Source organism: Phoenix dactylifera, chromosome 11 (genome assembly GCF_009389715.1).
Source record: "Phoenix dactylifera cultivar Barhee BC4 chromosome 11, palm_55x_up_171113_PBpolish2nd_filt_p, whole genome shotgun sequence".
Lineage (NCBI taxonomy): Eukaryota > Viridiplantae > Streptophyta > Magnoliopsida > Arecales > Arecaceae > Phoenix > Phoenix dactylifera.
The window spans coordinates 1,531,265-1,672,052 of NC_052402.1; the positions used below are offsets into that span (position 1 = coordinate 1,531,265).

General features: G+C 38.9%; 10 protein-coding genes and 1 long non-coding RNA gene across 14 annotated transcripts in view; 4 read left to right on the plus strand and 7 right to left on the minus strand.

Annotated features, from left to right (window-relative positions):
- Positions 1–3,037, plus strand: part of LOC120112309 (pentatricopeptide repeat-containing protein At4g01030, mitochondrial) — a 3,263-nt gene extending 226 nt beyond the window's left edge. The window contains exon 1 of the mRNA XM_039131201.1: positions 1–3,037. This exon is cut by the window's left edge and continues 226 nt beyond it. Coding sequence (XP_038987129.1) covers positions 1–2,714 — 2,714 coding nt within the window. The 3' untranslated portion in view covers positions 2,715–3,037.
- A 1,476-nt stretch (positions 3,038–4,513) lies between these two features.
- On the plus strand, positions 4,514–24,072 carry LOC120112310 (ATP-dependent zinc metalloprotease FTSH 9, chloroplastic/mitochondrial-like). 2 transcript variants are annotated; one of them, XM_039131202.1, is made up of 17 exons: positions 4,514–5,476; positions 6,543–6,696; positions 7,151–7,243; positions 7,411–7,499; positions 9,264–9,387; positions 10,652–10,771; positions 11,511–11,561; positions 14,906–14,967; positions 16,605–16,662; positions 18,105–18,230; positions 18,310–18,390; positions 21,039–21,168; positions 21,389–21,537; positions 21,690–21,971; positions 22,049–22,138; positions 22,223–22,276; positions 23,664–24,072. In XM_039131202.1, the coding sequence occupies exons 1-17, from the start codon at positions 4,866–4,868 to the stop codon at positions 23,799–23,801; spliced, it is 2,412 nt and encodes an 803-aa protein (XP_038987130.1). In that variant the 5' UTR covers positions 4,514–4,865; the 3' UTR covers positions 23,802–24,072. The 2 variants fall into 2 exon arrangements, with proteins under 2 accessions (XP_038987130.1, XP_038987131.1); XM_039131203.1 differs by lacking the exon at positions 23,664–24,072 and adding an exon at positions 22,448–23,021.
- A 2,131-nt stretch (positions 24,073–26,203) lies between these two features.
- On the minus strand, positions 26,204–29,255 carry LOC103708332 (abscisic acid receptor PYL8-like). The gene is made up of 3 exons (XM_008793208.4): positions 28,806–29,255; positions 28,127–28,342; positions 26,204–26,914 (listed from the first exon to the last, which is right to left on the minus strand). Exons 1-3 carry the CDS (start codon positions 28,992–28,994, stop codon positions 26,711–26,713), a joined length of 609 nt encoding a protein of 202 aa, XP_008791430.1. The 5' UTR covers positions 28,995–29,255; the 3' UTR covers positions 26,204–26,710.
- Positions 29,256–42,243: 12,988 nt separating this feature from the next.
- LOC103708378 (phospholipase A1 PLIP1, chloroplastic-like) lies at positions 42,244–47,669 on the minus strand. Its single transcript, XM_017843121.2, has 5 exons — positions 46,955–47,669; positions 45,738–46,307; positions 45,221–45,280; positions 44,174–44,590; positions 42,244–42,851 (listed from the first exon to the last, which is right to left on the minus strand). The coding sequence occupies exons 1-5, from the start codon at positions 47,555–47,557 to the stop codon at positions 42,465–42,467; spliced, it is 2,037 nt and encodes a 678-aa protein (XP_017698610.2). The 5' UTR covers positions 47,558–47,669; the 3' UTR covers positions 42,244–42,464.
- Positions 47,670–52,794: 5,125 nt separating this feature from the next.
- Positions 52,795–59,383, minus strand: LOC103708331 (DEAD-box ATP-dependent RNA helicase 31-like). 2 transcript variants are annotated; one of them, XM_039131204.1, is made up of 11 exons: positions 58,725–59,383; positions 57,336–57,442; positions 55,979–56,034; positions 55,558–55,782; positions 55,260–55,466; positions 55,100–55,186; positions 54,915–55,010; positions 54,618–54,833; positions 54,159–54,341; positions 53,015–53,284; positions 52,795–52,981 (listed from the first exon to the last, which is right to left on the minus strand). In XM_039131204.1, the coding sequence occupies exons 1-10, from the start codon at positions 59,330–59,332 to the stop codon at positions 53,057–53,059; spliced, it is 2,013 nt and encodes a 670-aa protein (XP_038987132.1). In that variant the 5' UTR covers positions 59,333–59,383; the 3' UTR covers positions 52,795–52,981; positions 53,015–53,056. The 2 variants fall into 2 exon arrangements, with proteins under 2 accessions (XP_038987132.1, XP_008791429.2); XM_008793207.4 differs by having other exon boundaries at positions 52,795–53,284.
- A 4,789-nt stretch (positions 59,384–64,172) lies between these two features.
- On the minus strand, positions 64,173–65,609 carry LOC103708330 (ethylene-responsive transcription factor ERF061). Its single transcript, XM_008793206.4, has one exon. The coding sequence runs from the start codon at positions 65,352–65,354 to the stop codon at positions 64,536–64,538; it is 819 nt and encodes a 272-aa protein (XP_008791428.2). The 5' UTR covers positions 65,355–65,609; the 3' UTR covers positions 64,173–64,535.
- Positions 65,610–85,464: 19,855 nt separating this feature from the next.
- Positions 85,465–92,467, plus strand: LOC103708328 (endoglucanase 6). Its single transcript, XM_008793205.3, has 9 exons — positions 85,465–85,886; positions 86,858–87,070; positions 88,150–88,350; positions 88,869–88,958; positions 89,045–89,209; positions 89,530–89,814; positions 90,053–90,401; positions 90,661–90,759; positions 91,321–92,467. The coding sequence occupies exons 1-9, from the start codon at positions 85,695–85,697 to the stop codon at positions 91,620–91,622; spliced, it is 1,896 nt and encodes a 631-aa protein (XP_008791427.2). The 5' UTR covers positions 85,465–85,694; the 3' UTR covers positions 91,623–92,467.
- A 1,586-nt stretch (positions 92,468–94,053) lies between these two features.
- LOC103708327 (60S ribosomal protein L35a-1) lies at positions 94,054–96,888 on the minus strand. The gene is made up of 5 exons (XM_008793204.4): positions 96,733–96,888; positions 96,605–96,640; positions 96,292–96,520; positions 96,159–96,201; positions 94,054–94,302 (listed from the first exon to the last, which is right to left on the minus strand). The coding sequence occupies exons 1-4, from the start codon at positions 96,762–96,764 to the stop codon at positions 96,160–96,162; spliced, it is 339 nt and encodes a 112-aa protein (XP_008791426.1). The 5' UTR covers positions 96,765–96,888; the 3' UTR covers positions 94,054–94,302; position 96,159.
- Positions 96,889–97,550: 662 nt separating this feature from the next.
- On the plus strand, positions 97,551–105,251 carry LOC103708377. 2 transcript variants are annotated; one of them, XR_005513786.1, is made up of 4 exons: positions 97,551–99,192; positions 99,271–99,343; positions 99,442–103,103; positions 104,870–105,251. It is a non-coding gene; the product is annotated as an uncharacterized LOC103708377 (long non-coding RNA). The 2 variants fall into 2 exon arrangements; XR_003385936.2 differs by having other exon boundaries at positions 99,271–103,103.
- A 737-nt stretch (positions 105,252–105,988) lies between these two features.
- LOC103708326 (long chain acyl-CoA synthetase 4-like) lies at positions 105,989–120,899 on the minus strand. Its single transcript, XM_008793203.4, has 19 exons — positions 120,651–120,899; positions 120,256–120,319; positions 120,061–120,150; positions 119,106–119,162; positions 118,776–118,824; positions 118,421–118,497; positions 117,065–117,104; positions 116,883–116,977; positions 115,268–115,435; positions 114,954–115,064; positions 114,798–114,885; positions 113,770–113,836; positions 113,356–113,431; positions 113,129–113,246; positions 110,055–110,300; positions 109,524–109,663; positions 107,201–107,383; positions 106,958–107,077; positions 105,989–106,292 (listed from the first exon to the last, which is right to left on the minus strand). Exons 1-19 carry the CDS (start codon positions 120,791–120,793, stop codon positions 106,257–106,259), a joined length of 1,968 nt encoding a protein of 655 aa, XP_008791425.2. The 5' UTR covers positions 120,794–120,899; the 3' UTR covers positions 105,989–106,256.
- A 7,238-nt stretch (positions 120,900–128,137) lies between these two features.
- LOC103708325 (glutamate synthase 1 [NADH], chloroplastic-like) overlaps positions 128,138–140,788 on the minus strand; it is a 15,744-nt gene continuing 3,093 nt past the window's right edge. Inside the window, exons 7-23 of the mRNA XM_039131205.1 lie at positions 140,637–140,733; positions 139,925–140,034; positions 139,721–139,824; positions 139,360–139,539; positions 138,923–139,266; positions 138,773–138,834; positions 138,214–138,683; positions 136,925–137,794; positions 136,047–136,201; positions 135,652–135,813; positions 133,763–135,331; positions 133,058–133,276; positions 132,163–132,431; positions 130,889–131,194; positions 129,878–130,145; positions 129,074–129,331; positions 128,138–128,622 (exon numbers count right to left, since the gene is read on the minus strand). Coding sequence (XP_038987133.1) covers positions 128,371–128,622; positions 129,074–129,331; positions 129,878–130,145; positions 130,889–131,194; positions 132,163–132,431; positions 133,058–133,276; positions 133,763–135,331; positions 135,652–135,813; positions 136,047–136,201; positions 136,925–137,794; positions 138,214–138,683; positions 138,773–138,834; positions 138,923–139,266; positions 139,360–139,539; positions 139,721–139,824; positions 139,925–140,034; positions 140,637–140,733 — 5,695 coding nt within the window. The 3' untranslated portion in view covers positions 128,138–128,370. The remainder of the gene's footprint in view (positions 128,623–129,073; positions 129,332–129,877; positions 130,146–130,888; positions 131,195–132,162; positions 132,432–133,057; positions 133,277–133,762; positions 135,332–135,651; positions 135,814–136,046; positions 136,202–136,924; positions 137,795–138,213; positions 138,684–138,772; positions 138,835–138,922; positions 139,267–139,359; positions 139,540–139,720; positions 139,825–139,924; positions 140,035–140,636; positions 140,734–140,788) is intronic.

The following is a 140,788-nucleotide window of genomic DNA, read 5'->3' on the forward strand; positions in this document are numbered from 1 at the left end:
CCCAAGCCCTCCAAATCCCAGAGACCACCATGGAAGCCCCACCTCCTCCTCTCCTCTCACTTCCCTCCTTCCCATCCTCTCTACATGATCCCCTCTGCTCTAACTCTCTGCATTCGGTCAAGCAAATCCATGCCCGGATTATCAGAACAACTGAGGAATGGAAGTCGGGTTCGATCATGGATAGGTTGATCCAAATGTACGCATGTTCCAAGGATTTCCGATCAGCTGCCGCAGTCTTCTCTGCGGCTCTGCGGTGCGGCGCTCTAGCATGGAGTTACCTGATCAATGCTTTCGGCAGTGGCGGGAGAGATCCAAGCGAGCTGCTTGAAATTTTCCGAGAATTGCATGGGATTGGAGTGGTGTTCGGCGTTGGGGTTCTAGACGCAGCTTTAAGGATTTGTGCTCGGGAGATGAATTCGTGGTTGGGTTTTCAGATCCATGCCTTCCTCATTAAACTGGGTTTGGACGGCGAAAGCTATCTCAGATGCTCCATGATGGATTTGTATGCTGGTTGTGGGAGCGTAGAATTTTCGGACAAGCTGTTCGAAGAAGCTGCCACGAAAGATTCCATTTTGTGGAACAAATTGGTTGTTCTGAATGTGGATAATGGAATGTGGTCCAAATCGCTTGAATTGTTCCACAACATGCAGTTCTTAAGCGCGAAAGCTGATGGAGTCACGATTGCTAAAGTTCTGCACGCCTGCGGGAGAATCGAAGCTTTAAAACAAGGGAAGGCAATACATGGGCATGTCATTAGATCCGGACTTTCCTCGAACCTATCTGTAAGTAATTCTTTGATCACCATGTACTCCAAGAATTCTCTAACGGAGCTGGCGAGAAGAGTTTTTGAATCTATTGGAAGCCGGAGCCTGGTCTCATGGAATTCCTTGATCTCTTGCTGCTCTCTGAACGGTCTCCTAGATGATGCCAAAGAGCTGTTCGGCAATATGATTTCATCTGGTATAGAGCCTGATTTGGTGACTTGGAATGCTCTAATCTCCGGTCACTCGCATCATGGATCCATAGGCGAAGTCTTTGAACTCTTCAGAAGAATGCAAAAGGAGGGTCTAAAGCCAAATTCGAGTTCGATCACTAGCGTTCTTCGGACGATTAGCGACTTCGGTTTGCTTGAACACGGGAAGCAAATTCATGGCTGCGTAATGAGAAATTGGCTAGAGAGCAATGTGTATGTAGGAACTTCGCTTATCGATATGTACATGAAATGTCTCAGAGTAACCGATGCTCGAAGAGTCTTCGATACTATGAAGCATAAAAACGTTCTTACATGGAATTCATTGGTCTCAGGATATGCGCAGAATGGGCTACTCGACGAAGCTTTAGAACTTGTGAAGAAAATGGAGGGGGAAGGTACTCGACCGAATTTGACCACATGGAATGGCTTGATTTCAGGATATTCGATGAAGGGGATGAGCAGTCAAGCAATGATATTGATTCGTCAATTGAAGGCAAATGGCATAAAAACTAATGTGATTTCATGGACAGCTCTCATCTCTGGATGCTGTCAGAATGGACAATATGAGGATTCAATGTACTTCTTCGCAGAAATGCAGGATGAAGGAATCGAGCCCAATTTAGTTACCATAGCTAGCCTGCTACGAGCTTGTGCAGCCCTTGCTTTGTTAAAGAAGGGTGCTGAGTTACACTGCTTCGCAACGAGGAAGGGATTTGATGCAGATGTAGTCGTTGCAACCGCACTCGTCGGCATGTATTCCAAGTCTGGCAGTTTGCTGCATGCTCGTCGAATCTTTAAGAAGATTCAAAACAAGAATCTGGCCTCCTGGAATGCCATGATCAATGGCTTTGCAGCATATGGTCGAGGCGGAGAAGCCATTTCACTTTTCGATGAGATGTGCATGACAGGAATTAGGCCAGATGGTATTACCTTCACGGCATTGCTCTCTGGCTGCAGACATTCAGGCCTAATCAGTGAAGGATGGAAATATTTTGATGACATGAAGAACTGCTACAAGGTGACGCCAACTCTTGAGCATTACACTTGCATGGTCGATCTCCTTGCTCGAGGTGGGTATCTTGATGAAGCATGGGACTTTATACAAGATATGCCATTAGAACCAGATGCTAGTGTATGGGGTGCTCTCCTTGGAGGTTGTAGAACTTATAGAAATGTGGATCTTGCTGAAATAGCTGCTAAGAATCTGTTCAAATTGGAGCCATACAATTCTGCAAATTATTTGCTGATGATAAGTGTATATGCCTACGAAAACCGATGGGAAGATGCTGAGAACGTAAGGGATGCAATGCATGCAGTGGGGGTGAAGAGCAGGGCTGGTTGGAGCTGGATACAGATTAATCAAACTGTACATGTCTTCGAGGTCGATGGGAGACCCCATCCAGATATTGGGGAGATATATTTTGAATTGTATCAGTTGATCTCTGAAATGAGGAGGTTAGGATATGTTCCTGATACCAGTTGCATAGTTCAGAATGTTGCAGAGGACGAAAAGGAGAAATTGCTTAGGAGTCACACTGAGAAGTTGGCAATCACTTATGGACTGATCAACACTGATAAGAGCACGCCAATCAGGGTAATCAAGAATACCAGAGTGTGCAATGACTGCCATATGGTGGCAAAGTATATGTCGAGAATAAGTACTCGTGAGATTTTTCTTAGGGATGGGGTTCGATTTCATCATTTCGTAGATGGGCAATGCTCTTGCAATGACTATTGGTGAAGTGAAGAGGAAAATAATCCTAGATCTGGCGCTCAAGCTTTGACTCAATGAGCAGGGGTTTACTTTGTAGATCATTTTCCATACCTCTTGACTACTAAGGATAAATCTTGTATATGTTGATTGATTCACAAGAAAAAAAGATATCTAAACTATGTCATGATTGTAGAGAACAACAAATAAAGCGTCATAGGCAGCAGGCTTAGAGTGTTTTTTGTTTTTTGTTTTTTGTTCTTGAATGGAATGTTTTAGCCTGGTGATTGAATGCTGATTGTCGAAATAACATGTATAAGTTCCATCTTTGGGTAGAGGAGCAAAATTATTTAGAGATGATCTTTTACTGTAATTCATCATAATATTTATGAGTAGGTAAGATCCATCACATGCCACAATTTCAATTCAAATCCAATCTGAATTAATAATGAAATTGGATAATCGGATATTGTCCAACCTATTTTCAACCCAATGATAGATCGTGGTTGGATTCTTTTCTTGGCCTTTATCCAATTATGATTGTTTATTTACTTGTCCTAAGAAGAAGAAAAATATACGAGACATGCTATTTAGCTTTTCTTTTGAAATAAATATGGAGGAGCACACTTTGAAATGTGAAAGAAAGCAACAACCATTATAACAATATCGGAAGCCTCTAATTAGTTTATATATTTAAATAATACTTTTTATATTTTATTGTAATCATTATCGTATAGACTAAAACAATATAACTATGTTTTTTTAATAAGAAAGTGATATAAATATAAATTTTCAATCAAAAAAACTTTTATATTTGACAGTGGGTTTTTGTAAATAACATCACTTTATTTTCTTTAATATACTATTTTATCATGATTTTAAAAATAATTATTATGTAATTATTTTATTTTTTAATAAAATAACTAAATCAAGTCGAACTTGGATGTAAATCTACACTACAATTACTATAAAAGTAGCCTGATGCTTTAGAGATAGAATGATGGGAGAGCGGATGATATGATAAAATGACAGATTTGGCCTTTTGCCACCGTCCCCGAGGATTTTTTTAGCACGCAACCTCAAGTGTGGGGTTCGCGTGCGGGGCCTCAGGCCTAATCCAACCAGAGACAGTAAAATGGGCTTGGTCTCATAGATTAGGCCCATTAGGCTGGGCCAAGGAAGCTCAAATCGACAAATCCAGAAGAGTTCTCCTTGGCATCGTAGAAAAAATTAACTAGGCCCAACAATGACCGCAGCTCAATCCAAGATAAAAAAGAGTAGTTGCTCAGATGCACTAACTAGGCCCTCTTTATCGCACTAATTCCTATTAGTGATACCAATCTCCTTATATCATGAGGCAGTATAAATATTCTATGTATACAGAATAAGCTCCTCATAGCATTACTTAAGTCCATATTTGAGCTACTGAATATTTGAATGGATTTATTCAAATAAGAAATTTATTATGTTAGACATCTAGTTCGTAAGCATGAGCTCCAATCTCAAAATATCTTGATTCTTTTTAAAAGTTTTTAGAAATTCCATGTGGGTCAAGAAAACTTAAGATCTCCATTATTCACAAGACATTATATTTTACATCATGTGTACTATATGGCCGTGCACTATACTAATAATTTTTTTTTACTCTATAAATTTTATTTATTAAGTGCTCATCTTGGTAATTAGTTCATTAAAAAAAGAACCAAAGAATGGGGTAAATAACAAGCCGCTGCTCGGAATCCTCTGCGTGTTGGGTTGAAGCAAAGTGGTAATGACGTCTGGCTCTCAACGGGCCTATCCGGATCGTATAAAAAGCGGCAGAAAGCTCCGATTTCAGCCACGCGAAGGAAAGTATCCCAGCCATCTCCCAGAGCTGAACCTCCCGCTTGCGCAACGAGTCAAGAAAGAAAGAGCGAAGGTAGAGAGGGGGGGAACCGCCGCGCGGCCGCGCCGCTCGAGAATAAGGTCTCTCCCCCGATTCTCCCTCCTCTCCATGTATCTCCTCTCGCTCATTCGATCCTGTGGCTAGTAATCCCCGAGCCCTCCTTCTCCCTTGAATTCCCTCGCTCTCCCTCAAATCCCCGACCATATTCGGGAGGGAGCGAGGCGGGCGGGGCTCGAGAGCACGCTCTTCTCTGCTTCAAGTCCCTTCGATCTCTTCCGCCGCCTCCGCTGCCAGCCATGTCCGCGCTCCAGGCCTCCCTCCTCTTCTGGCCCTCCCCGCCCCTCCTCCGCCCCCCCAAACGCTCCTCTATCCCTCTTTCGTGCACCCTCCGCGGCCCCGACTTCTCTGCCGGCTTCTTCTTCTCTTCCCTCCCCATATCCCGCTCCTACCGCGGCTTGGCCCTTGTCACCCACGCATTTCCGCCAGAGAATGTGGATTCGGAGCGGGAACCCATTTTGTCCGGCCAAGATTCGATCTTGGGCTCGGATACGAGCCGAAGATCCAACCTTTCGCAAGAAACTGGTGGGGAGGGGTCGAAAGGGGAGACTGAGGCTGTCTTGGAGGTCGGGGTGGTCGGGGATAGTGGTTCCGAGAAAGAACTGGAATCCGGTCGTCAGTTGGTGGAGAAGAAGGAGATGAGGAATAGGTGGCCGCTGGTGGCGTTCTTGATTGGAGTGATGGATTCGTTGAGGAGGAGATTTGATGTTGTGATGATGTCGGAGCGGCTGAGCTGGTGGCCGTTCTGGCGGCAGGAGAAGAGGTTGCAGCTTCTCATTGCGGAAGCTGATGCAAACCCTGGAGATGCTGCGAAGCAGAGCGCTCTCCTTGCCGAACTCAACAAGCACAGGTTCAGTCCACCTTTTCTTGGAGCTTTTCTTAGGTCTTTGTACCCCAAAACAAGCATCCTTTGGGCAATAGCCCTATGCAGAGCAATATTTTTATGTAGACATTGTATCATTGTTATTATATATCGCCTTTGCTGGACTTGTCGTTTATTTAGGTTTCATTATTGGCACTTTCTTGCTGAAAACTGCTCTTTGAATTTTTGGTTGGAAATCGTAACAAATTCAAAATTGGTTAATGGTAGGTTAAGTGTTGGTTATAGAACATTCTCAAGCCTCCATAGATTATATCTTAGTCTGTGGAGGTGCCCCAATATAATGGTTTAAGGTAGTTTTCTAGGTATAAGTACACATGTATTAAGATCTTATGAGCTTTATTATTCCATAGTGCATACTTCACCAACATCTTGAAGAACAATTAATCCTAACAGCACAAGAAGCAACCACCTTTCATTTTGTAAACTTGTATCTGCTTTCGAATTGTTATTATAACAGACATGCTCAGTTTGTAGGATGTGACAAATATGATTTTTCTTTTTCTGATTTTTTGCATTCATTCTAGAGATGATCACGGGCCTTCTGGCCCGCCCAGCCCGCCCAGCCCGGCCCGAAATTTTTCGGGCTTGGGCATTAAAAAAAGGCCCATGGGTTGGGCCTGGGCAAGAAAAGCGGCCCAACCAAAAAAATCGGGCCGGGCCTGGTCGGGCCATTCTAGCCCATTTCCAGATTCCAAACAAAGAAAAAATTGGGCCTGTCGGGTCGGGCCTATCGGGTCGGGCCGGGCTAGACGGGGGCCTAAAACCAGATTTATAAAGTCGGGTCGGGCCTGGACAAAAATTTAAGACCGACAGTCGGGCCAGGCCGGGCCTGGGCATAGCCATCGGGCCTAATTTCTGCTGTAGAGCCCGGCCCGAGCCCGGCTCGGCCCGGGTTTTGATCGGTTCTAATTCATTCTAGCAATGCTGAGTGCTTATGTAGTCCACCTCGAGGTTGCTCTTCTGTGCTCTTTAGTTAGCAAACAGAAGTTTGGATGTTATCATGAATTCATCTCTTTCTTTTGTATTTTTGCAGTCCAGAATCAGTCATTAGACGGTTTGAGCAAAGAAATCATGCAGTAGATAGTAAAGGAGTTGCAGAATATCTTCGAGCTCTTGTTGTCACCAACGCTATCGCAGAATATCTTCCAGATGAGCAATCTGGAAAGCCTTCTAGTCTCCCATCACTGGTAGTTAAGCTCATATTGTGTTACTATTTTGTTGTGTCATGTACCTGTTCACTTTGTTGATCACCTCTTTTTTTGGATCATATTGCATCATTCATGTTCTTTGGATTGTTAGCATTCCCTTCGTGTTCTCCTCCAAATTTCTACTAGTTTTAATCCTGTAATCTTGCTATATTGTTGATGTACTTCTTAGAAACGTATAACGTGGCGACACTGAACTATCTTTCTTTGCAACAATTCGACGATATAGAGGGAAAACACAATAAGGAACATTGCTAACTCCAACAATCTTCCAAAAATCCTTAATTATCTTTAGAATTTCAATTGACTTGAATCTGAAGTCATTATCAGTTAGCTTCAGTCATTGAATTATTTTAGTCAGTATGAAGTCATTATCAATATGGGGATTGCTGCTGCCAACTTTTGACTTTTCTTAAAAATATATTCATGTCAGTAGTTGCAAGAGTTGAAGCAGCGTGCAACTGGAAATAATAATGAGCCATTTTTAAACCCTGGAATATCGGAGAAACAGCCACTGCATGTAGTTATGGTAAGTACACGTTAATCCTTTCGGTTTTGGATTATGTGCTTGGTGCTAGCTGGATGTATAAAGAAAACGTAAAAAATGTTAACCATACTTTCTTCTATCTCCTTCAGTATTCTACTACTATTCTGCGAGTCAGCCATTAACTTTCTGTCCTATATGTTGCTCATCAGGTTGACCCAAAAGCATCAAGCAAATCAACATGGTTTGCTCAAGAGCTTCTGTCAACCATCTTGTTTACTGTTGTTGTTGGACTGATGTGGTATGTTTTTATTCATGTTACCAAACTGTATGATGTGTTTCTATATTATTTTAATAATATAATAACATTTCCTTGTACCGATTAATTTTTTTAATTCTTTCTTGCCATAACATCCATGCATTGGATCTCATGTTGATAGATCTAAATGTATAGATTGTATCATTAGATAAATATAGATTTGCGATAAGCCTAATTCTGTCAATTTGACATGGGTTATACTAAGTCTAATTCAAAACACCTTCTATAAAATTGAAGATGTTACCGATAGATTTATCGCTACATTCATTTTAGTCATCTCTGTCCTTTACTTCCCCATCTCCATTCTTTAGCAAACATGCTTATGAAACCATCTTAAATGGTTTTTCCCCAGCTTCATTATTTGTTGTTTGCAATTCCTAACCTTCCTTAGAAACTGAATTCTAACTCTACTAGTTAATGGTTTACCACAATTTGCCCTAACATCCTCATTTTTGCTACGGTCATCTTATGCCCATGTTCTTTACTAACCACCTGACATTTTAGTCCAGAAGTAAGTCTTTTTTTTTTGTCTTTAAATGGTATCTGTACTTGTGGATGAAGATGGGAGGATAAGATTTAGAAAGCTACCACAAGAAAGCATTCAAACTAATGCAAATAGATGTATAGTTGTGGAAAATAAAAATAGTAGATGCAGAGCTACGAGCACTAGGAAATTAAGGAAATACATGCTATGGGATTCCTTAACCACAAAGATGGTTAAGGATAACGTGAAAGAATACCACAACAAAGGTCAAAAGCTTTAGGATGAAACAAATTGCATAGAACTCATTGTCTTCTGTCATTGTACTTTGCACTTTATATAGACTAAAGAGCTTTCTCAGAGAGAAATAAGAAGCAATTCAGTTAATCAGGATAAGGATGTGACCTCAATCATTACGACTAGTCTAAGAAACTCAATGGAACCCAAGATGATTCATTCATGCGTCAACCAACATATTTTAATGTACTTAAATGAAGTTATCTTACACTGAATTGGTATTTCTTTCCATCTAGTCCTGTTGTAAAGAAGTTGATAACGCCCTTCATGTGTATGGTGCCATTTTCTATGCTACCAAAATCTATGTTGAGTGTTCATTGTGTATGCCAATTGTTTGGTGGCTTTATATTGGGCTTTGAGTCCTTGGAGACCCAAAATTGGCCTTGGTGTGCCTATGTTAGGTAACTTGTGCTTATTTTTTTTCCTTTTGTCACAATTGCAAGATTTCCCACTGCCATTCTGGTGTAAAAGTTCGCTTTTTTTCCCCTGGTTATTGTGGAAGAATACTTTTCTCCTCCTGTTATTTAACTGAGAAAAGGATAGAATCTCAGAAAGAATTGAAAGAAATGATAGGAAAGGGTAAAGCAGGATGACCAAAAATGCATCCCAAATCCTTGCTGACCATTAAGGCATGTAGCAGTTAAGTTATATTAAGTTCCCCCTCCCTCAGTTGTGCTGTTATAGACAAGGATATGCATTGAATTCTGTTCTCTTTGATATACCATAGTTAACTTTTTTCTTTTTAGGAGCATAGGACTATTGCAGTTATATGAGAGTACTTTGTGCATGTTTATGCCACTCAATTCCTTTATAGTTTTATTTTCTAAAATCAGATTGTTAAAGCTTCTTGCATATTTTATATATAGGAATATTTTACTTGAATATTATCTGTTAATGAGGAAAGCTTTCCTGGCTGGAATTCTTTGTTTGTATGGTTCTTTTTATTTTTATGTTGTTTGTCTTACTAGGGCAATAGGTACAGCTGCACTCCGAAAATACGTCAGCAGTTTAGGCGGTATAGGTACATCTAGTGTTGGCTCAAGTGCTACATATGCCCCGAAAGAGTTAAACAAAGAAATTATGCCAGAGAAGGTATCGTGGCTCTTCTGTGCCCATGTGTGTTCTTCTTTCATAAGTTTGACTAGTTTTCCAAGTTCTGATATGAGAGTGCTCCGGTCTTCTCGTTTCATTATAATCAGCTAATTTGTTTCAATGTGGCTTGAGTTTCTTGATTGGTTCATATTCTGCAAAAGACTAGATAAGGCTGTTTTTAAGAGACATGGGTTTTATTCTATTTATAGTTGAAGTATTATATTTTTAAATTTTAGAGGGTCTGATGGCGTAGTTTAAATGCATTCTAATTTAGGCTTGGTAACAGAAATATAAAAGTTGCAAAATTCACAAGATATAAAGTTCCCTTTCAAGTAAAAACAGTTAATAATGCTGGTACTGAGGCTCCTTTTGTGATGGAGATCAGTACACATGTTCCTTCTTATGGAGGTGCAGGATAGATTGAGAAAAGTACATGGATCCAAAATATTGTAATAAACTTCTTAAACAATCCCAGTGAGTTCTGTATATTACTGGAAATTATTGTTTCTCAATCCTATTATTGCAAGTTCATAGAAACTTTTGAATACAAGCAAATGAGTGGATCAAGAAATTTGACCACCAACTAATAATAATGCAATAACATGTCCTTTTAGCATGGAGAACTGATCGGCAAAAGCAAACTCTGAATATTCTTCAGGCTTCATGCTTTCCATCTAGATAAGTGAAATTATCATTTAAGTAGAAATATCTTGTAGCTTAAGCAATTTGGGAACACTGGATTATGCTGTTCAGCTGGAATAGTTTTGCACTTGGAAGTATCTGGTAACATATTTATATCTTATGATAGAACAATTTGGTAACATGTGTCTTATGATGGAAGAAATTTTCATGAACTGTTCTATATAAATTACTTCATATGTTATCAGTGAATATTATGCATTACAACTCAAATATTTAAACAAACTAGCTATCTACTATGCACTTGCGAGCTATTGCATTACAGGTCTAGTTTCTTTTAACTAATTCCTGTCTGTTATGCTTAATCAAATGAGTGATACCATTTCTTTACAAATTTTGACATCAACCTACTTTGGCACAATTTTAAAAGAATATTTGCTAAATATATGATTTTAGGACGCTCAAATATTTTATTCTCAAATTTTTGCTTTTAGTTGTTTATCCTTATACTGCTTTGCTGATGTGCTTCTCAGTTCCTTACTTAAACAGATAAAGAAATTACAAAGCATCTCATATTTTTAAATAGTTATGGAAAATTCTACATCTCGGGTAACTTCATGTGTAGAATGTGAAAACCTTTAAAGATGTTAAAGGGTGCGATGATGCAAAACAAGAGCTTCAAGAAGTAGTGGAGTATCTCAAAAACCCAGCAAAGTTCACTCGCCTCGGGGGGAAATTACCAAAGGTTCGTTCAGATTTCAATCTTTCACTATCAGCCTATTTCTTTCTGAATCATCCATATCTATATAGTCTTAGAATAGAATGCTTCAGGTTCAGGTAATCATCATTCAACAGCTATCTTTTGGATGCTAACATCCCAATAGCTGTCTTTGAGATCACTATGCTATGTGTATATGACTGTGAGAGGTTGACTATTGGACTTAAATTCAGCTAATAACTCTGTAAAGATGAATCATTTTCAAGGGCAGTTACTTTTGAAGAGACTTAAGGACATGAATGACTATGAACTCATTAGATTTATATATAGCTTATGTGATATGCTTCTAAACTTCTATCTTATGTCTTAGAATCGCTGATCATTTCAGGGTTGCTCACATTTAATGATCTAAAGCTAATGTAAAAAGATAATTCATCAAAAATCAACAATGAACTTGTTGGTATAGAATGGAAATTCATCCTTCAAATCTGAGTACTCATGCTAAAACCTGTTTTGTAATATGTGATCCTTATTGTGACTTTGCTTAATAACACATATTATTTGATAATGCATTTTATTATGTACAGTAAGGTGCTCTATCTATCAATGATCTCATTTAGATTATCAGGCATGTTATGTATGAGCATTCAATTTTTGGGAGATCTAAGTACTTTCTGTTTTATTGTCTCTTTTATATATGTGTGTGTGCGCGCGTGCGCGCGAGCGTCTGTGCATGTGATTGATCCTAATGCATATTGTTTTGTAGGGAATTCTTTTGACTGGTGCACCTGGAACAGGAAAGACTCTGCTTGCTAAGGTGAGATCATGCACATAAAAGTACACACACAGACACAGAGACACACACATATGTGTAATTACGTTGTTATCAAGGTGCAGCTTCTCCTCGACACAACTCCAGATTTCATTCAAGTCAAGGAAAGCATCTTGAGTTTATAGTACAGTCAGCCTTGGTTATCGCTACACCCTCTCTAGACAAACGATTTGATTCAAGCCACTCCACTATTGGTACAGTAGCACTGCAATGCTAACGAGGTACTAGCTTTTCTACGGAATTCATACATTCAAAAGTACAAGTTGTATCTTCCATAAGAAGATAAAGCTCAAAAGGAAAGGCGAAACCGAAAACCTCCTCAACTTAAGAAGTATCAATATGCGCTTGTTCTTTATTCAAGCCTCTTTCTAGTCGCTCGGACTCTTGTTGTAGTGTGATCCTTGAAAAAGTACCCGAAGTTAGGCAATCAAGTGTAGACGAATCAGCTATTGCGAAAGACGGTGAAAGGGAAGACCAAGAGAAAAAAGACCCAAAGCAATGAATTCGATGATACGGGAACAACCACGGTTTCATCATTCCACAGGGAGCCCCGCCAGTACTCTAGGGCCGGTCGTATACAAACCTTTCTTTGCAGTTAGCTCGTGAGGTGGCCTTGGTAAACTAAACTTTAACATCGGTTAGTCTGTTCTGTTCTCTCTTCGGCTCTTTCTCTGTTCTTGACTTCCGGTGCTTCTTCTTGCACATTGTCAAGGTGAAAGATCTTTAGGTTCGGCTTTCCGTCCTTGGTCTCGTCGTAGATGAAACCCTCTTTCTTTATTCTGTATTTGCGTGAAGATTGATTAACTCGGAAAGGCGGTTTCAAAACTGAGAGAAACCACGCTGTAAGGAAAGTGAAAGTTAAGCGAAGGGGAGAGGTGAGGTGGGCCCCCTCAATTTGATGTCCGGCCTGGCCAACGTTGAGAAAGATTTTACATTCCGTAAGTAACTCTGTGATTTTGAAAACGGGGCGAAACCTTGCCCTCTCGATAGACTAGGACTGGTGGTTGTGTTAAGTATTGCTTGATGCTCTGGAACGCGTTGTCACAGGCTTGATCCCATACTTTTTCGATCCCTTTCTTCATTAGGCGTGAAAACGGTTGACACCTTCCTGATAGGTTTGAGATGAATCTTCTGAAGGAGGTATTTATTCTTTGTAGCCGTTTGAGTTCCCGGAGGTTAGTTGGTGGTTTCATTTCAAGGATGGCTGTAGTTTTTGCTGGTCAACTGTGATTCCATCTTTTGTAATAACAAATCCCAATAACTTTCTAGTTACGGTCAGAGGAGAGTGGGTCTCCGGGTTAAAGGTAGCCCAAGTCAGTCCATCAGTCAGTGGCTGGGGCTTGGCTTCGTGCAGGCCTATGCCTTCTGCTTCAGTGGGTGGCGTAGCTACCGAGATCAATGCAGTCAATTATATCTCTTTTAGAAGCTGGTTAGCAACCTCTCATTTTGTTCTAGGATTCTTCCTATTTGTGGGCATTTGTGGCATGCGGGAAGAGCCCGTGCAGCTAAAAGTTATTTGGCCTTTGAGAATATTTATATTCATTATAACTCAGGTGCTTCTATGACAAATAGAATAATTCCTTGTGTAATCTTAATTCTTACTTGCATTGCCTATTCAAGCTTGCTTTTCAAGAAATGATATATTCGCCTTTATATTCTTAGATAGAGGATATTAAACAAAAGGTATGTGTTGAGGCACGTAGGTTGACCATCAGATGCAATTTTTCAAGAATGACTGGTAGCCTTTGGAATTCCCAGTTTGCTAATTATTGATATGATTCAGCAGCATGACAGGATCTGAGAACACCTGGAAATTGTTTTCAGATGTTTCATAACTGCTTGTATATGTTTAGCGGCACTTGCTTTTGACAGTCAACTAGTGCAGGGACATAATATCTTGTTCTTTATAATAAGGACATAGAAATGAAATAAATCTTGTTGACTAAGTTTTGGCATGAAGATAAGGGACACGGAGACTGAAAATTTTATGGGTGGTCTTCATTCGTGCAGAAAAGAGATATCTTCTTTTTTGAAGGGAATGCAGAAAATAGATGTTCAAACATGTTTGAACTTGTTTTGGCATATGATAGGTATATTTTTGCATGAAGGTGGTTTTTGCCAATGCCTGTAAAATATAACTTATATAATGAACCCTGCCTGCCATTTTTCATGTTTTGGAATGGTTATTGGTAGGGGTGGCAATCGGGTCGGGTCAGGCATAAACAGGTCGGGTCAGATACAGATCGGGTCAGAAAATCATAAACCTGAACCTGACCTATTTATTAAACAGGTCAGAAATTACAACCTGAACCCGACCTGTTTATTAAATAGGTAACCCGACCCGACCCGTTTAACCTGTTTAATTAACAGGTAACCTGTTTGCCCAACCCGACCCGACCTGTTTAACCTGTTTGCCCAACCGACCCGTTTAAACCTGTTTAACCTGCCCAACCCAACCTGTTTAACCTGCCCAACCCAACCTATTTAACCTACCCAACCCGACCCGTTTAACCTGTTTGGACCTATTTAACCTGCCCAACCAAACCTGTTTAATAAATAGATAACCACTAACCACTTAGGCTCTTAGCCTTAGACCTTAGCCCAACCCAATCCGATCCAACCTGTTTTATACATTAAGCAACACAAGAAAAAAAAGAAGGTAAATTTAGAAAACATTACAAAAATCTTGTCCCAACATCATTGACATTAAAAAAGCATTCAATCTTTACAAAAAGCTGAACATAAGGAATACAAGTTATTTATTCATTCATCTAATACCAACAATATTCAAAAAATATTTAATCTTTACAAAGACAAGGAATACAAGTCAAATCATCCAAATTTATATATGGAATAGCCCGAAAAGAAAATCTGCTTCATCATCTTCATTGTAAACACCTCAAGCAAATTTCTTATACTGACTTAGGTGGTTAGTATATGAGACCTTATAACATATGGGTAGCTTGAAGCGTAGTCTGGCGACGTGCAACAAATGGAAAGAAAAAGCAAAGTAAAATCCTTATGGACGAAAGATCCTTTTATTTCCTACTAGGTTCGCCGTCTCGGTACCGGACCCCGTACCGGTGCCACACTAGCACAGTGTCAGTATGGTCTGCTACAAAATTTTTTTGGTGTACCGAGTGTCGGTACGTCACCCATACCGAGTATTGAACTGGTACAGTACAGTACGCCCCGTACCGTCCGGTTTGGGCCGGTACGATGTTCCTTGATTCCCTATGTGATTGTTCTAGGACTAGGCTTTGTTGGTCACATTTTTTCTTCTGAGCAGTATGTTATTCTGTTTATTAACCAGAGCTAATCTGCTGTAGGCTGTTGCTGGAGAAGCTGGTGTCCCTTTTTTCTATCGATCTGGTTCTGAATTTGAGGAAATGTAAGCCAACTATTTTTGCAGCAATAAATTTTTATTCCATTTTTGCTGAATTGCTAATAATTATCATTTAAGTTATAAAAAGTTATGGAAGGACAGTGTTTGGAAACTCTGCCATGTTCTCTAATTGTAACTTAAGGCATTTGTTAAGTTTATTGGCCATTCTGTATCCAGTGCTTAATATCTTGTATAAAGTAGTCTGTGCAATTTATTATATTCTCAAAATTTTGTTTATTTTACTAATTTTGTTTTTTGCTTGATAACTGGCCTTACATTTTAGGTTTCCTGTGATCTCTGCTATAGAAGCTTGTTAATTTGTATTATGTGAAGTTTAAGGTGTTGCTGTCTGTGAAAAATACTGATACAGGACCAGTAGGAAATGTGAAGTATTAATTTTAAGACCTGGAGTTTAGATGTCGATGGCTCTAAATGTTCAGAAGTATGGATGCTAAAACTGAAGACTAAATTTTAATGCTACTTGAATTTACTGGACTCTGAAATACAGTTTAGTTTGGACAATAGGTGTGGTCACCTCTGAGAAAATTGGGTAGGAGATTAGTTAGTTAAGGGTCTTGGTGGGTTTTTAGAATATTTACATGAAGCAAAGTGAAAAAAACAAAAAACAAATACGTTAACATGGTGTCTTTGTGACCACATACCTTGGGAACTGTCCGGAAAAATCATTATCAAGAAAAGAAGAAAGCTACTACTCTTTCAAATATTAAAGAGGATAACTCCAAGGATTTTGTTGCAGCTTAAAATTGTGTTGGATGCAAGACTGACTAGATGATTATATTCGTAGGTTTTTTAATGCACTGCACTATAGGAATTCTATTACTAGCAGGAATTATTTATTCAAAAATAATAAAAAGAAATCTTGGTTACTAAATGTGACCTTTCCTAAACCTGTACATTACTGGTTTGACTAAATATAACTCTCAACTACAAATGCTATTCAAAACACCATACTTTCAGTTCTCTTGAGCAAACTAGGCTTGTCAAGATTGCGTCATCGCTTCCTTTCCAAAGTGCTCTCCTTCAACTACTTCATTTGTCATATTTGTTCATGACTTATAATATCAAAAATTGCTCTTTCCTTTACGCATAACTTTGTAGGCTCAAACTTAAGTTTGAGTATGTTTTGGTGGATGATTTTCTTTTCTCCCTGTTGTGTGCCTGTCCTTTTGGTGGTGGGTAGGGCCTTTATTAAGATTGTTACATAATTTCATTGGACGTACAATATATTGGTCTATTTTCTCATAAGTGAACGACATGCACTATTGCATCCTAGCTTCATGTGCTCTCTCATTAATAGACCCCTCTGTAAAATTATATTTCTGGATTTGCTAGCATGAATAGACCACATGAATCAGTTCTTTATTCCATCATGTTGCAACTTTGAAAAAGTATACAACACTTGATTCTCCAAATTATGGCCGCCTCATTTGTTGCTTTTCAATATATAGATGAATTTGCAATTCTTGGATTAGAATGCCTTTCATGGGTTGCTTTTGTAAGATGACTTTATGCTACTATTGTGAAGATTTGGGAATTATTTTAATTTTGGAGATATCGTAAAAATTGAAATATTTAACACTTTGTATTCATATAATTTTCTTACTGTTTATCTCTTATGTCAGGTTTGTTGGTGTTGGTGCGCGGCGAGTAAGGTCCTTATTTCAGGCTGCTAAGAACAAGGTCCATATCTTTTTAGCACCTATGGTTTGATTTGTTTGTTTATACAGTATTTCAATCGTGACCGAGCTGTTACATATTATTAGAATGTCAAGTCAGTTGTAACAATCGTCGTTGCTATACCATGATTTTGTGACCATTATCCTGCTTTTAAACTTCATGATGGATAGAGCCTGGTTGTTACAAGTTATTATCTCTATGCCTTTCCTTTTTCACTGGAGATGGGAGAATAGTGGTGGGAACACCACAAATTAAATTCATGCATCAAGCCCCCCACCCCAACCCAAACCAACATGAGGGGGGCAACCATGGGGCTACGATCCAGTTCTCAATAACTATAGGCTTTTTGCATATATAATCATATAACTGTAGCATGGTTGTGCAATGTCTTCATGTTACCCAACCTCTCTCTCTTTCCCTCTCCCTTGCTCTCTCTCTAATCCGCATGTTTTATTATGGCTTTTCTCCACTTTTCTCAACATGCTTTTTCTCAAGTAGACTATTCTCATTGCAAAACTGAAGTATTAAACAAATTCTAGGCCCATAAATCAGTTATTTTATGATTATTTAGCTATGAGGTCATGTAACAAAATTATCAAGTCCTGTCCCAAAAGATTGTTTGGTCTCCACAGATGATCCTACCCAAAAGATTGTCTAACTTGATCTTCTCTCAAGGTTTCTTTCTATCATGAATCCTTACTGAATTTGATACATTTCTTAATGGATTTGATTCATTTGTAGTTTCTATGTGCTTGCTTTATTTTGACTGATAAACATTTGTTGTGGAATATGACTAGGCCTTCTTGGTGACTGGTATTTCTTATTTGTAGGATCTATCCACGGCAGCAAGCTAGACTTGAAACTTTCACCCCATTTTTTATGTGGTTATTGGAAGGCAGCATAAAGAGTGTTCACTATAAAGAATTATATTAGAAATGATGTGATTTAATATTATAAACAGCATATAGAGTGTTTAGTATAAATAATTATATTAGAAATGATGTGAGGTAATATTTTTCCTTTTCTTTTCCAATCAACTTAAGAATGAAACAGGAAAAAAAGTAGATTGAAGAGTTATTATTGTAGATAAAATCACAAATATGAATTTAGAAATCTTGGATTGTTATACTTTTTCATGGAAGCCCAGGTTACAGACCTTGCTCTGCTAAATTGACATCAGATTTGAATATCTCACCGTAATGAAGAACAGATGACTAACCAACCATCTCATTTCTCTTACATAACAATGGATGCCAATGAAGCCACGAGTTCTTTTTATCAGTTAATAAGGGCTATCCTCTCCCAGCGATCTCTATGGCTTTATCAGTAATATCGTTTTGCACACAATTCTTTCATTTTAATCGGTATCATTAGCTTTAAATGATGTGTTAATCCTCTAACAAATCTTCATTACCCATATGCTGCATCTGCTTTTGTATTTATAGGCACCTTGCATCATTTTCATTGATGAAATAGATGCTGTGGGATCCACTAGAAAGCAATGGGAAGGGCATACTAAGAAAACGTTGCATCAGCTACTTGTTGAACTGGACGGCTTTGAGCAGAATGAGGTATTCTATACCTTATGCCTGTGCTACTCTCCAAAGTGACATGTTAGTATGTGCCAACAGCTCTAATAATTTTATACAGGGTATTATTTTGATGGCTGCGACAAATTTGCCTGATATTCTAGATCCAGCGTTGACAAGGCCCGGTAGATTTGACAGGCATGTAAGTTCTATTAATTTTTCCTGCAGTCTTTTCTTATGTTTTGGTTTCTCTAAACTGAAAATGGAAATTTCATCAATTTCTGCAGAAAAAAACAAGTTGGATATTACAAAATTTGAAAATGAGGACCCTTTTGCCAAAATATTTAAGTCCCTTATACGAGTTATTCAATTCAGAAACTTGCTAAAGATTAATTAGTTAAGCACTTGCAATCTTTTGCTGTGATACAATTTGAACATTGTAAAGTCTACCTATGAAGAGATGACTCTAGTTTATGGGTTACTCACCAAGCTGGAAATTTAATCCCATCAATGACCGGTAAAGTGTATTCTGAAAGTTATCCTGCCTCTTGGTCTTCAGTCTTTGAAATAGCAAGAATCAAGAGAAAGATTCAAATTTCTGCTTCCACTTACCGTTAGTGGCAAAATCAATGCATGTTTTCTTATTCAACTACAAGCTGTAAGTTAGATTGTAGCTCAAGTATGGAAGAAAATTATGAAAGTAAGACCATATATCTCTAGAAGAAAGTAATATTTTCTGAAGGATAATTATGAGCTAATTGGTTCCTTTCAACTATTTATTATCAACTTCTGATCAAAGTTATTATTTTTCATGACAGTTGATGATAGAGCTGCATTGATCTGGGTCATGTTTAAAACTTTATGTTAACAATGATCTTCAGAATTCAGGTCCTAATCCGGTCCATGATCTCATATCCTGAATTGGTATTGTTGGTTGACTCAGATTGGTTCAACGGGGCCTGAAGAAGAAATATTCCTATCTTAAGCAATAAACCTGGCAGCATTTTGAGTTGCAGTTGTAGCGACTGACATGGAGATATTTATTATATGGATGGAGAAAACATGACAATTATTTCTGAGTTGGTAAACAAAGATGTTTAACTTTCAAAATTTATAGTATAAGTTGCGACTTTTGGTTGGTTCATCTTCATAAAATTTTAATTATAAGAAACTGGGGGAAATGCTTTTCATTGCATAAAACACAAGTTTTGCTCCTCATACAAAATCGACAACACTGGATCAATGTTCTTATTTGGATATTTTGCATCCAATCTGTGCCCCAAAGTGGAGTGCAGTTCTCTTATACATTCCTTTGATGGCTGATGTCACGTTGAAGATTGCTTGTGAAATGCTCTCAAGATTTTGTTGATTTGTGCATTGTCAGTTAACGTGTTGAGAATAATAATAGTTGCAAGGATCATGGATCTTGTGTAGCAGAGGAAAAAGAGGGAGGTTTTCAAAATGATGATGAGAGAACATACTGGAAGCTACATATGAATGATTAGTTAGCAATTAGTTAGAACGAAAATGTATCCCATGAAAGAGAGTGAATGGGGTTGTTATTGGATCTAGATATACCTGATTCAATTTGGTCTTTCTGTATGATTTTGAACCAAGCACAAACGTAGCCAAGCTTTTACCATCAGTTCAGGTTTACAGATGGGTTCATGGTTTAGAGTTCAGCTAAATTTGGATACGAGTATTAATATGCTTATAGTTTTCAGATTTCAATATGAACTGCCATGTATACTTGTATGGATGAAATATATTTATATGCTTCCTTTTTAAATCAATATACTCTTTCTGCCAACATTTAACAGAAGCATGAGCCCACAAGAAAAGCAGTCTGGACACCTTGGTAACCTGTGTATTTGATACCTTGGCAATCAGTATTTGCTAACATTGGATGTGTTATTAGTCTAATCTTATTATATTTAGCGGTGTTTATGGTAGGTACATTTGTTGCTCATATCCAGTTTTTATCTGCATTTGCCTTTACCAAAGACATATATTTATTTGAATATATGAATGATCCCATGTTTGGATATGGCTATATAATGCAAATATGAATATGAATTTTGCGTATATCTATTCTGCACAAACTCTGTTTACGTCCCTAATAGTTGAGCATTATTTATTTGAAATAGCAGAAAGGACAGTGCTTGATAGGCTGATTATTATTCTTTCAAAGAATTTTGAAATTAGAAAACCGTTTTTAATGAGTAACGGCCTGAAACTGAAGAATAAATATTGAAGTGAGAATCAAGCATGCTGAAAGAAGAATTACATGAGGTGGTGTTCATGTTTTGCTTGTGAGTATTTTTGTTTACTTTGACAGATGCACGATCTTACCAATATTTCTATTTGGTGGATTATGTGGTAAAAATTTGTTGAGGCATTCGTTCATGGTATAGAGGGGTTCTTGAACTGGTGAAATGCTATGCCTTGTGTAAGGATTTAGTCAATAGACTATCTCTGTAGGTGCTAGTAACTGAATTAATCATGTATATAAGACGAGTTTTTCTGAGTAGATCATGAGATGTAAGTCATAATGTATGACTGCACGGACTATGGACTTAATATTTTACGTGTATAAAACAATAACTTGCTAAACTCATGGGCAATATATATGTCTCCTTCGTCCCATTGCTTATTTTCTAGATGCTTTTATGAGTATCTGTGGATGCGATCACGTGTGGACAAGTATATATGCACTAATTGTACAGGTAGAAAAAAGCGGTAGAATGCAGACACACTACACACCACTGTGCTTGCATGCTTTTGTTTAAATGTTCTTGCTCCTAGATTTCTGCTTGAGGCACAATAAATTCTAACAAAATCTGCTTCTAGATTGTTGTTCCAAATCCTGATGTGCGGGGCCGGCAAGACATTCTGGAGCTTTATTTACAGGACAAGCCAGTGGCTGATGATGTAGATGTTAGAGCAATCGCTCATGGTACTCCTGGCTTCAATGGTGCAGGTTTGTTTTCTTAGTTTATTTTAACCCAAAAAAAGTGCACCCTCATTTTTTAACTCTAATAACAAGTAATTACCAACAAACTTAGATCTTAGATTGGCAAGTAGCTTGTTTCCTATTAATTCCTTGTTCCTTATCAGCTTTTTTACCCTTCAACAGCATATCATTTTGCATTTGCTCAAATCATCTTAGGTATTTTTATTTATTTTGTCTTATTTGTTAGATCTTGCAAACTTGGTAAATATGGCAGCCATTAAGGCTGCAGTAGATGGTGCTGACAAGTTAACTGCAGCACAGTTGGAGTTTGCAAAGGACAGGATGATTATGGGTACAGAGCGGAAAACTATGTTCATAACAGAAGAATCAAAAAAGGTATGCATGCTATGTGCTTTTATCCTTAATGATTGGCATTGCAATTCTTTCTTGGTATGGCAATATGATCTTTCCATGCCTTATCTAAACTTGTCAGATCCATGAGAGATTATTTATTATAACAAACATTAATATAATTACCTTTTTGTTAGCTCACTGCTTACCATGAAAGTGGTCATGCCATTGTTGCATTCAATACCGATGGTGCTCATCCTATTCACAAGGTGACTATTATGCCACGAGGATCCGCCTTGGGGATGGTGACACAGCTTCCTTCTCAAGATGAGACATCTATCAGCAAGAAACAGTTACTAGCTCGCCTTGATGTTTGTATGGGAGGGAGGGCTGCTGAAGAGCGTATCTTTGGTGAAGAATATATCACAACTGGTGCAAGCAATGATCTCCATGCTGCCACTGAGCTTGCACAATACATGGTATATTATTCTAAGTCCAGCAGTATTGGTGTTGTTTTTATCAAATATCAGTTTCTCACGTGTTTGTTGCTTTTCAGGTGTCAACCTGTGGGATGAGTGATGCACTTGGCCCTGTGTATGTCAAAGAGCGACCAGGTCCAGAGATGCAATCACGAATTGATGCAGAAGTATGTGCTACGAGACTTGGTCATTTTCTAAGTCTATCGGTTGAACTTTTGTAAGAAACTTCTTTTTCTTGTATATGTTTACAGGTTGTCAAACTCCTAAGAGATGCTTATGACCGAGTTAAGCAGTTACTGAAGAAGGTTTGTTTCTCAAGATCTATTGCTTGATGTGAAAATTCTGAAGTTTTATAATAAGATGCATTTATTTATTTGCATAATTCCATACAGAGACTTTTGCAGTAGAAAATGAAGCATTTTCTTATGACCCATAATGATTTTACTATGATTACATGGTTGTATTCACCATTGTAGGGGCATGAGACCAGAGTGTGGGTCTCCTCATTGCGTTTATGACTTTGGTTTACGGTTGTATGAGTATATAGAATGAAGCAGACGGCTCCAAAGTATTACCGGGAGAATTAGGATATTCTCTGAGATTGCATATGACTTCTTTGGGTCCTTCTTTTTGCATTGTATTAGAGATGACTGCAGGAAGTTTCAAGGATGACAAAAGCCAGAGACTACAATTTTATAAATCAGTGAGTTAGAGATAACTTTTAACTCATCAAAAAAAATCAAGTTAGCAAAGTTACCATTATTTGAAGGTGGCACATTGCTGATATGGTTGTATCAAGGTTGGAAAAGGCAGTCAATACAGGTATCTATGAGGAGCGAGAACTGTGAAAAATTTAATTGTTTTTGAGGAAAGAGAGTTTTACATGTTACAGAGATGAACGTGTTACTACCAAACGGGGGTGTCATGCATTTACTGATCTTCATGGTTTGCAATACAACATAAAACATGCCTGTATAACTAATTTCATTCCTGCAGCTTCAGATTTAATAATTTGTTAGGCCAGAAAAAAGTGATTACTTTTGCTTCCTCGTTATGTTATAAGAAAGATGAAGTGATATCTATCTATGAGCTGTTGAGGAAGATGTGAGGTTGGTATCAGCTTCTGTTTGCCAGTCCTCTCAGAAGCTGCGTAGTAGTTCAGGATGAGAAGCAGCCTGTTTTACTCCATTATGCATCATCCTGATTTACTTGCAAATTTGAGTTATCCAAGCATCGTCATTGAACATAAAGTAGATAGTGTGTGTTGCCAATCTTATGGATTCCTAGATAACATGTTTACATCTAAGCATAAGAAGTAGAAACCAGGAATCAACACGCAGAGTTTGTATTTGTGGTGCTTTTGATGATGTAAGCAGTGAGGATGGCCTTATATATTGAACTTGTTTTACGCCATAATCAGAAGAAAAAAAGACTCAAATTGGTGAAGCATTAATTTGCTCTTATTACTTTAGTATGCGAATTACACAATAAATAACTGTAATCATTATTTTATTCATGATAGAGGTAATCGCGACTAAATACTTAAATCTTTTGAATTGTGGCATCACTCTAGATCAACACACCCTATGTGCTTAAGTGCCTGCTGAGTGTCTCTCGACTTTTTGTATGCTCTTGTAGCTGCATCAGTCTCTCTCTCTCATATATATACATGGCTTTTGTTATTCTTTTCAGCATGAAAAGGCATTACATGCACTAGCAAACGCGCTTCTTGAGTATGAAACACTCACTGCAGATGAAATCAAGCAAATCCTCAATCCTTACCGGGAAGACCAACTTTTGGAGCAACAAGAGGAGCCTGCATTGACTTGACTCGTTATCATTTGTTGACTTAGTTTTTGCCTTACTGTAAAGCTGTGTATAGTAATGCAATCACAGGAAATTATTAGAAATTCTGTTGAGTCCTTTTTTTTTATTAACTGGCTGCTAAAGGCATAAGGGAAGTATCATATTCTTTTCAACTTCCTTTCCATTTGGAAGGAGCGGTGGGAAATATATTCTCACAAAGTACTGTAATTTATCACGGTTCTGTTGTTCAGAGCCGATGCAATCAAATACGGAAGAAGCAACCTTTTGGAGAAAAGCTGTGGTCGACCACAACAATTTAGGTATTCTGAATCAAAGGTATAGTGAAAAAAAAGGTATTAGATTCCAACAATGAAAAATGCTGTTATTCCAACAATTTGTTATTCCACCTGCTGTTAAATAGTGTGAATACCCTCTAAATTACAGATACCAGCCAGTGAGGGTATGTTTACTCTGAAGCTTGCGGCCTGGTTGGTTCATGTGGCCAATCGCATTTTGTAGGACAAAGTAAAAGCCACTTTCATGTATAATCTAGAAATCATTCCTTCATCAAGCAAGCGCTACTTTGCTTTCTTTTGGAAAAATTGAGCACCTAGCTTGGAAAAAAGGAGAAAAAAAATATCATGCCTTAAAAAAGAAGGGGAAAAAACATGCAAAGGGGAGAGATATTCAGACCATACAATTTGCAACAGATGGATATCCGGTAGGCAGATAAGAGACAACAGCTCAATGACTGTCACCTCCTTTCTCAAGAATTCAGCTGTGGGGTTGGAGTTAAAAGTTTCTAGCTTAGCCCAGGTTAACATGAATCAGCGAGGGTCAATGCTCTGTAGTCAGAACTTCTTGACTATGTCTTTGTTTGAGACCCATATCTAGCCATGAGCTGAACTTGAGATAGGGGTCAGGTCCAAGTCACATTCATGCCCCTGCTTTCTGGTGATAGCAAACTCCCCTTGCACGCCCATTTGGTATTATTTTTGTTTTCTATTTTTATTTTGAAAAGAAAAGAACATGGAACAGGCTGCATGATGTAACTTTTTTTGTTTTATGAAATTGTCTCTCAAATCGTTAAGAGGTTTTCAGAAGAAGAGATTTACTACTCTCGAAAAATATTAAAATGAAGGCCAGAAATAATAGATGTTTCGCAAAAATGCTACCTTCAACATCAATCTCTACATACTATTTGATTAATCTGGAGAGAAACAAAAATAAGAAAACAATAAGGGAGTCAAATATACCCCAGATTGGTAGTGAAGTAATTCTTTTGACTACAAAGGCATTGAATGCTGCCTATTGATTTTATAATTAATCAAAATATTTTTTTAGAATATGTTTGGTTTAGGGCTTTAGGCATATGGTATATAAATTTTGAATAAATATTGTTTTTATCAAGTAATATTTGGAAACACAGCATTATCAAAAGATAGTTATGCCAAGCAAACTTGCTTACCACAGGTTTACCTGCTCCAAAAGGAAGCTATCATAAACTATTAATTGACACAATAGCATATTTAAAGTCTACTTTTTATTACTTTATGGACAATAAGTTATCATTTGAAAAAATATTTAAAAATATTTTTTTGGTATTCAAATATAGAGCCAAAAAAGTTAATATACTTGGTAGTCTTTACATGCAAAACTTCTATTATTTCTATTCTTTAGTTTCCGAACCAAAACGCAGTTGTAAAAAGAGAATTGGAGTAAATTCTGATGGCTGTCATACACCATCACCGAGAGTGGAAGGATTTTATGTTTGGTCACCTATTCGTCGCCTATTAAAACCTGTCACGGACTCTTAGCTAAGAATTTCCTGCAGGTTGGGCTACACACAAGAATTTCCCACAACCACCACCAATCACCATTCAAGCTCACTTTGCCTCCAACCCCCTCTCTCTCTCTCTCTCTCTCTCTCACAAAAATAAAGAACAATTTCATACCATCATTTCTTTTCTTTTTTTCCTGAAACAAAAGAAAAAGGAGAAAGGAAGGAACGAGCCCGCGTAGCAGCTCCTACTGGACCCCCATCCCGCCAAGAGAATGTTCGATGCGGGCAGAAATAACCGTGTGTTGGGCATCCCAGCCAATTTTACTCATATCCTTCTCACCCATGGGCCCGGCTCAGAAATGACTACTATTTCATGTTCTCGGCATCAAGATACATTCTGTTTGAGTGTTATTCAGGATATGCATTGTTCCAAACCACATGAAGCTCCGTCCGCCTGCTATTATTAGCCATTGGCCATCTTATCCGCAGCTGTACTGGCCTCCCCGAAAAATATATACAAATTTAGCTTCTAGAAAGAAACTTGGAGCAGCCTTCATGTACCATTGCCGACACTCTCGGAGCTTATCTATCTCATGGAGACCACCAAAGCATCCAAAGAGCCGTGGTTCAATTCAGACAGCAATTAAAACCAAAGAATCATGGCTATTGAAAAGAAAGCTCCAACAAAACAAGAGCGTGCCCTCAAGTTTTCTTCTGTTTATACAATAGAATAGAATATAGACTAATTCATACATCTACATGCCTCCACAATGCACAATAACACCCAAGAAAACCGTCCTTTTCCCCCTTTCTCCAGAAGCATATTTAAGCTGCTGTGACATGGTGCAGACGGCCTTCACCAAAAACACATGGTGACCAATTCAGCTACATTACATTGCACGCAGCAGCACAGCCTGATACAGGAGAGCCAGGGATAGAGAGAGGCCAACTACTGCAAACCTTCAGTTAAGGCAGATAATGGAGATTAACAGGTCCAGAAAGTAGAGGTTCTTCAGCCAGTAAAACACTAAGAAGTCCCACCACCATCCAATTTTGAAAGGTTAAAGAAGCACTACTGGATCAGCTAAAAGCATCCATGTCCCCAGCTATGAACATTTCCTCCACCTACCTCTAGCCAACTCATAATTTGTCAATTGCTTGCGTGACGTTCTGCCAGCCGCTCGGACACATTCGCCAAAGATTTGAGGTTGCATTTGATCAAGGCCTCCACAAAGTAGCATGTCTCATCCTTGGTGTTCCCATCGGGCACGTCGACCACGAATGACTCGATTACCAGAGTCCCTGGTCTCCCGTCAATTACCTCAGGGTGGACTGTTGTAACAGAAGAGTAATTCTGCCAAGAAAATTTATGTGAGAATTGGATGGTCGCAGATAATACCAAGATTGAGCCGATATAATTGTTAAGTAGCAAATCCTGATGATTGATCTATCACCCTACTCTAATTTTCCACTTCCTATGCGCACTATTGATCACAAAATAGAGTATGCAAATCCAAAAGAACTGTTGATGTAGAGGAATGGAACAGGATGATTGGCACATTATGTAACATGTTCCTAGTTTCTAGTTACCCCATAATGAGGAATCAACAGATATGTCAAAAATATTGCATGATCCTACTAACAATTATTATCTTTTGGCAGATAGAGTTGGACATATATGAAGCAGTCATTGTTTCCACAGTGCTCAAGAGATTATATCGCAAAAATATGGTTTGACAAACAAGGCTGCAAGAAAGATCAAAGGAGTAGCGCTTTTGATTTGATGAAAGGAAGTTCTACAAGAACTTATCTAAAAGTTTCGAAGGATTAGGTAGTCAGAATATGATAGTTTATGATTCAAGCTGAAAAAAAAGGCAAGGGTGATCAGCACAGGAACAAAGAAAATCGGGGCTTGTTTTGGTAATAACATGATCCCATAAATATGCCACAACAAAGCTAAGAAAGCCCCAATATTTTCTGAAGCCAACAAGGAAATCGTAAGTGCACGAGCAATTTGATCGCCAAATTATACAGAAGAAGCAAATATACCACAAAATCAATTGCACTATTAACCGATTTTAAGACCACATGCTTCTTTTACTGGTGAAATATAGGAAGCATCTAACTAATAGTTGGAATGAATTTGAGGTACAAGAAACAAAGGCTGCATTTTGGATCTTTTAGAGCCAAAATTATTTCCAGAGCTTCCCTATGATTTAAATTCTGAAATTTCAATATCAAAACAATCTTATTGCCTTGAACTTGTAAGGCATTGAATAACAACCTAAAGTTACTGATAAAACACAGCACAGAGCAGACAATTGGCTTCAGCGGATGGTGCTGATTCCAAATATCAAAGGGCAATCACGAACAAATCTAGTAAGAAAGTGATAGCCATTTTAAAATCCCATAATGTTTCTTCACTAGGTCATACCTAGTGTTAGATCCATTGTATCTTTCTACCAAGAACTGCACTCTAAAGTATCTACTGCTAAGCTGGAGAAGAAAAGCAGAAAAACATGAACAAGATCAGTGTGAGAGAAGAAGGACTTGGAGAGAATCAAACCCTGAGTCTATGATCTCCTCCAACAATCTTGATGCCAAGGATGTGTTCGTTGTCATCAAGGAGTTCCAAACGCTCTGTGCTGGTGGTGGCCGGGAGCCCTGACTTGACATTGACTTCTCGAACACTCCCGATCTCCAGATCACCCTGCACCACACATCTGCTCACAAAGGGCTTGTATTTCTGCGGCTGATCGAATCTCCTCACCAGCGACCACACCTATTACCGAAGAATCAGACAATAATCAAAGATCACAACAACTAAAACAGCGAAGAAGGCTCTAAATCTACAACTATCTCAAGAACATAGCCCAAAGGGGTAAGGCTTTGCTGCTGGATCTCTAATAAACGGAAGCAAGAGTCTTGTCTTTTTTTTAAAAAATGATTTCTTTCTTCAAAATTATGAAATGAGGAAGTTTGCAGGCACCGAGAAAACAAATTAATCCAATAAGTTGAGTAATATGTCATGTTTCCTAAACAACACCCAAGCTTAGGTTCTTGTGATGGCTTCTGGCCCCCAAAAAAACTGCAGTAAGAGATCAAATCCCTAAAATTCATCAAAGAAACCACGGAAAACCCACAAAAGATCCCGCCTTTCTTGACAATATCCAACACAAAGGGTCCACTCGAGGGGTGATGCAACAGAGAAAAGGAGAAAAAGGTGAGGGGAAGATGAAACTTACGAGATGGACGGGGGCCTTGATGTGCTTGACGAGTGTGGAGCTGCACTGGTTCTCTGTCGGCTGGTGGCGGTGGTGCCGCCTCACGAACTCGGCCTCCATCTGCCTGCATCCATGGCCACTCATCTCGTCGGACCACCGCCCGCCCGCCGCCACCGCCGTATCCCCGCCCCTCCCTCTCTCCCCAAGCATTCCCCCCCTCCAAAAAGCTCGCTCTTGATCGAGAAAGAAGAAGAACAGGAAGAACAAGAACGCCGACGTCGAAGAGCTCCTCAAATGAGGGAGAGGAGAAGCCAAGCTTCTCTGCTTTCTTTCTTCGTCGTCGCAATTCTTCTCCCTTATCTTCTTGTTTTGTCTTCTATGGACTCATTTGGGCAGACAGCAGCAATAATAGCGGAGTGGAATCTCTCGAGGGCCAGCCCCTGCGCTCGCCTCGTCCTGCGTCGCCCTTGGAAGAGATAATAGAGATGGGGACGGGAGGCAGCGCCCGCGTTAATCTTCAACTCCTCTATCACCATTTGCCATTGCGTTTCCAACAATTTAATGAAATGCCACTGCAATACCCTCCAAAATATCAAATTTTTATGAATATCTTTTTAAAATTTATATATATATTTATCCCCTCATAAAACACTTGTTTTACTATTCAATCATTTTTTATCTTAATTTTTATATACATATCTATACCATTTAACGTCGTTAAAAAATTGATAGTTTCAAATTAAAATAATTAAAATATTCTTAATGGGTAGATGTGTAAAAAAAAAATATTTATAAGACGATAGCTATGGAATAAAAAAATAATTTTAAAATTTTAATTTATTTTTAATTAAAATAAATATGGTTTTTATTAATAATATTAGAAGTACCATTATATTAGGAGTATTTGTGCAAAAATAGTGTTTTTATAAGGATACAGAGAAAAAAAATTAAAAGGGTATTCACATAAATTTGAATTTTAGAAGGATATTCATGTAAAAAAAAAATCTTTTAATTAATGGAGGTCACCATTGTAATCTTGGTTTCCTTCCAAATCTACTGCTTATTATCTATAATTATCTGATTTGATTGAGATCGTTTGAGATTAAAATAGCAACAACGTGATTAGTTGTTATAATAAGAAAAATAACAGTCCATAACTTAAAGAATAATGACATCGTTCACTTTATTGCTGTTCAATAAACCAAAAAGTGTTTTAATTTGAATAGTGTAGGTGTTAAATAACGGTATTTGTCTCGATCATTATTCATGTTATACTCCACTTAATGCAATTAGAGTATAAGTGAAATAATGGTTGGTATTTTGATTTTGTTATCAATAAACATAAAATAAGAGATAGTTCGAATCGATGTAGTGGTAATTATTTTGAATCATGCATATAACCTGGAGGTTAGGTTGGACCATTTGCCATAAGCCTGCAACATAGGATCTTGACTAAATGAGGGCTAGTGGTCCACATTAGACCTTTCTTTTATTTTAGGCTTAAATTTACATCCTTCATGTGATATGGTCCATGAAAAAGTAGGTTAGATAGCTCGAACTAAACTTGACTCGAGAATTTTGGAGTAACCATCTGAAAATACTATACTTAAATGCCAAAATAAGGTACATATGTTGTTGATGTTGTAGTGTGGTAAGTGGTAGATTGTTATTTCAACATTGTTGCTCAAAGATTAATCTTTTTCTTACTTATTTGTCTCTTCAAGTTGGATCCATAGTAATGCTACAAGATTTTCAATAAGTTATTTTATTTATTACCACAAAAAGAGGTACCAAGGGATGGCACTTTTTTTTATCTAAAGCTTAGATGAAGTAGTTAGTTGCATCTAAAGTTACATCTATTGCTCAAAGTCTGTGCAACTTTTTGTTTCGTAAATTAATATTTCATATTTTAATTTTATGATAGCTATGTAAATATTTGGACAGAATACAATTCTTGGAGTTGTATTTGTATCTAGACCAATACTACATTTTTTGAGGAACAACCCAATGCTACTCGATTTGACTTAGAAATATGTTATTTGAAATCTAAATTTTGGACCAAAATCAAATGAAATTGGATTTGAGTCAGGCAAGTTATTAATTAAGAAATACAACTGAGAATAAATTTCTTCACCATAGCTGCAACAAAATAATTTGGTAAGTCAAAAGTCCTTAGAGGTAACATAGCTTATGTGCAATGAATATTCTTTTTTAAAAACTTAGTCTATATGCAGCTTTTCATTACTGTTGACTAATGCTAGCATTTCTCAACTATAGTCCCCTTTTTTTTTCTTTTTGAATCTAGAAATAAAGGACTAATCTCTACCTTCTATTCATATCCATCCTATCCTATGATGATCCAAGGGAATGCCGGCATAACTTGGAATCAAATCCCTTCCTTTTTTATCCAAGAAATAAAAAATTATGGTTCAACTATAGCTAAAGGAGTGTTTTGTTTGTTCATTCAATAGAGACTATTATAGTTTTTATGCAAAGAAGAGGGGGCACTAGTGTAAAAGCAAGTAGTTTTATTTATTTATTTATTTATTTGCTAAAGTGGGAATGCCATACAATACGAGCCCAATAAAATCAGAAAATAACAGATTACGGAGGATCCAAGATAACTCACTTTTTATAGCCTACAGGGTGCTCCTAAAATAATTGACCACATAAGTAGCTATCCAGTCCGCGGCCGGTTGGCCTTTCGCAAGTAGTTTTATTTGACTACCTATTTGGTGCAATGGATTTCAGTAAATTAAATGGGCTAGAAAGAGACAGAGAGTGGGCGTGGGCGTGGGCGTGGGCGCAATTAACTGTCTTCTTCCCATTGATCTCTTTATGTTGCGTTTATCTTACCCTTCGGCCGCAACTGCCCCCACCCTGAAGGCTAAGGCCAACATGGCAGGCTACCATCCAGACCGTCGATTTCTGTAGATCGATGGTTACAATAAATTCACGTTTTGATTTTATTTTTTTTTTTTTTGAACTGACAACCGGTTTGAACATTTTTTATTACTTCCCTACTACTGAAGGAAATGCCTCAAATTCACAACGGCTGTCCCTGCTATTCCCCACCTCGTCCTTTTCCGGAATCTTTCCTCGCTTGGTAGCTGGGGGAAGAAGTCAAAAGACAACCACACCCGCGACGCCTCATTTTTATTTACACCCAATCGCTCAGACGTCGGACCCCACCACGTGATGGGAAGAGGACATGGCTCGGCCTAAAAGTAGTCTTATGATCCGGCCCATTAATTTGATCCACGAAAGATCTATTTTAAGCGGATTCAAATTTAACATTAGATGATCAAGCTGCCTAAACCTGTTTATTGCATGAATTGGATTTAGATTTAAACCTTTGATCCATTTAATTCATTTTGACCTATTTAATAGTTGGATCAATCCGACTCATTTAATTTGTTTGAAATCTGTTTAACCTAGTTCTGACCTATTTAACCCGGCCTGTTTAATCTATTGAATATGTTAGAAATCCATCTAACCCATTTAACTAATTTGATCTGTTTAATAAATGAGTTATGTGGATCGGATCGGATTACCTGTACAATAAATACGTTAGATTTAGATTTAAAATTTTGACTAGTTTAATAAGCATGTCGGATTTGAATTGATGAATTTTTGATTCGTCCGAATCGATGCCATCTCTAACCCGGCCCCGGCAAAATTGCGGTCGCAAGCTTATGGAGACGTCCGCATTCTTGAATTATTTTGTTTTTGGGGTAAGGTATATGAGTAAGGATAGAACAATACAACAGAAGCCAAAAATAGTAAACAAAGAAAGAAACTAACGAATCCCCAAGGAAGACCGGCCAACAGCATCTTGTCGAATAATCAACGCAAACTCCTACGAGAGGAAAGAGTCAGCATTAAAATTGACGTGCATTTGTCTCGTGGCGAGCCAATCACTGCGGAATTCCTCTCTGCAAACATGACCAAAAGCAAATCAATCAAGAGAAAAGAGTTGAGCCAAAAATAACCAAGTCATTTAGCAATAGAATCTCAACCCAAGCTCTCGGACGATCATGAATCCAAGGTATACCAGTGCAAGAATCTCCCTCGAGCAAAATCCTCCGACATTTAAGAACTGAAATTGCACTCTTGATCCCCTCCCATGCTCCCCCTAAGCCCGGTCATCCGAACAGAGGATGCAGTAAAACTCCTCGCTCCAGCAAGAAGCAACCTTCCTTGAAGATTCATTGCCATAGAACCAGCTCCTCCATGGCTACCTCTTAAAGATCCATCAAGAGCCAGAGACCTGTATTTCAAAGCAATCACAGTAATCCATAAAGAGTCTGTCTCCAGAACTACCTTGGCAGAAAGCCTAGCTAACAAGCCTCAAATCCTGAATAATACTGAGTCCGCCAAACCGTTTAGGCTTGCAAACCAGCTCCCAAGAGATCCAGAGAATACCAGTCTGACCAATTTCATGTGCCCAAAGCAAAGATTTAAACAACTTCTAGAGACTATCAGTAATCTGAAGAGGAACTACACAATTCGAGAGCACATAGATTGGCATGGCAGATAACACTGACTGCAACAGAGCAACTCTACCAGCCTGTGACAAAAACCTTCATTTCCGGCTATCCAATTTGCTATGAACATTTTGCTACAAGAGAATTGAACTCGACTTGTTTCAATCTCCGGCCTGAAAAAGAGAGACTGTTATGGGAATAAAAGGCCTCGGATTTAATCCCACATCGACTGAATAGCGGAAATGTTTGTGCCTTAAATAAAAGAAGAAATCCTTTTCCTTGCGAGGCGCCTTTTGTGGGACAAAACCGTCTCGGGGCGTGTAAGTAACCCCAGAGCGGACAAATGTTGTGGGAATAAAGGACCTCAGACTTAGTCCCACATCGACTAAATAACGGAAAGGTTTGTGCCTTCAATGGAGGGGGAAACCCTTTTCCTTGCGAGGCGCTTTTTGTGGGACAAAACCGTCTCGGGGCGTGTAAGTAATCCCAGAGCGAACAATATCTCGCAAAGGACGCAGTCATTCTTCTGTTCTAGTTCGGTGGGGGCGAAGGTCTGAGGTCGGGGCTCATCAGAGACCAAGGTAAATAATCGGACCGGATTTTTGAGCCACCTAAAAGACGTCACTAATTCTCCTCTAGGCATGCAATTGAAGCCTCGGGCTAAACAACACTTGAGACTTCACAATGTTAACATATTGGCCAGACTGCCTACAATATGAGATAAGAATATCACAGATTTTACTGTATTGCATCATGAGGACCTATGCGGGTATGTAATTAGTCCTCCATATCAGTCATTCGTAGATAGATCTTGAGTATTTATACAGGATCAAAAAACCTAAATAATACCTTTCAGCTAGCAATAAATCATCTGCAAACATAAAATAGAAAATAAGAGGCCCTTCTGTACTGAAAAGATAAAGCTTCAAACAACCATAGTTCACCGCATCCAGCAACATCCTTAAAAACATATTAGAGCACAATACAAACAAAAAGGGTGATGGTGGCCAACCCTAATGCAAGCTCAGAGAAGATTCAAATATCTTGTAGGAACTCCGTTACCCAACACCATAAATTATGGGTGGCATACATAAGCACAGATCCACTTGATGAACTAATCAATGAAACCTAAATTCCCAACGAAGGTCTTATTCTAATTTAGCAAGGCCTGCTTAATTAACTGATCTTAACCTTCTTGAAACCCTCTCAGCAGGTGACAAACAATCATACCCCTGCCAAGCTCTTCTAACCATCTCTGCTACACCGTCACGACTTGACCAAAACTTCGCAAAATGGAAAGGAAAAGATTTCCTGATCTCCAACATCAGGTGGATCAACAAAGGGCAATGATATGATCTTCGAGGCTTTAGTATTAGGGGTGGAGCTCTAGGCTGCATGGTAGGGTATTATCTATGCTAGACGAGTACTAGAAGTCAGACACATCATTTGATTCATTTTGGAGGGAGACTCAGCGGTAGTGGTGGAGTGGATTCTACACGGAGAGTGGAGGGAAGCAGAACACTCGCTCCTCAGCGACATCTGGCGGTTGGCGAGCAAGTGTGATTCCTTCCAAGCCGTCTATGTGTACCGAGAGGAGAATAGAACGGCTGACTGGGTGGCCACCTATGCCACTCAGCATACTGGGGAGATTCTTTGGACACAAGAGTTGGATGCTCTTTCGTTCTTGAGTAGTTTTCTTTCTTTTGATTGTGCTGATTACACTCATGCGAGACTAGTATGAGTTGCCGATGTACCAAAAATAAAATAAAATAAAAAAGAGGAAACGGTCTATCCATTTGCCTCCCCCTTCACGACCACATCAGAGTTGATGGCCAGAACTCTATTCTCCATCTCAAATTTCATCAAATTCTTCGTCTACTGGACCAGGGAGCAGGACATGGAGCTTTTGTTTTGGGGAGCCAAACAACCCGGCAACGGTCGATTCAATGTTGAGCGAAAGGATGACACAGATGACGCCAAGATTCCATGGCCTCGCTTCTCAAAGCAGCAATGGCATGATCAGTGAGTGATGGCCATTTCTTTATCCTATAATACTACTGAGTCTAATCAAATAGATAAAGTCTGTATTATAAGAGGTGCTATACACCACAACCTTTCATATTTTTTTTTTTTTGTTGATCTCATGGATCACAACGATCACCTTCTATTTAATAAAAGGATACAACAGTAGATAATTTTCTTGATACCGGGTTGGGCCCTGCAGCATTACTCTGGATGATGTATTGAGGAGAGCACTCTGCCACATAAGCCTATCCATTAATCAGAGCATAAAAAATGAGACAACTTAAAAAAAAAAAAGGCTTTATTCATGGTGTGGTTGTCATTAAACAACAAGCTTACATGGAGAGAGCTCCTCATATATTTTTTCCTTGCTTAGGCAAAACAACTTCTCTCAATAGCGGAAAAAAAAGATACATGGCTTTATTCATACTATGTTGCCTAGAATGCAAACTGTGAGGCCCAATAGTCCCACATCAGAAAGACTCGTTCCAGAGCCTGGGCATATGAGGCGGGTGTCTCCTAATCCTGCAGACGCGTTTTGGGTGGAAAACAAAACCGGGGAGGGGTGAAGGACGCTTGCGTGAAGCCCCAGAACCGGACAATATCTGGCAGGGGAGCCCCGTGGTCCCCCCTCATGTGGCCCCCACGTGGGCACTAGGTGCCTCACGTGCCTCGCAGAGGCGGGGGCGTGACATTTGGTATCGGGTGTGAGGCCCAATAGTCCCACATCGGAAAGACTCGTTCCAGAGCCTGGGCATATGAGGCGGGTGTCTCCTAATCCTGCAGACGCGTTTTGGGTGGAAAACAAAACCGGGGAGAGGTGAAGGACGCTTGCGTGAAGCCCCAGAACCGGACAATATCTGGCAGGGGAGCCCCGTGGTCCCCCCTCATGTGGCCCCCACATGGGCACTAGGTGCCTCACGTGCCTCGCAGAGGCGGGGGCGTGACACAAACCTTTTCACACCTCAAAAAAAAAAAAGATTACAATTTTTTTCCTTGGGATAAAACAGCAAACTATTTCTTTGAGAAAATATAGATAAACTAGTTAGTGGGATACATCATCTTATCCTCGAGGGAAATTGGATAAAGTGAGAGATTGATGAGCCAACTTGGATCTCACTCTACCAAGCACCCACCTAAGTTTTTTTTAATATAAAAATTTTTATTTGTTTTATAGTAAGTTAATATAGTGAATTGCATCTATTTTTAGATATAAATTTCGGTTAGTCAGAATTAAACAATAGATCTTTTCAGGCAGCTCACGTGTATCACAGGCGAGCAGAGCTACAAACTGAATCGCCTCCTTCGTTGCTCAACACTCGAGAAAGATCCTTTAAACATGTTTTGTAGTTGCCCATCCACCCTTACGCCATTTTATTTCTTTTGACATTATTGGTTGTACTCACGCTAGAGCAGTGTGAGTAATTAGGAAGAATACTCGGCTGAATCAAATGCAACCGCTTGTGTTTGTGTTGTTTAGCTTCATCGATCTCTCTAATTCTTAAGGCTGCTACTAGATTAAACCTTTAGCGCTTGTCTTGGGTTATTTAATAGTTAGGGTTAATTAGATCGCTTATTTTTAATTAACTATGACTAAGAAGAGATAGAAAAATATTTCTAACGGTGGACATTCAAAGTGCAAATTGATATATCTTTGCATCAATGATCAGTTATAAAATTCCGATGGTGGATGTTGACTTAGACCAAGATTTGTTCTTTTGATTGATTTCAATACTTTAATCTGAATTCTTCTTTAGTTGTTTTATTGTTTTCGTTATACTCAACCCCCCCCCCCCCCCCCCCCCCCCGCGTTCAAGTAGCATAAAATTAAGCTAGATACTCTCCATGAGAAAAATCCTTACTCGCACTACTACATATATATTTTTAGAGACATAGGTTTTATTTTTGGTTGCTTGCGACAGCACACCAAATTTTGCCTTATGCCTTTAGTATATATATGAAAAGCTAAAAAGATAATTATTATATATAAATTGTTTTTAAGCCCTAAATAGATAAATCCTACCACGAATTATGCATGTCTGATTCAGGAGAGATTTCTTTCGGTATCCAAGGAAGACAGTGGCACTAAGAACTTGATGGAAAGCAGCCAACAGCTTATAGAGATCAAGAGCAACTCCATCAACTGACCATTGCTTGCCTTGATATTGCTGATATTAAAAGAACCAAAAAGCCCATTTCATACGGCTTGTGTTTAAAGGCGAGAAATATATGATTTGAAATCTAGATTAATTAAAATAGATATATCGTGAGCATGCAATGTTGTACACCCAAGCCAACGAAAACATGATCCATCTTCACCAAAAACCTGCATTAGAAAGTTAAGGCCCCTTTTGGTACTGCATTTGTTTTCTGTTTTTGTTTCTAAAACTCGAGAAAAAATGAACGGGATAGAATAGCATTCATGACAAAATCTTTTTTTAAAAAAAATAATCTCGCAAATTTTTAGACTTTTTGAAGACAAAGATTTATTATTTTCAATAAATAGTGAAAACGAAAGCCAAGAACAGCAGAAGTTTTATGAAAATGTCAACTTTAACATCAATTTCCAAATGCTATTTTCCTAATTTATGGAGAAACAAAAACACAAAAATAATAATGATGTCAAACATACCCTGAAATAGTAAGTTGAGCTTATTATTTGGTATTTATATCAAATAGTTAAAAATTACCATATACTCTTGTACACCTTTCTATATATGAAAAATAAAAAAAAAATAACCATAATGCATAAGAATTCTCCTTCCTTAACTAGATGGGTCCTGCCACAAAATGTGGTCAATCGAGAAGAGATTTTCTTGCGACATCCAACGAAAACACTCACACCAATAGCCTGGAAAAAAGAACTCAGCGAAAGACTAAGACCTTCATCAACTACCCAATTCTGAGTCCAATCCCTCGCCTTCACGAGAACTAAAATGCTCAAACCAGCCCAAATATGTTCAAAGACGATCAAATTAATGATCTATGACCAAAAAATTGAAGCAAGCGCATGTCCTCTCTTAAAAAAAGGATAAATAATTCTACTCCACCAGAGAATATTATTAGGGGTGACAATCGGGTCGGATTGCATGCATGTCGGATCAAAAATTTATCAACCTAAATCCAACATATTCATTAAACATGTCAAACTTTTTTTATTAGTCAGGTAATCCGATCCAATCTACATAACCCATTTATTAAACAGGTCGAATAGATTAGATAGATTTTTAACAGGTTAAATAAATTTAAATATATTACATAAATTAAGCTAGTCAGATTAGACAGGTTTCAAATAGGTTAAATAAGTTTTAAACATCCAATGATTTGATAGATTAAAATGGATTAAATGAGTTAAAAATTAAACTTTAATCTAATGTATTTAATAAATAAATATAGATGAGTTGATGTATGATCTATATTTATTCATATCAGATTTAAATATGGATTGATTTTATGGATTGGATTGAAGAATATGCATGGAATGCCACGCTACCTTTAGAGTCCCCCTCGGCGCCGCTATCCCATTTGGGTGTAGTAGGCTGCGAGTCCCCTCGGCCCCACCGCCCAAAACCGTTTTTTTTTTTTTTTTTTGGGGGGGGGGGGGGGGGGGGGGGGGGATATGGGTACTTCATACAGTACAGATACGAATACACCCAATAAGATCAAAATACAATACCTCACGGAGTGCCAATAGCAGCTCCGCCTCCTCCGACCAGAGGGCATACTCCGAGTGGTGGGCCGCGTAGGCAGCCACCCAATCGGCTGCCCCATTGGCCTCCCTGAATATATGTTTGGCCAAAATGGCCCCCTCCTCACTCATCATCATCATAATATCGCGAATCAAGAAATGGTATGTGCCCTCACCCCCCAATCCCCTCTGAATCCATCGGACGACAGTGGCCGAGTCACCCTCCAAAATAAGCGAGCTAGCCCGCAATACTATCCGCGCATGTCGAAGGCCTGTCCAGGCTGCACGCAGCTCTGCTCCAGGAACCGATATATCGAACAGTTGACAGCCTCCTGCGGCCACTAATCTGGAATGCGGGCTCCGTATGACAAAGTCTGTACCGTCTCGCGTGCCGCCATCCAAAATTGATCCATCGAAGTTGACCTTGAGGAAGCTCGGGGACAGAAGCTTCTAGATAAAAAATACCAATTGAGGAGCTGCCGAAGTAAGGGAGGAACTTCATATGCCTTGAGCTGTTAAAGGTACGAGGAGCTGCCCAAAACCGTTTTGGTTCTCTCGATGATAGGGAGGACGCTATAAAGTTCGGTGGAGTGACAACACTTGTTTTCTTTGGATAAATAAGAAAAGAATCCTCTTTTCATTCATGGATTATTCAGCGGGAGCGTATCGACCTTTTTTGCTTTCCGATGCAATGTGATGGCTGATGGCGGACGGCCGCAGCATTGGCACTAATTATTGGTGTGCAACTTCATGGGCTAACGAAGGATTTGAATATAAAAAGTGAGCCTGGGGGTTTGGAAATAAATGGACGGTTTCAAAGTTCATAAAAGTGACCGTAGATGAGGACAAAGTTAGTGTATTTGATGACCATTGGGCTTTGGCCAGCGTCGTTACTACTTCGCAAAGTCTGGACATCGTTAGTGACTAAAGTACTACCACTCACATGAAAGGTGGGACCATGCACTTCCCACCCGTGTACGTGCTTTACGAATTTAGTATGGGCATCCAAAACGTCGCTCACTCGGGCTGCTTTTCGAGTGCCATCTCCTTGAAAGCGTGAGTACGGGCGTACTCTCCACGCATGCGCCTTCATGGCATCGTTTTTGAAAAGCAGCGCTAGAATTTGACGGTTTTAGCACGTAATCTTCTTTGCATATGGCTCGAACCTTAAAAAAAAAAAGTTGGTTCGTAGGAGATTTTAAAAAATAGTAAATTTAATCCTTTTTTTATTATTTTCTTGATGGAAGAGTTACAAGGGAATTAATGCCTGGAGGCAAATCTGTGCACAGCACTGGAACTCAAAACCAATAATGCAAAAAAAATTGTGTCAGAGTTTAGTTAAAATTACTTGAATAACTGCAGTCATTTTATCCTGTCTGACCATTTTGTCATTTAAAAGCAGCTTTTGAGTTTGCAATTTCAAAATATCTTTTGAATCTTAACAGCCAAATATTTTTATAATAAAAAAAACTATTTTATCCTAAATAGTTTCTAACCTCAAAATGAAACTTCTGCAAAAATCTATTTTTCGACCGAAAGCTACAACATCCCCAAACATACTCCTAATGTCGCATACATAAGGTCAATTGCTTTTGTTTTAGACGAAAAAACATGCGATGGTAGAAGAAAGCAGGCAATAACATACGCATTGTTGTATGCAAATATGGTTGCACCAATAACGTGCATTTGATCATATAGTTTGTATAATAGATTTTGCCTAGAAAGCATTGATTGGGGGACAAAGATGAAGCATGCATCAAAGACATGCACGAAGCTGGAAGCTATATGCTTGTGATCTTGCATTTAAAAGAGATCATCATTTGAATGATGTATAAGCATAAGATTAATGCACATAATTTAAACTATTCATCAGCTTCTGAAACTGGTTTGCAGTCACACTTATGCTCCATGTTCATCCCTGTCGCATATGATGAAAAAAACCTCTCAAAGTCCTAATTTAGAAAGATGCATAAGCCCTATGCGTTACTTTGAGCCCACGCATCCCTAACATAAGCTTTTCCACAAATGACGAGGTCCCTAGATGGGTCAACAACTTAGACTCAAATTCGGCCCGTATACCTCAACACCGGTCCAATTCACAATTACACAGATGCATTGTTAAGGGGCTTTCGGCATCATTGTTGTTTTTATGTTTTTCTTTCCTGACAAATTAGTAAAATACCGCATAGAGATTGAAGTTGTAAATAGCATTTGTACAAAACTTCCGCCATCCTTGCTTTCGTTTTCAATTTTTTTGGAAGCAATAATTTGCTACCTAAACTTCTCAAGGTTAAGCAAATAATTTAAAAGCAGAATGATTTCTTTACACATACTTGCTCGGTGTAGTTCAATTTTCTTTTTGGATTTTTAGGAAACAAAAACAGAGAACAAAAGAAATACCAAACGAATCTTAAATTATGCAGTAGAAACGAGTTTTTTGAATATTTCTAGAACCGAACTAGATTGGCTTAGGAATCTGCTTTGAACTTAGGACGTGGACTAGATCACTGAACTCATCATTCAGTACAGGATCGGGTTCAATTTGGTACGATCCGAATAAGATCAGAGTATAGCTAATTTGCTTGGTGCATCAGTTAACGTTCATTGATGTAGGTTGAGTGAATATGAAGTTAGCCTTGATACACAATGCAAGGCAGGTTGAGCTCATCTTATCAATTGTTCAGCTTGTATGCTGGCCGAATCCAATTCTGACCACTGATCCATGGATAAGCAAAAAGGATCTTTAATGGCCCAGGCCCAATGATAGTTTTGATATAAGAATGTGTTCAAAATTTGGCACCGGCCCGGCAACCATAGTTGAGGTGGCCTTATCCCAACTGCCTGAGGATCGGGCAGAGTAGGAACGCAACATCCTCCTCTGTTTCGATCCCGATTTGTTTTTGCAGCTTTTATGTTGAAGTCGATGAGGATTGCCGGCTTCAAGTTGGGGTGGGCCAATTGGGCCGATTCTCACAAAATCTATGGGCAAGTTAAGAGTTTCTTCATTTTATTTATCTAACTCTTTGATTTAGTATGTCTTGAGAATCAATTGATTGACGGGTATATGCAAGCCTTACAGTCCTGACCAGGTGGTAGGTCGGTTTGGTCAAGAAGGGGTTCATGTTTCAAGATGCTGCAGATCTAACTCGACTCAACCAAGACGGGATCAAGTTTAGAGATGTTGCAAATCTAACTTGACCCAACCAATCTATCTGGACCTAACCAAAACCATATCAGGCTCATTATGACTCTGACGCGATAGTCGATCGTCAGGCACTCGTATGAATAGGACAAAAAAAACAAAAAACAAAAAGACCAGCTCAATGTACAAACTGAAGCGTCAACGCTACTATTTCACAATAGTGATCCTACGCTATTAAAAAAAAAGAAAATGGATCCAGTCTAATCCTCAGGCCCTAGTAGTGATCACATCCTTAGAGACCAGCCCGGGTTTCTCCATTCTCGGATCATATCATGGTGGGCTCACCAAGAGTGAGCTGTTAGCCTGTTTGTGGTGGTGGTGGGAAGGGGCCACAGGTGGTTGAAACGCTGCCGCCGCGTCCGCCGGAGCACTGCCTTGGTGTGCTGCCGGAGCAGGCCGTTGATGGCCTTGAGGTAGTTGCTGGAGTCGTGGTCGCGGAGGATGGTGCCGTCGGAGCCGTAGGCCATTGGGTCGCTCAGCGTCTCCAGTGGGTGTGGCGAGTTGAGGAAGGCTCTCAGGGCGCCGGCCACCGTCGATGCGCCCCCGGCCGGGTTTTTTCCGTCCAAGGTGTAGAGAGCTGCTCCTGGGGGGAGGAGAGGGTGGGGAGGAGAGGTTTTGGCGTCGGGTTGGAGGATGTACGTCTGGCCCAGTGGAGAATATAGGACTTTCTGTGTCGCCACCCGCAACGCATGGTATTAAATTGATGAATACGGAATTAGAAGAAGTACGGCAAAAGACAAATTATGACAGAGATATCAAGTGAAAGTTGGGTTGGGTTAGGTTGAGCCCAGTTCCGCTCGGCCTAACAACCTGGGTTGGACTAGTAATGAACCCAATATATAAGCGATGCTGGGATTAAACTGGGCATGGACCAAGGAGGCAAGGAAGCTCACTGGTCCGACACTCATTCAACCATTTAAGCTTTGTTTGGGAGAGCTGTAGAGCTTACTAAAACAGGACTTTTATAAAAAAACTATTTGCTGTTTGGTAACTATATTTTTAAAGTACTGTACTACTTTAACATGTGTTTAGCTACAAACTAAAAAGAATACTTTTGCTACGGCAAAATAATCATAAAAGACATTGCATAGTATCATACGATAGAGCATAATAAAATATAACATATATTAATACAGTAACATAGTAACCTATGATATAATATGATATTATTGTAATGTAATATTATATTATTATAATATAATAATATAATATCGTATACTATAGCATAAGAATTTAATATAATATTAAATTATTTAACATAACATATCAATGTATTATGATATAATGTAATATAATATTATATTTATAGTATAATATAATAATAAAGGTATAAAATATTATAATTATTAGCATAAATTAATTTTTCATTATATAACAAATTTTCTAGATAGATGATAAAATTGGTTAAATAATTATTAAAGGGACATTTTGTATAATTGTTATATTTTATTACGGATATTTTGGTCAAAAAAAAAGCTTTCCAACTAAATCTAAAAGTGCTTTTCGTAAAGCTCTAAAATGGAGCTTCTTTCGAAAAACTGTTTTTAATTTTCTGAAAAAAATAAAATAGCTTTTTAAAATTTTTACCAAACATTTCTATTTCATCTAAAAGTGCTTTTGAAGTGCTAGAAAGTATTTCTTGGTCCTCTAAAAGCTATCTAAACTGGGCTTTAATGGTTCAAAACCAAGTAGGCTCCTTGGATCACCATGGAGACGCATATGGATTGCGGATCATATGCGATGCACATGAGCTCCCTCCGCAGATATTTCGATGTGGATCCAAAGACATTGGATCATTAAATGGTGATAAGACCTAACCTTGTTCCTTGTAGGAAATCTAACATGAAGCTGATCATCTCCGTTGTCTAGTGGACTTCCGGCTTGGTCAATTCCAACCAGCTCCAGTTAATCCGTGTTTCTTAGATCATAAACTTGAGAGACGTGGATCCATGTATCATAAAGGAATTAAAAGCTAGAAAAGAGGACTCACCTCGTTATTGAGACACGGGTGAGACCGGAAAGCTCTGTTGAGGCGCTTGAGGACATGGGCGACGTGGTTTGGGTAGCCACAAGAAAAGGCCCGGGGCACGACGTCCCGGTGCATCATCACCGAGCGCACCTGCCCCCGGCCCAGCCCCAGCGCTTCCAACACCCGCTTCCCCCCGCAGAACACGGACGGGGAGCCGAAGGTCACCACCGGGAGGAGAGCGGAGGGCTTGACGGCGCCCCGAGCCAAGAGCATGAGGTGGACGAGGAGCGAGAGGCTCCCTCCAAGCGAATGCCCCGTGAATCGAAGCTTCGCCCTCTCCCCGCAACGCTTCAAGTGGTCCTCGATCTCCGGCATGAACTGCTCGTATATTCCCTTCGCTGCTTCATATATCCCTCGATGCACCAGCACGTCCATCCCCTTTCGAATGCCCCAAAATAAGTTCGATACTTTTTCTTAGAAAAAATAACGATATAGAAACTTTGTGTCTCTGATAATGGACAATATTTTAATTCCTGTTCTTCATTAATATACCAGAAGCAATGGTCATCATTTGCTCAATTTAGCCTGAGATGAGAATAAAATATTTTGTTGTAACAAATGCTACTAATGATCTGATGAAAACTCACGGATAGTATAAAAAAAAATTCTCGGATCACCATACGTCATGTAAATATTTTATCCGAAGTTGACATAAATATCTCTATTTAAAACATATTACTCCATAAAAACGAATAATAAAAACGCAAAAAATTTCTGTTAATTTAACCATGCAACAGCCATCACAAAGCACATTCATTATTTTAAAATCCGTCATAATTATATAAAATATTATTTAGTATGTAAGAAAAGAAAGAGGATGAAAATAAAGAAGAGTCGAAGAACTGAGGGGGGAAAAAGAAATGAAAAAAGATCAGCTGAAAGCCCATGCGGAGTGGAACTCAGGGTCAGAGATGCACCCCTAGAATTTCTACTATAATACTAGAGATCAAGGAAGGTTTTTAAATTAACTGTCACATTAGAGTTTAAGTTTAGAAGCGGAAAAATTACCTCAAATTTGACGGGTTCGAAAAAAAGGTTGGCTTGCCACGAAGCCACTGAATCCGATCCCTGTCATTTCGTCCAACTGTTAACAGCAGCTATTGGAACGACGGCGGCAGCCATGCAATGTACGAGGATATGAGAATAATTTTTTTTATTAAATTTTTTTTAAAAAAATAATTTTTAAATATATAATATTTGGAAAAATAATTTTAGTATTTTTATTTGAACATAAAATGATTTATATTTGATTAAGCATATATTTTCTAAAAAATATAAAATACTAATTATATTTTTAATAAAAAATATTTTAGTCATTGGTTTTGATGGCTTAAATGTGCTTTTGAAAAAAAAAACAAGTGTCAAAAATAGCTTTCTTATGAAATTTAAAAAATTTACTTTCAAAAAAATATTTTTTTTTTTGAAAACTCTAACTAAATAGAAATATGATTTTTTTTTTGTTGGGCACATTTTTTTCTATCTTTTTCCGCAAACTAAACGAATGCTAAGAAATTTTTATATCCACCTGGATTACGAAGCAGCGAGTGCCGGTGCCGGGGTCGTCGCATACAAACCACTCGCATGGCGACGAATGAAGCGACCGGAGATCCTTTGCCGCCTCCTGCCGGGCCTGCTCCTCCGCCGCCACCACTGCTGTCATCGTCGATGTGGCCACATACGCTGCCACATTGGACTTGTATATCCGGCCGGGATTCACCTTCGGCGACTGCGCCTTCGCGGGCCCTTCGCCGAGTGTGTCATATTCGGAAGTCCCCTTCAGCGACTGCACCTCCTCCGGCCCTTCAACGAGTGCCTCCCCGCCGGTCATGGGCTCAGGTTCTCCGCCGAGGGACAGGAGGCCCTTGGCGCGGGAGTGGACGTAGGACGCGGCTGACGCCGCGATCTCGTAGGCCATGGACGGCCGGATCGGGCGCCTCATCTGGGTCCCCGGGCCGCATCCGCTGTCCGTACCGGTCGGTCCGGGCGGAGGGCGGGTCGAGTCGTTCTCGAGCCGGGCCTTGATTGCGGCCTCTGCTTTCTTCTCCAACGAAGAGGTGACAAAACGAAGACCGTAGTGCTTCATCAGGTCCTCTGCCTATAAATTAGAAATAAGAACAACTTAAATAAAACACAATCTCTTTGCAGAAATGCTCCCAAATCCAGCACCCTACAAAGCTAGCAGCAGTAAGATTTAACAATAGCAGCAATAACAAGAACAACAATAATGATAATGATGGTCCTCGTGATGGCATTAATAATAACAGTAGTTGTGTTTAGTTGGAAAGGCTTCCCATTTTAATATGTTTAGTACGAGGGGGTTAAAAGAGAATTCGCTTGGAAGAATGGGAAGGTCGAATCATTTTTAAGGGAATTCCCATGCTTAGATTTCGCAAGTTGAAAAGATAGGAGGCAGCCCCAAAGTTCACATCATATATAACAAAGGTGGGAAAAAACGGAAGGGTCATGCCGTCCAGATTAGCTATGTTTTTTTGGAAGATAAACCAAACTGCTGATTGAACCATCTCATTTATTTTTTTGAACCCAGCAATCCTCTATTTTTTTCTATTTTGTGTAGGTTTTTTATTAATAACGTATTTGGCTGTGCTCGGCAGTGTGAGCAGCGGATGTAAAAAAAAAAAAAAAACTATGCGATGTTGGATCGTACGAGGGAGGACGCCCATCAGGTCATGCGAAAGAGAAGTGAAAACGAACGGCCGTGATGAGAGGAGGAGACAAACTAACCTTGATCTCCGGTATCACGTAGGCCATGTTGCAGAGAAACGCCAGCTGGGAGAAGAGCTTGGCGTCCGTCCACGGGACAGTGGCCAAGAGTCGCGCGAACGACTCCTGATCCCAGTCGCTCAGCTCCTTCTTCCCTTCCCCCTCCTCGCCCGAGTCGTAACTCACAGTGCAGAGCTCATCCGTCTCCTTGTCACCGTCGCCGGCGACCTTCTCGTCTTCTTTTGGCTTCCGATCCCGCCACCGGATCCTCAGCTCCCAGATCCTCTCCACCCAATTCGCCCGCTTCTCCGTCTCCGATCCCACCTCCTCCTCACTGCTCTCCTCCTGCTCAACCAGTCTCCTCCCCCCATTCGCCTCCTCGGAGTCGAACAGAAACGATCGGATCGGGTTGGGGATGAAGGGGAACAGGTCGATGGAGCGGCTAGTCTTGAGCTTCGCGGGCGCCGCCGCGGCGGCTGCGGGGCGCGGGACGCTGAAGGAGCACCGGGGCTGGGGCTCCGACTGCGACCACGGCATCCCGGCGAGGTCGTTGCCGATCCCATCCTTCGCCCCAACTACTGCCGGCGGTGAGGCGCCGTGGATGCCTACGGTCGCCGCGATCATCCGAAGCCGGCGGTGAGTCCTCTCTCCTTTTTCTCCTTGGTTTTTTGAGGGATCTCCGAACGGCCGATGGCGATCTGGAATCAAAGAAATAACTAAAGTTTAGTTAGGGGAATTCGTCTTCCTTCCCCTTCCTCCCTCTCGTGAGCCCATACTCCTTAAATAGCAAAGATTTTCATAACAAATATTTTTTAAAAAAAAATGAGAGAAACCACGAAAATGCCGTCCGCGATCGCCACATTACCAGAAATACCCTCAGAGCCTAGCTCAATTACCGGCATAAAACTTGTAGGAGGAAACTAATTATCTGCCAACCAGCCCGTCGTGCGGGCAAACACGGACGGCGCATGTAGCTTCCGCATAAAATTTAACGAGACGAGTATTATGGTAATTTGAGGAATTACTGGGGGTATATATGTGGTATAAAAAGAGCACAGACGCACGATGGGGGGGTATTTGTCGTGACGCGGCCGTGGGCGGGATCCCTCAAGAAACGAAACCGGGCCCCGGCTTTTGTGATTTTCGTCCACTCCAACATACACTAGAAACACGAAGAAAGGAAGGAGATGAAGGGAATTCCAAAAGGCAAAAACTAGGCCAAAAGAAAGTGCCATAAGCCATCTTAGGATTTCACGAATATATATATATATATATATATATATATATATATATATATATATATATATATATATATATATATATATATATATATATGAAAATGAGAAAGAACAGCAACCTTTAGATGTCTCTAGCTAGGACGCAGTGGCCCTAGATCTTATCTTGTTGTATTAATTGTTCCTTTCCTTGTCCATCTCTTCTTTTTTGTAAACATCAAGGTGGCTGCTTTGTCACTGTGAAGTCGCTATGAACTGCTTTTGTAATTTTCTTGCTTTCTAAATAAAAGCCGGGTGGTATTACCTCCAGGATCTGGAATGATGCACGTAGGAAATAACATAAAGCGTTACAATGGGAGGTCAAAGTCCTGGCGGGTGCAACAAATAGCTGAAGAAGTTCGCAAGAAAAGAGTAGATATCTCGGTCTCGTGGAAGCAAACGCTGCTCAGGATACCTTGTTAGGAGAAACTTGGTAGGCCAAGGGATGATAAGTGGTTGGAAAGGTTCTAAAATTTTATTCCAACTGCTTTTCTCTGTCTGTCACCCTCTCTCTACTTGTCTAGTGGATGATTTCATTTTTTTTATATGTACTAAAAGTTTGAAGGTGAGGGAGGAGGGAAAAATATCAAGAGAAAAGGTGGCGAAAGAATCCGGGGACGGAGCAGGAGGGGTGGCATGGTTTAGGAAGACCGAAATACCCTTATGCATATGAAAATAAGAGAGGAGATGGAGGGGTATTTTTGTCAATGAGACAAAGGACAAAGGGAAGGGGCGGAGGTTTTTGGTGCAGAGGGGTCGCGGCAAGTGTGTGGGTGAGGTGTTGTGCGGGCTCTCTGTTGGTTTATTAATAAAATATTTAATTTAAAATTTTGAGATTTTAAAATTTTATATTGGATATTTAACAAAATATAAATATAGTTAAATATAAGAATTTACCATATACTTCCAAATAACTTGATTTTTTAAATAGATAACATTTAATTTTCTACCTTTATCTCCCTCCTCTTTTAAAATTCTATAAAAATTTACGCTTATATCTTTGATTGTGTTTCGCATGGTATTTTAAAAAAAAACATAAAAATACTTTTTCTTCTCGCAAAACATCTCAAAGGGATGTTTCCCAAACGGACTCCTGTGAAAACTTCTGTAGATAAAAAAAATGCATTCTCATGAAAAGATGCATCTCATCTGATGATGATTCCCAAAGACAACTCTTGATGGATAGATGGATTATGTGAAGAAATACATTCAACAAAAGAATACTTAAGCATCTAATCATACTTACCTTTTCATATTTATAAATAAAAAAGTGATCTTACTTTCCATCCATGAGAATATCTTCTTTTCCAAATAACTCCAAATTAGAAAAGAGAATTAAGAGCACTAAATGAGCGAACTCAAGTATACCCAATAAGCATTTGAGAATGATTGTGTTAATATATGAGAGGATTAATAGAGGTTGCTTCAATGAACATTTGCTGATTTTCAACGCATCTAGATTGGCTAGTTCGGGTTAGACTTTGATTCTTCTTTGATAGAATGCACTTTATGGAGAACACGAAGCAATTCGTTGTATCTTGAAAGTAGACTGTTTGTACCTAGACAAGACGAATTCTACTCTAAAGAAAGTGCCTCAAAACTTAATTAATTTATTTAGTATGTGCATAAAATCAATAATTAAATATTAAAAATAAAATTATATAAAACAGATTTATAAAATTTTAGCAAATTATTTTCCAACACTCTCCACCTCGCGCCCATGGTTCCATGCGACAGTCGGAGGCCCGAAGTGAATCCGCCATGGAACATTTCTCCTCCCTCTTTGTTTAGAGTACAAACGAAATTAAAGAGAGGGACAAGGTTCTTAACCCATCTGGTATCTATAGGATCAACAGATCTAAAGAAAAATAGCAGTAACATGTCGACCAGAAGCTAGATCAAAACATACATCGGGCCAATTTACTGTGCAATGTAGCATTTATTTACGACCCAATTTACTGTAAGATGTTGAACACACAGGTATGGAAATCAAGCTGCAGCAATTTCACATAAGGTATGATCTACCTCATTCTCCTCTTGTGAAAATCCATTAGAAGTGCATGTGGACTCTTGAGGTCCCTACCAGATGCAGCTTAAAATTTCCATTTTGTCACAATCCAAGTGCATGGAACTGCTCAGATAGATTGAAGAGATACATGCACAATATGCATGAACAATCTTAACATGCGATCGCATAATCCTATTATTGCATCAATGTTCGGTACCCATATATAAATAAAGAAGATGCATGCTTATGTGCTCCAAATAAAACTAATCAATCTTCAAGTTTGATGGATATCTCATGGCCAACTAGCATACCATTAAATAGCTGCCGCAACCTGATGTCTTTCATTGCACCAGGGACAGTGATGACCAACTAATTGGAGTTAATAAAAGCATGCTGGTGTCACTGAGTGTGCCTATGGAACGAAAACAGGAGATGAATGAGGTCAGGTAGAGGTAGAAAAGCACAAAATTCATATACCGTGGCAAGAACAGACATAAGGTACACATGGAAACGTCATTAACGTTTGTGTTTGTCCCTGAATCATGTCACTAGTGCAATTTATAGTTCATTCCTGGAAACGTCATTAACGTTATACAGACCTACAACTTCCCAGAGATGGCTCTCCAAGTTGATAGAAAAATGCATCACATCGAAAGCACCTAATTAGAACAGAGGGATGACAGCAGCAGCAGCAGCAGCAGGGGCTAAATTTCAAGAAAAAAGCCTTCAAGAGGCCGGAATCGCTATCATCGACTTCCATAATTCCCCAAAAGTTCTGCACCTGTTCTCGGTTGCTTCCTGAGGTGGTAAACCAGCATGGGCATCTCTTCATGTCATGTCTTTTGAAAGGTCCTTTCCTACCAAAGAATCATCTGCAACCTGCTGCCAACATATGACTTCATGCCAAGATGCATCAGGAGTTGATCTCAGGTTTTCCCTGTGATCGTGTTCTGCCTCCCTGATGTTACAGAAGCGTTCTAATTACAGAACCATCAACCTGAGAACGTAAACATTACATTACATTTTGGCTTGAGATTTGAAAAATGGAAACTAACCCACCATAAATAAAAATACATTAAACCAAGTTAATCTCCTAAAACCACCTACTTTCAAATTAACAATGGGAAGTTAGTATGCGGAAAAGCTGGACCTTCTACAATAATCTGATATTAGTTCTGGATCCTTGAGGCTACAACACCTGTGGTTATGTTAATTCAAACGTCAACGAGGGAAAAGTCGAAAAAAAGAGTTAAGCCTCAGGATCGTAAGCCCCGTTCTGTTAATCCATGAAGATTGGATCAAGTGAATAACTGTGATTCGGTCATTAATCCTTCGAGCCAGGTTCTTCCGAGGGCTCCACACACGTCTCCGCCCCTCGCACAAGGCGATGAAGAACCCAGTTAAGCTCAAAGGGGTCAAACCCTTTCGGGCGCCACATCTCTGCGGTGAACGACCCAGGGACTTTCCAGGCCCAATAAAGGCCCACTCACTTCATCCCAAGGCTTGGTTGCCGTACTCTTCCCTTTCTTTAATTTAAGCATGCAATGAAAATTCATTATTTTCGATGTGGGACTAAAAAACGGTGTTCAGGACAATTACTTCGTACGGAGCTCCACTCCTTGCCTGCCAGGCTGACTGCCTGAAATCACGTCGTACGCGAAAGTGGTACGTGCGGCAAACAAGCCTCGTATGAGAGCCTCACTGAATCCACCATGCCTTTTTCTTGCATTCCTACTTCTCATATGGGCATGGGAGCTGGGTACAACCAGACAAGCCCTTCAATTGAATAGCAAGAAGCATTTGACAAGTTCGATCAGGTCAAATGATGTTTGTGTACATTTAGTACCAGGAATGACAGAAACCAACCCAGCTTCCCCCTAAATGCACTCCCACACTAGCTTGTGAAAGTTTTCAGCTAATCTCTGCGCTTGCTTCAATTGGACAACCCCACCATATTCATCCAAAAGAACCTAGTATTCCACCACCGCCGTGCCCCCACTCGGGTTGCAAGCCTGCGTTACTTCGGTTGGGCAAGTTTTTCAATTTTATTTTATCCATCCAAGAATTCAAATCATATGGAGATAAATAAATAAAATGGCAAAACAAATGAGCATACACTTGAACATCTTTGCTGTGCACAGAGATCGTGCCTAACTTCTTTTTTTTGGAGGGATAAAATAACAAAAGAAAATGTTACAAAAAATCATCTGAAATTACCGTTCCATGGCCCTTGCTGCTGGTTCCAGGTGCTACGTTTCGTCATTAGAACGACCAAGTATGAGAAAGCTTAAGCATTGCACACGGTTCCCATTCCCGAAGGCAACTAAACCATAATCATATCTAGTAATAGGCAGCCTTTCATTCCCTGATTACCCAAAAACTAAAGGAAGTACACGATTCCTCTTTACTGATTTCAAGAAACATCATGCTAGTATGCACGACCCTTGTTATCAAATCATAAATAAGATCGAACCGATCGGCCACTGTCACAAATTAGCATAAAATCATCAACAAGCAAAGTTTATTTCTAAATGATACTCACAAAACTTGCATACTTCAATCTCAGAGCACTCTAGAAATCCAGAATGGTAGTGATACTTTCCAGACCATTATTAAAAGAATTTTTTTTTAACAACCTCAATAGCACATTAGGCTTTTCCAAAAAAGTGACTGCAACAAGAATTCAAGGGAGTAGAATTCCCACAAATAAGCAGCTTCAGTCTTTGTAGAAGAGCTACTGTAAATCCAATTGTTTCGAACAAAAAAAAATAATCACTTAACAGTAAAGCTAACAAAGAATCTTTAGATTTGTCCTGGAGAGTAAATGAAGTTTCGAAAGAGCTACTTGGTGCACAAACCAGGTACATTGCTCAGGCCCATTTTTCTAAGAATTAGTTTGGGTATGGCTGGAGGATTGTGGAGCCCCATGCTTTGGCTGAACTCATTTGCTAGTGCCACAAGCCTTGTCTTGTCTCGGCTGATATTTTTATTTGAATTGTAATAACCTAGCCAAGCTTGATAAGCCGATCCTTTGTTCTTCATCTCCACATTTGATAGTGCACGTTCCACCTATGCAAACGCAGGTTAAGAAAAAAAAGGATTTTGTATAAGAATGTTGTAAAACATTATATAAAGTGGAGAAAAGGCTGAACAACCAAGGTGGTGGCAAGTTTGCGGCACACTGGTTTTCCAAAATGAACAGACAGGGTTCGATATAACAGTTACATTCGTGATGCATTGTGATCCTCCAAATTGCATAAATTATTTATATAATGTGATAAATGCACATCCAACTTTAAGAGGTGCAATTCTCTTGGATCTTTCCCTTAGAGTGGTATTATATATTGGTTCCAATACTGGTCCATGCCCCTATGCCACTTCCTTTGTCCAAAGAAGTTACAGTGGTTGGCACCAGCACTTATCCAACCAAAATGTATTAACAACCAAATAACATAGAAAGAGAAATAACTGAGCCACATGTAGCAATTATATGCACAAAACATGACAGCTTTAATATATTCAAACCCACATTAAAAAAAAAAAAAGCTGGTCCATGGCATACCTTCACTTTGAGGACTGCAAAAGAAAATGTTGACTAAAACAAGTAAAATCAAGCATGAATACGTATAATATGGAGCCACACACACAGAGAGAGCGAGCGAGCGAGCGAGAGAGAGAGAGAGAGAGAGAGAGAGAGAGAGAGAGAGAACTGGTTCCACTTCTATTAACACACCTCCCCCACCCCACCCTCACCCCTGGAAAAAAATCCTCTTTTTTTTCCATTTATGTGCATGTCTTGGATATAACATTTGATTAATATAGTCATTACAAATCAACAAGTACATCATGGTTGATTTTAAAGCTTTAGTTAGATTAATATAATGAAACACTATATAAAAAATGCAGAGAAAGCAGAGGAAAATGAAATAAGCATGATACTCACTTTCATTCTGGTGTTTGGATCAGTTGGTGGCAGTGGAGCCGCTGTTACTGGCAAATCATTGATGCTAGGCAAAAAGAACTTTTCCCATGGTGCCAGTATCAATATGCCCGTTCCTTCCTTACCCGTTCGACCAGTTCTACCGAGTCGATGTATATATTGCTCTCTATCAGCAGGCAAGCCAACCTATAATATGATAAATCAGATAATGTGAATTTTTGAGGAAGGATAGCATGCCCAACAAATAAAGTGTACATGAGCTTGATTAAGATAAGATGTATAAAAAAATCTATAAAATTCTCTCTGAGCCTCTATGATCAATCTGAAACACAGCAAAATGTCTTTTTCTTGTGAAGTTGTGCTATATATGCATGCATTTAGTTATCTCATACTCAGATAATATTGCAGGATATGAACTTAGTTAATGCTGATAGAAGGAACCACAAAGTTGCAGCAACTTGCCTGTATAACAAGGGTGACATCCGGGTAATCAACTCCCCTTGCGGACACATCAGAACTCACAAGTATAAGCCCTTTTGACTGCCTAAACTCTTCGGAAACCCTGGTTCTATAATTTTGTTGCTTTCTTGAATGGATCTCTCGTATATTCAAGTGCAATTTAGAGAGAAGATCAGCGACAAGTTTTGTAACCATCGCAGTTGTACAAAATACAATTACCTGCAACAACTCCATATAAAGAACATCGCAAACAAAACACATGGACAGAAAAAGGACGCATGGAGAAATAGCATCACTTACCTTATAGTCAGCATCTTCTGAAATATGCTTTGTAAGAATACTGTATAATATTTGAAAATGGTTATCTAACGGTGCAACTAGATACGTTTGTCTGACCTGATTAACATGCACAGATTAAGAAATTCAGGAGTTACAGAATCAACAAACTGATCAAATACTTCTTTTATCGATTATGTAAGTGAAACCTGTGAGTGTGTTTCCTCAGTACCCTCTTCCACTGTGTTAATAAACTCGTAGTCGCTTTCCATAGCAATGTGACAAATTTGACGGACCTAGACACAACATCATCTGTTGAGATCTTCTCAAGGTAGACTAGAATTAGATAGACAAGACATGAAAAGATACCTCATCTGGAACTGTAGCAGAAAATAGAAGTGTTTGCCTTTGTTTCGGAACAGCAGCAATAATATTTTCAATATCTTTCCGAAATCCCATATCTAATAATTGGTCAGCTTCATCAAGAACAATGACCTTCACGCCCATTAGCCGAGTGGCAAATCCTGGCGTGTTTTTGATATGATCTTTCAGTCTTCCAGGTGTCGCCACAAGAATCTGTTCATTTGATGCTTACTTATTTTAGAATACAGCTTGTACTGAGAATTGGTAATTTTCAGATTCTGCAACAACCATTTGAGTGTCCAACCTGGCAAGGATTAGCTTGCATGCGTTTCTGTTCTAACGTTAGCCGTGTGCCGCCAATTACAACTTGTACACCAATAGAAGGGTGAAACTTTAGAAGTTTGTTAGCCTCTGCTGCAGCTTGGCTTGCAAGCTCTCTGGTAGGGCATACAACAAGCACATTGATTGAGGGTCTTTTTGGATCACGATCACCAGGAGGCAATTTGGAAATGACCTCAATTGCTGGAAGCTGTAAACAAACTTTCATTGTTGACTATAAATCATGGTTAACATACCAGCCAAGGATTTTTGCTTTGAAAAGTAACACAATAAAAACTAGAAGCTTTTGTAAGCAGCGTGCAGGGATAGTAAAATGAGAAAAACAGGCAGAATCCCATTATTTGGGGGTCAAGAGCCAAAAGAATAGAGATGATACAGATGACTACCAAAAATGCTAAAGTTTTTCCAGTCCCCGTCTTTGCCTTTGCAAGAACATCTTTGCCTAGAACACAAAAAAAGGTTACAGTGTCATCATAATATGTGGCTCTCAGACACGAGTTTCAAGAATCATATGACTTACTAAAATCCTATGAGAATAAACAAAGAGATGTATGTGATTTATTGATTTCCTATACATATTTAGCACTTGATGATGGCAAAGAATCTGCATTACCATCTTCATTCAATGTACTAGAAAGCATTATGCCCAGTGCTTTGCATAATACAGGAGCACACAACATTGACATGGTAAAGAGTCATATTTTTTCAAGTAACTGACATATATGACAAGGATACTTCCATAGACCCAAATAATCCACACAAAAACTTAAATCTCAAATAGGTTCCAACATATCATTAAGTGCTTGTAAAGATGTCAGTGCACTATGATGTAATTTTAAGTAAGAAGGAGCATGATAACCATCTCCTTGCTTTTAAAAAATTGACAGTTTAGATAAATAAAGAAGACAAAGTTGTAGCTTTCAGATTTAAACTGCCTGAGGCTTATGACTGTATGCACTTGAAATTAGGTTCAAAGCTGTTATCGTTGGCTATCCTCAAATTTGGAAGGATTGGTTCCTTAACCATACCACAACTATTTCAGTGACCTTTTCTTATTAATCGATGCCAAGTTGTTAAATTCTTAAATCAGATCATCTATCACCTTCCGCAATCATTCTATTAAACAATTACTAACTAGTGCCAAGAAATAAAAACTTTCTACAAATTAACATACAAAAGTAAGATAATTGGTCTCTTTGCATGGTCACTAGACATGCATCTTGACCAATTAACTATGGGTATATGGTCTTTTTCTTTGGCTTTGTCAAAGTTATGCTTGCATAAATGTGCTCTTGAGTCTAGTTTTATAAGAGAACAAATAATTGAACGGAGCTAACACTGGATAGAATAAGTGTGCCTTGCATCTTCTCCAGTCATGTTGCTTGCCAAATGATGGAAGGTATACTGTTAAACTTTTCATGACTATAGAAAGTGGAGGGTCCCACAAGCCAATAGATGGAAGCTTCTCATCAGATGACATCCACATAGTTATTATATAATCTGTTTCTTTGACCTCTTGAAGACTCCTGAAACATCAAGGTTACCTATGTACTTTCATAGATGACTCAAACAAGTGCATGTTCGGCAATGCCACTAGCATAAACTGAAATAGTCTAATCGCCAAAAGTAAATGAGAGTTTCCCAAACATATCAATTCTGTTAACTTGCATCAAGAACCTGATTTTTAGTCAATACATGGTAAAGCATAGTTAAATTTGTAAATCCTATTATAAAGAATGTAACCTTCAAGGATGAGAGGGAGAGTTGCTTCTTGCACCAGAGTCATCCTCTCATATCCAGCTGCTTTTACTCCTTTCAATGACAATGGAGAAATAGAACATTGTTCAAACCTGAAGCACACAGCAGAGGAAATTGAGTAAAAATCAAGTTTCTATATATCATGCACATGCATAATGAACCATATACCTACAGACAAAAACTAAAATCATAATCTGATAACAAAATGATGTACTTTTGTAAGAATTTTAATCCCAAAAAAACTAAGAAGTAACATGAGTCCTGCTACAAGCCATCTATCAGACAAGTTCAAATCTTAAATATACCCTGAGATAGAGAGAGAGGGGTCGAATTACAAGGCAAAATATGCACGTGACCAAGGTCCGCAATCTCGGTCCCAAGCACTGTATTGGTACCTTATCAATTTGGTACGGTACGGTATACTTCTATACCGAAATAGCTCTTTAACCATTTTTTTCAATTTTTATTTCAGTACGCCTCGGTGCAAATCGATACAGACTAGTACGCACTTCGCTACGCCTCGGTATAAGTCGGTACAGAGCTTGTACCGACTTGAAGTTAAGTTTCGTACCGTTTTTCTCCCGATACAGTGTGGTATGGCAAACCATGCATGTGACAATTCTAAGAGAATAAAGAAAGTTTAGGCAAAAAACGAGTCAGGCACCTTATAGGCATGGCATGTTTGTAAATATCTAAGTTGGCATATACCCATCCATTGCAATACGATTACAACATTTTGATTTCCATGATTTGTGGAATAGAATAGATCAAGATTCATCAGCTTAACCTTTATAGATTTTTTGGATTATAAGAGCAGGTAATTAGGAATTCATGTCCTTTGGAGTTCCAGTGGCCTCATTATGTTTTCCATCATGCTATTGCCTAGGGTTTAATTAAGATAGGCAATCATTCTGAGAACTCCCCATATAGAACTTTTCAAAACAATAATGACTGTTTATAATTTTAGCACGTTTGCTTGGCCATGTCCTTTTAGACTTATGAAAGGACTACCATACTCTTAAAAAATTTAAATGAAGGCCAATGTGCTTTTACGCAAAACATATATTCATCCTCGTTAAGACCACTAAGAAAATTTGCATCCAAGTGATTTCACTGATCTGGAATGCGATTAATTATAAGCAAGTGCAAAAAGGATTTTCCGGGCAAGACCGTTTGGCTCTATTGGAAGGAAAGGAATGCCAAAAATAATTTGCTAGTGATAAATTCAATTGTCCTTCTAACATGTTTACACCATGTCCCTAATTAAGAAACAACTAATCAAATTCGTAAAAGGAATAACTTCCAAAATGTAAGCAAGTTTGAACTTTTCAATGATTTAAAACAAATTGTTCTAGACTTGCAAAAAAAGATTACCTAGTTTGGCTCAGGTGGGATTCATTTTCTACTGCAGAACTTCTTCCCGTGGCTTTTGTGATTACTTCATCATCATCCCTCTTCTCTTGCTCTCCCGATACCTTGAGAGCTGATCTCCTCTCACTTAGACCACGGCCACCTTCACTCCTCTGCTTGGCAAAAAAGAAATGATCTTTCCCTTCTTCCTCGTCCACTTCGCCATCAAATCTCTTTTTAGAGAGGAAATGCCTGGACTTCCTCCTGTCGTCAACCCCCTGGAAACCATCGGAGACACCGTCTCTCTGCCTCTTCAAGGGCACCGAGGATTCCCTCTCATTTTTCTTTATTCTTACCCTATTTTGATCCAACTTCTCAGTCTTTCGATCACTGATCCGATCGCCGAACTTGGCCTCGTCCTCGAACAAAAATTTCTCTCTTCCCCCGATGCTCGCCACCCAGAGCTCCCTCCTCCAGCGGCGAGGGAAGAGAAGGGGGCGTGGCCTTGAGGAGCAGGTTTGGTACTTGAGCTTAAAGGGGAACGCTCTGCCCAAAACGCTGAGGCATCGAGGGGAGCGGAGGATTCCGCTGGAGTCCAGCGGGCGGAAGGGCAGGAGCTCGCCGCCCGGCATCTTTGGAATGGGGGGTTGGAGAGGGATGGGGTTTAGGGTTTTGCGTGGGATGGAACGAGGAACCGTTTTGTAGGCAAGCGACTGGATTGCTGCTCGTGCCAATAGCACGTGCGAGGTAGTAAGACAATTACCAACCGGTTACTGTAGAATAGGGCTTCCTATTAAACCTCCAAGTAGCAGCATCACATGTAGCATGGGACTAAATGAAATAAATTCATTTAATAATTTCATCAATAAATCCACATAGGATAATTTCATTCTAGATCTATCATGAATCTACTCTATCTAATAATTTTCAATCGGTTGCTATAGAATAGGCCTTCTTTTTAAGCCTCCACGTATCAGATCCACCATCGGTCTAAAATGAAATGAATCTATTTAATCAATTCATCAATAATTCCGCATAGGATTATTTCATCTTAGATCCATCGTGGATCTACTCTATGTAATAATTTCTATCTGTTAAGTGCACATTGAAGGCTCCTCGAATCCACGTAACTTACTATTTGATCATCTTCTGTATTTTGGTAACAAATATTGTATTTATATCAATCCTCCCATCCCATGTGGTATATAAAAAAAAAAAAATTGAGCATGTGAAACTAGGGGTGGCAAAATAGGACCCGACCCGCCAATCCGACCCGTGTTCGACCCGCCATAAACAGGTTTGGGTTTGGCCTAAACAGGTTCGGGTCGTAAACAGGTTGACCCGTTTAACATGTTTATTAATTGGGTCGGATACGGGTTTTAGATGTCTGACCCGTTTAATCCGTTTAACCCGTTTAACTATTGGGCTGATAGATGAGAGTTATAACCCACAAGATAAAGTCCAGAGCCGGCCCAACTCTCCGCCTAGGCCCGATTTCACTCCATAGCCCGATTTCACTGTCTAGGCCCGATTCACTTAGCCCGATTTTAGAATTAGGATTTAGGGTTTGTGAAACATTGAAATGGCGCCGCCGAGCTCTATTCCCTCAGCAGTCAGCCCCTCCCCGAGTCTCCTCTCCTCCGAACCTCAAGTCCACCTCCCCATGGCCATTCTCTCCTCTTCCTTCTCCTCCATCCTTTCTCCTCCTCTTCCAAATCGACAGTTCTCGCCCTTCTCCTCCTCCTCCTTCTCCTCCACCCTTCCTCCTCCTCCAAATCGATGGTTCTCGCCCTTCTCCTCCTCCTCCTCCTCCCTCTCCTCCACCCTTTTTCCTCCTCCAAATCGACGGCTCCGAAGAAGCCTTATTCCAGATCCAACGGCGTCGAGGTCGTCGGAGACGCGGCAAGGCGGAGTCCGCGGGTGGTGCGGGGTGGCGGCTCGGGCGCAGCGGGGACGCCGCGGGCGGTGCGGGGCGGCGGCTCGGGCGGTGCGGGGCGGCGGCTCGGGCGGTGCGGGGCGGCGGCTCGGGCGGTGCGGGGCGGCGGCTCGGGCGGTGCGGGGCGGCGGCTCGGGCGCAGCGGGGACGCCGCGGGCGGTGCGGGGCGGCGGCTCGGGCGGTGCGGGGCGGCGGCTCGGGCGCAGCGGGGACGCCGCGGGCGGTGCGGGGCGGCGGCTCGGGCGGTGCGGGGCGGCGGCTCGGGCGCAGCGGGGACGCCGCGGGCGGTGCGGGGCGGCGGCTCGGGCGCAGCGGGGACGCCGCGGGCGGTGCGGGGCGGCGGCTCGGGCGCAGCGGGGACGCTGCGGGCGGTGCGGGGCGGCGGCTCGGGCGCAGCGGGGATGCCGCGGGCGGTGCGGGGTGGCGGCTCGGGCGCAGCGGGGATGCCGCGGGCGGTGCGGGGTGGCGGCTCGGGCGCAGCGGGGACGCCGCGGGCGGTGCGGGGTGGCGGCTCGGGTGCAGCCGTGGCGAGGGAGGCCGATCGGGGAAGAAGATGAGCAGTGATTTTTTTTTCTCCTTTACCCTACTGCCTCTCTCTCTCTCTCTCTCGGTTTCTCCTCTCTCTCTCTCTCTCTCTCTCTCTCGGTTTCTCCTCTCTCTCTCTCTCTCTCTCTCGGTCTCTCCTCTCTCTCTCTCTCTCTCTCTCGAGTCTCTTCCCCTCCCATCCCGCCGGCCCCCATCTTTTTTTTTCTTTTTTTTTCTTAAACGGGTCTTAAACGGGTCGGATCAGGTGACCTGTTTATTAAACAGGTCGGGTTCAGGTTGTAATTCCTGACCTGTTTAATAAACAGGTCGGGTTTAGGTTTATAATTTTTTGACCCGATTGGTATCTGACCCGACCTGTTTATGCCTGACCCGACCCGATTGCCACCCCTATGTGAAACTGGTTCCCCGTAGCATCGGACTCTTCCCTGTATTAACTTTCAAGCATAAAGATTGGATGAATGTTCTATTAGACTTCCTGACCTTAGCATCTTACTCCAATACCCTCATGCCGTGTGCATGGAGAATTTTTCATATACATGTAACTGGTCCCATATAACATTAAACGCTTCCACATGTTAACTTTCAAGCGTGAATTGGCAAGCCCATGAAAATAGTTAGTTTGTAGTTGGATGAATGATCTATTAGTCTCTACATTTTTCATTTAACAACAACAAAAAAAAAAGAATGCTACATCTCCATGACTGCATATATATATATATATATATATATATATATATATATATATATATATATATATATATATATATATATATATATATATATATATATATATATATATGTACCTTTGTACATACGTACGTACGTACGTACGTACGTATGTAGGTAGGTAGGTAGGTAAAAGCCGCCGATACATAGCATTAGTGCCTCTTTCTTGTGAAGGACCTTCATCTAATATTCTAGTCTGCAAGGGATTAGCATTTCAAGTGAGGAGGTACATGATTTATATCGCATGAGAAGTTTACACATAAACATCTGTTGCTGGAAATTGGATCCGAGGGCGGCCGTCGGCTGAGAAGGAGGAGCTCCGACGCGAGAATGGCGGGTGGCGGTCCGTCGGCGGGTGGCGTCCTCCGGGAGACCTGCAAGAAGCCGGTGGCCGGGATTTCCGGCGCCGCCCCTCCGATGCTTAAGTCAGAGAGGGGTTTAATTTTGGAGAAGGAGATGGACTGTATGTAGAAGTCCCAAGCCCTCCTTTGGGAGAAAGAAGCCCCTTTTGAGAAGCTCCCCTTTTCTAGGGGGAGTGCCAGGGTTACCTGTGATGTGACTGAGCGAATTAATGGGTTACCGTCACGATTCGACGTGGGCGTGGAAGTAATGAGTTGCCGTGGATGGCCCGTTTCCATCATGGGAGGAGATGGCGTGTAGCCAGAGCTTGCTTGTGGCGCGCAGTGCAGTACATTCTTGGAAATGGTGAGACGTTGACAGTCGTAGCAGGGTATGGTCTCTGATTGATATGTGGTGGCGTGGCCGGCAAGTAAAGCACGGTACGGTGAGACTACTGCAGAGCATTGCCGCAGCATGTGGACGACGAGGTCAGCCTTCTGAGGTCAGCTCGGCCATCTGAGCTCGGCAGCCTTCTGCGCTCGGCCTTCTGAGCTAGGCAGTCTTCTGTGCTCGGCCTTCTGAGCTCGACAGCCTGCATGAGCTCGGCAACCTTCTGAGCTCGGCAGCCTGCATGAGCTCGGCCTGAATGAGCTCGACAGCCTTCTGTGCTCGGCCTTCTGAGCTAGGCAGCCTTCTGTGCTCGGCCTTCTGGTCTCGGCCTTCTGAGCTCGGCATCCTGCATGAGCTCGGCAGCCTGCATGAGCTCGACCTGAATGAGCTCGGCAGCCTTCTGTGCTCGGCCTTCTGAGCTCGGCAGCCTGCATGAGCTCGGCAGCCTTCGGTGCTCGGCCTTCTGAGCGAAGCAGCCTTCTGGTCTCGGCCTTCTGATTTGGGTACTTTAATTGTATTTGTAGGGTGGTCCATTTTTCCCCCAACAACATCCATGTAATTTTGATATTTTAATAATTTTTTAAATTTATGACTCTTAGATTCTTATTCTTTAATCTCTTACTCTATTTTCAGTTCATATCTGCCGGCAACTATTATTCAGTATCGTGTATCTATCTTTTTAAATAATGGTACATGATCGTTATCTCTTTCTCGATTCAGTAATATCACATGCTCAAGTGACATGTAGAGTATACAAACACAAGATCATATTGTTGCAAGGGAAGATAGCCTGTCAAATTGGGTTCACCTTGATTCCCTATGCAAAGTTAGCTAGCCAACTAGTTACCTTTGCAATAAGTATTCTAATCCTGGACCATAAGAATATCAACAAGCTAATATTTAGTGCGTGCACTTGGTTAGTTCTTGAACAAGAAGAATATCACACTTGGAATCCCTTCGCTTGCATCTTCATTCCCCTTCCCCTATGTTGCTGTCCTTCTCGAGGAATTCTATTTAACTTCTTGAATTATGAAACTTACATTGAAATTTATGACGATGAGATATTTACCCTTGGATGGTAGGAGTCAAGATAGAAACAACACCGGTATCTCTTTGAAAGCACTATATACAACCTTACTTGAACAAGAAACTTGTCTAGAAGGGCGTAACGATTCGGTGTCGGTATCCGGTATGGACTGTTAAAAAATTTGTACCATATCATATCGACACTGTACTGGTGTCATACTAGTACAGTGTCCGATATCGAGACGGCGAGCCTCGATCACAACATACTCATAAAGTAGTTTGTCATAATAATTTTCCACTAATTTGCATTTTCTAGGATATTTTCAAGGGCATTTCATCTAGGAACATTACCGAACAATTTGAATCAACTAAGAAAGCCAACATGAAGAAGGCAAATGAAAAAGACTTGCACGGGCATGCCAAATCTCATATAGAGAATTATATCTCAAGATCTCACGAATCTTGGACATTGATGACTTGTTCAGCATGACTGCACATTAAATTCGATATTAAAATGAAAAACCGTCCATCAAAAAGCTCTTCCCATTACATATACATACATATGATTCAAACACACGGCCACACGTATCATTCATCAATATCCAAATCCTTCACAAAAATTGGATTTCGTATACGAACCACACTCCGAGAGGACCAAACCTTTATGGCCAACCAGACCTGCTATCCCAATCCTCTAGCTTTTTTGTTGTCCTCCACATGCCAAACTAAAGCCTAAATCCATCCGGATATCACATCATACATCAAATATCTCAGTAGAAACAACGACATTTATTTAGTATTAAGTATCAGACTTCTTAATTCTTGTTTATCCACTAGTTATATATCTATGAAGCTAATACGGATTTTTTGACTTAATTAGCGAGTATTTCCCAGATTAACTCGGGATCAATTGAGGGCAGCCGCGACAGCGAACAGTCGCCTTCCATTTCCGTGCATCCCGCCGTCATCAAACTCCCCTCCGAGACCGACGACGGCATTTCCGATGGGCCCTCCGCCGCCGCCGTTAACGACTTCTCGTCTCTCCGTCTCTCTCCCTTGGCCTTCCCCTTCTCGGACTTGGATCTTCGTTTCGATATTCTCGGCCGCTCGAGCCGCTGGTAGATGGCCTGGATCTTGGAGTCGACGGCGGATCTGAGAGCGCGGAGCTTCTCGGGGCAATCGCCGCCGTCCCTGAGGTCCGGGAAGTTGAGGCGGGCGTACTCGCCGCGGAGCTTGTAGGCGGCGCGGTCGTAGGCGTAGGCTGCCGACTCGGGCGAGTCGTAGGTGCCGAGCCAGACCCGCACCCGGTTCTGGGGGAGCCGGATCTCAGCCACCCACTTCCCCCAGTGCCGCTGCCGGACTCCCCGATAGAGCTTCTTCTTCGCCGGCCCGACGCCGTAGAAGATGCGGTGATGTTGATCGGCCGCCGCCACTTCCCAAGCGGGCGGAGTGAGGTCGGAGGGGAAGGGGCCGGAGAAGGGCCCGGCTTGGATTGCGAGTCGCCGGAGGAGCTCCGTCTGGTGGCTGTAGACACTGGATCCGAGGGGCTCCGGCGCCGCCGGGACCTGGGGCGGTAGGTGGGAGAAGATGAAGTCCAGGGGGTCGGTTCCAGATAGGAGGATCTCCGATAGGGTGGAGCTGATCTCGCCCGGAAATGCCGCCGGCGGGAGAGTTTCAGGCGTTCCGTCCATTGTTCCAGCAGTCTTCTCCTTTAAAAATGGAGGAAAAAAATATTGAGAAAATTAGTAATGGGAAAACGAGCGAACCGGGGGAGAGATCGGGAGCGGTGCGGAGAACTTTGGGCACGAGATCAGGGGTATTCCGGCAATGGCATGAAGAAATCTGAGGAAGAGTTGAGAGATTTTTGTGAGCATACAACAGGATTTTTTTTTTTCTTTTCGCGAAGGTATATTTTCTCTTCGAATGAGTGCAGGAGAGAACCCCGTTGCTGGCGGTGAGCTCAACCGAGCAGGGGAATTTATAGGCGGGACCTTCCCTTGAGCCTCGGTTTCTTTCCCTTCCCGAAATGCCCTCATTCTTTCTGTGAGAATTGGCCGTGACGGGGAGGGTAGTTTGGGAAGAGGGAACGGAGGAGGCGTGAGAGAAGGGAATGGGACCCACGTGGAGGTGCGTGGGGTCAGAAAAAGGGATCGAGACACCCACATATCGCAGCGGCCAGCAAAATCCGCCATTGGGCCAGATCAGCACCTAAGTTAAAAAGTGCTCTTTTGGTATTTATTACGCCCAGCTGTTCTGACAAATTATTGAGTGCCACGTTTTGGTCTACTCCCCCCATTCCATCCCGGCTACACCGTCGACCGCCCGCATTCTCTTGCCCTTTCACTCTGTAGCTCGGCTCGGCTCGGCTCGGCTACCTGCTCATCTTTACATCCTCCTAATGGTACATGCCATTCGCATTAGCATAATTATTATATCTCTGACCAATTAAATCAGCTGACATCTTTAATTTGTTTTATAAATATTTATAAAGAAAATAAGAAACTATATTGATAAGATTGTAAAACCACCAAAATGGTAGCACGATTGGAATGGGGCTAAAATTTCACCGAAGTGACCCAGATTCGAAATGTGCAGCCATCGATTAAATGCGGGTACTGGATGCCCTCCACTTGATTTGTCCGGTGGAGTCGCCATCTGTTCCTTCGGTATTGAGATGGTGCTGGGTTCCCCCTTCTTTTCCTAAGCAAAATAATAATAATAATAAAATTGTAAATAGCAAACTCCTTCATCAATGCTTGCTTCATCCTGAGTCCAATAGTAGGGTATATTGTGATTCTTCTAAATGTACGTTTGCTAGTGCTCTCTCCAATTCATTGATGCACGAAGCATGTCAAGGTGCATATTGATTGTTAATTCCAATCTTCTCTCTTAAATTATACACAATGCTTTCTCTTGGTAAATATGATTTGGATTTCTTTCCGGCTAGGGACACCGTAATACAATTATACAATTAATAGACGCCTACACTTTGAAAGATATAGATGGATGAGCTAAAAATATATTATTTAATAGTGCGCGATACTTTTTATTTGTTATATGTCGTATTATATGAATTATTCTTTCATACTTGCAATTATATAACGGCAAACCATTCATTATCTGAAGCATATTCAGTTCTCCCCTTTCTTGCTTCTTTTTTCGAATGGATACACAGATGCTCATAATGGTGCAATTATCACATTTCAATTATTTACTAAATGACTAACGTATAATCGAACTATTCTTAAAATGTTCTGTATATTATACATAAACTCTTCAAGTTGTTCACTGATTTTTTAATGTTCATGTATGATTTGAAATTTGACATTGTTTCATCGAATCTCCCATGTAAACCATGTTTGCTTTAGCTATTTGCATTTATGTGTAACAGGTGCACAAATCATGAATGCTTATTTTGTTTGCTACTGCTTTCCTTATAGTTTACAGTTCTCCTGGATTCCTAATGAAAGTTGTATAATTTCTTGCTGCCAAGTCTCAATCATGTGAATGTTATGGATTGAGTAGATAAATTATTGATACTTTGGTTTGTGGGAGTTGTATGAGGAAGTGTCTGCGGAGAAAAGGAAGAATACCAGCTTTTGTCAACATCTTGCGACCCGATGTGATTTGGACTCATATTTTCTCTTAATTTCAAACTAATATATAAAACTACCATGCATGTTACATTGGCTGGTATCATGATTTTTTTTTTTTTAAATTTGGTGGTGTTAAGACGGTTTTGGAGAACTCCCATTATATTGTACAAACACATAATAATTTATAAACACTATATGGCTATAATCTTATGGTAATATTTACTTATGCTATGAATACTGATATTCCTTTGTTACTTTCACTGATCATCCATTTAAGTTAGTATTTTGAAAAACTAAAATTATCTTGTTAGCTTGTAATTCTGATACTTTATTTCACAGTTAATGAATCAAAAAAAAATTGCTATTCTATTCAGGAATGGCTAGTAATATTTTTTCAAAAAGAGTCGCAAGATAATAAGAAGAAGAAGATGGAGGGTGAGGCTTGCTGAAATTGACTAGATCATGAACCATGGTGAATTGATAATGGCTAATGATAATTGCTAATATAGAAATTCGAATCTAATTAAATCTAACCCATACTTGAACAAGATAAATAACTTAATTTTGTAAGTGTTCTGTCACAAAGGTAGCTAGGGTTGGGTCAAGTTTAGCTTATTTAAGTTAGAATAACAATATACAAAATCTTAATCCATACCTGATTTCGATCTGACATCAAATCAAGCCTCTAGACCCAAACCCACACATGGATCGATACGTACAACTTGACCTACACTATTTGATCTGTAATCTAATCTATTTCATAAAGCTTATTGGCTAATAGACCAGACCTAACATATCTGGTCAGTTTTTACAATTTTTAATGACTTATTTTCAAGATAATTTAGATAATTAGAATAAAAGGGGATCAATTATTCAAAAACTTATAATCCAATGACATGACTAACACGATCCAAACTCTTTCAACCCAAATACAACTCTATCCTTGTGATTTGAGTGAGGTCAAAACTTTAACCATATTTAATATATTTAGAGACTGGTTAAAAAATTTAAACTATATCGTTCTATAAAAAAACTGACCCTAACTTGAGCCAAGAATGATCTGGCCAGATTAGGTTTCCAAGTTGGGTTAATTTTCGCCATCCGCGAAAAGGGAAATGAAAGCGCTGCATTTTTTTTTTCAGGTGTTACCTCAAATACATACGTTAGATTCTGAACGATTTAAAGAAAATCCTATAAGCGTCCAGTCTTTCTCAAATTATACCCTACAGCTCCTGAACGGGTCATCTACAAGCTGGCTCCTTGTCTTACCCCATGAATGGGTCATCCACAGCTTTTGGTGTTGTTAACTCAGAATGCTTTAATGTTCGTGGAATAATCGTCATCAATGTGGCGGTCTTTCCTAAGCTTTGAAGAAGCCTTGGAGAATAAGTCAAAGAGTCAAAGCATGAATCAATATCCGTACGCTGAATTTGATATTCCACATCTTTGGAGCTCGTTTGATCCGTGGGAAAAAAAAAAAGAAAAAGGAGAGAAAGTATGGCAATGAAAATGTAAAGAGATGCCTCCTGTTTGGTTGGAGTTTTCAAAGAACAAAGACAAAAAAGTTGTATTTCTGTGGAAATATGATTTTCATATTTCATGAAAAAGTTACTTTTTCGTGAGTCGAGAATCGAAACATTTTTATTTTTTTTCCAAAGAGTTTCTTCAGCTGTCCTTATTTGATCCAAAGCATTAAAGACCTAATTTTTATTAAGGGTACAATAGAAATTACAGATAACTTTTTTAGAAAAGTGGATGGTTAACCAAACATAAGCATTTTGAAAATCTGTCACTTTTTCATGGTCAACCAAACATGCCAAAAGTATTTTTCCAGGCATTCTCTTTTTAGGAATCTGTTTCTTAAAAATCATGTTCATATGAGGAAAAATACTTCCTACGAACCAAACGAGCCCTTGGTATTGGACGAGGTTTCGCGTCAATAAGAATATACTAAGCTCTGTTTGACAGAACTTTTGGTGGATAGACCCTCCAAAAATATTTTTAAGATAAAATAAAAAATATTTGATAAAAAATTTGAAAAATTATTTTAATTTTGCTAGAAAACTAAAATAACTTTTTGTTACCACTGCAAAACCACTTAGATATTGACTTGCTTCATGATTGTGTCAACATATTTCACAGCATTAATTTTCTGCTGCCTTCGTGGTTCCCAATTGTTTAATTTAGATGGATGTATGGAACCATGTTTTCTTATCTCTCACACACATATGTGTGCGCGAGCGCGCATGATGTTATTGATATGAAGATTTTTTTTTTTGAGGAAGTAATCTAAATCTCTATACAAAAGTATTATTTTAGTACTTTTAGTAGACTAGGAAAACATCTTAGTTTTGAATTTAATATTTCGAAAATGAAAATATATCAGGGATTGGCCGAGATAACTATTATGTTTCTTCCAAGAGGGATATGCCAATGCGTGATGTCAATCACCAAGATGATGGCTTTAAGGACTCCCACCCATTTAGCATGTAGAATGCTACTTAGAAGGTCTTTGAGACAGTCGTGTAGATTTCACAAAGCTTACTAACGATGGTATCTTTTTTTATTAATTTCATGTACGAATTTATCAATTATGAGGGTATTCTTTGGCCTTTCCATGAAGTCATTTGAAAACTGACGCTATCTGAAAAAGTTAGGAGTCTTCATGTGGCCTGCCTTGAAGAATAGACTTCATGCTGATGATGTTTTGACCAAAAAAGGGTAGGGAAGAGAAGCTCCTTTCTCGCATTGCAGTGCCGATGTTGAATTTATTTCTCACCTATTTGTCACGTTAGAAGCTTGTGGTTCATCTTGAAAGTGCAGCTGAGAAGTAGAGGTTGACCGACCGACATTTGAGACCTTTGGACGTCTTGGAGGCAGAGGGAAATCAAAGGAGGATTGAGAAGAGCTTGGAAACAGATGGCTTGTAGCAATTTGCTGGCACACATGGCTAGAGAGAAATTCCTGGGTCTTTCTACAGAAGAAGTCATCTATTAACTCTAGATTTCACACTGGGGGAGCTTACGTAGTGGTAAAGCCATGGATAGCCATTATGAAAACAGAGCAACTAATCCCTTCCGTTCTTCTGTATTTATGGCTGTTCTCTTTATGCTTTCGCAAATAGTGTGTGTCTTTAATAAAAGCTAGGGGAAGCTCCCTGCTTCCTCCATTTACAGCCAAAAAAAAAGAAGAAAGGCAAAGAATCTAAGATCAAGTAGGAAGAGGTACGTATGCATATACATAAGTTATTATTCATCACATATAATCTATGCATATCCTCAGAATTCACTAAAATGCCTGTAAGTTTTCAATTACATTTTCTTTAAATCAATTTAGTCTAAGAAACAAATAATCAAATGATGGATATCAAGGTCCATGTGAAGAAGATTTCATTCACCTAAAACTAGATTTCCTGACTATTGACGTCAACATGTCGTCGTAAACCCAAGAAAACCATGCAATATGACGTCAACTTAGCCAGAAATCTGAGCCAAGCCAAAGCCTTTCGTCCGCAACTACAACCTACCCCATGCTATAAAGCACACAGCGCGTCCAAGGGACAACTTTGTTCCCTCTTCCCATCTCCGTCAGGAGGGGAGCAAAGTCCACGGAAGGCGCGCTGCGTGTCAAACCTCATCTCTTGACCCTGTCATCGGAGCCTCCTCGAATTTTTTCGACCCTCCCTTTTCCTCTCTCCCATCTCACCATTAGATAAAGAGGGGTGAGTAAGCTCCTGTTCGCGTCGACATGGGTCCGCATTATCTCTGCGTTTAAAACCGAAAGCTGCATGTCACGAGAAAGTCTTAAGTGCTACTTCGACCATCCAACGCCAAAGATAAAAAGAAGGAAGAGAGAGAGAGCGCAAAAGGAGAGATGAGAGAGAGAGACACTCTAAGTTCATGAGGAAGAAATTATTAGTTGGATCGCATCCACCAGTTTGGCATCGGACTAATTCAATCATGAAGCAACACACACATGGATGAAAAAGAAAGAGAAGAAAAAATAGAGCAATACATGTATGTTCGCATGCATTTCTCCGGGATCGAACTGGTCCACCGCTCAACTAGTGGATCTGGTCCAATTAATAATTTTTCCACATGACCTTACTTTCAGTTCATACCATTTCACATAAGCCTCAAGGCACATATCACCGTGACCATACCCTCTGATTTTGATGAGATTGAGATGTTGATCTTCCAGTAAAGACCCGGGAATTGACTGGGGAGTTCCAAGCCCAAAACATCCTGTGGGAAAACAAATACTTGAGACTCCCATTAAAAAGTAAAAACACCAAAAACGTCGCCATTGGGCGTACGGGTCCAATGTTAGCCGACGGCGGGAGCGTTTCTACGAGTATTGCCAAGAGTTTGTGTATTAAATACTACTCAACTCAGTGAATCCTCTGAAACCAGCTGTAGGAATATGTTTGGTGCGACCTATCTAGCATCTACAAACTCCTAAGTACGGGTGTACAACTTTCCTTACGACCTCCACAAATACGTCACGTTTTAGATGAGATATGGAGTTAATAATATTTATGGTAATTGCTTGATGACTCATACTTTAGACATGATAACAAAAACTGAACTACATGATTTTTTTTTTATTTTTTTTATGAAGACGGAAGCAAAACCACCCAGCCTTTATTAGAAAAGAGAAAATTTACAAAAACTATTTATAAAAAAATTATAAGAAAGAAAAACATAAAAGAGCAATAAATTTTTTTTACAATAGATAGTGATATGTAAATAGAAATGTTAAACTATTCAACAAGCTGGACAATCTCATAAGTAATTTGAATGATTTTTGTATTTTCAGTGCCTAACTATACAAGCTCTATATCCTGATATAAACTAGAACTACATGAATTTAACTATAAGAAAAAGAATAGTATATTAATAGATAGGCCCATACCGCTGAAGTTACAAGTGTGGGTGACTTCGGTACTTCACTCCACCTAAACATAAGCCTTGGTTAACGAGGGAAAAACAATCAAAAATATTAGGAGCGGCTTAATGCATTTGGGAGTCTAAGGCAAACTTAAAGGCTCCAACATAAATGCATTTGGGGACTCATCTTCGAACTCATTATGATAAATGTATTTGGAGGTCGGGGTCTTAGATGACTGCCTCTATGGCTTAAGAATTGAGCTGTCCTCTCAACTGTAACATATGAGATTTAAGTGTTATTGGAATGATTTTTATGTTGTTGGAATAACTTCTCACGCCAACATGGCATTTCATGAGAACGCACTCCTTATCTTTTTCTTTAAGGTAACATTCCATCGATCTCATCGAATGATAACTATCTCCTTAAATTTTTATCTCCATCACAAGGGGGGTTCTTGGGTACATTGGAATCAGCGAACTAGTTCTTTCCCGTCCAAGAGATTCTGAAAGCGACATTCCAAACCCAACAACCCATGTGTATTTTTTTTTGGGTAAGTTAACAACCCATGTGTATTTAAGTGGATTTAATAGCCAGCGTCAATCAAGAATTTTAAATTGACAAGCCCTTTGATTTGACACGAGCCATTGCAAGTAAGATGACGTCTTTACGCTCATAGAGTATGTTCGACCATACCATGAGCCAATGAGATAAATATTTTGCTCAAACGATAAAAGGGCTTGGTTGGACGTATCATTCATCCTGCTTCCACTGTATAATATTTTATATTTAAAATTTATTGAATGTTTCCCTACTAAATAAGTGTGACCCATCAGGTGATAACATGGCCGGCCTCAGACATAAAAAAATGTCAAATTTTACCAAAGCCTGGCTCGAAGTCCGGTTAAAAATAAATAGTATTTAGATCCGGGATTCAGCCTATGATCAGCTCTAAACTATCTATCTTATAATAATAATAATAATAATAATAATAATAATAATAATAATAATAATAATAATAATAATAATAATAATAATAGAATTTAAAAATTTTTGACCTATAATATCCTATTTAAAACCCAACAAACAAATATATCCTCTCTACGTGATCTACCAACAAGTAAGTCCACTTGGAACAAAAAATTCCATCTAGATTGAATGAATTACCTGGTAGCATCATTGACGAATATAATCTTGAATCAAACACAAAAGATAACATTACAATTCTTCTAGCTCTCACAAGAGTCCCAAGAATTTTCTCATGGCAAGTCACATTCGTCCTAGTAATATAGTTTTCAACTTGGCAATCGTCTACAAAGCATTGCTTATTTTGGGACCTTTTTAAATGGCCATGAACATTAGCTCAGTTGACGATAAAAATAGTTTCAAGCTCTTTTTCATTTTTTTTGATACAACGGCAGCTTATCCATATCGAGCATGAGAACAGTCAGTTAAATCAGAAGAAAAAAGATAACTCAAAGCATAAGGCACCACTGCACGAACAGCTCAGATGAAATCTTCAAGTGTGGTAGGCAGCGAATGAAACTACCTAATCAGTCATATTATTTATCTTTTTAGATATGTATGGTCTCATATAAACTATACGTAATTAAAAATTTACGAATATCGTGTAGTAGCGGAGCGAAAACGACAACACAGACTCTGGCTTTAGATCTATTCAACGATGGTAGCTAAAGTTCATCCTCGGAATGATGCAGTCCGCCCCCAGAGTGGGCCAGGGAAAAGGCATCTTTTGGAGCTATCTGGCGTTTTATGGCAGCCTGCTCACGAAAAGGAAACAAGTTCGTGGTCTTCCGGGCGGCTCCGACCTCACATGGGTCTGCCCAGTCCGGACTACACACGTGTCCTACGCTGTCTTTCTGCCCCGAGGGCTTCATACCCGTCCCATGCGGTAACGTGTCAACCCGGTTGGCTAGCAAAAAAAATATATATTTAGATTGTGAAATACTGTGAACTAATTGATGACAACATAGAATCCTCCTTTATTGCCCTGATGGCAACTCATATCTATTGTGAAGCTAGTTACTCAGAATTCTGGCTTGCAAGTAAAAGCATTGTTGAAGATCTCGTCCCCCATTATGACTTTACACCTCTCACATGCTTCTTGTTAATTCCTTATGTGTTTCTTCCATTGGCAATTAATTTTCCTTCTAATTGGATCATTGAACCCCTATTTATACGAGAAATTATATCATGTACTGTGTGCATCAATACGGTTATGCATCGTACCAATTACCTTGGTGCACAAAGAGTAGCCCCATTCAACCGAACATAAGGGGACGAGAAGAAATTATACACCGCACCCCGTGCCACGATATAATTAGTGTGGTGCACGATCATGATGCATACAGTGTAGGATATAATTTCTCCTAAGAGTATATGTATCTACACTTACATCACTAAAATAAGTAGAATGATTGAGATAATAGATTAACTGCTATTTTGTTGGACCCATTAATACTAGCTAGGCAATTTAATACTCGCTACTCTCATATTTGGTGACAATTCTCACCATTTATACCAATTTTCTTGTGCCAAATGATACAAACAACTTTGAGGATGAAACAAGCTCTCGATAGCACCACTCTTTTTCACAATAACGATAGCAATTGTTATTTAACATATTACTATTTATTTGAATAATAGAATATAATGTAGGCTTCAAAGGTTTAAGCAAAAAGGAAAAAAATATTTTTTATTTTTATGTTTACATGAATAAATTATTTTTCTCATACAAATGATTCATTGTAGATTTTGTTGGATCTCTTACTTGTGCATTGGTAGCTGGCATGCAGTGCGGATGGCTCCACGATCTACCTTTGTGCATCTACAAAGATGTATATAGGAGCTAAAATAAAGGCCATAGGGGACGGTAAAGCCTGAAATAGATCATTCTGTGAAAAAATGAATTAATAAAAAAATTTTAATCACCAAAAGAAATAGTATTTCTGAATAAAAATAATTTTATTTATAAATTCTTATAAATATTCATCAACTAAATCCGATGGTCCATGGTGGACCACAAGGTGGGGCCCATAAAGGACCACAATTTCGTGCATTTGGGTATTTTGATAGGGATGGCCATATATCCAGGACAAAATAAATTCATCTAGCATAATTTCATTCTAAATTCGTAGTGGATTTAGTCTATCTAATAATTTCATTTGACCGACCATAGGCGCCAAAATGTCCGAGGAAAAAGGGGGGGGGCATTGTGAGGTGTGGTGTGGCTTCACATCTTTAATGCCTCTCTCCTTGGGTCATGGCATCGCTTTGTCGGTTTGACATCTTGACAAATGCTTCCAATCGTCATAGATTCTAATAAACGATTTCTTTTGAGCTGACTTTGAAAATTTTATTGGTTTGATGGGTGATGGATTGCTTTAATTTATAATATGGACACCTTGGATGGACTTCAAGTATCTCCTATGGGGGAATCGAAATTCGAGATCCAATAAATTACATAAATCCCTCGGAATAGCGGTTGGTGCAAGGGGATTCGATTGACTTGTTTCTAATGTTAAACTAATTCGAAAATAATGTATTCTGATCTAAACTGAAATATTTTCGATCCGCTTAAAATGAAGAATAAAAAATCTAGGAAGAATGAAAAAAATCTTATTTCTTATTAGATTTGGATTAGTGAAATGTAATGCAAACCCCGTGATAATTTAAATTTAATTGTTAACTAAGCTGGTGAGGAATGAATTGCAAAAATTTACTATATGTTCTCGGACGAGACATGTATAGCAACCTATGCATGTTTCTCATGGTTCTATCTGACAAAAGAGATTCTTAAATTTGGTCTAAATAGAGGTAATAATGATTTTTTTTTTTGGCCGCTCAATCTCAGTATGGATAAAACTTGAGTCATGCCAAAACTTGATCTAAATCACAAATCTTTTGTAAAAAGAACAACTTACTAGAATCAGTTGTAAGAAAGTTTTACATGATTAAAAAATTCTGCTTTGTGTTTAGGATTGCAAATGGATCCGGTAGATCTGCATACATTGAATTGCTTAACATTGGACATGAGCCGAACCTGTAAACTGGATGCAGCCTGAGTTTTTGGCGACACAAAAGAAGACCATCATGGAAGATTCATGCTCCACTCAAGCATCAGGCCACCAGATTTTGGATCCAAATTTTATAAGCAGTTCGATATACCATCTGCCAAAATTATCAATTTGTGTCGGTATGCATGGTTTTGGCCTATGCAGCCTAATTGGCGCACTTGTTAATAGTGATGCCGATTGAGAAGTTTACGTATTTTAAGGCTATGTAAGGCTATGAAGACAAGTGGTCTCCATAGGCACTAGAAAAACACCTATGAGCAACCTACTTGGAGAATAATGCTAGGATCTAGCTTTTTCGTATGGCATGGAAGTAAGTACATATGACTTGGGTTAAATTGATCAACCAACTTGACTCGACCTGACCTGACTTAAACCAACCCGATTATAAACCAAGCTCAGAAAATTAAACCGGGCTGAGCTCGGGTCGAGGAGTGGGTTGAAGGCTAGGTCAGATTGGAGGAGTGGGTTCGAGGCGGAGGTCTCCGGGTCCGAGTTGGAGGTCTCCGGGTCCGAGTTGGATATGGACTAAACTCCAACCTAACCTAAGATGCCCGATTTCCACCCCTACATAAAGCACTTATACCCTCACTTGTGATCAATGCAACACTTACTTTCAAATGAGAACATTTTTAAAACATAGGCTTGGCATCCTTCATCACGCCCTTCTTCACTGCCTCAACTGCATCATCTTACGTAACATGGCAGCACCATATGGTATCCACCCGTCGACTCAAAAGTGGGCTGGGCTTAGGACAAATCTCAGCCCAACTCCCCCCAGCCGCAGGTCACATATCTTGCTATCCAACTACGCATAAGAATTCACAACTATATAAAATCTCTATGCGTCTTCTCAGATCTACCTCCCATCTAGTCATTCAATGGTCGATATGATCTCTCGCATAGAAATTATTATGAATGCCGCCAGTCCAGCTGGCCGCCTTTTGACCATCCGGTCTCCCCTCTACGGTCATTCTCTTTATATACAAAGTGGTTTTAGTCTTGACACCGGTTGTAACTTAAAAATTGCATGAAAGAAGAATTGACTGTTAGACCGTGCAATAGCTACTTTGAGATCTATACAGATGGATGAATGAAGCTCGGAATACTTTGAGATATATATAGAATGCGCTCCAACGGTCGATATCACAAAAGAAGATCAATCATTCATTCAAGCGAAAGTTACAATCCGAACCCCTAGCTAGGTAGAAGCCAATCCTGACATACAGGATGATGCTATCTTCCTGCAGTCGCACAAGATTTGGACACTGGTGCCTGATTTACCTTAAGCATTCCCATTTTAAAGCCTTCTTATCTGATCATCTATATCATCACACGCGGGAGAATGCAATGGGAATTGTAGATTTCATATATACAAGTAGATGCCTAATAAATCATTTTGTCCGTCATGGATGTGGCCATGTAACCTGATTATATTTTTACCAGTGAAGAAAACTAAAATGAAGTATATTGAAGATTTAATATTATATTACTTTCTAAAAGTAATTTAGTAGATTAATTTGACAAATTGTTAGAATGAATTCTCTTATATCCCCGCTCATGTGACACATATTCCGTATGCATGCAAGTACTGCTTCGCATTACTTGAGTTCAATAATCCTTCATCGACTAAAGTCGAACTTAGTTCTAGCAGACATCCTGGACCTATTGGTAACTATGGACCAAAGATTGGATGCATGGAATGAGGATCAGTACCAACAAACAAATTAAGATGATGAATCTTTTATTTCTCCATCTATGCAATGCAACTGGTCAAGGAACAATGTTCTTGGATATCCACCTTGCTCCTTACCTATCCCTATGGCAAGGGAAAACAGGGGTCAGGGATATCAGCATAGCTCATTATAACTCAGCAGATTATCGATGATATGTTGCATGGGAATTTAGCCAGTAAACAAAAAAATTAGGTAGACAACCAAAAGTAGCATGCCAAATTACATGTTAAATCTAACAATACGGCGAGAAAATGAGCAACCCTTTGGCAGATATTGTTATTGCTTACACTGCATGCACCAACATGACCACGCATGCAGCCAATCACAATCGATGGTTCCTATAGTAATACACTGAGATACGTTGCATGGGCCTTGCCAACTCTACCGAGTGCCATTTTTGAAGCCGTGCTCGCCGTTCCCTAGCTTCTGTTGCCCATGTTGTCGCCTATGGGAAGCACCAACTTGCTCCCCCACACGTGTAGGGATCTGCTATTGGCAGTTCATCTGAAAACCATGCAATTTTGAGGAGGGGTTTGATCAGGATATTTTATTAGATTTTTTTCGTATGTACACCTTCTAAAATATATAAAATTATATGAATATCCTCATAAAATTATTATTTGCATTTATCTCTCTCTCTCTCTCTCTCTCTTGTGCATATGTACCCATCTAAGTTATTAAAAAATAAACGGCTTAAAACTAAAATGACTGAAATATTCTTATGGATAGATACGTAAAAAAAAAGTTACAAGGATATTCATATAATTTTTTTATATTTAGAAGGTTATACATTCAAAAGATTTATTAAAAAAAATATTAAAACTTGCCTAGAACTTTCTAAGTTTTTATGATTCAGTTGAATTGACAAGTCAAAAAAAGATTGAGCCATATTGTCAATTTTTTTAAGATCATAACTCAGTCAAGTTGAAATATTAGGTGATCATTTTGGTAATGTTATTATTCATTTGATTTTAATATAATTATCATTATTGGATCTATGACATCTATATATTCTTCATTATTTTTAAAAGATTAAAGCATATCGAATTTAAATTAAATATAGATGCTTAGACTAGTAAAATATTTTTTAGTCATTTGTACATGTTGAGTTATTGTTTGTTTTTGAGCAAAAATTTCGTAAAAGTAACATAATTCATTATATAAGAGTTGATATTAATATGAGATTATGTGACATGATAATATTAATTTTTTTTGCCACTTTTTTTTATTAAGAACAAGTGAATTATTAAAAGTTATTTGATTTTTTTTAAGTGTATACCCTTCTAAATATGCGTAATTGCATGAATATCCTTACAAAGTTGCTATTTGCATATGTATCCTTATAATTTTTTTTTTTGCACATCTACCTATAGGGTATTTCAGTCATTTCAAATTTAAATCATTTATTTTTTAACAGCGTTAGATGGTATGGGTACACATATATATATATATATATATATATATATATATATATATATATATATATATATATATATATATATAAAGAAAAAAAAAGATAGGTATACATGCAAAATAAGTATTTATGAGGATATACATGAAAATAGCAGTTTTACGAGGATATTCATACAATTTTGTATATTTTAGAGGGTATAAGTGCAAAAAAAAAAACCTTATTTTATTTATATCCTTTTCGTGGGTTGTAAATCTTGCATTTTACTTCAACTCTCTTTCATGCAGCGGGAAAATATATCAAAATTTAAGGAGAAAGCATGACTATATTATTCAAAACCATGGTCTCAAGCCAAATAAAACCCCCAGATCCTTACATGGACCAACTTAAGCTGGAATGTGTTAGACAAAACGATATATGTCACGTTCATCTCCTCCTTTTCTCTATTTCCGTTGCATTCAAATCTACGGACTTATATACCATCATATTCAGCACAACTATCGCATGCATAAATCTATCTATACAAAGGTATAGACACAAGAGTATGCTATCTTTTCACTTGGAAGCGGTTCAGGATTCAAACCTTTGGCATCTAACCTTACGCTGCTATGCATTGTGGCTAGTATAAAAGTACAGCAAAGCGGCACCAAGTATACTTTACGTACATTTTCTAAAAAAAGCTGCATCAAAACTTCATATTGAAGCTCCAACAAAAAGATGCCAGCAAAAAAAAACTCAATCCACTGGTTGCCGATCGGAACAAATGATCATGCCGAATGAATTCCATGTACAGGAAGATACTTATAGTCTCCCTTCTGGAGATGGCTTAGTGGTGGACCGACTCATAAGTGTGAACTCATTGGATGGTAGGGAAGAGAGGTGTCCTCCATCCCATTTTGGCTCCACTCGTCCTCTTCACATAGCAGTGAGAACAGCGAGAATTCAAGGAGTTTACAGAATCGAATGGGAGTGTCTGTGGCTGGCTGGATTTGTACATCAAATCATTTTTTTTGTTTTCGAGTAAATTATATTGGCCTTTTATATACTTATATTCAATAGTTTGAAAAATCTACACTTATTCTCCTTCTATGGTTTATTTTTATCCAACCGTTAACCTTAATCACAACCAAAATAGTTCCAAACCATACTTTTTAATAGATACATAGTTGTCGTAAAGAAAGCGGAGTTGCATTTCATATTCCACGACTATCTAGCCCGAGTTAAATATTAATATGCACAATCCCTTTTTCAATATAATCCTTCTTACCAAATGGGAAACTCTTTGCTAGTTGGGCCTATGCTTTCTTGCATGAAGATGCAAAGTTATATTTTAAAGTGTAGATCATGATGCATCATATATATTGCTTTTGAAGATGGAGTAAAATCTTACTTGGAACTTATAGAGCACCATCATTGGGTCATCAAAAAAGTGATAATCGTAGTAATTGGAACTTACAGAGCACCATGCTTGTCAAGTTTACTATTAAATGATATGAAAGCTCTCTAGAAACAATATTATCGACTCAATCATGGATCAATTTTAGAGCGTATTAATCATCTATTGTCATAAGGTCAAAAGAAAAGAGATTTACTCAGATTTTGCGATGGTCAATTTTTTAAATTTCTAGCCATTATGCTTTGTTGAACTTTCCTAGTTCCTATACTGTTATGAGCTTCAGAGTATGAACGCATGACCTGCTTTTGTGAAAAGCAAGTTCCAATTCCACTAAAAGACAAAGCTCAGAGGTAAAAAGAGGAAAGCGTGATGCTGTGGCAACGTTAGCTATACCAATGGCAGGCTATTGGCCATCAGTGACGCGTTTTTCTAAAGTAGATGAAGAAGCCACTTGCGATTTCCATGGACGAATGTTCTCCAATTCGGCTCCTTCCTTGATATGCTAACTATGGAGATCAGACTGGAGCAGTGGAACCCATTTTCTTCTCTAATCTTGTACTTAATTCTACTAATTTCCATGCAGTAGGTTCGGTTTGCCGTTCACATTGTCTCTAGAGACCTAATGCCCAATTTTAGGCGTCATGGTTACATATATGTCGTTACTTTTTCTTGAGGATGCTACGACTACTAAATAAGATGTTTTCTTAGCCCAAGAAAGACGATCATCAAATTGGGCAACCACAATGAAATGACTATTATTAGGTTGGATTCCGTTTGACAATATCAAACTTCTTTCTTTTTCTGAAAACGGTGGCAACAATAAGATCAACCAAACCGGCACGTCTGTTTTCCTTAAGAACTTTGTGCATGACTATTATCAGGTTGAATTTTACTTAATCGAAATTTGTTCTCGCTCCTCATGCTAAATGGTTGATCTAAACCACCGTATTGCCCAAAAAAAGTGTGTGTGTGTGTGTATATATATATATATATAAGCTCTCTGGCCCATAAAATTTTTTATTTACAAGCTATAAAGATGTTCCAGATAGTGTTATACAAAGATTGCTGGTTCAGCCAAACCTCAATCTAGTTAGGTAACCTCCTCAGCAGATTCAAACTTCCAGGCAGCGATTGTCCAAAGGAAGCCACTTGTAGATGATTCTTGCTTAGGGGTGCACTCGAGTTGAGTTGAGTCGAGTAGCTAGAGGCTTGAACTCGACTCGAATTAAAATACTCGAGCTCAAAAATTAACTCGAATAGCTCGAATAGTTTTCTAAATCGAGCTCAAATAGTAAAGTACTCGGCTTGAAAGCACGAATCTGATAGAGAGTGTGTGTGTGTATATATATATATATATAATATTATTAATTTAATATTTAAAATATAATATTATGTTTTATTTTATTTTAATTATATTTTTAGTTATGATTAAGGCTCGAACTCAAACTTGAGTATTGATTAGTTGATATTCGAGCCGAGTAGAGTTGGTCTTGAATATTGTTTTTTTTTTTATCAAATTGGGTTCGAGCCTGCAGATGTTGCTTGAGCTTAGTTACTTATAAATAACTTAACCCACTGACATCTCTATACGACCATGAAGAATATTAGTTAATTAGATGCCACTGGAGACTACATTGTTTACTTGTCACCGTTCCAATGCCCTACATGGTTGTGACAAGCTCACAATGCCATCCGTCCGGTTCCAAGCTTTAACCATGAACAGAAAAAAACGTCACCTTTTGATTGGATTTCTAACTATCGATCAACATTACAAACAACTAAACCGATCATCGTGAAATGCAGACATCCATTTTGCTCAAAAATAAATGAAGATGTCAGTGTTAATCGGGCTTCATCCAAAAACGGCTTAGTTATGATCAATTTCATGAATCAATAAAAACATGCATAGTAAAAGGTAGTACTGCATACCAAGATTAAAACACCATAAGTAGGATCAATTGGAAGGGGCAATAAAAGAAAAGGAGATAGTTTGCAAGGAAATGCGATACACTAACTGTACCACTCGATAATTAAGGAAGAAGAAAAAAAAGATAACGCTTGAAAGATGAAAAGTGAGTTAAGAGTTGTTTGCTACCTGCTACCCTGACCGTTGAGCACGGACTCTCGCCAAAAGCATGATGCGCAAGAGGAAGCTTTAATGCCATTCACATTGAACAAGCGGAACCTCGTCACCTTTGGAGGAAGGTTCCACTTGTTTTCGGTACACATATCAGGCTAACTGGGTCCAGACCATGGCCTTTTATTTAAGCCTACCAACCAGCTTTCTCTACTAAGACACTGGCCTACCAGGTTAGTAATTCACACTGACATAGTGATATATATGACCTCCTCAAGTTCCTTCAAATTTCCCACTAATCTCTACGTCATTTTCTTGCGGTCCTTAACGAAAATGGGGTCAATTGTGTTACTAAAGGAGGAGCTTCCAAAGAGTATAATAAAGTCGGCAGACAGCGGCTAGAAGCGACGTAAAGATATACAGTACATACAATGTATTTTTTTGAAGCTATATGGCTAGAGATTGATCCAATCGAAAAGAAAGAATCCGATGTGGCGGATCTTATTTCTGGATCTTGTTCAGCTCTACTCATAATGACCAAAGTGATCTACATCGAGTTTGAAAATTTTTTTGTATCAAAAACTTTCATTTCATAAGCTGCTACGACTGTGGATATTTTTATACTATCAATGCTCCCTCATCCACGCTATGACGGCCCCTGAAAATCTCCTTCTTCGGTTTACATTTCTTTGCAGTCTTCAATAAGAATTGGTTTGGAAACTATACCTGCCTCGTACCTTTAAACTATTCTTATCCCGAGTTTCTATCAAAAAAAAAAAAAAAAAAATCTTATCCCGAGTTAAAGTGAACAAAGAGAACTACTTTTGAATGGCTATCATCTAATTTCAACCGCTTTTTCTTCCTGTTTTCAATGGTGGGTCATCTTTGAAAGATACCATCATAGCTTGTGCGGGAACACATTTAACATTTAAAGAGGAAGCCTGTCTCCTTGTCTTCAGTGAAGGCTTCGATGCTTCGATGCTTGTTTAACTCTTGCTAGATCCTAAACCTGCCGAAGTACTAAAGATGCAAACCTTAATCTCTTCAATCTTTCTCAAATCCTTACTTAAAAAAAAAAATCTTCCTAAAATGCTAATACAACAAGAAACACAAGTTCCACTAGATCCACCAAGAATCTTGGAACTTTGGTAGCATGTTAGCACTCACCCCCTCTACAAAGCAAATAAAGATTGTAAGTTGAAGTCACAAGTGATGCATCCTCAATATTTAGACATGCATAATTATATTTTTCTCACTAGAACCGCAAAATAAGTGAAGCTTAGGACTAGGGATGACTCAATGCAGACCTTTGTGATCAGATTTTTGAGGCCACTGCATGGCATTATGATTGAGACACAATGATTGAGAGAGAAAAATATGAATTTTAAAAGTACATATCAATAAAAATTCTAAAATCTTCAATTTAAGGTATCATAAAACATTCCTGCACCAAAGACTTAGTATTGTAAAATTCAGTATATCTTTTGTATGAAAAATTACAAAATATCTTATTCCTGCTGATTTGCAGGCATTCAGCATTACACCATGGAGGCCCAAATCTTTCATTGCAGACAGCTAAACGATTACGAAGTAAACTGGAAGAAGAAGACTAAGAATCTCGCTGATGACTGTAAAAGTAAATCTTTGCTTTACTTTTCTTAAAAAAAAGGTAAATCTTTGCTTTGTTGGTTAACCACTCCAAGAAGAAAGTGATTTTGGGGCCTTGATTTGCTGCTAAACCTTCGTACTGTTCTTTAATCACTCCAACAAGAGAGGCACGTAGACCCGTAAAAAAGCGAATAATCTATTTAAGCAAAAAAAAAAAGCGAATAATCTTGGGTAAAAAAATTACTCCCTCCCTCCACCCCACCCTTTTCTTTTAATCCTTCTTTCCCGAAGTCCCAAAAACCCAAAACCCAAACATAAAATAAAAAATTCCCAATCGCAAGTCATTTGCGGCGGTCCATTGCTGATCCTTTGCAACAGGTGGACGGCATGGATGTCTTCCATCACTGGACTCCCGTGACCAACTGTTCACCTTCACAATAACTGCTCTAATAAAGGCCATCCATTTCCTTCTTTTTAACGGCAATAAAATTAAAAAGTTACTTTTACTCTTATTTTTAACCCAATGGAGAGACCGGCTGCTGAGAGAGAGCACAGGAGCCAGATGGGATGTTTTCTCGCACGCCAACCGTTTTTAAACACCCCACCCCACCCCACCCCCCCTTCCTCTCTCTCTCTCTCTCTCTCTCTCTCTCTCTCTCTCTCTTCTTTTTTCTTTTTTTTTTAATTTTATTTTTCTTATTTTATTATTATTATTAATGAGCCCTTTACACTATTAGATTACAGATGCATCTAATAAAATTAAAAATAATAAATTATAAATTGTCTCTAGGCAATCCACAGCTTTATTGGTAACTACATGTTTGATTAGAAAATTGCTTCATCCCCTCTTTCTCTCTCTTTAGGAAAAAAAAAAGCAAAGAAAAAATTTATTCTTATATTAATTTAAAATTGTAAGAAAAAGACAATTTTCACCTCCCTCTCCATATATAGGGCGCCAGGGCTCCTCATTTTTTCTTCATTCCCTCCCATCCCACCCTTCTCTCTTCTTTGCTCCCCTCACCCTTGCCTCTTGTCTCCACCTTTATTTAAGGTTTATTAGGAGTTAAATTTTGCTAATAAACCACACCTGCATTGCTGCTTATTAAGTTGAAATCAGCTTCTTTGTGCTTGTGAGGTGTTCTGTGTCTTCTTCCCGTTTGGAGCATCATTTTCGTTTTTTTATATTCAAAGCCTTCTTCTTGATAATAATAACCTTGTTTTGAGGTATGGGTGGGGTTGTGGTGCAATTTAGTCTGTTGCTGGTTCTGATGCCTCTGGCTCTTGCTGGGCATGACTATGGGAAGGCCCTGAGTAAGTGCATTCTCTTCTTTGAGGCCCAGAGGTCTGGGTACCTCCCCAGTAACCAGAGAGTCACCTGGAGAGCTGACTCTGGGCTGCATGATGGAAAGGCTAACGGGGTAAGCTCCTTTTGCTTCTCTCTATTTCTCATTATCACACATTTTTGAAGCCTTGCACCTCGTCTGCCTGTATTTTTTTTTTCTTAAATAGCTCTCGTTCTTCTTCCTCTTCTGGTTTTTGTTTTTAGTTTCTTTTTTTTTAATAATGTTCAACAGCTATTAGCTGAGTAAATGTGCTCCTTTCTCATTATCGGATGTGGGGTTATGCTCTCTCTCTCTCTTCTTTTGTTTGTTTGTTTTCTTGTAAGTAATGGAACGGGCGTAACCTAAACAGCTTCGTTGTCTTGAAAAGCAGAAATAGACTCTTCGCCCCATCCCCACAAGCCAAAACGAATTCCTCTTTTGACTTGCTTTAATTTTTTGCTGTCATTTTCATTTTAACGTTTTTTTTTTTTTGTCAATGATGTGTCTCCAGAGGCTTATCAGAAAGGCAGATTTTATGGGCCTTAAGAAGGGGTATCTCCATACCGTACTTCCCTTGCTTGCTGTCATTCTATCTCGGTCTCTCTGTCTTTTGAATAAAATATCAAATTTCTTGTACTTTGAATTATTTCTTGTTTTTTCAAACTATAAATTTCTGTTTTTTGATCTACTTTTGATGAGCAGGTCCAATTCCTTCCCTTTTTAAAATGTTTACAGAGCTTGATAATGCCATTGTGTTCATATTGGGTTTCAAACATATCAGTCTGAATGAGAATGCTGACAACAAAAAGAAGAGAATTCTTATGGTGAAATTTACCTCTTCAGGGTATATTTAAAATTACCAACCCAATGATAATTCAATAGGCATATCAGTTTTTCTTGTGAATTTGTTACAGAAAACAGAACAACAAATGAGCACTTCTTTGTTATAGAATCAACCTGCGTCTTAACAATTATTTAGGGAAAGGAGGAGAGATCTGATTCTTCTTCTATCTTTGAATTATTATTTTTTTTTTTCGTTTTTTTTCTTTTTGCTTTTTGAACTACAGGTAGATCTTGTTGGAGGCTATTATGATGCAGGGGACAATGTGAAATTTGGGCTGCCAATGGCCTTCACCATCACCATGATGGCATGGAGCATTGCTGAATATGGGAAGCAGATGGCTGCAGCTGGAGAGCTGGGTCATGCCATGGAGGCTGTGAAGTGGGGCACTGACTACCTCATCAAAGCCCATCCAGAGCCCTTTGTCCTCTATGGAGAGGTGGGTGTCCTGTTCCAAAATCCCTTCTTAGTGAGTTTTGTAATCTATTTCTCAAAAAGCACTAACTTAGATAAACAGAAAATAACTCAAGCATCTGTTACTTTGATAGCTTTACATTTGAGAAGTTCTACTTGGTGTGGTGGAGGGACCTTTCTACTGTACATGTAGCTGCATTGGCCTTTCCTTTTCCTAATCTATATCTGGGAACAGAAGATATTTATTTTGGTCTTTTTATGTTTTGTCTTGTTTTCAACACGTACACCATTTTGCAAAAGGAATTAAATGAGATTGGATCAACCTTCAACTAGTTGTCCTACAGACTACAGTAGTTCTCCTGCAGTTGGAACTGAAAGGCTCTTTGGTTGTCTGGCACCTAGTTACCTTTCCTAACTTAAGTAAAAGAATATTACTTTTCCTTAATTCCATATGCTTAACTTGACCTATTACGGTGAGAACAGAAGGACTATTCTCTATATTCCTGGCTGCTCTTTTCTTTTTGACTGCCTAGTTTAATGACCAAATAATTCATCATGACTGCTGCTTGACCTTTTCATATGGGACCTCTTACTCCAGTGTATATAGGTGGATATGTTAACTATAAAGTAGAGAGGTTTGGGCTTATCTTTTTTACTGTACATTGCAAAACACAAACTTAAATCTTCATCCAGAGGTGAAATTTGTGAATGTACTAAGTTATTTGGAGCTCTTCCCACCCCCTTTAAAATTAACCCTTTTCTAAGTACCTTTTAAAACATCATTGAGTCTTGTTTAGAGCTTTGCATATCTATAACTTTTTCCATTAAAAAAGTGTTGTCTGGCTATATTAGCACCGTTTTAATGTTCCCTTGCTTGGGGTGTCCCAGGCAATCACCTGTGAGAACTGTACATCACATTTATTTACACAAAACCACAGTGCTGCTATCTGCTTCCTCAATTGAAACGTTTAATTAATTGCATAACGAACTCTTACACATGGAAAACGGTCAAAAGGTCTTTGGAGTTCAAATTAGTTCAAAGATCATAAAGGGGCATTTCAACCTAATTATCTGTATTAAGCTCACTTGATTAATTTTGTGTAGGTGGGGGATGGGAACTCAGATCACTACTGCTGGCAGCGACCCGAGGACATGACAACGAGCCGGATGGCCTATCGGATCGATCACAACAATCCTGGATCGGACCTTGCCGGAGAGACGGCAGCCGCAATGGCCTCAGCTTCCATTGTTTTCCGGCGGTCCAACCCGGCTTATTCCCACCAGCTCCTCAGCCATGCAAAGCAGGTCCGAACCTAACTCTTCTTCTAGCTCTGAAGCACCTCTCTGATCCCTTAACCCAAGCCATATCCTGTGTCCGGCACATGTTAGTAACATACCATATTGTCTGTCTACACTGCGCCCAGTATAAATTTTTCCCGTAGTCACGCATAGGAATGCCTATGCGGGTGTGTCCGGGGTTCATTTCAATAAATGATGGCGCCCATCGGCACTGCGAGTTTTTAATGGTCTCCGCGACTCGGGCTCTGGGCCGATCACATCTTTCTAGAAAGATCGACGGTTGGAGTCACGTGGGACACCGTGTCGGTGCTCCCTCGGATCCTCTCCGGCGGTCCCGCCTTCGATCCCTGGCTGCTAAATTACTATCATGCCCCTCACCGTCACCATAGAAAAAAGGACTTTGCCTCGTGATTCGTGTCACTCAATCCGTTATCGTAGAGTACGAGGCCAATTAAGGGAAAATAAATAAGCAATTAAGAGATTATTAACATAATTAACGTTTCTGTCTTAATTCTCAACGACAGCTCTTTGAGTTCGCGGACAAGTACAGGGGCAAGTACGACGGCAGCATCACCGTCGCCCGAAAGTACTACACGTCCGTCAGCGGATACGGGGTAAGTGTGCGCAATCACGAGACACTGGGATTATTGAATGGGTCCACCTGTCGGACGGTTGAGATCATCTGTCGGTATTCGTACAGGATGAACTGCTGTGGGCCGCGGCGTGGCTGTACCAGGCGACGAACGACCGGTACTACCTCGACTTCTTGGGGACCAACGGTGATGCTTTGGGTGGGACCCAGTGGGCAATGACCGAGTTCGGGTGGGACGTCAAATACGCTGGTGTTCAAGTTCTCGCCTCCAAGGTATATTAAGTTATCAGCACCAGTGAGATGGGCCAAGGTCATGGAAAGCTGGATGGGTTTCGGTAAATGGGCCCAAACCAGGCCTTGAAACCATATATGTAGGTGCCCATGCGGACCCTTGTGCATGCTTATGTATGGGACACAGCAGCTCATACATGAGCATAACAAAAGCCTTCCTTCTATCCTTGCTCAAATATGCAAGGCAGTAAGCATTTTTGTTGAAATGCCAGTATCATGTAGTAAATTACTATGCTTTACCGCATTGTTTACGGAAACATATATCAAATCATCTTGTCTAATGGTGTCTTCACCATCCACAGTTCCTTCTCCAAGGGAAAGCAGCTCGTCATTCACCGGTCTTTGAAAGATATCAGCAGAAGGCAGAGTACTTCATATGCTCGTGCCTCGGAAAGGGTACGCACAATGTTCAGAGGACTCCTGGAGGCCTGCTGTTCCACCGAAGTTGGAACAATATGCAGTTTGCGACAAGTGCCTCCTTCCTCCTCACTGTTTATTCCGACCACCTTTCAGCTGCTGGGAGGAACATACAGTGTGCTGCCGGAATTGCCACACCATCAGAGCTTCTCATGTTTGCCAAGTCTCAGGTGATTTTTCTTTCTCTCTCTATATATATTTTAACACAGAACACTGCATCTCATGCATCTATCTTGAGCTCAACAGCATCCCTTACAACTAATGCAACACTTAAACATACTTCTACTGATCTTATTTTTCCCAACTCTATGCTTTAAAAGGAGTTAGCATGTCTCAAAAATGGAGGTTACTATCTAATGGAATCATAAAGGTGCCGCCATCTAATGTTTTCCGAGCCTTTTTCTGCAGGTTGATTATATACTAGGAGACAACCCAAGAGCGACAAGCTATATGGTGGGATATGGCAGGACTTACCCACAGCAGGTCCACCACCGTGCCTCTTCAATTGTGTCCATCAAGGTCGACCCTGCATTTGTGAGCTGCAGGGGAGGTTATCAAACATGGTTTGGCCGAAAGGCCGGTGATCCCAACCTCCTTGATGGTGCCATTGTCGGCGGGCCTGATGCCTACGACGACTTCGCTGATCGAAGGGACAATTATGAGCAGACCGAGCCTGCAACTTATAACAATGCTCCTATGCTCGGTGTATTGGCCCGTCTTCATGGTGGCAGCGGTGGTTTCAGCCAACTCTTTCCTGGTATAGTTTCTCAGTTGTAACCATGGTATGCCTTATCGGTTCAAAGCATACTGTACTATACCAGTTCGATATTCGTACTCGGTATGGATAACATATCGACATTCAGTACACCAAAAAAGTCAATACCGTATTGACACTGTGTTCAATACCGGTATAAGGTCTAGTACCGAAACGATGAACCTTGGTTACAACTTCTTTTTTTTCTTCTGTTTTTTTAAACTTGGATTGAAATTGCTGAGGTTGTGCATCTTGCTTGCAGTGGTGCTTCCTGCACCTACTATACCTCTTCCTACTATACGCGTGAAGAGGGAGAAAATGAAGCCCTTGCCTCAGCCCGAACCATCTACTCCTGCTCCAGGTATTTTATAGACACCTGCTAGTTAATTCATTTCATTGTGCTTATGCTGTCTGGCAATCCAATTAAGCAGTTGAAAGTACACTGATTTTATCATTGATAGGACTTTATCTTTGTTTGCAAAACTCTTGTTCTTAATGACTAGAAATCTATATCGGGTGCTTAACATCTTGATCTCTTTTGTCTCCCCATAAAACATGAAGGGTAAGCCGACTATTGTACTCCTACTACCATTTGTGCTTTTTAAAGTTTTAAAGGGAGGCCAAATATCATGAAATCGAGCAGGGAGAAAACTAGCATTTACTATAACTTTACCAACTCCATGATTTTTACCTGCCCCTTAAGTTATAATAAACCAAACTCCTGTAAAACTTAAATCCAAAATTCGAACACTAAATTTTTCAGATCCAGCATATCTGCTACAACAGAAACATTTTCCTTCGTGCGCCAAACATAAAATTTTGAAGATTATAATACTTCAAGCTTTGCATTAACCTACAGGACTTCTATCATCCGTTAAGTCTTTAGAATCAGCTGACTGAAGGTTTTGTTGTTTTAATGCAGTTTCTAAACCTAACTCACCATTCATTGTCGAGCAAAAGGAAACTACATCATGGAATCACAAGGGAAAAACCTACTACAGGTATTCCACGGTGGTGACTAACAAATCATCAAAGACGGTAAAGGATCTCAACATTTCTATATCTAAGCTTTATGGCCCATTATGGGGGCTCAGCAAGTCCAGCAATGGCTTTGTATTCCCAACTTGGATGAACTCTCTGCCTGCGGGAAAGAGCTTCGAATTTGTGTACATCCACGCAAGTTCTCCAGCTGACATCTGGGTCTCAGGGTATACATTGGTCTGAGATCATGTAGAGATTCAATTGAAAAGGCAACAGAGAGATTGATTGGTCTCAGGTGTGGTGATGTATGAGTTGTGTAGTTATATAGTATAGTCCAGGGAGGGACTTAAGGATATATTTAATAAGTGCGAGGCACTGGGGAGAAAGGAGTGAAGGGACAAAGGGAGTGCTCATCCTCTTTCTCCTCTTCTTCCAACACCCCATGAAGATTGGAAGATAATGAGATGGAGATAGTTGGGAGTTGAGGCCTTCTCAACTGATATTTAGGAGTTTGTGTTACTTTTCTTACTCATCAACAACTGGTTGTGTACTGCTGTTGAAAGCTTTGAGATTTTCGTATAAATAAAGATTTTAGCATGCTGCTTTTATGAAGCGCGAAGCCAGCCTTCATCTGAGGCAGCCTGCGCTGAGTAACTGAAACCTGTTGCTTAACCGAGATCTAGAATGCAGCTAAGACTAAAGGAAGGGAATGCGGCATGTTTCCAAGATCATTAAATCATCTATAATCATATTTTGAACCTTTTGTCCTATCATTATTCTTAACTCCAGTGATTGATAATTTTCTGCTATATATAACTCTGATCTCCTCGAGAAGATGTCTGTTATTGAACATTCGAGGCAACTGACATGATCATGGCAAGGAAATTGTATGGAATGGGAAAAAATACCCGGTCTTAGATCTCAAGCGGATCTCTTTGATGGTAATTACGGATGTACGGTTGTTCATGTCAGGGACTGCTTTGGAGCTTGTAACTGAAATTGCATTGCAACTTAAGTTGTAGCATTTGGTTTATAAGATAGCTCACTTCTTGTATCCGGAGGAGAGTTCGTGTAAAAGATGGGTATTTTGGACAAACATTCAATAGGTTGAAGATGGAGGAGAGGGGCGCTGTAAATAAGGGTAGTTCAGAAGAAGAGGTTGGGGTAGGGGACCGGGTGAAAATGAATAGTGGGTAGGGTGGGTGGGGACGCGCTAGTCGGACAGATGGCAAAGAAGGCATGCAACGAGGAAGTTTGGAGAGGGAGGAGAGGATATGGGAAGAACTAGACTTTTTTCTACCTATTTGAGTGGTCATAACTCATCCGATAGCTATTTTTAATTGCAAGCCCACTTACCACAAGATAGCTCGAAGTTGCAGCTTGACAAGCAACTCAATTTATGTAATTTGAGTTGTAGGCATCGAAACAAGTGAGCTGGTATGTGCCTACAACTGGAGTTGCACGTGGCAGCTCCACTTATAGAACTCAAAATACAATCCGTTGGTGTTGTTGGTTCCACCGAAGACCAACCCTTGCTGAACATGACTGTGTTTTGACACTTGGACCTACCATTAGTTGTAATTTCTATGATTACTAATTCAAGATATTATCTTAATGGTATCAATTTCTCCAAACCTTTGTTAAATATAAGGTATTCTTACCTTAAAATAAAGAAAGAATGAGAAGCAATTTATGACTTTTAGTTCCATTTTATGCAAACAAAAAAGGTTTCCATCATCTAAATCCTCATTATCTTCAAAGAGTTGTCATCGTATTAACACTATAATTTTTCTTTCAGAAGAAAAAGAATACACAACTCTATCATCAATCCATTAGCTCTGTACTCACCTCCCCTCGCTTTCAAGCATGAGGGTAAAGGTTACGCAAACACCTCATCTTGGGCGTAACTTCCTCCCCCATGATAGAGTAGTAAGGAGGGCGTGAGAGGGAGAGATTTTACTTCACATTGGAAGAAATTGATGGAAAATGCTTGTAGTGCAGATAAATGATCCACAGCCACACCAAAGTAGGACAATACATAACCCCCACCTCAAATAAGGGCCAACAAAGCAGTCACCAAAAAACCCTTTTATTTTTTTGGTACAGGAAACGTCATTATGATGTTGAAAAGAAAGCCAAAACATCGAAGTGGATCTTGAACGGATATCAAGATCCCGTTTGGTAGCATCTTAGTATGGGACGACACGAAGACAGAGGCAATTTGTTATTACTCGGCATCGGTGCAGTATGGTAGGATCCAAAAGCATGGTGCTCAGCAAAAAAAAAAGTTCGGCATTAGAGGAAGAAGAGGAATAGTACTTGCTAATCCCTTCTCCCTCACCCCAAAAACCAAACGCGCGCGCACACATTCAAGCAACAATTAAACAGTACCCACTTCAGCCAAAAAAAAAAAAACAGTACCCACCTGATCTGACGCCTGAATATATTTTATAATTGATACAATACGCAGTGAAAGCTAATTCGTGCCTAGCTTGTAACCCGAATTGAAATCTAAATCTTACCAAGTAACCGCAATAGAAATAGTGAGGCTCCCTGTTAACTAAAGAACAGATAAATGATTATTTAAACAATAATCTCTCCTCAAAAACTGATTAACGCTCAAACATCATCCACTGCTCTCTAAACGTACATTTTAAATGACTGGCCACCCATCAAGTTCAACCAATGCAATTATAATGGCATTGATGACGCAAATTAATATTCTCCTTCGTTAATTAGGAGGAGATTGCAGAAATACTCAACGATTAGCTGGCACAATCAAAATGTCATAGATGTCCAAACGTCAAAAAATGACATAAACATAGAATCAAAACTTTTGAAACAACTAATAGAAACATTAAAGTCACAATGCCACAAACTCAGCTACAATTCAGCCTCCTTAAATTACGCAACTGCAATACACCTAAACAGAAAAAAAAGACAGGTTTAGGATCCATGCAATGGTATGGAGCAACAAGAGAATGATACTAGATTAGAATATAATATAACTCCTGCATATCTGGACAGCACAGAACAGAACCATCTATATAAAACTGATATATCTCGTCCGCGTAGATGTTTCTCAGTCTAGAATCGTATTAAATTAATAGGTAATATTGTAAGCAATCAAATAGGTTTCTTCACAACCTGGTTCAAATCAGGGAGTACCAAGTATTCTGAGGATAGCTCCACGAATAAAGCACTACCATGACAGCCAGGGAGTTTGGTTGACACACTCGACAGGTTTAAAGCGCGACTCTCCTTGTCAGTTCTTTAAATAAAACACAGTAAAAAGACCTATACATGCAATGAAGTTTCTTATGTCCAATGGAACCCTAAGGAGTGTCCAACAAAACATCCAACCAAGCAGATCATGTGAAGTTAGAAAAAAGGAAACTAAGTTATGGTCGCATTTTTCAATTTATCTAGTTAGAAAAAGGTAACCTTGCAGCCCATTGTGAATAGTGTAGAATAAGGGCAAAAAAATATAAATCAAGAGATGAAATTATCAGACCTTACATTTAAAAGATGTCTCCCTTTCAGAAAGGAAAGTCACAACATGTAAGGTTTCCACAAATATCTTCTTAGAAGTAAAAGCTACCTATAGAGTCCGTTTGCGACAGTGGCAGAAAGTCTATTAACCTACTTAAATACATCCCATTGTAGAGAAAAGCAGAACCCAACTCAAATTGTATGCAATGGAGAGATCCCCGACATTCAGAAAATGAAAATATAGATTAAAAGTATGGACAGCAGATGACAAGCCTTGTCCCATATCTATAGGTTAGTTTTGTGGACTAAATAATATAGAGTATGGACCATCAAAATAAGAGATCATAAAATTTTTAGGAACATCTCTCAACCAGCAGTCAACCCTTTTATGAATTATTATCAAAATGCTGACCAAGGCAATTCTCTTGCAAGAGAACTTTTCTTGAAATCAGGAAGGCAAATCAACATTGCCGGCTAAATAATTTTAAGTGTGTGTCGCTAAGAAGCAACTTCAAAATTCCTCTTACATTAACGAATAAGTATGGACAAAACAGGAAGTTTAGAAACAGCAAGTGTGGTAAGAGCAACTACATCCATCCTCCCAAAGGACCCCAAAAAATAACCCAACAAGCCAGATAGAAATATAACACAAGATACTGGAAAAAAACATATGAGCAGGTAATCTGCACTATTACAAACAATAGCATACAAGGCAAGCACGACCTGGATTGCTTTGAGATGGTTTACAGAAGCCTTTGTCAAACCAACCCAAAGGACAAAGCTTTTTTCCCTTGCAATGAATGTACAAGGATAAGCAACAATAGTTACAAGCAAAACTCGAATCAAAATAAAAGACATGGTCAAATAACAAATCTTACACATAGATGTGATATAAGAAAGTGTTATCAAAGAGAAGCTAAGGCATACAAAATGCATCTCTGGGATTAGGGCTAGTCGATACAACAAACAATATTGATAGCAAGGAAGTTCTCCATGGTTAAAATTTATGCACCTAGATCAACTATTAAATACATAATAACAGTAGGAAATGATTTAATGCAATCAAAGTGAACGTAAGCACAAAGAAGTAACAAAAACAAACACCATATCAACATAAACAGAAATTTTTTTATGTAGATATAGCAAATCTTAAATAATCAATAAAGTCTCATTAATAGCTTATGACCAAACATGACAAATAAAAATAGCATCAAACCACTAATTATCTTCGGAAAAGAATAAGTTTTCAATAGTAACGAAACCAATTGTCGTTATGAGCTAACCAACCTTATATGTTGCTCGGGTACATGAAAACTCTAACCTTCCCACCCTGCAACCAGATAACAAAGATAAACAGTGAGCAAAACATAAACAGCTTCCAATCCATCAAAAGAAACAAAGGCCTCGATCGGATTCAAACCATGGATTTAGGCGGAAGGTTGGACTTAAACTTGGCACGAACAACACCGCTGTTCCCGTGGGGGCGAGTGACCTTGCCCCAGATGCACCGGTACCGGCTCCCGTCCGACTTGGTCTTGGCCTTGTAAATATACGCCATTCTCTTGCCGCAGTACCAGGCGACCTCCTCCTTGGTGTTCACCCCCTCGATCTGGATCAACGACGTGTTCTCATACTGGTTCGATTTCGATCTGATCAAAATCCCATCAAAAAAAGGGACAATCGAACAAATGGGGGGAAAGGGAAATCAGGTAAGGGGATAGAATCTGGCTTGCCTCTTGTATCCCAGTATCGTTCCCCGAACGTAGAGCCTGCAAGAGATAGAGGCGATGAGAACGAGAGAGAGAAAGAGAGAGAAAAAGAGAGAAAGACAAGGGGAAGGAAGAGGACACAGTTCTCGGACCTCACGCGCTCGCCTTGCCTGCCCTTCACCATTTTCGCCGACGACCGGGGTTTGTTTCTTGGAGGGCGGTGGGAGGGAGCGGCGCCACCGGTGTCGAGTGGGAAAAACCCTACGCGGTCGGTAGGAACGGGTCTAAATACGCCCGGAGAGGAAAGCGCATCAAGAGGCTCTTGGATCGGAGGGTCCTTATCGCATCACAGGAAGGAACGAATTTTGAAGCAAGCACGTGTTTCTGATTCTCCTCTATGGGCTTAGGCTGTGGTCGAATAGGCCCAAGCCCTTCAGCATTTTATATTTTCAGGGGGAAGTGAAGGTTTTTGGCATCCGCAACTCTTCGCGGCGCTGGTATTTGGCACATGTGGGACACGTGCAAGGAGGCATAAAGCGGTCGGAATCAGAATTGCTTTCGTCCCCGCTCAGCAGAGAGGGAGCGGGAATATCGCTCGAAAGAAAGCCTCGAGGATAGAAACCCTCTTCTTCTTCTCCAAGAAGTCATCGACGCCTTTCTCATTCAAGCTCTCGCTCGGCCCTCGAAACCAGGCAAGCTTAACCTAAACCCTCGCCCTTCTCCCTCTTCACTGAGCTCTTCTAAGGTTCTGATGGAGGATTCCATTTATCGATCTAACTTCGATTCTAATCGTTCTCAATCTTTCCGAAGAACTCCGTTTCTTGATTCCACCCTTCTTTTCAGAGAAGTTTTTCGGCGATTTCTGTAGCTCTGATGGCATTCTTTACGTCAAGAATCTTTACTATGTTGGAAAAGTTTCAGGAAATCGTTTCTTTTCTAATATTTTGGTTAGAATGGTTTTATTAGAGGCTGCAAGCCACGAAGAGAAACTGGATTCATGGAGGGAGGAAAAGGTTTGGATGCTCCCAAGACGCCGGATTTGACTGGAAGCTGGGAGGATTCCTTGGAGGATCTCCCTCCTTAAAGCTCGGGCGGCAGTGGCCGAGTTCGAACCTAAATGCCATGCCACCGTGGTTTCTGGGTGGTTCTCAGAATCTTGGTCGACCTTCCGGCTAGTAGATACAGAGTTTCTTGTCAGGAATCTCGCTATTTTTTTTTGAATATCACAGAGGTAGTTCCGGTTAGTTATTAGATGATTGTTACTGCATTATTCATTCTGCTGCCTCTTTAGTTGCTTGTCGGATTCTTTCCTAGAAAAAAATAAATCAATGCCATTGTTTATTTCAGCTCCTTTTAGTTTATTGAGATTAAATATTGGGTTGTTATCACCATGTCAGAAGAATGGCAGGTGAAGGCAGTTTTTGCATTTTGCGAATGTATACTCTTATGGCTGCTGGTGTTTTTTGGGTTTTGAAAACTCTGCACACTGCAAACCAACACTTTAGAAGCCTGTTTTTTTGTAATTGTAACAAAGTTGTTTGGGGTCATTTCTGCCTCTTATATACGAAGGGATATAGATACAGAAAAACATATATTCACAATTCTTCGATGCCTCTTCAGTTTCAACTATTATCATTGGCTTTCAAAAAATAAAAGGTTTTCTTTTTCTCTTTTTGGAATCAACCTGGTCACAGCAGCTGCATTCTGATGGAGGTGTAATAGAAGTCATATTCTTGAGATAGGAGATGCTTGGACTAATGCATTTGCGTTGCTATGCACAGGAGAAGCTCACTCCTTGAAAGTGGTATAGATCTTATATCAGGGAAAGTCGGAGTACCAAGAGATCCTGGTTTTTGAGGTTCATATTAATCTCAACTGCAAATGTTTTGCTTTTTTTTTTTGATGGAAAATGTCTCCTTGTAGCCGCCATGGTCCTTTTTAGCTTATATAGTGACTACTGACTAGGGTATTGCTGCTTGCTTTCTCCCGCAGTTTTCTGTTTATGGAATAGTACTCATGCTCGATGGCATTGTCCAGCTAATGGATAAAGATGAATGCACTTAGCAAGGGATGATTGCCCGTCTTCCTCTTTGTTCACTTCCATCCCTGAAAACTGTAATTTATTTATTTCAGCAGCTTTGCTATATTAATCTCATTTGGTAGGATACTGCAATTTTGTTGCTTATTATTCTTTTAGTCGTGATCATCACATATTTGCTTTTGGAATCTTATTTTCACATAATATTGAACTTAGAAATATTTGTTCAGATATAATCCAAAATTTGCTATTTGATGTATTCTAAATGCACAGAAATCCATGATTTCATACTCAGGCCCCTATAATCCAGATTATTAGTATTTCCTTCACCATCAAAAGCCTGGTTAACTTTATAAGGTTTATATTTTCTCTGCTAGTAATGGTTGGATTTCATGCCCTTATTATGTGTTGCACTTTACAATATAAAGGATATACATCTTTGCATAACTCACAGGAGCTTCTGCTGTAGGTTTTGGTCATAGGGGGTGGTGAGGGTGGAGTGCTTCGGGAATTTTCTTGACATTGTTCTGTGGAGTGCATAGACATATGTGAAATTGATCAGCTGGTCATTGATGTATGTTGTTACATCCTTACCTGCATACACCACAGTATATTTTTGTTGTTTGCTTATATATGTTTATGTTCTTTGTAGGTTTGCAAGAAATTCTTCCCAGATTTCTCTGTTGGATTCGAGGACCCTCGTGTTCAACTACATGTTGGTGATGGTAAGTTGAATAATTTGGTAACTTCATAAATTCTATCATCATTTCATGAGTTTGCTATTATTGTTGTTGCTGTAATTGATTGTTCGAATTATCGACAGGAACATCTATACAATATAGAAGCATCTTCATGTTTGCTGGGCAGCCTTGTCTTTCCTGGAAAATACGTAGGATCAATTGTTTGACATTCTTACAGCAGTTGAATTCTTACAAAATGCTCCTGAAGAGATGCATGATACAGTTATTGTTGATTCATCAGACCCAATAGGTGAGTTGCAGGTTCTCTGTTCCAATGAAGTTTTTGTCGTGTTTTAGTATCTTAACTGTAAAGAGGGCACATTAGGATAATGCCCTTCAATTTTATGCTAGAAATATATATACTTGATAATTTGTTCTGAGATGCAACCACTCTTTACAAACTTCCACCTTGCAAGGTTGCTTAAGATTATGATGGCCTATCATAAAGAAGAGTTTAAATGCCCTGCAATGGACACTGACGCTGCTGTTCATGCCATGCCAACTCTTCACATGCACTAGCATTGCTGCATGCCAAGCATTGGCACAGCCAGCACAAGGCCCTGCCTCATGCCTGTTCGCTCACTGGCATGATTTGTGCCGAGCAGCGCAGATTGACATGGCTGGCACCTACATCTTTGATTATAAAAGAGACTCTGTTCCATGCTCACAAACATATAGAGTTGCTATTTGTGCTGGTGAAAAATTGAAAACATCCCTGAAACACAATTGTCAATCACCACTCGATGAGCCAGTCTCTCTGGCAAGACATGATGCTCCATAGGATGCAAGTTGGTTTCAGTTTATTATACTAGGTAAATATAATGTTAGCCAATGAATTATATGCTGATAGTTTATGAATTCTATGCTGTATTTTCCAATAGAGTGTTCCTTTCTTCTTGGTCAATATTACAAACCACACAGATAAGATTAAAACTCACTAGAGGATCTATATAGCTCAACAAGATTACTATAGTTCTTAATACAAATTAGGTGACCTCCTGCATGCCTTTTGAAGATGATGCAAAATAAGTAAATTTTCTTGAAAAGAAAGTGTCGCGTCAGACATCAGTTTGTAGTCAAATCATTCTACTGGAAGCCTTTTGACATCTTGTACATGGTAGGTATATTTTTGTTTAGCAAATATTGGATTGTCTTTAATTAATAAGTTGTCGCTAGATAATGATGACATAATAGTTAAGAAGCTTACTCCATCTTTCATTTTCATCAAGATTTGTTTGGATCATTGCTTAACTGCTCTAGTACAATACCAGCAACAAGCAAGCTTACTCCATGTGTGTGTTGGCACAAAAGGCTCTATATGCTCCACGAAGGTACGAAGAAATTGTATAACTGCCACTTGGCGTGAAGCTAATCCTCTTTGAAATGATTATGAATTCCTGGACAAGGCAGGAGCTTATCATCTGACCTACTTTCTAGATCATGCATTTAGGCTCATGTAAACAATGATACATATAATATTTCTTTTTAAAAAAGTGAAACTAAATAATGTTTAGGTACTAGTCTTTTTTCATCACTTGTGTGATGTTTTGGGATAACTGTTTATCTATTCACCAATTAGTCATTGTTTCTTAATTTTTTCCTTGTACCTATTTTCATGTCTTCATGCATGTAACTAGAACAAGCAACTGGCATGCTTTTCAACTTGCTGCATCTCATTTACACCTTGGTGAATCTATTTTCGTTTATCTTTGTTACTATCACTTGATATAGGGCCAGCTCAAGAGCTTATTGAAAAGCCATTTTTTGAGACATTTGCAATGGGTTTAAGATCTAGTGGTGTACCGTGTTACCAAGCAGGAGAACATGTAGCTTCATATACATCTGATTCAAGCAACGTCGGCGGAACCGGTACCGGGCACCGTACCAGTTCTCCAATGGGACAAGTCGATACGGGCTTGCATCGTGCCAGACCGGGTCCATACCGACACAGTTGAACAAACGGGGGAGAGAGAACGAGAGAGGAAAAGAGAGAGAGAGAGAGAGCGGGGGAGGGAGGGAGGCCGATGGAGGCCGGCGCTAGGCCCTTTCGCAATTCACGCGGAGAACGAAACAGGAGTCAGCTGCTTTTTAATTTGGCGGTTCTTAAATGAAGTCGGCAAATCACTTGCCGACTTTACTTAAGTATCGCAAATTTGTTTAATTTCGCTATTCTTAAATGAAATCGGCAAGCGATTTGCCGACTTCACTTGAGAATCGTAAAATTAAAAAGCGGCCGATCCCCGTTTCAAACGATACAGGGGAACGGCTGGATAAATCGCGAAAGGGTGCGGTGCCGGCCTCCGCCACCCTCCGCCACTCTCTCTCTTTTCCTTCTCCACCTCTGGTAATAGATTTTGTTTTCGTTGCCGGAACCACCACCGAGACGGCGCGGAACAGCTAGAACCGTCCAGTTTGAGATGGTTCTGCGGACGTTGGATTCAAGATATGTTCTCTATCTGTCTGAGACCTTCAAGGGCTCTATCCATTATGCCCGGACAAGTGTTCTTACATGTTCTAGGTCTTTACACTTAAATTCTCCTTTTACATTGTCTCATTTAATGAATCTTTTTATTTACTATATAGTCTTTCCCTGTAATGCATGGCACATTGATAAGTTTTTAGCAGTGCACTGTTTTCTCTTGTCATCTGTATAATATGGTACCAGGTTCTTCTTGATAGGAAGCTCCTGATTTGGCAGGGGAAACCTACTCAGAGCTGGGTGTAGGTAGAACTATGTCTTGGTTTTGCTCCTTATTTAAGACTTTGTGCGATGCTTAAAATTGAAAATGAATTTAATGTAGTATAATGGTTGTAGGAGGGGGGTAACTATAGCAGTATCTTGCATTTTCTTTGATGAGCAAAAAACTGCAGAATTTCATGTCTTCATGATATATCACTTGCCAAGTTGGCAACTTTACGAAATTTGGCACGAGTCAGTTTTCAGATTTCCTTCAACTTCTATGGATGTTTTAATTTGTTTTGAATTTCTTACCTTCGTGACAATTACATTTACAGTCTCCTTGTGCATAATCATATTCTGAATGGAAGAAGGTACTTCTAATTATTTTATGTTGTGTTGGAAGTGCCTCCCAGGAGTTGTAAGCTCTATTCAATACTGTGTTCTGAAATTTACATACTCCATTTGTGCCAAATTCACCTTGAGGTATTGCATCTTCCCTTTCTTGGGATTTATCTGTCTACTTTTTTCAACATCACCTAACAGTGACAAGTTATTGAGACAGGAGTCATGAGTCATCTGCAAATGTGTCTCAATTGTTTAGCCTGCTTAGCAATAGAAAAGATGCCATGTTTATAAATAGTCAGCTCCTAATTCAGAAGGTACATATGAATCTCTTTTACAATTCATATTATTCTGAAGATCTCTCCATCAATAGACATATGGCCTACTTTTTTGTTTCATAGTGCTTTGAACTAGTTCTGCCAGTAACAAAAAACAAGTATTTATTCTATTATAGCTATTACCTTCTAAGGGAGATGCATGTACCTGTGGTATGTTCAAGTTTTAGAAACCACTGCACAACAATAGATTCATTGAATGTCATATACTAAGGCACATTTCAACAAAGGTACTTTATTGATCAAATTTAATATGGAATGAGTGTTTGGGTTTTTGTTATGCTCAGTGGATGGCTGACCTGTCAATTTCTTGGATCCAATAAACCCAATCGAGAAGCAGGAAGTGGCATTCAGAGGCAAGAGGAAGATTAGATTCTATAATTCAGAGGTACTTTCACTACTGTCATGATTGAGTTGATAATATTATTATGATCAGAGTTCTTCTCTCTCTTTAAATTTAAACATTCTATTGTTTCCTATCATCATAATGACTTTTTTCTTAGCATAATTATTTTTGGAAGAGCATCTAAATTGGGTACTGATAGAGGTAAGTATTACTCTGTTGGCAGTTGGCGACTGGTTATTTCTCAATCCTAACAAATGATCTCAAATATTATTTCCTATAATGTTATATGTTTGATGTCTTTGACCAATGTCAATTGGCATTGGACTTTGGGAGTAGGCTCTGCTTTAGACCAGTCACTATTATTGGTTAGTTAAGGCTTAAGTTCCCAAATCATAATATTTGCTAATAAAGTTTGTATTTATAGGAGTAATCTTGTAAGTTGATTGAGTCATAGTATGAGGCAGTAATTCAAAGAAATCCCATGGCATAATGGCTTGCGATGCAAACATGTCTTATTATCCTGCAAACCTATTTTGAGATTGTCAGTTCCCTTTTTCTGATTAAATTAATCTTTGAAGAGTTCTATGTAATAATTGTCTTTTACTTTTTATAGAAGCACTAGGATGTAAATCTTGGTACATGGTCCCTTAATTTTTCCTATATCCTTAGTGAAATTTAGAAATAAATGTATCGTTGTAGTGCGCGTGCAGTCCAAAACATCTAAGTGCATCACAAATTTGTTATTGCCTCAAACTTCTGTGGCCTATCTCTAAGAAGTTGGCTGCGGAGAATGCATTTACAATTGTTAGTAGGCTATTGTCTCGTTCATTACCAAAAATAACTAGACAAATCACTTATAACGGTCATATACCACCACCCATAGAATCAAGAAAGGGCTCTCAATCTGTCAATGCCTGCCATGTTTAGACCTAGTAAGTTTCCCCATCTTGAGTCCAATTAAGCCGCAAACTCTACTCTTGGTGGTGCCTTCCATCAATTCCTTTCTATATCAGCCTTGCAGTCACTCCCTCTAGAACCCTAAAATTTGATTTCTCAAAAAGTGGTGGCAAAGTCTTGAAAGCAGCAACTGCTAGTCCATGGTTGGCATCATTCATGGTTGAGACTGGGGTAGTATCTAGTTGTCTTCGTGCTCGCAATTTTTATTTTTAATTAATGAAAACATTCTCAGCAAAAGCTTTTGTAGTTGCTCGTCTTTCATAAATCTAAAAATTTCACCTCTAACTATAAAATATGAATGCCTTGGACGTACCCTCTTAATCATTACTCCAATCCCAAAGGCCAACAAAATAGGATTGAGATCCTATGATGTTATCCAATGCTAATTTATCTAGAGCATGTGCTTGCTTTGAACACACTAATTTCTTTATAGTAATGATAATAGAGGCACGACCTATCCAATTAGAGATAAGAGTGTGTTGCCGGGAGAAAGGATGGGATAGTCGGTGCACACCGTAGGGCAAACAACTACAAGATTTCTAATTGCAACAACTTAAATATAGGTTATTGGAGTTGGAATACCGCGGTTGTTGGCCCCAAACTTGTCCTCCAATGGATCCTTGTTGGTAGATTTAGACTGTACTTATTCCAATTACCATAGTTGAAGATCTTGGTATTGTTTTTGGGAAAAAATGATTAAATTGTCTCTTCTTTTCTATTATATTCTATATATTTTAGCTACACTTATAAGTTTCATTCCAGATAGAGATTCTGTGTTTGCATGCTGTATAGAAAACTTGCCTCTAAAGAAGATAAATCATCTTATCTATGTTTATCTTTGAACCACGCAGCAAAGATTCTTAAGCAAAGAACGCATTATCAGATCTTGCCCATACCTTGGGTATTGGTATGACAATACAGGACTTGACAGAATGATAGGAAATAATTCCCAGGTAATATGCCCACGCTTGTGTCTCCACGTTGGTACATATGCTGAGATGCCAAGTATCTGCTGTAATAGTATTCTTCTAGTGATTTTATAGCACGTTGAAATATTTGCTGGCTTGGAAAAGGAGATATACCATAGTGGCCAAATGTCACAAATATCCAGGTATGGTGTTAGGGAAGATTCCTTCCAGGTTGTACCAACTTGGGATTGGATGCTGCTTTTATTAGGGTTATATGGGGGGAGGGAGTTTAGGGGTATTCAGTTAGCAGTACCCCTTAGCATCATCGTGCATGGATAAACACCCCACCCCCACCCCCACCTCCACGAAAAGAAAAGAAAAAATTAAAAAAATCTACATGATGTCTTTTATTTAATTATGTTTTCCGTTTCTCGTATGGTATTCCGCGTGCTGTTTGGCAGATGCATAAATTTCTATTCGCGACCAATAAGTGATTTTATGGTTAACCACTCGCTCCTACCGCCTGAAGGGCATAAAATTTGGAAGCTTTCAAATTTCTTACTTTTTTAAAAAAATTTCTTAATGATTTCTCCCTTGGAATTTTCAGCGGTCCTATTTTTCTTGTGTTTTTTTTTATCATCTCTCTAATATCATCTAAGTTTGCTTCTTCTCCTCACAGGATAGGTTTTTTTTGTCTTATTTCATAACGTATTTACATACAGTGGCTCACGATTTTCTTCTCTGCATATCTAATCGCGCTCCATCAAATTATGTAAACTTTCCGGCAAGCTACCCTCCGTAATTTCTATTTGTCCGCTGGGGAGAGTCATAAGTCCAATTAGCAAATGGCTATGAATGGCTGTTCACGGTATAAAAAGTGAGGCACACAAAAAGCTTTCAAATTTCTTAGAATACTCAACCTAGACATGAAAGCATTCATTACGCATGCAGCCAATTTTCTTTTCACGTGCATTAGGTGTTCTTGTATGGGAGGTAAACGCTAAAACTAATTATCTCATAAGAAGTTGTAGAACCACCATGAGAATGCACCGAGTAGGAAAAAAAAAAAAACAAATCATGTACTCTCGTTTGACCAAGGGATACATTTTACCAGATCCATATTTTGCCCCGTCGTCTATTACGCTATTCACAAGTGCTTTCAAATGGAAATTAATATTCTATAATCTCGTAGTGTAAATTATCTGAACGTATGTACACTGGATGCCACAGCATAAGTGATTGTTCAATTACAACGAGCATAAAGGAGCAAAAGATATTCCGACTGCTAACTCCATAAGATGAAACTCCATCAGTTGCATGGGTAAAAAGGTTACTTCACACTTTTGTATAGGCTGTCAATGACACCCTGAAAAAACAAACAAACATGATCAGAGTTTTACCTTCTATCAGAAAAGTTGGATTCTAAACATACTAGTTACTGAAAAAGTTGGATGCTGAATATAATAATTATGGGCCTGTTTGGTGTTATTATTTTTTGTGTATTTGTTCCCTTGCATATAAGTGAAATACCACACAGAGATTGACGGTAGAGATGACAATTGCATGGAACTTCTACCATTTATTGCTTTTTTTTTCACTTTTTTTCCCCTGAAAGCAGTAAATCTTTGCCGCCAAAATTTCTAAAGGTTTTACAAAGAATTTAAAAACCAAAATCAGACATATTTGTTCAGTCTAGTTCAATCTTCTTAGACCCTTGAAAGCAAAAATGGAAGACAACATCAATACCAAATGGGCCTTAAATCTTTGAGAGATAAGAACCTTTTTTGTTCCCCATCGGGCAAAACATGCTTCGTTGGCGTGCTAATAGAATGCACAAGATACACAGTGATTTACAGTAGATTTTAGTGATTTGTGGTTATGACGTGAATGGAGAGAGCCCCACGCTATTGTACATGGTGGAATTTGTGCATATCCAGCACCAACAGCAACCCATCCCTTCTTATGTAACCAGATTTGTGACGTAAAACCTAAGATTTTGAATAACACAATATATATACAGCTGAGTGGTACCTGGTAATACTTAAGCAGCTGAGGCCTCTTTTTTTTGTACGTTGGGGTAAGCAGATCACGATCCATATCAAATGGTTCAGGATCCATGTGAATTGCCTTTATGAACTCAAAACCTTTCAGCTGCCAACGATTAAGAGATAACAAGTAAACCAATAAGTTAAGGAAATCAGACTAAAATTTGAGAATTTCTTCATATAAAAGAAGAAATAATTAAAGCCAAACCCAGATTAGAAAATAAGTAACCTTCTTTTCTTTTGCAGCCTTTGTGAGTTCCCCCAAAATGTATTCTTTTGCCTTGGGGTTCTCACATATTGCAGAGAAATCCCCACTTACACCATTAACTTCAGCCCAATGCTCAAGAGCTTGCTTATTGGGATTGACTATGGCAACAAGGAAAGACTCAAAGCTATTTCCATATATCCATATCTGGAAAGACAATTTTTCATGAGAAAACATTTTATAAAACAAATATTAACAATTCAAATTAAGCATTTCAGAATAACAAATTTCTTCTGTTATTACAATGTGCAGCTGCTCTCTAATTGGAGAAGTCAATAGACAACATATGTAAAAAAGCTATATCAATAACTGATATAAGACATCAGATATTGAATGCACATCTTGATATTCCCTTGAAACAAGAGTAGGAGTGTGAATTGTAAGATTATAGTGCTAAATCCGTTCCAGGACCATGCTCTCACTCCTGTGCCAACTGAATGCATGTCAATTTGAACTGTAACGTAACATGCATCATCCCTTTGATCTCTTCTCTCCTACACTTAATTTTTCTAGTAACTAATAAAGTTTGAGCATATTATGAATCAATTGTTCACTTAGCTGGAACCTTAGGTCATCAAACCTTTTTAAAATTGCTGAATGAAGAGAACTAACTTGACTGGTTCTTTCATGTTTCCATCTCTCTTTAACATTTGCTTAAACCATAACCCCACAGCCAACAAGCTTAACCCAACCATTTTGTTGGCTACAAACACTATCAGTGCCGGCACCAGCAGATTCTTTTTGCAAATTCTCATTATCAGTGTTGCCCTCCTCTTTTTAACCTTTTAACAGATAGTGCACCCACCATTCAAGCCTTCTTTGATCTCCGTTGCATACTAGCTTGGCATGTCAACTGATTATTGATTACTTTGTAATTAGTGCAAAATTCAAACTTTAAGATTCTTTTACTGTATTAGGTCTTTACTTTTCCTTTCCTAATTTTATAGCGGATACATCTTTGAACTCCCAACTCTGCCATCCTCATCATATGTGGCACATTATTTATTAAGCAACATCCAAAACCACACAACCATGCAAGTTTCAATTTCATACTGCAAAATTTTCACTGAAATCTCAAAGCACTGATCACATAATATTCCAGAAACAATTCTCCATCTCTTCTTCCTTACTCTTAATTCTATTAAAAATATTTCATCTATCTGTTTATTATTTTATATAATAGGTCCAAGACACGTTATTCTTGGTTAGATAACGCTAAAACTAACAACTAAACATAATTTGATGATTGGAACAAGGAAAACTAATAGGTTATTTACTTAGTTTCAACATTATCTTGTAAGAAAAAATGGCACATATTCCACACATACAACCAAAAAGCTCTATCCTATCCATTTGATGCAAGCTTGATGGTCTAAATTTTTAAATAATGCAAGCTATCTAAAAATCCTCATTTCCACAGGCTTCCTTAGAGGCATCTTCATCACACCTTTATTGCTTAATGCAAGTCCATATCATCTCTTGGGCTAATATACCATATCTGCTTACAGCATAAGAGCCAGGAGAACTTGTCTCCTCCCCAAGTTGGTTCATCAACGGCTGACAGAAGAAGATAATCTCACATGTTAATTTATGGAAAAACCCAGTTTGATACTTGGAAATCATCATTTGTTTTCTTAATCTTCATCTCTCCTGACATTCCTAACCCATAATGTCTTGCACTAGGCAAGTTTCTTATCATGATGGCAAGAAAAGAAATGTAAAAACACCTGCCTCAACCTGCGCTAACTGTGAGTGTTTTCATAATAAATCTGAAAACAGATTCTATGCAGTTCATGTCTCATGTGCCAAATTTTCAACGGAAGATTTTCTTTTATTTTCCGGTGAGAAGATGAGTTGAATAAAATGATGCCTTGCCTTTATACAAAGATAAACATAGGAGTAACAAGGAAAAACTAGCCGGAAGCAGAACAGGGCAAACTAAACAAGATTCAGATTATAATATAACAATGCTTGCACATTGGAAGACATTAGGGTTTACATTCAGCTTTCATTTTTATAAGGAGCATGGTACATAACAATGGAAAAAAAATATGATATTATATTTGCATGGAAAAAAATGATGCTGATATGCTGCATCCACAGATTCACTCAAAAACGAAAAATTGGGGTAGGATCTGGTCCGCAGAGAGGTCATGGAGAGGAGACAGGCAATTTCATAGACATTTAATTTTTAGGGAATCTAGGGAGGTGACATATCTTTCTTCAAATGAAACATGAAAAGCAAGATCCTTTCTTCCAGAAGTTGTTTGTGGGCAATGAGACATACCGAGTCTACATCAGGAACAAGACCATAGACATTCTCCAGATTTTCAACTGCAACATATTCTCCTTGTGAAAGCTTAAAGATGTTTTTCTTCCTATCAATGATTTTCATACTTCCATCAGGCTGCCACTCACCAATGTCCCCTACAGAAAAAAAAAAAAACATAAAAAAAGCACGTCCAACAAAAACTCCATGTAAAGATCAGAAGCATATATTGGAAAAATAGGTTATATATAATTGATGCATGCTCAATAAGGAGTAGAACCGAGCTTAGATATATATTCTTAAGGTTATATTGGTTAAAACAACAGGTATCCAATTCCATAGTAAATGCTTACAAATAGATTATGTTTGTTACAAATCTAAGCTTGCTGACTGCAATAGCCAGGCTCAACCAGGTTGACTTAGTGTAGCTCCAATCCCCATATATTCTCCTTAACATGGAGATTTCTTTGCCATTATTACATTAACTTGTGCTTTCTTTACCATAAACTAACATATAACAGGTTACAATACATGCTGAGCAGAACAAACCTGTGTGAAACCAGCCATCAATCATAACCTCCTTTGTAAGATCTTCACGTTTGTAGTATCCTGAGAATAAAGTATTTCCCCTAACACAGATTTCTCCACGAGGCACTTCTGAGAGAGCATCATAGTTCATTTCAGGAACAGACTCCAGGCGCACATCAACATTTGGTACTGGAGGGCCTACTGTTCCAAGCATCGATAGATCATTTGGCAAAGAGACAAATGTCCCTGCACAGGTCTCCGTAAGACCTAACATGACAAAAAATAGAACCATCAAAATTAACTAAATCATTTTCTGATTTGATCTCCTAATTTAAGACTTTAAACATGCAGTATTTGATTTGCTTGGGATTTCTTGACAACATGACAACTGACACTGACACAATATTCATAATCAACCAATGGCAGTGTTTAACTTACAAGTTACAAGCCACGTTGATTAGATGCTGTAATAGGACATATAAAACAAGCATAACCTATTTCAAGTTTCAATATGTACAGTTTTGCTGGATCAACAAAAGCTCCCTACTTCTCATGTCCTACATGCTTACTACTTACCTAGGAAAATCAACAAAAGAATCAAAATACTCAATTCCAGATACATTAAATTGCAACTCTCTTCTTGTCCACAGAAGTAGTTGCATTGAGAACTAATTTTGATAGTTTGTGGTGATCACGTGTAGTTAGCAAACTTAAATCAAAACTTTACATGCTTATAAACTGTTGCAAAAGGCACCTGTATTATGTTGAACAGATATTATCACATATGCACTAAGTGAAAAGCTTGAACCTTCTAAGAAATCAGTTTAAATAATGAACCTACACAGGTGAGTCTGGCATCTAACAAAAATCCTTATAAGAATCTACATGGATTAAGATGAGTTGACTTTCACATCTCCCAAAATTTACAAAGCTGATGAAAACATGTTAGATCCTTGCACATGCCCTGTAGTATTCAGCTTTTAAGTCGAAGCACAAAATCACAAGGAATAAATGATATTAAAGTAGATGACTGATATATCCTTGCAGTGCTCTATATTTTAAAAATAATTGCTCTCTGTCTAAAGCTTTAATGGACCAACTATAGATGTTTAAAGACAGGAATTGCATGATAGATACCTTTATCCGGGTAAAACAACCAAAAAATCACTAGCAAAATTAACAAACTACATAACACATAAAAGTAAAATAATGCTAAATATGGTTTCAAATCCCAATGGGACATTTTGCAGGATGCCATGATGGGATGCTGTCCCAATTTTTGAGATGGGACCATCCCACCATCATCCTAGCACCCGATCGGTACATCCTAGGATATCCTCCGTCCCAAGTGTTAGAACGGAGCGAGATGGCGGCATGTCCCATTCCACGAAAAAACCGGACGGTTCTGCCTCCAGGATTTAAAACTTTGACGTTAAATAACAGAATAGGCACATATCAACGCTAACAAACTTTGTACCATTTCTTTCCCTGTTAACTGCAGACATTACCCTGGTGCCCTAGCAGCTCCTATGGCTATGCATAAATATTGATCAAAATTAGGATGGCAAATGGAGGCTATGCGATCGCTTGTGCACCTTTTAACCTTCAAAATCCACACCTTTGCTGTTAACATTTCTAATAGCCCTTCCCTTTGGACAAGTGCATCAAACTTATCACATTCTACCATAATGAGTAATGCTCACATAAAGGTTCTTTGCTTCACAATTATCAATTCCCAGATCCCCTTGATGAATCCCTATCCCTTCTAATTTGATTAAAACATTCTTCCATCACTTCACATCCTTCTTACAATTTCTATAACCATTCCATTTTGTGTGAAGAAAAAAATCTTTTATCACATTGAAAAGTTCAGCAAAATCAACTCCAAAATCAGACCAGCATTGGCAGGAAAAGTTACAAAAGTCTTTACTAATGGCTTGACGGTTGAAATATGCCATGCAAAGCAAATAGCAACTGTTTCTACTAGAAGGGGGATAAAAGAGGTAAATACACAAGGTTGGAGACAAGTATTAGTGACTTGACTGCAAAAAAGTTCTTTCACGTTTTGCAAGCTTTTTTTCCTTAACATAAAATTCGATGAAAATTAAAAAGAACTCAAGGATTTAAATTTAATCTTTGATTTTGTAAATTTCACAAGCTTTTTCCTTGCATTCTATGGATGCAGAAATTCTAGAAATATAATTAATAAGGTGGACTAACATTGAAGTGAAGGTGATATGTGCATATCTGCCACTTTCTTAATAATAAATTGATCAGGCTATATACTGCAAGATCTAGTTAACTAGCTTTCATGTTTATGTCTCCAATTATCATCATGTGCATCTTTCCACTGATTCTTAGAGCTTGTACAGGTTTCAGGATATCAAATAATGCATGCCTGATTTGTGGATATTGTATTTTTGTTTCAAAAGATTGCCAATTTGTGGATATTGTTTTTTTCTCTCCAAAAGATACCTCATATCAGAAGATCACTTCTTCATATGAAGTATTTCCATGTCCTTGGGAACCTTGGAGGATTGCTCCTTGCTATCTTAAACTATGTAACATTATTGTATATCTCCCGGTTGCAAATGGACGATGTAAGATGATATAAAGGTGTAGATTAAGGTCAACCGTCCATTTGTTAAATTTTGAAATGAAATCTAGATGAAAACCAGACAATAAGATGTTGAATTTGCTAAAATATGACACTAGGCTCTGGGCATTTAGCATGAGATTTAAGTTATTATATTTTTTGTAAGAAATGTAACTAATAAAGATAACTGGTTAGTGGAAGAGCTAAAAAACATACACGCACTGGAAGTCCAAAATTTTATGTTGGTCAAATACACAATAGAAAACTCAAACATCTAAGAGAGTTGCTTTTCAGTTCATGTTAAAGAGGAGCAGTCAATCCACAGGCATAAAAAGATAATTCTAAAGTGACAGAACTTAAGTTGATTTAAGAAGCAAACATCTATCTTGCCACTTGTAAAGTCATCTCATTACAATTCAGTGATGAAAAGATTATAAATCCATTTTCTAATTTTTGTTATGAATACAGGAAAATAGTTAATTCTGCAAAAGTTGTATACCGTAGCCTTGTAGAACATGGGCACATGTCACCACCCTTAAAAATTCTTCCACATGGATAGCTAAAGGAGCTGCTCCAGATAAAATAAGCCGTACTCTCCCACCAAGTCCATCTTTTACCTAAATAGATTATGGATCCAAAATTACAAAGAAGAGAAGGGACATAAAAGGACCATTCTGCAGAACATACAGATTTTGAAGTAATATGCCTCTGGTTTTCTTAAATTACCTTTTTAAAAACTATTTTGTCAGCAATTGTAGCTGCCTCCTCATGCTTACTTCCTTTCATCATGTTATAAAATTTGCTGTGAAATCCCAACTCATGCATTAATATGAAAGTCAGCAGTGAAGAGACAAATTAAGACGATAAACTTAAAAGTGTACAGCATTGACTTCCAGCCTCATGACATGTTACATGTAATAACCTCTCAAGAAACAAATGTCCCATTAAATATAGACCTATTGCCAGAAACAAAGGGGAAAAAACGGGCAGGAAGATATGTGATGCAACAAAGTTTGGAGAAATACAGCAGGAAGAAGGTAAAAGTGTGAAATAAAATCATAAAGTGAATACTGGACATCCGCATATCCATAATAGAGCAAAATATTATGATTTGGAAACTAGAAATTGTAGAATACTTACTACTTGTAAGCAATATTAAATAATGTGCTCTTCAGGAAACCTCCTGCAGAAATCTTCGCTTGCAGTCCTGAGAAACAGTACAATATAAGATAAGTCCTACATGGAGAAGGATAAATATCCATACCTCGAAAATGAAAAGGGCAATAGCCCCTTGAACTACAACCTACTAGAATAAACATGTAGTGTTCCCGTGATATTGCTGCAATATGTTGGTTCTGATAAGGGTGAGCAGGTCGAACTAGGAAAGATAAACAAATTTGATCTATTACATAAGTAGAGAGCATTATGTTGTAACATGACCCTAAACTTTAATACTTCTCTTTAATTTTGTGTGCTAACCCTATTAAATCTAGTGCTTTGCACAAAAACACCTACAAACATCAACTCTCTTAGGGTTGATAAATAGTAGCATCACAAGCCAAAGAGTGAACTTTATCCTTTCAAATCTCTCTAGCTCCTTATCCTTGGCTATTGGACCACCATATATTGGCTGAAACTGCTGAATACAGACCCAGACCAAATGGAGGATTGACTGGTCACCAAATTTGCAGCCAAGGCCAAATGGATTTGATTCGCAGGGTTTTAATCTTTGTGGCCTGGGAAGGTTTAAAATGGTTATGTCTTCTTCTAGCCTAAAGATTTCATTATTCCAAACGCCTAAAAGTACACTTGAACTACATTTTCACATATAGATTGGTCAAGATGCCTATGTTACATGGACTTTGGTTCACGTGTCAGCTGTGGATGTGAGAATAAGCATTGTATCCTTTCAAACTTCTCTTACAGAACCATGTCCTCCTGTCGTGCCAATATCCATGTTTTAGTGTCAGGTATGGATACCCTAGGCTAAATCAAAGTGTGCAGGTAACATAGCAAGAAGCTATGGAATATGCATGAGAATCATATCACTTTATGATAAAGGTTGAAGCAAATATTTATAATGTGCATAAGAATTTAATTAAGACTATTATTAGATTAGCACATAGACATGCTGCAACAGGCTTGAATACTTCCAATGCAAACGCTACCTGAATAAATGCGATCCAAGACTCGTGGAACAGCACAAAAGATAGTCGGCTTTAATTCCCCAATGTCATCAACTAATAGCTTGACATCCTGAAAATAAAACCTGTAACTAAGGTGTTCTAATTAGATAAAATGATATCTTATGTTAAAAGGCTCACCCCACGCCAAAATCCAATTGAGGCCCCATGGAAGATGAACATCTCTTCAATCACCCGGTCAAAGATATGTGCAAGGGGTAGATAAGATAAATAAACATCATCTTCATGCAACTGTAATAATCACAAAATCAAACAAGCCAAATTTAGGGGGGGAAATAGATGCTAAACCAATAATTTATTGAGTAACATAACAGTAATTTGGAGGCAACCTGTAAAAACAAGATATGAAAAAGGCCACCCAGCTTTGGGTTTCACTTGTAAGAGGACTTCCATCAAAACAACTTAGTAATTAAAACAAGGAAAAATGGACTTACCTGTTCATTCACACAATAAAGCAGCCGATCAACACCAGCAATAAGAGTCACAATGCTATCATTCGAAATCATCACACCCTTAGGATCACCAGTTGTTCCACTGGTGTACATTATAGTACATATATCAGTTTTCTTCTTCACTGGAAGATCATATTTTTGATTACTTCCCTGTACATAACAATACCAAAGTATTAAAAAAAAAAAAAATCTCTAGAGTTCCATGATGTATGTCTTCTTGAATAATGGTGAAAAGAACAGACTTCAATAAAATAAAAAGAAAAGTTGATGTACATTTTCAGGCACATGAAACTGGACAGAAAGCAAAGACTTTTTTGTTTAGCAAGGTGGACCCACTTTACCCAACACATAAAAAAAGGTTAATTGCACATTTCATTTTAAATATATCAATACTGCCGAGTGAAACATGAGTATAATTATGATCAGGATGCAACTCGAGTATCCAAAACCAATGGCAGAGATATGCCTTTATTACTATCATGTCCTACAAGTTAGAATATGATATATGATAAAGAAACAAAAGAGGAATGATTCAGAGAATAAGCCATGATTAATGAACATCATCTGAAATCTACAAATTACACAATATTGTAAACACCACAAAATAAACCATTTATTTCCAAAAATAGTCATTAACTCCACATGAAAAGCTAAAAATTGATACAGCACAACAGAGTCCGATATTCATCATATTTCTTCTCGCTTCCTATCTTTTTTAGAAACATCATGTTGGACCTCCTCAATCATTTTTTACAATTTTCTATCCTACTAAAGTAATATCCAGTCTCTTCCTGTTCATAAGTCCCATCACAATTAGGGGTTGAACTTCTTGCAATGACCAGCCGTTCTCTCATTCACTCAAAATCCCCCTCACCAGTTATTCATTAAATTCTTCATGTTTCCTACAGCACAAGAAGGAAAAAATATGACCAGTTGCTGCATGTGTCTGAAAATAAAAATATGTACCTGAATCTAGGGTTCTCGTCCTGTATTTCCTAGCAATAAATTCTAGTTAGATCTCAATATTCATGGTTCAGCACTAAGCAACCAATGCTACTGATCACCCTGTTACCTATGCTTGTCTCTGCCACTCTTTTCACGGCTTTATTATGTATAAGCCCTCACTCCATTTCAATAAAGGTGGAAGAAAATAGTCATTCAGGATTAGATAAGCTTGTTTAATGATGTACTAAGGCTCACTCTAGTTTAAGATCATATTATCAGTATATAACATATTAACAGATATAAAAACACAACTTACATAGAGTAAAAGATATTTTATTCCGACACAAAAAGAAGCCACAGTAATATCCATTTGATTTTATTCACAAGGAGGTTCTTCCTTAGATTTTCTTTTCTGAATGCTAGATTTTCTTATAGTTAAAGCTATTATCATGCATATATGTGCAAAAAAAATAAATAATCTCCTTGTCTAATTTTACATCAATAACTGGACGCTGAGCAGAATGGCAAGATGGACATATCATAATTGGTGCAAATACAGAATATTTCACACGAGAACTAGAAGTAAGATACTTTCCAGATCCCAAGCATCATTCACAACATGTAAGGAATCTCAACAATGAAAACAGCCTACCAAGAGCAAAAATTCATCCCATGAATATATTGCCAAACCAGACTTTTCAACCTCGTCTCTTTGTTCAGGGGTGACCTTGCCAAAACTCACAATTGCTGCATGTGAAATCATTGTATAAACATAACATAAAGGAATGCAGAAAGCACTAAAGTTGAAATGTAGAGCAATTACATAGAACTTACTTTTTAAGAATTTGGATGAACTAGGAAGGGTTTTCAACACCTGGCAAATTGAATCATTCACCAAAAATTGGTAAAAGAATACCAATATACACTATCAAAATAAAACTGTGCAATAGAACAGGGAAAATTAAACACTGGCTTTAGAAACTTCCAGCAAATCCAATACAAGACAAACATCCCTTGATAGAGTAAAATTTCAAACAATGTGACTTCATTATTTTAGTACAAATTCAACAAGAACTGCTTTATAAACGAACAGTGACTGTGAATATGCATCCATAGATATCTTCATTGTTATGATCTAAAGCTTCTCAATTTAAATGAGGTTAACAATGAAGAAGAAGTGATGAGGTTCAATGAAAGATTGAGTAAATTTTAACAACCACCAGCCTGTAAAATTGAGCCAGATTCCTAGCAAAGAATTTTAGATAAGAGAGGGGCCTGTCATGAAACCTTAGGCATAGGGAGGCCTACCTTATAAGTCAAAACTTGAGTTTATTCAACTAGGGAGCAACTCTTTGAAACATCTCAAACTTGGCAAATGTCTAAATGAATAAGGATGATGACAAGGTCAAATATTGGGAATAGTGTTAATGCTGAGACACATATAAAATGCTCAGTGTCAAAGTGAAAGCCAATCCCAAATAGAGCACTCAGATACAGCTGAAAGGCCCATATAGATGATAGTTATGAGACTAGTGTTATTTATATGGATTCAAGGTAAATGACATTGATCATTTAAACCAGAGTTAAAATGCCTTAGGCCAATATGCTTCAAAGTTATGGACTTCTATGTACTATTCCGACTTTTGGTATACATATTTCTGTGTAACTGAAGTTTAGATAAGAGAGGGGCCTGTCATGAAACCTGAGGCATAGGGAGGCCTACCTTATAAGACAAAACTTGAGTTTACTCAACTAGGGAGCAACTCTTTGAAACATACCAAACTTGGAAAATGTCTAAATGAATAAGGAAGACAACAAGCTTAGATATAGGGAATTGTGTTAATGTTCATACACAGATAAAATACTCAGTATCAAACTGATAACCACTCCCAAATAGAGCACTCAGATACAGCTGTAAAGCCCATATAGATGATAGTTATGAGACTAGTGTTACTTGCATGGATTCGGGGTAAATGACACTGACAATTTAAACCAGAGTTAAAATGCCTTAGGCCAATATGCTTCAATGTTAAGAACTTCATTGTACTATTCCAACTTTCAGTATGCATATTTTGTTGTTACCGGAGTAGGTATAATCCAGAATTCCTCGGTCAGAAGAATATTATTATTTAACTGATGCATGCAAAGTAAGCTGAAACATTTCATAACCAAACTTTGAACATAGGATACCTCTCCAATCTTTTTCTCTTCTGCAAAAGCAATCTGAACCTCTGCATGACACAAAATAAATTCTACTGCCCCAGCACCTACAGCCACAACAAGCAACAAGAGTTGGTGTACAGCATTAATCACAAAAAGATAACATGAATTTAGATTCTATAATTAGTTCCTTCCCACTGTTATCATCCAGGGTAAAGGCACTTAAACTATTGGGACTGATTAGCATGCATCCTGTTGCAAGATATTAGTGCATGCGACCTCATCACAAATTGCTGAATCATGTTGGCTGGATGTAAATACGTTTTCAGAATAATTGTTTTAGTATATTAACAAAGATCAACTAAAGAAAGAGGACACTACATACCAAGAGTATCATATAAGGGAACACAGTGAATCCCATGAGCATTGCAAGCCTGCAGAGGCCATGTGGATGCATAAGAAAAAATGTAATTACTGCAACACATGTAAGGAATGTTTTTATTTACAAAAAAAAAAAAAAAACTATAAGGGATACAAAATAAATCCATGTGTCGAAATGGAAATTCAAATACTCAAGATTCAATAGAAATGTTATTTTTTCGCAAAACAATAGTTAACCAACATGAAGCCTGATGTTCAGTATTGGCGGTTAAAAGGATCCAAGGCTTTCTTAAAAGCTTTAAAATCAGAAGAATGCATGTAAAGTACATTGTACCTCCATACTGATGACCCACTCAGGAGAGTTAGAACCATAGATACCACAACGACCACCCTGCCAAGGAGCAATAAAAAGATCAACTGATTAATTCCAGAATTTATCAATGCAAACATGTTTTTACTGAGAACTTTGAGAACAGTTGATCCACGCCTGCAATTTGCAAAGGCTCAGAATTTCACTATGGACTAAATCAGTGAACTTTAAACATAAAAATAGGTTGACACCATAAAAACTTTAGAACTCATAGGAAAATACAACGCTGGGGGTGTGGATATGAAGATTAATGACCATGAAAGAGTAGATAACTTTTTCTCAACCATACTATGAACATAAATAAAGTCTCTATATCTCAGATGCAGAGAGAGAGAGAGAATTTTAACAAAAGACCAGTATTAACTTATGGCTAAAATAAATACGCCATACCAGCCCGAACCAGACGGTATGAAGTGTACCATACTATACTGATTCGGTACCAGTATTTGGTATGGATAGCATACTGACACTCAATATGTCAAAAAAAATTTTATACCATACCGTACCACTACTGTACTAGTGTGGCACCAGTACCAAGACGGCGAATATTGGGACAAAAAATAATCCCAATTTTCTGTAACAGGTTGTGAGAGGTCACTATCAATACAGATACCCTTCCTTTTCTATATCATTATTCCTCTAAGTTCCCTGCGTACATACCCGCGTTCATGGCCCAGAATATCAAGTAGCATGCAATTTTCTCACTGAAAGGGCAACCATATGTGGGGGAAGCAGCATAATTTTTGGTCAAGCATGAAAAACAAAACAATCAATGTGTTCGTTCATAAATTATGACATTGACAGGGGTGTCAGGCAGGCAGAAGTTGACAATAAATGTTACTAAAAGATGATAATATATATGTTCTGGACACTCTAACTAGACACCCACCTGACTAAACAAAATACATCTTAGTTTTACCTGCTCAACTCCAAGACTCCGTGTCGAAGCCCCTACTTTCGTCACGATGTCATATACTTCTTTATAGGTCATCCAGACATATTTACCGGGCTGCAAAAAAAAAAGAAAAAGTACACAAGGGAATCAATCGAACAAAAAGTCAAAAACAAATAAAAGTATATAGCGCGTTAACGATAGCATCAAAGGCGGACTCACCTTCCCATCAACAATTTCACGACGGCCGAGCATTCGGTTGTCAGGGAACCTCTCGACACTCATACTGAGTCACGGATAAAAAGAAGGAAAAACAAAGAACGACAAGATTTGATTAAAAAAAAATCCCGATCTGATGACTGCAGCATCAACAATTTAAAGAATTTCATTAATATAAACTGTTTACAAGAAGAGCTACTCAGAGATGGAACCGTTCAAGAGAAAGAGAGAAACAAGAAAGAAACACGATCCGAAAAAAAAAAAATCGACAAGAAAAGAAAGAAAACGGAAGAATCCGGGTTCTTGATCTGCGAGATTTATGACCATCGGAGACGAAATTGATGTAGAGATTTCGAAAGGATAAAAGAAAAAAACAACTGCGATCGCTGCTAAAATACCGGAAGACATCCCAGCAACAGTCGAGGCCGGGAACGGGCGGTGGGAAGCCGTCCTTGGCGAAGGCGCTCCGGTATGTGGAGCCAACGGAGGGCCGGCCGTCGGCAGCCTCCCTCCCCTTCTCCGCCTCTATAAGATTCTTCATCTCCGCCGAGCCGAGCCGCGCCTCTTCCCACCTGCCGGTATCTTAATAGAGAGAGGTTCAAGAAGGACTTCAGGACTTGGGACTTTCTTGCGCTCTCTATATATAATGTATCCGCATAGGACTTTCTTGCCCTTAAATGAACCGGTGACCAAAAGGCATCGGATGGGAGTACGGATACGGTAGGTGGTGGGTTATTTCAGTATTTTCCTCCATTTCGTTTCTTCGTCCTCTTAGCCTTGTTCCGGTCAATCCCCTCCCTGTCTCCCGTAAACCTTTCCATGGGGAGGTCGGCGGGTTGTTTCCGCCTTTGGATAGTAATTGGGTGGCTTGCACATCGTGGGAGCAAGTGTTTTTTTTTTTTTCAAATAATTTATTTATTTATTTAATAATAGAATTTATTTAAGATGACTAACTAAAAATATTATTTGGATTATTTAATTCATTCAATTCTGATCATAAACACTACAATCAGCTATAATGGATCCGTGCTGCAGTATTTTCTAATCCACATATTATCGATTAGATCTGTTTTAATATCATTTATAATAATTTAAAATTTTATTTTTCAAACTAATCATGTCCGTATAAATTCTCTCGTAGAAGAGGGATAAGCCCCGTAAACAGTATGATGTAACTTGCAGATGGGCGTATTAAATTTGCCTACGACCTTTTTCAGACCAGCTAGCAGACAGACGGGCTTCTGAGTTCTAATCCTGACTCCTGATTGAGACGATACTATGCGCCGATATCCTTTGGTGGTCCTGGAGGATGCAAGGCCGACTTTTAAGCCATAGTCCTCAGCTCGTTATGCCTGGGCAAAAATGGAAAAGTTGAGCGCCTTTGGATCTTGGTCATCCGTGCATCCTTATATTGGGCCACTCTACACAACACCTTCATAAGCACGAAGATGGATGTCCAAATATTTTACTTATTCTCAAACTGCAACTATTTTAATAAAGATTAAATAATAATAGTTTTGTATAAATTTTTAAATTAAAAACTATTTAATTTTAATTTAAGTTATAGTTATAATGTTTTTTTTAATCCGAAACTGAATCCGGTATCCAATCCAAAATCTAATCCGATGAACATGCTAGATATTTATATTCTTAGTACCTTTTATATTCAGTAAATTATGTTATGAAAATTATGGATTGTATTTTTAATTTAATTATTTATATATGATATTTTTGAAATGAATAAAAAAGTTAAACAATCTTTAGGCTTTTGGTTTTGGTTTTGTTTTTGCAAATTTTTTTTTTGTGAGGATTATAGTCTTTTATTTCAAAAACCGATTTCGGCTTCAGTTGTGAATTTTTCAGTAATCATACCAAATCCATCCCGTTGACATCTCTGCTTGCAGGCCATCGTGCTTGGTTGCATACGTTATTGACTCGTGTAATTCATTTCACAGCATAGGGACTGCTGTCGGAGCCTCAATCTCTGCAACTTGCCTTACAACTAATTTTGGCTGCAGGCCAAATTATAACTGGAAGGCTTTTGGGACGTTCATTTGCCAAGGAATTCAGGCACGTGTGCAAACAGGCCCTAAAAGAAATTCCTTGTACAATAATTTCAGCCTATCTGAAATACTAACAGGTAGGGAAGGTCCTCGAATGAACTTCACCGATCAGTTCGTGCTTCCAAGAATTTGATAGCTAATATAAAGTTCAAGATGAACCCACAAATTGACCAACTCAATTGCCTAAAATCCATTGTTAAAGATGAAACTACCTCATCTAACTATAAATGCAACATTAGCTCAATCTTATCAATAATAATAGTGTCAAAACACAGGTGAAAGTTGAGAAAACTAGAAGTTGTTCAGTATTCCATAGTCCAAACATCAGGGAAAAACAGAAGTTACAAAAGCTGTAACATTTCAAAAAGATTGAGAAAGACTTGTTAAAGTAATAAAACTTCTGATATTTATCTGTTAAAATTTTTTTGATCCTGAGCATGCCCGAAAACATAAAAAAGGGGCATGCTGTAAAAGCTTTCCTCCAGATTTTAAACATGAGACTGAAGTTCAAGTTGAGACGTTCTGGTTTTCTGTTGCTCATTTTTCTTTTTTTTTTCTTTTCTATCTTTTTGAGATTAGGAAGGAATTCTATTAGGAGAGTGCTACTGTTTATTAAATACCTGGACTGCCATGATTTCAACTCAAGAGAACCTTTATAAGAATTACGTGAGCTGAATTCTTGAAGACACACAACTCAAGATTCCAACCCAGAACCTCTGATTTGTGATCAGAGGCAACAACCGCCGAGATAACTCTTTATAAAACAGAACTGTTACCAACATATTGAAACCACAAAAGCTATACCATGGAATCTGAAAGTTAAACATATAAAGAATTATTAATCACATCTCAACTAGAAATTCTTAGAGAACTCAGTTGCACATTACCCTAGTAATGAGAATGGAAATTTGGAATAGGTAGTATTTTTACAACACATGATCTTACAAAGATCATGATAAATTACCTCTCAAAAAAAAATCTCCAAAGAAGGTATTAAATCATCCACACATGAAAGAAATTTAAGAAGTAAACAAATATCATCATGAAAAAGAAAATAAATTTTAGAGATAATAAATCTTAGTATACAAATAAACACCCAAGTCTGCACATAAAAAAATGGCTTCGCCCAACATTTGTATGGCATACATTTCCTCTTGCCAATCAGAATCACAATCATAACGGATCAAATAGAAAGCAGATTTAAGCAAATAAAACTTGCTACTTGTGTTGAACATAAACCAGAAATATAGCAACAGCATTAGATTAACAGTATACAAATAATGATAACTGTTCTACATGCTGCAGTTTGTCTGGTTATACAAGCTGATGAATCAATAAAACATTCATCAGTACCCTGTGTAAAAACTTGAGTAACTGTACACCAAATGACAAAAACTTACCCTGTTCTATTACAAGTCAGCAAGAAGTGTTCCGTTACATCAACTTTTACAGTCAACATATTGTTTCAAGTTAAACTGATCAGCTCTTCCTGTCAGCAGACAGTTTTGCTTACAACGATCCAATGACTGGAACATCCGCATGAGAAGAATCCATTGTAGAAAGAGGCTGAAAATTGGTATTCCTGACAAATCAATAAAGCACCCCTTTCAGATAGCACAGCATGTATTTTGGAGCCATTGTCCAATTCTCTTGCTTATTGAAGCTTTGGGTGATGGTATAGTTCTCCACTTTGTCATTCTCAATCCTACGAAACAGAACACCCTTTAGAAAACACTATTGTAATAATACGATCCAATACAACAAACAAGAAGAAGTAGATAAACATTATCCACACTATAAAAATTCATGAGAAAATTAATATAATGAACTACTTTTCCATTCATGCTACTCAAAAGAATAAAGCTCATAAGTCAACAACCAAATAGTGATGAGCTAAAACTAACCGTATCATAACGAAGCAAAGAGAGCATGTCACGCTTTCATAAGATATGGTTAGTTTTCGCTCTCTAAGATTAGGGGATTTAAACTGATCTCCCTATTCAAAAATTAAGAGAAAGGACCAGCACAGCAAAAACTGAAAATCACTTAGGATGAAGTAGCGAGGAAGGACCTGATATTACAACATCTTTCAGAAATTATGGTTTTAAACAGAGCAGAATGGAAGAAAACGATTCATGTAGCCAACCCCAATTAGTTTGGGATTAAGGCTTAGTTTAGTTGAAATGAATTATGCTCTACCAACAAAGAGAAAAGTGATAAGAAAACATCACCCACAAGGAGGGAGATCTGGGTGAATTTTCTGTTCTTTTTCAGTCACTAATGATAGTGCAATAGTGCGGTTGACTTTTGGATCAAGAGTCATTAAGTCTAGTCCGAACTACTTGGATTTGGCAATATGAATCCTCATTTGCCAACCATTCTTAACAAAGGAAACCTCCAATGTTATCTCGAGCATTTCCATATCCTTTTTTGCAAATTCCATCCAAGCCATCTTAGGCTTTTCCCTCCATTTCCGACATCCTACAATAAAGCTTAGAGTACCCTTTCTTACTTGATTCCCCCTAGCCCTTCAGATCCAATTTAAAACATCATGAGACAATCATAAAATGTTCCTAGTGGATCATGACTCGATCCACAAACATACATAGATAGTACACAGATTTTCTGTTAATGATTGCATGAAGAGATGATGGTATAGAACAAATAACTGAGGTAAAGACAGTAATATTTTTGGTGATATGCCTCCTGTTAAAAGAAAAGAAAAGGTTCAACAAGATTAATACAGATAAGCAGTCATTTATGTTTCAGCGCCAAGGAATTAATATAAATCAAGGAGTTCCGATAAACAATTTACAGTTATGCACTTTAATACAATGGTGAAGCATCCTTTTCAGCGTCTGGAAGTTCATCTATCAAATGAGTATTACAATGTTACCTCTTATTCTAATATGACATTGATCATAAGTGGGATGAGGAGTTGTTAAAAAAACAGAGGACAATAGCTTAAAAAGGCTAAGGTGTTCTCATATGAACACGTGGATGCACAAATTTGGGGTGGCAAAATTGACCTGACCCAAATACCTGATCCTATCTGACCCTATTTGGACCGGGTTTGAGTCAGATATGTTCAATTTGGGTTTGGTATGGGTCAAATTTTTTGAATTTTTCAACCTGGACTTTAAATGGGTTGGGTATGGGTTGTGACCCACCTTAGGCCAAGAGTCCTTTTCTCAATATTAGTTGTTAATTCATCTTAAAAATTGCTCATTAAGAGTTGTGAGGAGTTGGTTAGACATTAATTTTGGTTGTTCAAGGATGAAGCCTTGCAAATTAGACTATGGTATAGGTTAAATTAGTCAAATCAGGTCATGTATTAAGTCATTGGTGGGTGCAGGTTATAACGTTTAGGCCCAATATAGGGTTGGATATGATGGGTCAAGATTTGATATGCTGTTGTCCTGCCTCGACCCAACACAAACCTGACCAGACCCAACCCATTCCTTTTATCCCTGACCAGACCCAACCCATTCCTTTTATCCCTAACACATTCTTCACAATCTTCCAACAACACTAGCACATTGATGAACATATGATATCATTTTCAATATAGGACACTGTAGAAAGTCATGCCCGAAACTTCCAGGAGACCAGACCAATTAATAGGAACTGACAAATTTAATAGACCCAGACTACTGTATCAAGTAAATGGCAGCCTAGAGGTGATCCCAAATGATTAATTACCTAATACTGCAGAAAACAAGATCTTGTAGTCTGTTAATTAAGACCAACAACATAATCTGAAGACCAAAACGTTGAAGTGTGAAACTTTAGAAATAAAAACAGTAGTAGTGAAAGCATATTCAGCATGATCAGATACAATGGAATAAAATGAAGTAACAGAAATAATTTCCACATTACAAAATAAGTCATAGAACTTCATTAATACCACTTATCAACAACAAAATGATGCAGTCAAAACAAAGAGAACGCACACTTGTAAGGGAGTTTAAAACACTTCTCTGGTGGTATATTATTTTCTTGGTCTTTCAAGTGTGCAAATTCAGCAAACTCTTTGAGACATGTTAAGAACAACATCATTGCTTTGTCATAACGAGTGCTCCAAAATAAATTCACAGGGCCAAACCTGAGGAGGGAAAAACATCTTCATGTTCTTAGATCCATAGACTGAAAAGGAAATGAATTTCCATGTTCTCAAATCAAAATAAGAACTCCAGAAGTTCTATCAACTGAGGATAAAAATCTTCATGACATAGCATTCATAAGGCTCTGTTCCATTTAACTCAAGTATGCTGCCTACTAAAAGATAAGCCCGGCAAAGATAACACAGAAGAGAGAATTTGAATTTTGCAGCATGAACAATTGCAAGAACTATATACTGGTGGTATACAATAAATACATCCAAGAGAATTCCATTATTAAAAATACTGAGCTATATCATGAATATGCATATCCATGTATACCAAGGTTTACGCTGTTAATCAACTAAAGCTTTTCCCTTTCACAATTTCCATAAAGATCCAGATCCTTCCAAATAATCCAATGCACTCCCCCTATTGGGACTCATCTGATTTTAGTTGCATATTCTGATACAATCTTTACCAGTGAAATTCATAAAGAAATAATGTACTCCCTCCCTGGGAGAACTAGAACAGCCGTTGAGAATCTTATATAGAGTTCTACAAAATAATACAGCAAAGAAGCGAAGAACAAAACATAAACATCATGGAAACCTCAATAATTACGAAGCCTGATGAAACTGAAAACCCTATGCACATGTGAATATACATACATGTAAATATGAAAATGGACTCCGCTACATTTAGTTAATTCCAGCTTTCCTGGTATCAACAGTGACCGCCACAGCATATTACATCTGAATGCTCATATTACATCTGAATGCTCTTGGCCCCAAACCCCCAGAATCAGATTATACAACATCAGCCTTCTTGTTTCTTCCAGAGTTCTCATTTAAGTATCGCATTCATACATAGATAACAACACTCGAGAAAAATTTCTACCCCTTATTCCATTCACCAATTCTATTGATTGTATCTTCACCAATATATCTACTCTTTTGTTTAGTAAATCTGATATAACAATAATGACCACACTATGTTGTTACATGGCAATTAATTTTAAGAGGCATGTCATGTTCACATTGGTTCCCACTAAATTTGCATTCATATACTCAAAAATTGTTAAAATATCTGCAGAAGAAGAGGAAAAAAAGAGAGAAAGAGAGATAAAGAAATGACTTTATATTTATGTTGAATCACATTCGGTGTATCTCAAGGCTTATATATACTAGTGTACGGACTCTATACAAGAAAAATAATACATGTTGATATCGGATTACGCTAACAAAGAAAAATATTATGGGCTAATACATATTGTTATGTGGTCCCTAAAATCACGCTAACAAGATTATGCTAACAAAGAAAAATGATTCATGTAGCCAAATATTATGGGCTTTAAACCGGGCAAAATGGAAGAAAACGATTCATGTAGCCAACCCCAATTAGTTTGGGATTAAGGCTTAGTTTAGTTGAGATGAATTATGCTCTACCAGCAAAGAGAAAAGTGATAAGAAAACATCCCCCACAATAAGGGAGATCTGTGTTGTTTTCTTCTAGGTGCATTTTCTGTTCTTTTTCAGTCACTAATGAAAGTGCAATAGTGCGGCTGACTTTTGGATCAAGAGTCATTAAGTCTAGTCCGAACTACTTGGATTTGGCAATATGAATCCTCATTCAATAAACTATGTAAATTTTATATTTTTAATGAACTGGGGGAAGCAATTCGCTTCCTTCATTATCCTTCCGAAAAAAAAGAAACCAAAATTTCAATTCAACGGATAAAAACCGTCCATTATTCATGAACCAAAATTTCATTAATCAATAAGACTGCAGAGAAAAGCCTGAAGCCCTGACAAAAACCCAGCAAAATTTTCTAGTATCCATCACAAGGCCTCTACGGCCCCTCCCCAACCCCATTGCTTGCCAAATGACTCAGATTCTCCCATCCGTTTCCTTTTAACTCCAGTACCAACTTTCAGGGAAGACACTTTCCTCTTCTACGTGGTCACTTGGACCACATCCTCTTCACTGCTGAGGGTATCCTTGGCGACACCGGCCTCTGTCATCAAGTATTTGTCCGCCTGCGTTGCTGCCTGCCGGCCCTCGTTGATGGCCCAAACAACCAGTGACTGACCGCGCCTGCAGTCCCCAGCAGCAAAGATACCATCCACATTGGTCGAGAAGCGCCCGTACTCTGCTTGGAAGTTGGATCGGTTGTCCCGCTCCAGCCCCAGCTGGTCAGCGATTGTCTGTAAAGATAATAGTAGATAATATTAGTCGGAGACTCCCCAGGAATGATAAAGTGAGGCAGTCCTTGAATAACATCAGCGACAAAGTTTGAGGTCCAAGATAGGATGCGAAGACAACATGACTAAATCTATAGCTAGGCTCATTTGGTTATACCATATTGGTGGAACTAAGCAGGACTTCATGAGGATCTGAAACCTGATGAGAACTAAGAAATCATGGCTGACAAAGAACATCATTGGGACATGAACAGAGACCAATCAAGGTTGGCACTGATATTGATGGATTATGACCAAAAGCTTGACACGAAGCAAACAGCTATGCAACAGCATCGTTATATCTGGAGTCATGATGTGCTGATATTTTTCTTGAGTTATATGCATGCAGAATGTTGGTGAAAGGGCTGAGGACAGTATCCTTCAATAAGATGGGAAGAAAAAAAAGAAAACTTACCGACACGGGACCAAGGAACCCCATAGCTAAGAAGACCAGATCAGCCTCGATTATCTCTTCAGAACCTTTGATTTCCTCGAACTGGAATTTGCCACTGCTATCCTTTGCCCATCTTACATGCACCACCTCAAGGCCTTTCACAACGCCATTCTCATCCCCCACAAAATGCTTGGTCAAGACCTCATACGATCTTGGGTCTTCTCCAAATTTGGCTGCTGCTTCCTGGTGACCGTAATCTACTCGGAAAATGCGAGGCCACTGCAACACAAACAACCAGCATAAGAAACATACAGTTTCTAAAATTTTAATAAACATTAAAGAGGCAGGAATTATTCTCTAGGTGTCATAAAGGAAACAGGGATAAAAGACATCCCCACTGACAGCGAAGAGTGATGACTGCCATGAAAATCCTAATGCAGGCATACAATTTTCTTTAAGGATTTTTTTTTTAGAGAAAAGGGGGATGAATCGTGACGGGCATCTGAAAAATTAAGCCCAACAGCATCCATGAACAGGTTAGCAATGGGTTGCAAGGCAGAAATAGAAAACATAATAACTTAATACTTGGCACTTGAAGAATTGTTCAAGGTGCAGGTAAAGCAGGTCTAATACTGCTCCCATTTGACTCCAAAACCTTGGTTGATAATTGAATTTGATTTTCACAATGAAGTACGAGAATGTTATTATGCAGATCAGCCGGGTAATATTTTCAACTCGGTGATACCCATACACTGCTTGGAGCTACCAAGGGAAAGACAAGATATGCAATGGGTAATACTAACTACCAAGAGAAAGAGCCAAAACCTGTGGCCAGGGGTTGCCTGGTGCTCTTTTTCTTGGTGGTTCAGGAAGGAGCTCTAGATTTACGATGCTGGTGCAACCATGTCGGATGGATGTCCCAATACAGTCTGTCCCCGTGTCTCCTCCACCGATAACCACAACCTTCTTCCCCTTAGCAGATATATATTTACCATCCTGTAGATTGCTATCAAGCAAGCTTTTGGTGTTTGCATGAAGAAATTCCATGGCAAAATGAATTCCAGAGAGCTCCCTCCCAGGCACAGGCAGATCCCTGCACAACAGTGAGGGTTGATGAATCATCACATTTCTGCTACTGAAATAATACCAAGGCCAAAATTGGTTTCTATGTATCACTTAGGACCTCCTACACTATATGCCATCAATATCAAGACTGATGCATACAAAGACATGTTTAATAATCATTTATGTTTTAAAAATGAAACAAAAATTTAACCATATGGATTTGATCCATTATGTATTTTCAGGCAAAATGATGGTTAGTAATCAACAGCTAAGCACTAGGAACATCAAAAAAAAGAAATAAACAAAAATGATGGGGGTATAACATACACTTATTTGTATGTAGCTGGAAGAGACACCCATCTAGTGATAGCATTATTCATACTGAAAAAATCAGTGCAAACAGTATCAACCTAAAGCCTCGCATACAGCAAGCATCTAAATATATTCCCTTAAAAGACATATTCAGCATACTGTTTATCACTTTTTCCCTGTTATGTGCCAATCATCAAATTGCAGTATGGAAATTTCCACTGCTCTGCCAAATTAGCTACAGGAGGTGAACCTCCTGAAAGAGATATATTAAAACAGTGAGATGATTCTTACTAATTTGTATATAAAATATGTAGTGATTGAATGTTCTTTTTTTCTTGAAAATGGTGATTCATGTTCTTAGAAATTATCAACCAGAAAGACGTGGATATTCACCCTACGCAAATAAAATTGGCGATTAAATTCTACATATTTCCTTGCTGAAAGTTTATTCTGCGTTACCTTGGTCTTGTAGAACCACAAGCCAAAACAATTGCATCATTCTCAGATCGGAGCCAGTCAAGAGAATACAAGGGGTCTTTCCCAACATTGGCATTCACCACAAAAGTGATACCTTCCTTGGCCATTAGGTCAACACGGCGCTGAACGATGTCGATTTTGTCTGCCTTCATGTTAGGAACTCCATACATCATCAAGCCCCCAATGCGGTCAGCACGCTCAAAAACAGTAACCAAGTGACCCATTTTATTTAGCTGATCAGCAGCGGCCAAACCAGCTGGCCCACTACCGATGACGGCAACTCTCTTCCTGCATCAATGACCCAAGCAGTTCAAGATGAGATGCAGAGTCGAAATAATTACTTCTATTGTCCAGCCATTCAGCATTAACAGAAACAGTTCATGATTATCTACACTTTGTTTATTTATAGAAAATATTAAATACATGTCTAGAGAAGACCTAATACATCATAAGCATTGTGAGAGACTTGATGACATAATAATATCACTCCAAGTCCAGGAAAGAAACAGATTCTATTTTAATTAGTGAAAGAATTAAAAAGCATATTAATAATGGCAAATACAAACAGTTTAAAGAAAAGAATTGAGTATTTATTGTTACAATGTATGGGGCATATAATTGTCTTAAATCTATTTACACACCAATTATGCTTGTTTAGATTATCTGAACAATCATTATTGAAGTTATGCTGAAATCAGATAAAAGTTGACAAGCTGATAAGAAAATAAGTTTCCTTGTATCCAGAAATAATGTATGCCGTACATCACCATGCCAGAATTATACAGTTGCAACTTGCGAGATTATAATAACTTTCAAAGCACTAGATAAACAAAGTCTTTACTAAAAACACCTACTGAAAGATTAGAAAAAACAAATCATATTTTTGACTAATGAAGATAACAAAGCACATAGCCTAACATTAAACTAGTTGAAAAATATCCAAAATCATCTTCAATTTTTATCTCTGGTCGAATTCTGATTCATTAGTGAAACTCTGCAAAATTTGGTATCCATAATGCAGTACTATTTCTTAGTATTCCTATTGTACATAAAAAAAATGCAGAAAAGTTTGATTTAATCTTAATATCTTCTCATCTGAACTTGAATAATGTAGTAATTTGTATAGCAAGGGAAAAATACATAAAGAAGACAGAATTAATTAAAGATTTAGTTCAACAAATCTGAAGAAGAATACCTGAACTAAAATCGACAACATGATTACTTTAGACAGAGAAGAAACAGGAAAGAAACCATACCCGGTTCTCTGAAGTGGAGGTCGAGGAACCATCCATCCTTCTTCAAAGGCTTTGTCTATGATGGCACATTCTATGCTTTTGATAGATACAGGGTTCTCAATGATCCCAAGAACACAAGAACCTTCGCAGGGAGCGGGGCAGACTCGACCGGTAAATTCTGGAAAGTTATTTGTCTCCAGAAGCCGATCTAGAGCTTGACGCCACCTACTCTGATGGACTAGTTCATTAAATTCTGGTATCTTATTTCCAAGAGGGCATCCAGAATTTTCCTGCATTCCCTCAAAGGGATGAAAAAGAAGTCATAAGATACACAGCAATTGCGATACACGCATGTATACATACATACATACATATATGTGTGCGTGTGCATGATGCAACAAAAGAAAAATAAGTTAGCATTTATTGTCAAGCTCAAATATAGGGCTATTCGGATGCTCCGCCATGCTATAAAAAGATATGATGCATGAGATAAATACTTTGTATTGGACTTGAGAGGATAATGAGATGCAGATAAAGATGAAGTTGGCATCTCCTATCCCAATTAAAGACTAGTACTAGAGGATACAGATTTTCTGGGGCATCCTGGAATTCCTCAATTATGATGGCACACAATCATTGCAAGAGAACTATGCTACTGATGTGGTGCTGATATGCACCTTGGGAAAAATTCTGAAAAGCATTTATGCCTTTGTAGAACCTTCATAAAGACCATATACTGGTCATCATCACCACACAATACAGTCATAGCAATCTTTTCCCACAAGTACATTGTAGCATCTGTGACCCTAGTTTAAAATTTAATATATCAAAATTTATAAATAGGTTCAGAGCAGAACAAGATTCAAAATACATATGCCAAGGCCAACGAACAGTTGACAATACCTTGTTTATTTACCTGATGACAGAAGGGAGTTCCACAGTCCATGCAACGGGCAGATTGTGTTTTCAACAATGGCCCAGGCTTTGACTTCACAGCAACTTCCTCCCAATCATTAATTCGAACATCAGGATCCCTATATGAAATGCTCGCTCGCTCATAAGCAAGAAAACCTCGATGCTTGACCGCATCAGTTACCTGAGTTGGCCTCATTGTCGACCTCGAATCTTCCACTTTCTGGTGCAATCAGAATTACAATTAGTTACCTAAAAGCTACAGGACTAGAAATTTTCAACATTCTGCCTGTAAAAAGAAGACGAGTCGATTAATCTTGGTATTATTAGAGATAGCTCTAAGTATACCTTTCTGTTAGACCATATTTGGATCTCAGAAAGGTGGTCTATAATTTTTGTGCTTATGAATTGCAAAATGAGGATAAAAGCTCCAAAAGATGGGATAAACAAAAATAGGACCTTGTTTTGCAAGTTAATAAAATGTCTTACTCACAAAATCACCTACGGAGGAATTGTTTCAATTGAAACAACAAGAAGACCAGCTATTAATGAGGAAGAGAGTCAAAAATGACTGAACAATGACTCATTGTAAGAAAAATTTATTAAGAACAGACTCTATAAACAAATGACAAATGATCCTACAAGACCCATGCAAAAGATCAGAAGAAATGTTGGGAAGCTTATGCGACATTGTTGAGAAATTATTTACCTTCTCATTCAAAGATGCAGCTGCCAACTTCTTAAGCTTTTCAAAGGCATCTTTTTTCATCAGCTCCTTTTCTTCTTGTTCCTCAGCTTCTTTGGCAGCTTGCTCTGCCTTCAAGTTCTGAAGAACCCTCTTGTAATCCCGTGGCAATACTTTCACAAACTTTGGGAGAAGATCGTCAAAATCTGCGAGGACCTCTCTTGCTAACTCACTGCTGGTGTGACGCTGATGCTGCTGTATCATCATTTGCAATGTTGCAATATCATCTTCCTCTTCAACTTGTTCGAGATCAACCAGTTCGGTATTGCACCGGGAATGGAATTTTCCATCGACATCCAAAACATAAGCAATTCCACCACTCATACCAGCAGCGAAATTTCTCCCAGTTTTTCCAAGTATAACAACAGCACCACCAGTCATGTACTCACACCCATGATCACCAACACCTTCTACAACTGCTCTAGCACCTGAATTGCGTACACAAAACCTCTCCGCAGCCACTCCATTGAAATATGCCTCCCCATTCGTGGCTCCATATAAAGCAACATTGCCAATGATCATGTTCTCCTTTGGATCAAATCGGCTTCCTCTGGGAGGATACACTATGATATTGCCGCCAGACAATCCTTTCCCAACATAGTCATTGCTGTCTCCTTCAAGCTCAAGGGTTATTCCAGTGCAGAGAAAAGCCCCAAGACTCTGACCAGCACTTCCACTTAGCTTAATGTGGATTGTATCCTTAGGCAGCCCTTTCATGCCATAACGTTTGGTAACTTCATGACTAAGCATGGTACCGACAGCTCGGTTTACATTTCGAATTGGTGCCTCGATGTAAACGGGAAGACGCTTCTCGAGAGCGGCTTTTGATGAAGTGATAAGCTCTTGATCTAATGCCATGTCCAGGCCATGATCCTGCTTCTGGATGCAACACTGAGCAGCTTCCGGCCGAATCTCAGCTGCAGGCTTAAGCAGCAATGAGAGATCAATATTCTCCAACTTTTCATTGTTTTTAACTACTTCTCCGTCGATCTCGAGCATATCCGCACGGCCAACCATTTCGCTGATGGTTCCAAAACCCAGCCGAGCCATTATCTCGCGGACTTCCTCCGCCAGCATAAAGAAAAAGTTGATAACATGCTCAGGTTCCCCAGAGAACTTTTCACGAAGCATGGGGTCTTGGGTGGCAATGCCAACCGGGCAGGTATTCTTATGGCACTTCCGCATCATAATGCAACCGAGGGTTATGAGAGGAGCAGTGCTGAAACCGAACTCTTCTGCACCGAGTAAAGCAGCGATAGCAACATCCCTTCCGGTTTTCATCTGGCCATCGGTTTGAAGAACGGTTCTGCCACGAAGATCGTTTGCCACTAAAGTTTGATGTGTCTCCGCCAATCCGAGCTCCCAGGGAAGGCCCGCATTCTTGATGCCAGTCCAACGGGAAGCTCCTGTTCCTCCATCATGGCCAGAGATCAAAATATGGTCAGCATGCCCTTTTACAACTCCACTGGCAGTCACACCTACACCAGCCTCTGAGACCAACTTCACACTGATTCGAGCCCCTGGGTTTGAATTCTATGAAGGAGAAACAAAAAACATAATAACCAACTTGCTCCATAAATATATAAATGTACAGATGTACATATATAAATATGTGCATCAGCAACCCCTGACAGGAGCAGCACGTACAGAAAAACTTGGCATCTGTTTGGCAGTAACTTCTTAAAATGAGTGATAAATGACATACTGGAACATATGGATGGATGGAAGCCAACAGAAAGCAAGGACTTCCTTACTCGTTAACATGGACAGGATGAACTCCTACTGACTCTCAATAAAGACTTAACTAAATGGCAAGTAAAGAGGAAAGCCTAACAAATATCATGGCTACATACCTTAAGGTCATGAATTAGTTGGGCGAGATCTTCGATTGAATATATATCGTGGTGGGGAGGAGGACTGATAAGCCCTACACCAGCAGTAGAATTCCTAGTGACTGCAATATCACCAATCACTTTGTGGCCTGGCAGCTCACCTCCTTCACCGGGCTTGGCCCCCTGGAAATAGAAATAAGACACTCTCCTTAAACATGATGTGCATGGTGGCAAAGCAAAATAACCTCACCAAATGTCAAAGGTATGCATCAGTTATAGGTGCAAAGGCACAGATGGATGCTTTGTGGACTCAGCAACATCTGTCCATGAACATAAATTCATAAACAAGAGGAACTTCTGCTCCACTGGGAAGATAGGAGGTATTGTAATATGTTGGTTCAGATTGCAGGAATTACCTGAGCCATCTTTATCTGGAGTTCATCAGCATTGGTAAGATAGTAGCTCGAAACTCCGAACCTTCCACTTGCAACTTGTTTAATTGAACTCCTCTTTGGATTCGTCGAACCATCCGGAAGAGGCTCCATACGTGAAGGTTGCTCACCTCCCTCACCTTTATAAAAGTTAAACATAAAAAGAGCAGCAGTAACATTAGCAAAAGCAAAATTTTAGATTCCCTGTCAATAATAAATTGAAAGTGATTGGCATGCATTTTCACCAAGTCTTCTCAAGATAAACATTCATTTTCATCATACCCTTATTCATTATATGAGAAACAAAGTAAACCACATATATTCGCCGCATTTTCTCAAGATAAACATGCATTTAAAAGACATACCCACATATATGCACATACAAAATTTCAGTAAGTATAGTGCTAAGGAGGACCACTTTGTAAGGCACAAATATGCTATTCTCTCTCTCTCTCTCTCTCTCATACACATGTATGAAAATGCATGCTAGTCATTAGTAGCAAAAAAAGTACAAGAGCAAGAGGCTTTTTGCTTCTGAAGAAAATACGATTTATAAAAATTCCAGAAATGGCAGCATCACTTAAAAACACAAGAGACAGCACTAGGATAAAGGTTAAAAGAATATGATGTATTGTCAATTCATAAGTGCATGATAAGTTATGTTAAACAAGATAGCTTAGTAAATACCTACCATGCATCCAGAATAAATGATCACTTGGTTCAAATATTAAGGTAAAAAATTGATGTGTAAAATCATAAGAAAAAGGAGATCTATAATTGCAAACTAGGCGAAGCTATATGAACTTTGAATGAATGGCTGAGGCTAAAAGTAGCTCATGGTCTTCTCTGGAAAACAATCATACCAGTATTCGATTTGCCTCCAAGTTTGTTCATTGCAAGAGCTAGAGTGGTATGTGCTTCCAATGATATTGAACCATAACTCATAGCTCCTGTGACAAAGCGTTTCACGATCTCACCAGCAGGTTCCACTTCATCCAAGGGAATCTTCTCAGCAGCATCTTTAAACTTCAGGATACCGCGCAAATTGCAGGTCCTATTCAGCTCCTGTATTAGCCTCGAGTATTCTTTGTATGCTGCCACACTGTTATCTCTGGCTGCTTCTTGCAATCTTGCAATTGCAAGGGGATCATTGAGATGCACTTCACCTCCTTTTCTCCAGTGGTAATTGCCAGGATTAGGCAGCGCAACTGCTTCTGCACTTCCAGATGGTAGAGCTCTGGTTGGAAATGCCGATTCATGGAGACGAAGCGCATCACGAGCAAGCATTTCAAATGTTGCACCCCCGATTCTACTTCGGGTGCCGCTGAAGCACTTCTGGATCACCTCGGAAGAAAGACCCAAAGCTTCAAAAATCTGTGCTCCTTTGTAGGAAGCAAGAGTGGATATCCCCATTTTGGCAAGAACTTTCATCATTCCATCATTGCTTGCTTTGAAGTATTTTCTGACTAGATACTCTCGTGAATGCAACTGGCCATCACCTTCAGGAGGGATCTTCCCATCAATCTGTAATCGCCAGACTGCTTCTATGGCCAAATATGGGCATATGGCATCTGCACCAAAACCAACCAGAGTGCAAAAATGATGCACTTCACGAGGCTCAGCAGATTCAACCAGCAGACCGATGCGAGTTCGCTCAAGTTTTGAGACTAGATGTTGATGGACAGCACCAACTGCCAAGAGGGAACTAACAGCAACACGCTTCGATGAAAAGCCTACATCAAGATTCAAAAAACAGCAGGCTGAGAGTTCATTGACAAAATGAAACAAAAAAAATCACCTGGCATGCTAATTTAGAATTAGACGATGAAAGTTTCGGTAGGAAACTGCGATTTAAATAAGCCCCATCCTTGAGAAATAGAAAGAAAAAAGATAGTAGCGTGCGATGTTTATAATGAATCAACTGCTGCACACAGTCTACCCAATAGTGCATTCAGCATTAGTCTGCTTCCAACAAGAAAAGGTAACCTTTTTTTTAATGAAAAAGTAACTCTAAGCCTAATTATTTTGTTAGAAACCGAAAGAACATGATCCACAAATGCACGGAATAGAAATCGAGGAAATTCAAGATTTCATCTTTCAGTTCAAAAAAGTCAACCCAACAGAAAGAATGCAGATTGTAGCTAGTGCTCACCTCTGTCAGATAGTACAATGGTCGTATAGCCCTCATAAATAGCATCACAAGCTTCACAACAAATCCTATCCAAAGTCTCCTCCAGACCCTTCCGGCCATGCTTCTTTGGATAAGTGATGTCAATCACTTTGCTGCGCCAACCTCTGTAGTTCATCTTCTTCATAGCCTCCATTTCATCAATGGAAAGAAGAGGCCCTTTCAGCGTAAGACGGCGGCACTGCTCTTCAGTGGTGTCGGTCAGATCCCCTTCTGGACCGATCATGCACTCCATAGATGTAACAATTTTCTCCCGAATTGGATCGATTGGCGGGTTTGTGACTTGAGCAAACATCTGTTTAAAATACTCGAACGTAAGTCTCTCTCTGTTCGACATCACAGCTAATGGAGTATCATTTCCCATTGATCCAAGAGCTTCCGTTGCATCCTTTACCATGGGAAGCAACATCATCTCCAAAGCCTCTACCGTGTAACTGCAGAAGAAGAATATCAGTCTTAAATGATTTAAGCAAAGGTAGACAGAAAGACAATGAAAACTAGTGAAGCTGAAACAGTTTCTCACCCGAAGGCCTTCAGTGGAGCCAAGATACCATGAATTCCCATGTTCTCGTCATGATTATTTGCCTAAATATCAAGGCCAGAATGCCATTAGAATGAGAACATGAATGTCGCGCAGACCGAGTTACTCTCAGTAGCAAGATTTGCAACTTACTGGAATTGTTCCAAATATGCTTGAAGGAGTCCTGCCAGTTTCAGGCACAGAATCCACGATGTCCTCGAGGCATATCTTCTGTCTCTTGAGCCACTCTCCATATGGTCTCGCTTGTGAGTAATGTTTCTTTAAGGCATCATCATCGACAACAGTGTGATTTTCAAAATCTACCAGCAACATCATTCCAGGGTGGAGTCTTCCTTTCCTTGACACGTCCTCGGGGGGAATATCTACAACACCAACTTCGCTGGCCATGATAACGCGCCCACTGTGTGTAACATAGAAGCGACCAGGCCTCAACCCATTACGATCCAATGTGGCTCCAAGATAGCGGCCATCAGTGACTGCATGAAAGTTTCGATAGGATTTAATTTTGGAATACTGGTGAAAGTAGCTGCATGTGTTGATACAAAACGGTAACTGGTGAAGAACCTCACAAGATACAAGAGCAGGCCCATCCCAGGGTTCCATGAGAGCTGAGAAATACTCATATAGAGCCTTTCTATCAGGGTCCATGTTTGGGTCGTTCTGCCATGCCTCAGGTATCATCATCATGACAGCTTCTGGCAGGCTTCTACCGGTTCGAACCAAGAACTCAAGAACAGCATCGAATGCACCTGAAATATATAACAAATTCATAGATTCAGCTGTTCTGATGCATTTATGAACTGATAGCATGTAATTGCATAAAATACACATTCAAATATGGAGATGCGAGTGTTCTGCTTAGGTGCAACATGCTGATAATTTGATTTAAAAAAAAGAGCCTCATAAAGATATTAGGCTAGCTAATTCCACCTGAATCTGATGAGCTAGCATCCACAATGGGTAGGAGTTTCTTCATTTCATTCTTTGATAAACCCAGTTCCCTGCCCTTCAAAAGACACTCCCGTGCCTTCATCCTGTTGGATCAAAGAGGAGAAGAACAGATGCCAATCTATCAAACATGCTTAAAAGTTGAAAAAATATACGAAGTATTCCATCCAGTATCTGAAATTATACCAGTTCACATTTCCTCGTAGTGTATTAATTTCTCCATTGTGACCCAATAAACACAGGGGTTGAGCACGATCCCAGCTAGGAAAGGTGTTTGTGGAGAAACGAGAATGGACCTGCATGCGAACATAATAACTTAGAAATCTGTCTTGCGATTTAAAAAAAAATGCATTCATAAGATTGATAGCTTATTTAAGAACTGAAATAGTTTTTGCTTCAAGGCACTTAAAAATGCTATAGGTTCTGTCTATATTCGGTGCCAATACAGAATAGTGTGGAAACAGTGAGCTGCCTTCATGATATTTGTTTTCCCTTCCACCTCCAATTTGAAGTCTCATTCACCAATACTGACCGTAGGGAGCAACTGCATGCATGGTTTTACAGGTATCAACTAAGAAGGTTTTTCCTTGATATAAAGGGAGGCAGAATGCCACCCAGAGCTTTTGTTAAGAGAACCGAGCAATCAGTTGATAGCTCTAATGAGGAGAGCTGATTTGAAAAGAATTACAACTAAGAAGGTTTTTCACCAACTCAACCAAGGCATCCAGCACCCAAAAACAAATAGCACCCAATAACGCAGAACAGGAGACATAATTCAAAGCTTCATTCATCAACACCAAGTTACCTTACAACTGTTCTGCTATGACAGTTTTCCCCAATGCAGCCTGCCGTGAACAGAGTTTGTGAATAAAGAAGAATAAGTGGGGTTTATAATTACCAGGGCCATGTAACTCGTAAACCTTTCATCGCCAAGATCTGCATAATAGTAGTCCTTTATTTGATCTGGCTTCAGCTGACCTTTGTAAACAATAGTCCTGCCGAATCAGAGAAAGAAGTTAACTTTACTGCTGTTGCAACAACCAAAATTTC

What these genes read in the sequence shown, in the direction of transcription:
- LOC120112310 (XM_039131202.1), top strand. Translation starts at nt 4,866, where the DNA reads ATGTCCGCGCTCCAGGCCTCCCTCCTCTTCTGGCCCTCCCCGCCCCTC. An exon ending in GAAAGACTCTGCTTGCTAAG is followed by an intron (nt 11,562 to 14,905) that starts GTGAGATCATGC and finishes AATCTGCTGTAG; the next exon opens with GCTGTTGCTGGAGAAGCTGG. An exon ending in TCCTGGCTTCAATGGTGCAG is followed by an intron (nt 21,169 to 21,388) that starts GTTTGTTTTCTT and finishes CTTATTTGTTAG; the next exon opens with ATCTTGCAAACTTGGTAAAT.
- LOC103708332 (XM_008793208.4), bottom strand. Translation starts at nt 28,994, where the DNA reads ATGCTTGGGGAGAGAGGGAGGGGCGGGGATACGGCGGTGGCGGCGGGC. An exon ending in TCAAGGCCCCCGTCCATCTC is followed by an intron (nt 28,343 to 28,805) that starts GTAAGTTTCATC and finishes CTTCGGTAATAG; the next exon opens with GTGTGGTCGCTGGTGAGGAG. An exon ending in GAGGAGATCATAGACTCAGG is followed by an intron (nt 26,915 to 28,126) that starts GTTTGATTCTCT and finishes TTTTCTTGGCAG; the next exon opens with AATTACTCTTCTGTTACAAC.
- LOC103708378 (XM_017843121.2), bottom strand. Translation starts at nt 47,557, where the DNA reads ATGATCGCGGCGACCGTAGGCATCCACGGCGCCTCACCGCCGGCAGTA. An exon ending in CTCGCTGCTTCGTAATCCAG is followed by an intron (nt 45,281 to 45,737) that starts GTGGATATAAAA and finishes ACGAAATGACAG; the next exon opens with GGATCGGATTCAGTGGCTTC. An exon ending in ACCCGTGTCTCAATAACGAG is followed by an intron (nt 42,852 to 44,173) that starts GTGAGTCCTCTT and finishes GTGGCGACACAG; the next exon opens with AAAGTCCTATATTCTCCACT.
- LOC103708331 (XM_039131204.1), bottom strand. Translation starts at nt 59,332, where the DNA reads ATGCCGGGCGGCGAGCTCCTGCCCTTCCGCCCGCTGGACTCCAGCGGA. An exon ending in GAAAAACTTTAGCATTTTTG is followed by an intron (nt 55,783 to 55,978) that starts GTAGTCATCTGT and finishes GTTTGTTTACAG; the next exon opens with CTTCCAGCAATTGAGGTCAT. An exon ending in ATGTCACCCTTGTTATACAG is followed by an intron (nt 54,342 to 54,617) that starts GCAAGTTGCTGC and finishes ATCATATTATAG; the next exon opens with GTTGGCTTGCCTGCTGATAG.
- LOC103708330 (XM_008793206.4), bottom strand. Translation starts at nt 65,354, where the DNA reads ATGGACGGAACGCCTGAAACTCTCCCGCCGGCGGCATTTCCGGGCGAG.
- LOC103708328 (XM_008793205.3), top strand. Translation starts at nt 85,695, where the DNA reads ATGGGTGGGGTTGTGGTGCAATTTAGTCTGTTGCTGGTTCTGATGCCT. An exon ending in TCCTCAGCCATGCAAAGCAG is followed by an intron (nt 88,351 to 88,868) that starts GTCCGAACCTAA and finishes TCTCAACGACAG; the next exon opens with CTCTTTGAGTTCGCGGACAA. An exon ending in TTTCAGCCAACTCTTTCCTG is followed by an intron (nt 90,402 to 90,660) that starts GTATAGTTTCTC and finishes TCTTGCTTGCAG; the next exon opens with TGGTGCTTCCTGCACCTACT.
- LOC103708327 (XM_008793204.4), bottom strand. Translation starts at nt 96,764, where the DNA reads ATGGTGAAGGGCAGGCAAGGCGAGCGCGTGAG. An exon ending in AGGCAAGGCGAGCGCGTGAG is followed by an intron (nt 96,641 to 96,732) that starts GTCCGAGAACTG and finishes TATCTCTTGCAG; the next exon opens with GCTCTACGTTCGGGGAACGA. An exon ending in ACCTTCCGCCTAAATCCATG is followed by an intron (nt 96,202 to 96,291) that starts GTTTGAATCCGA and finishes ATCTGGTTGCAG; the next exon opens with GGTGGGAAGGTTAGAGTTTT.
- LOC103708326 (XM_008793203.4), bottom strand. Translation starts at nt 120,793, where the DNA reads ATGAAGAATCTTATAGAGGCGGAGAAGGGGAGGGAGGCTGCCGACGGC. An exon ending in GGAGTCTTGGAGTTGAGCAG is followed by an intron (nt 119,163 to 120,060) that starts GTAAAACTAAGA and finishes GCTCCTTGGCAG; the next exon opens with GGTGGTCGTTGTGGTATCTA. An exon ending in AAGAGAAAAAGATTGGAGAG is followed by an intron (nt 117,105 to 118,420) that starts GTATCCTATGTT and finishes TCAATTTGCCAG; the next exon opens with GTGTTGAAAACCCTTCCTAG.